At 34.0% G+C, this 144,065-nt stretch overlaps 11 protein-coding genes across 11 annotated transcripts; 4 read left to right on the top strand and 7 right to left on the bottom strand.

Moving 5' to 3' along the window:
• Positions 1-27,442: 27,442 nt before the first annotated feature.
• On the bottom strand, positions 27,443-28,486 carry LOC132295972 (probable pectinesterase/pectinesterase inhibitor 40). Its single transcript, XM_059794227.1, has 2 exons — positions 28,171-28,486; positions 27,443-27,861 (listed from the first exon to the last, which is right to left on the bottom strand). Exons 1-2 carry the CDS (start codon positions 28,484-28,486, stop codon positions 27,443-27,445), a joined length of 735 nt encoding a protein of 244 aa, XP_059650210.1.
• An 18,188-nt stretch (positions 28,487-46,674) lies between these two features.
• LOC132295971 (probable pectinesterase/pectinesterase inhibitor 40) lies at positions 46,675-47,716 on the bottom strand. The gene is made up of 2 exons (XM_059794226.1): positions 47,401-47,716; positions 46,675-47,093 (listed from the first exon to the last, which is right to left on the bottom strand). The coding sequence occupies exons 1-2, from the start codon at positions 47,714-47,716 to the stop codon at positions 46,675-46,677; spliced, it is 735 nt and encodes a 244-aa protein (XP_059650209.1).
• LOC132295970 (uncharacterized) lies at positions 47,715-53,122 on the top strand. The gene is made up of 2 exons (XM_059794225.1): positions 47,715-47,761; positions 52,657-53,122. Exons 1-2 carry the CDS (start codon positions 47,715-47,717, stop codon positions 53,120-53,122), a joined length of 513 nt encoding a protein of 170 aa, XP_059650208.1.
• A 6,684-nt stretch (positions 53,123-59,806) lies between these two features.
• LOC132295969 (probable pectinesterase/pectinesterase inhibitor 40) lies at positions 59,807-60,849 on the bottom strand. The gene is made up of 2 exons (XM_059794224.1): positions 60,534-60,849; positions 59,807-60,225 (listed from the first exon to the last, which is right to left on the bottom strand). Exons 1-2 carry the CDS (start codon positions 60,847-60,849, stop codon positions 59,807-59,809), a joined length of 735 nt encoding a protein of 244 aa, XP_059650207.1.
• A 12,025-nt stretch (positions 60,850-72,874) lies between these two features.
• On the bottom strand, positions 72,875-75,033 carry LOC132295968 (putative pectinesterase/pectinesterase inhibitor 38). The gene is made up of 3 exons (XM_059794222.1): positions 75,030-75,033; positions 73,638-73,877; positions 72,875-73,293 (listed from the first exon to the last, which is right to left on the bottom strand). Exons 1-3 carry the CDS (start codon positions 75,031-75,033, stop codon positions 72,875-72,877), a joined length of 663 nt encoding a protein of 220 aa, XP_059650205.1.
• Positions 75,034-75,073: 40 nt separating this feature from the next.
• On the top strand, positions 75,074-75,595 carry LOC132295967 (cell wall / vacuolar inhibitor of fructosidase 2-like). The gene has a single exon (XM_059794221.1). The coding sequence runs from the start codon at positions 75,074-75,076 to the stop codon at positions 75,593-75,595; it is 522 nt and encodes a 173-aa protein (XP_059650204.1).
• Positions 75,596-79,250: 3,655 nt separating this feature from the next.
• On the bottom strand, positions 79,251-92,902 carry LOC132295966 (probable pectinesterase/pectinesterase inhibitor 40). The gene is made up of 5 exons (XM_059794220.1): positions 92,783-92,902; positions 91,594-91,779; positions 88,778-88,817; positions 79,979-80,236; positions 79,251-79,669 (listed from the first exon to the last, which is right to left on the bottom strand). The coding sequence occupies exons 1-5, from the start codon at positions 92,900-92,902 to the stop codon at positions 79,251-79,253; spliced, it is 1,023 nt and encodes a 340-aa protein (XP_059650203.1).
• Positions 92,903-95,732: 2,830 nt separating this feature from the next.
• LOC132295964 (cell wall / vacuolar inhibitor of fructosidase 2-like) lies at positions 95,733-96,254 on the top strand. The gene has a single exon (XM_059794219.1). It carries the CDS (start codon positions 95,733-95,735, stop codon positions 96,252-96,254), a length of 522 nt encoding a protein of 173 aa, XP_059650202.1.
• Positions 96,255-99,905: 3,651 nt separating this feature from the next.
• LOC132295963 (probable pectinesterase/pectinesterase inhibitor 40) lies at positions 99,906-100,976 on the bottom strand. The gene is made up of 2 exons (XM_059794218.1): positions 100,661-100,976; positions 99,906-100,324 (listed from the first exon to the last, which is right to left on the bottom strand). Exons 1-2 carry the CDS (start codon positions 100,974-100,976, stop codon positions 99,906-99,908), a joined length of 735 nt encoding a protein of 244 aa, XP_059650201.1.
• Positions 100,977-125,969: 24,993 nt separating this feature from the next.
• LOC132295962 (secreted RxLR effector protein 161-like) lies at positions 125,970-126,467 on the bottom strand. The gene has a single exon (XM_059794217.1). The coding sequence runs from the start codon at positions 126,465-126,467 to the stop codon at positions 125,970-125,972; it is 498 nt and encodes a 165-aa protein (XP_059650200.1).
• A 13,311-nt stretch (positions 126,468-139,778) lies between these two features.
• LOC132295961 (probable pectinesterase/pectinesterase inhibitor 39) lies at positions 139,779-141,712 on the top strand. The gene is made up of 2 exons (XM_059794216.1): positions 139,779-139,821; positions 141,219-141,712. The coding sequence occupies exons 1-2, from the start codon at positions 139,779-139,781 to the stop codon at positions 141,710-141,712; spliced, it is 537 nt and encodes a 178-aa protein (XP_059650199.1).
• Positions 141,713-144,065: the final 2,353 nt, after the last annotated feature.

The raw sequence follows: 144,065 nt of genomic DNA, 5'->3' as shown, positions 1-144,065 counted from the left end.
AGAATTCAAAAGTTCATTTTCTCATTGGGCTACAGAGTTGCATCATCTAGGTCAACTTATCACAAAGTCGATTTTAATTGGCATAACAAATAATTACAAATCCAAGGCAATATGAGAACAGGACAATTGGAAGCAAATGTGCACTTAAAGGGCCAATCAAATCCTGACATAATAATAATAATAACAGCTGAAAGAATTTCTCAATTTTCTATAGCAATTGTGCGCGAGTTTCATCTCTAATAAAGAACTACTAACTGATAATGGAGGGAACGTCCCCATTATTTTCACAAGGAATAGTCAAAACATTTTTGAAATAAAATTCCCCAACCCAGAGGATTGGAATACAACTGCATTCAATACAAGTATTTGTCATTTGATAATTCAATATAAGAATTTGACAATTGATTTCTGTGACTAAATAAATAAAAACATTTTGAATTTTCATTGTCTTTAGGTTTCGACCCACTGCTCTCAGAATACAGATGACATTGATACAACATCTTTAAACACAATTCTACGTGCTGCATCTTTCATCAGTGTGATGAACATAAAAACTTTCAAAGCTTCCCCAAATCCAAAAAATATTAAACCTTTTTAATTACCCCCACATAGTTAGGATGAGGGACTACTTTTTGTATCATTCAACTATCTCCTTGTCAACAAAGGCTACATAACAGCATCAGTCCATCGCAAACTGTCTATTTTAAGAACCGATTCCTGGTATCCCCATTGACATCAAAGGTCATTATCTTTAATGAATCCAAGATGAATTAATAAGGCTGAGTATAAATGATTCTGCTCCATTGACAAATATAATCTACGTTGTACTGACAAGAGGATAGAATTTTTGTCATCTTTACCGGTAGGCCTGGATCAGTTGAATTTAGTAGAAACGTATCATCCAGAGAGAAATCTGATGCCGTTTATAGACATTTGCCGTGGAAGAGATCAAGAAAGGCATCTGCCGTATAGAGATGTATTGATGTCTTTCCTCTATAGATAAAATTTCAAGACTAAGCTCCTACTCTTGAGGTTTCACCAGTTTTTGAGGATCGTTGAGATATCATCATGGAAGATGTTATAAGAGTAGGAGCTTAGTCTTGAAATTTTATCTATATGAGGGACTACTTTTTGTATCATTCAACTATATCCTTATCATCCAACTATCTCCTTATCAACAAAGGCTACATAACAGCATCAGTCCATCACAAACTGTCTATTTTAAGAACCAATTCCTGGTACCCCCATTGACATCAAAGGTCATTATCTAAATGAATCCAAGATGAATTAATAAGGCTGAGTATAAATGATTCTGCTCCATTAATAAGGCTGAGTATTCACCATATTGTGTTCCTTTTTCTTTTGGATTAATGGACGAATTTGTAAATCTTCTGAGGAATTTGTGGATTTTGTAGATAGCTTGAGAGGATAATTGGCCCTCTTGGCCTTATCTATTCCTCCTTGGGAGTGCTCCCCTCTTGAGTCCCTTAATGAAACATTACTTCTTATATATGTGTGTGTGTGTGTGTATATATATATCACAAAACTAGTGCTATGACATCGTCCTTTGAAGAGTTTTATATACTAAGGTTTCCCAAGCACACACATACCGAAAAAATTAAAGAAAGAAAAAATTTATCTAATTTATGCTTAAAATGACATACATAATATGATTACAACTAGTTAGTGTGGTAATATCACGAAACTAGGTTGTGCAATCATCCCTTCAAAATTTCAGTCTTTTAATGATTTTCCAGTGACACGAGAGAAAAAATGTAATCCAAGTTAACCTCGAAATGACAATATAATATCGTGACTCCCTATTCAACCATGGATCCCCCTTGCAGTTAGTTTATCATATGGCCCTAGTGTACTAAATCATGGAGAACGTTAATATATATATATATATATATATATATATATATATATATATATATATATAAACTTTGATGAAACAGGATTGATGTAACTGATTCCATATAGTTGGGAAACTATTTCATTGAGTCGAGTCTATCAACTGGCAAAGTCACTTTTAGCTGACAATAACATGTGATGACTAATTCTAGCTATGTGAAAACACTAAATTAAAAGATGGGAGAAAATGAGAACATTCACAGCTACTAATTCTGATTGAATTACTATCACAATTTCGGAAGTACCTTAAAGCTTTAAAGACATGGAAACTAAAATTATTGTTTACACAAACAATTTTTTCATCAACGGAACTTAGTTGCCAAAAGATATCCAAAACTGGCACAAATACAAGTGAACAGCAAACAATGCACACAATAGTACCTAAGATGACCAGTAACCAAAACATAACCAAGAAAAAAAAAAAAAAAAAAAAAAAAAAAAAAAAAAACAGACCAGTAATCAAACAATTGAGGCAAAAAAAATTCATTGAACTATATGAATTCTTCACACTTGTAATGTTTGATAGTGTCTGCTGTACTATACTAAGGTAAGTTGTGAATGCATACATTTCTGCAAGCAGAAAGCTTTGTTGCTTTGTTCATAGCATTATGAGATCTCTTCCCAAACATAATTGAACTGAACAGATGTGGTTTCTTCCTAGGTGTTGGGGGCAAAACTGGGTGATCAAATGGACTAATATCAACAACTAGGAAGGTTGTATCATCCTTCAGGCCTCTTGACCTGAGAGCTTCCTAAACAGTCGAACAAACAAGAATTAAAAACTACAAAAGTCAGATCCTCAAGCTGGTTAAGAAGAGAGCTTGTTACTAGATTATGCAGTCAATGCAGCAGGTGTACTCGATCTCTTTCCTTCCATGGCACCATTCTTGAAAGAAAATTTTAATTTAAGGGTATTTTCATATTTAGCCGAAAGTTTTGAGGTACAAATTAAATATTATCCAGAATAGAAGGGTTTATAAGCAATCTGGGGACACTACGTCAGATCTATCCCTGGGATACCCAACACTTGCTCGTTATAAATTAGCTCTTACATTAAAAAATTAAAGTAAAATAAATGTTATATTTTCATAATTATCATTTTTTCAAAAATCTCCAACTGAGTAATGAGTATATTTAAACTTAAAAGAATAATTTAATAATTTTAAAACCTACACACTATTAATTGTATGTATGTGCCTGTAAACGTTTTAAAATTATTAAATTGTTCTTTTAGGTTTAAATATACTCATTACTCAGTTGCAAGATTTTTGTAGAAATGATAACTAAGAAAATATAACATTTATTTTACTTTAATTTTTTAAATGTAAGAACTAATTTATAACATTTCAAAAAGGAAAGACTAATCCGACAACTAATATGGAAAGGTAGGGCTATATTATTATTATAACATTATAATATGGTAGTCCACACCATATTTATTATAACTTTTTAAGAAAATATATAATTAGTATGGAAAGGTAGGGCTGTCCACACCATATCTTTTATTATTATAACTTTTTTAAAAAATATATAATAATATAAAAACGACAATTAATATGGAAAGGTAGGGCTATAAATACATGTATGATTGTCAAAATAGTACGTACTCATCTTCCCTTCTCGGTCTTGATTGAAAAGAAAATAAAGAAGAGAAGAAATGGCTAGTCATGAGAGTTGTATCTCTCTCCTGGTTTCTCTTTTTCTTTTCAGTCAATCATTCGTCTCAGCTGACGTGTCTCTAATAAGAGCCGTTTGCAAAACCACCGAAGAATCTGAAGTTTGTGTTTCAGTTTTATCATCAGACCCTCGAAGCATCACCGCCAGTAACAAAACCAGCCTAGCGAGGATTGCCATGCAAATCACAGCAGCAAAGTGCCATGACATTTCATTATACGCCAACCAACTGCTTCGTACCGCAACAGACCCTGGTTACAAGCAAGACCTGGAGGACTGTAGAGATAGTTATGACCATGTTGAGTTTGGCATAACCGATGAAGGTCTGTCAAATTTTGATCAAGGGAGATATGAAGACGCGGGGAGATACACTGAAGATGCTTCTATTGCTTCTGAAACCTGCGACGAACACGGCATAAAAGCCTTAAAGCAGATGAATACTCTCATTGGTGACTTCTCTATTGATGCAAGGACGATTGTAAAGAGCTTGTCCAAGTCATGATCATCAAATCGTATACTATTATTATTATGCCAAATTAATTAATAAACATGCTTTATTCACTTTATTGACAAAACTAATGTGTTTGCTTTTACTCCTAAAATTTTGTCAACAATATATTTTGAAGGAAAATGATATATAAAAAAAATGTTTTTGCTCGTCTATAGAATAGACTTGATGTGACAAAAACTCTCTCTATTAACGTAATTATAATTACTGTCCTTTCTACCCCTGCCTGCTGGGACACATTAATGGGGTTGCACTCTTGGATATTATATTTACTGGATTCTATCTAGGATAATATCATGTGAAACTTTCTAAGCTAACTAAGCCTGATTAATATCTAATGTTACAGTTATATCTAGTACCCTTTATGAAGTGTGTATTATCAACGACTTTAAATCCAAACGCATGGTCAAGGCACAATTTGCCACGAGTACCCTTTGGGATTTTTCTTGTTTTCTTCAACTAATTCATTTTTCATCTGAGGTTTTTCTTTCTTGTTATATTCTTTTTAACATTTTGGACAGATGGTTAACTAATAATTTAACTTGCTCCAACCTCTGGCCTTGGGATTCAGCTCTTCCAACTCAATATGAGTAAAATTGTCCAAAACTTTGAGATTTGCACAAGTCACACCTCTGGATTCCCTTCGACTAGTGAGCTCGAGATTTGTGTAATTCAATATTCAAATTCTTCTGTTCAACTTTATGAGAATTTTTTTGATTTTTGATTTTCTTGTTTTTTGAAAATTTCATCTACTGCAGGACTTGATGCAGTGTTGCATGCGATAGGTCTTGAGCAGTTATTTTTAAATGAAGGATAATTTATTTAGATTTTGTTCTTACTGATCGTTGGTACTTGTTTTTGGTTTTTAGCTCCCCTCAAGCGCATGAGCAGTTGGTGTTTTGATGAGAAACTTTTCTTACAGTCACTTAACAAGGTATTATGACCATGAATGGGTTGGTTGCTTTAAAGCGTATAAAACTATTACTTATGCATAGCCATGTTTATATGATTTCTTCACTCGATTAGGTTCATTATGCAGCATTAGCTATCTGGGAATGTACTGACTGGCATGGTTTGTTATTTCACTTGTAGGTTTTGGTTTCAGTCTCTGAAAGCAGTTCCATCATTCTTTACCTCGTTTCATACAAAATTTGCACAATGCTGTATTTAAAATCTCCATTAATTTAAGCCCATTAACATTCGGTTGGATAGAGAAAGAGAAGTCCACCAACATTCGGATGGATACAGCCTATTAGATACGAGGATAGAGCAAGGAATAGGAGAAATTTTGGACTTATTTTGTGATATTTGTTAAATTGGGCTTTTAAATTCTGTAAATTTTGATTGCACTGAAGAAGAAGATGTACCAACACTTTCTACAAAGAAAAAGAAGGTTCAGTATTCTAAAGACCACAAATCTCTAAACCCTAAACTGATCAAAAACCCAAATCACTAAACTAAAAACCACAAATCCCTAAATTAAAAATCAAATTCACAACAAAAAGCACCCAACCAACAAAATCCATAATCAAATCTACAACCAAACTCATCCAAAAAACAAAATCCATAAGCAAAAACTTGCTACAGAAAAATACAGATTTGTGTTTACCTGAACAGATGGAGCTTGAAAAAAATCTAAGCAAGAGTCTGGATGCAGAGGAGAGAAGAGCTGGAAAGTTTTGGTTTCAATTGGAATTGGAGTTTGGTTAATAACAATGGGCTGGTCTCATCGGATTTCAAGATTGATGTTTGAGCAGGCCTTTGAATTACTCTGTTGCTGAAGTTTTTCTCAGATATTTTCAATGCTGTGGATGTTTCTGGTTTGAGAGAGATTGTTGCAGAGATGCAAGCTTTAATGGACTTCAAGATCAAAAAATTTTAGAGCAGGATTTTTTAGTTCTGGTTTGTTTTGTTTTTGTTTCTTCTGGTTCACTCTAGTCTAGCTCGGGTTTCCTTTGCTGGTTTGAAAATGACATAGTCCATTACTTGCTTTGTACCGGAGGATGTCCTCCATGTTTGTAATTGTACTATTCTAATTTATATATAAAACAAAAATCCCATTCAGGAAAAAAAAGAAAAGAAATTCAGCAACAAGAAGAAGCTTATATTTGTGATGGAGGATGACGAATTGAAACAAAATTAAATCAACAAGGAACCAAATGTTCAGCACATGACATTAAGGGAATCAAGGCTTAAAATTATTCAAGAAATAGCAAAACAAATAACCTATTTCTCTAACTGAATCAAGCTAAGTGTCAATTGAGTGGGACCCATATCTAATTACAGTATACATTAAAGATTCTGCTTTAGAACGACGATAAGTGCACAGAGTGCATGTCGAAAATTCATTGTTCGCTATACCCCTTGATTCAACTGTAACAATAATGGGCAATCCTTCATTCTCTGGATTTCTCCCGTATATGTTGCAATTCTGGAACATGATGCCTGCGTCACCAAAGATGAAGTCTAGGGTTCCAAAGATGTTGCATTTGTAGAAAAATTTCCTGCCGGAAATCATAAACAAAGTGTCCTGGTATCCTTTGAAACTACACCTATAGAATGCATGATTTAAGCCTACACTTCTCACAGCAACTGCTTGTCCGGCATTGACTCCGGCGGAATTCACAAAGCTGATGTCTTTTGCAACAAAATGTTGTGCTTCTATATCTGCATGTACACATTAATAGACACACGTCTTGCTTCTATATCTGCATGTACACAATATACACACGTCATGAGGTGCTTCATAAGCCTTAGGTTTGGGGTTCGAGTCCCCGATAGTTCTTGGTGACTAGTCTCAGCTTGTTGAGGGTCCCTAAGGATTCGTGCATTTCCGGATACCAGAGTTACCCAAAAATAAAATACGAAAAAAAAAAAATAGTGTAGTATATGTTCTTATCAGTTTAATATCAGATTCGTGGATCAATGGCGCACGCATTTATAAAGGAAGAGAGATGGGATAGTGATCACATACTGACAGTGGCCGATTCGTCTGTCCCAGTACCAGTGGAAGTACTCTTTCTGAACTGTATTATGGTGTGGTCAATTCCATCTCCCAAGAACACGACACTGTTCTTATACATACCCATATCTACTGCTTCTTTGTAAATTCCCCGCTTGATGTGAATGATGTATGTGGCCGAAGCTGAATTAGGTATTGCAGAAACGGCTTTTGAGATGCTGCGATAGTCTCCACTCCCATCCTTTGACACCACATATATGGTTTTATACCCTGAAATGGAAATGGGAATGGCAAGAAACAAAATGAGACAAAGTAAACTACCGGCCATGTTGGTGGTGGAAAGCGGTGGCGACAGTGACGGAGGTGGTGGAAGGCAACAGCAGAGTTGGGAGTGATGGAAGGGAGCGATGGTAGAGAAGGTGGTGGAAGTGAAGTGATGGTTTACTGCTTTAAAACAAATAAGAAAAAAATTTCTGCTTTAAAATAACTATGTAATTTCCATATTACTACTCTGATTTTCTTCCTTATTTGTTTTCTCTTTCTTTTCTTTTTTTCGTTTTTTTTTCCTACCTCGAAACAAGGGTCCAGCTAACCCCAAAAATTAAATGTGGTACAAAGAGAGTATAATACTAAAGATGTTTAAAAGTTATAATGTTAAGGATGGAACACTTAATGTGTGGTACAAAGAGAGTTTAAAAGTAAATTAGCAGTAAAAATTATAACTAAATTAGCTGTAAATATTTGTTATTTCTTAATGAGATTAAGGTACCAAGTGTTACATCCTTATTAGTCCATCATTTTTGTTTGTATTTTCCAAATTAATATAATCAAAAAGTCAAAACAAAATAAATGTTATAGTTTTGTAATTAGTCTTAACTTTTCAAAAAGAATTAGCATCGTGAATGCAATTTAATATTCGTATTTTGAATTATTGTTTAAGTGACGTGGCTACGTCCTAATTAAAAGGACACATATGCATTGAAAAACGAAAAACAAAAATTGCAAAAACTCAAATACGGACCACAAAGTCTAGAGGCAGTTATTCATTTCATTTTGGGTAAATTTGTGGGTTTAATTCTAAAAATTTTGGATTTTTCTTTTCTTATTATTATTTTTTTTTCAGACCCACTGCGGCTCCTCTGTTTTGTCAGGGTACTTTGGTCTTTTCATTTTTTCAATCAAGTCTCTTGCTGGGTTGTCTTTAATTACACTAAATTCATAGGTTTTTTTTTTTTTTTTTTTTTTTTTTTTTTTTTTTTGTTTAGTTAAAGAAATTTGTTGCAAATAGTCAATAATTTAGAGTGTTTTTTTTGACACTTTACCCAAAATTGGGTAATGCACGGGTCACAGTTAAATAGTTTTGACTCATGTGGCCCACTATTTGCTAGTCATAGGATTGAGAATAGGGTGATACAGCTAGCAGAGTGAGCACAAACGAAGATAAAGAGTCAGGATGTAAAACCCTAAAATTTCGTACATTATTTTTTTTATTATTTAGTATTTTAACGTGATAGTTGAGATAATAGAGTTTTTTTTTTAAATTTAAAACTTTAAATAAGAGTCCTAGGTTATCTCGAATACAGTTATATTTATCCTTTATATTTTACATTGTATCAGTACGAGGATATTATTTTTCAAAAAAAAAAAGAAGAATGAAATTACCGAGAGAGAAAGAGAGGAAGCGGGTTACTGATTTTTCGTTGGCAATCTGCAGTAGCCGGAAAAAGAGACGGTGACCAAAGGATCTGCTAGAGAGAAAGGTTTAACGATATTTAACAGGCAAGTTAATCTTGCTTTATATACTTGTATATATACAAAACTCTGCCTAATTACGATTAATCAAGAATTAATATAACATGTTTTTATGAATTGGGGTATATCGATCTGATGTAAATTAGGCATAGAATGGCATGAAACTTTATCACATGTTCTAATAGCACTGAATATAAGTTTAAATGGAGGACATTTACTTGATGCGCATGTGTGTGTGTTTGTGTGTATAGATATTGAATAAATGTAATTCACATGTTTTTATACTTGCTATATGCATGGTAAGCTTGATTAATAGACTGATTTGATATTATATGTGTGTATATATATGGAAACTGATTTGGTGTTATTATATATCAATATACTTATACGAATTGTTTGATTTACGGAGAGTTAGAAATCAAAGTTCAGCGTGGAATATTTTAATAAGTGAAATAATTTATTGTTGTAAGTCTTGCATTCAATTTGATGTTTCAAACTTAAGCTTTATTGACTACATAAAGCTTAAAAGTAGACTTTGGGGTCAATAGAAGGTAGAACCGTTAGATATTGGTTGGAAAAGAAAAAAAACAGATAGAAAAACAAATGCATTATGGTGGTGAAGACCCACTTTGGGTTCTTCTCTACGAAGCACATTCTTGGCAATGGAAAGTGAGGGAGAGTGTGTTGCCGTGAGACATCGGTTTGATTATTGAAAGTTATCACTGGAATCTACTCGCCGAGCCTAGTTCGTTGGGGGCAATACCCGGGTTCAACCGAAATGAATAATATATTTAATTATTTTAAATTTTGAAAAACAAATATAGAAGAGTATTTTTTTTTAGTATTCAAAAAAAAAAAAAAAACTATTGAAATTCCAGAATATTAGTTTTAAGTATAATGGACTTAGTTTTGCTGAAATCCAGATTTTTAAATGACATTTTGGTAGTTTTACGAAATTAAAACCCGAAAAAGTATTATTTTCGGCACTAAGATGGAGAGTACGGAAATATTATTAAGACTTAGCTTCTGAAATTTTGTAGGGAGTCATATCTAATATTAGGCTATGTCCAGAATTTTGTACTCTCACTAGTTGGGTCTATAGGGTTCTGTTTTTAAATTAAAAGCGTGTTTCATATCTAATATTAGGCTATGTCCAGAATTTTGTACTCTCACTAGTTGGGTCTATAGGGTTCTGTTTTTAAATTAAAAGCGTGTTTGGGTGTATTACTTATTGATTTTAAATTATTAATTAATAATGTATTTCATAAATCACCATAAATAATAGTGATGAGTTTGGATTAGTCGGAGGGCAGTCAGGGACTGACTCTATGATGACTTTTGAGTATGGTCAGGGACCCACCTATTTGGGAGTGCACTACCCTTTTGTTATGGCCATGGGTCTAATGAGCCCTTATTGTGTGGACGTGATCAGGGATCATCTGGGGAGTAGACGTACAATCCAGCCACACGTGTGTTTTTGGTAGTCAGGGACTATACGATTCACACCATTTTATTGGACGGGAGCCCGGGGCTCATGTGAGATATGCCGATTTATAAAAAAATAAAAGATGGTTATTTATTAAGTTTATAACTAATTGGGTTATACATATTTGAATAATGAACTTATTTGAGTTGCTTATATATACAGGAATATAAGGTAAGGTTAATTTGCTGAACGATGATTATGTTTAGCATTTATTGCTGAGCTTGTGAGCTCACCCCATTATCACATTTCAGGTACACGTTGAGTAGGAACGTGATGGGATTACATGATGGGAACGGATTTTAGCTCGTTGCGCATTGATTTATTTTAGCTCGGTTTTTCCTTTATTCTGATTATTGTAATAAAGTTAATGTTTTATGAAACTTTATTGAGTTGATTCAGTGGTCATAGATGTTTTGTTTTACTAGAGGGAATTGCACCTCTATTTATGGATTTGTATAAAATTTGTCAGACTCTCATGTTTGTTAAGTTGAATGACGGGATTCATTGTAGTTCTATTATGGAGGATGTATGTTGAGAATTGATGGAAGTTATACCTTAGATTTTTTTTATGCAGGACAAGTAGTTCTTGTATTAAAATTTGGGGTGTGACAGTTTGGTATCAGAGCCTAGGTTAAGAATTACCTGGCTAAGGGAAGTGATAGTAAGAATAGAAGCATATACTTATACGAATTATTGCTCTCTTACCATGCTCCAGTTTAAGTATAAATTACTTGTGAGACTTATCATTGACATTCTTTACTGGAAATAGGATGTCAGGAGCTGGAAGAGGCAGAGGACGACCTGCTAGAGGTAGAGGTCAGGGAGGTGCTGGTCGTGGTGGTGTTGACCATGACAATGTTCAGTTGGAGGATGCACCTCATGTGCCAAATCCTATGATTGGATTTATCAGAGATATCCGCAAATTAGGGGCTGTTGAATTTACTAGAGCTACCGATCCACTTGATGCTGAGAAGTGGATTGAAGATATGGAAAAGTATTTTGAGATGATGGACTGCACTGAGGTGCAGAAAAGGAAGATTGGTGCATTTCTTTTATCTGGTGAGGCGCGCCAGTGGTGGCAGTCAGAGACCAGGATGGTTGTGGACATTACAAATATGACCTGGGATGATTTTAAAACTCGGTTCAATGACAAATACTTTCCACAATCAGTGAAGGAGAAGAAGGCAGCAGAGTTCACACAGCTGGAATAGAATAATGAGATGTCAGTTAGTGAGTACGAGAGGAAGTTTACAGAGCTATCCCGATTCGCTCCTCACATTGTTGCGAATGAGTTACACAAGGTTAGGAAGTTTGAGCGAGGATTGGTCTCTTATGTGAAGAAGTTTGTGGTGGGTCATCGTTTTGACACTTATGCTAGAGTGGTGGAATGTGCTATGGCAGTAGAGGAGAATAATAACATTGGCTTTCAGAAACAGAAGGAGCGTAGGGCAGAACAGAAAGGTAAGGGGGCTAGCAACACTCAACAGAATCAGAGTAGCTCTCAACAGAATCAGAGGGGTCAGCAGCAGCAGACTCAGAGAAACTGGCAGGGTCAGTCTTGGCAGAGAGGTAGACAAGATTGGCGAGCAGGGAAACGGCAGAGAGTTGGTGAAGGTGAGCAATCCACAGCTTTAGTACCAGCCACACCTCATGATGCACAGCCATATCAGTTCAGCGGGCATTGCTACAATTGTCGTGAGCAAGGACATTTGGCTCGTAATTGTCCCAAGCCTCACAAGAATAACCAGCAGAAAGGTCAGGCACCACAGCAACAATGAGGTGCAAGGGTTTATGCAGTTGTTCCAGATGGGAGACAGGATCGTGCACCACCAGCAGTGGAAGGTACACTTACTATTTATGGCAGTATAGCTAGAGTACTATTTGATTCAGGTTCTTCATTTTCTTTTATTGCACTATCATTTGTGAATACACTGGGATTAGAACCTGGACATATGAGTAATGCCTTATCTATTACAACTCCACTCGGGAGCGCGACGACACTTGATAGAATATGTCATGCTTGCCCTGTTACAATTGGGGAGTTGGAGTATCCTATTGATTTAATAGTATTACGTATGAGAGAATTTGATGCTATACTGGGTATGGATTGGTTGGCTAGATATCATGCTCAGTTGGACTGCCATGAGAGGATTATTGTATTCTCAGTTCCGGGACAGTTTCCTTCTCGATATAAGTGTGGGGAGTTTGAGGGCACCATGACTATGGGATTTCTGGCCCACATCGAGGTGGTTGAGCAATGCGTGACTATAGAGCAGTTACCTACAGTGTCAGAGTATGCAGATGTGTTTCAGGATATTCCGGGTTTGCCTCCTAGGAGGGCAGTGGATTTCTGCATCGACCTCACTCCTGGTATTTCACCTATCTCTAGGGCACCCTACAGAATAGCGCCAGTTGAATTGAGTGAGTTGAAGAAGCAGACTCAAGAGTTGCAAGATCAGGGGTTTATTCGACCTAGCACATCACCGTGGGGAGCACCTGTTCTTTTTGTCAAGAAGAAGGATGGGTCACTCCGCTTATGTGTTGACTACCGTGCGCTGAATAAGGTCACTATTAAGAACAAGTACCCATTGCCACGCATCGATGATTTGTTTGATCAACTCAGAGGGGCGCAGTTGTTCTCTAAGATTGACTTGAGGACTGGGTACCATCAGCTGAGGATTAGGGATGAGGATATTCCTAAGACTGCCTTTAGGACTCGTTATGGCCTCTATGAGTTTTTAGTCATGCCTTTTGGGCTGACTAACGCTCCGGCAGCTTTTATGGATTTGATGAACCGAGTGTTTCGACCTTACTTGGATCAGTTTGTTGTGGTATTTGTTGATGACATTCTGATATATTCCAAGACTAAGGAGGAACATGAGAGACACTTGAGCATTACACTTCAGACTTTGCGTGAGCATCAGCTCTATGCTAAGTTTGAGAAGTGTGACTTTTGGCAAGAGCAGATTCAGTTTTTGGGGCACGTGATCTCTAAGGATGGAGTTTCAGTAGATTCTGCCAAGGTGGAGGCTGTGATGAGTTGGAAACGGCCTACTACTGTCACTGAGATTCGTAGCTTCTTAGGACTGGCAGGATACTACAGGCGTTTCATTGAAGGTTTCTCCAAGATTGTTGCACCATTGACCCGTTTGACTCGGAAGGATGTGAAGTTTGTTTGGGATCACCGCTGTGAGCAGGCATTTGAGGAGTTGAAAATGAGATTGACTTCGACACCAGTTCTTACCATTCCTGTTAGTGGTGAGAGATTTGTGATTTACACAGATGCATCATATCAGGGTCTTGGCTGTGTTTTGATGCAAGATGACAAGGTAGTAGCGTATGCCTCTAGGCAGCTAAAGCCACATGAGCAGAATTACCCTACACATGATCTGGAATTGGCGGCAGTGGTTCTTGCATTGAAGGTGTGGAGGCATTACTTGTATGGCGAGGAATTTGAGTTATTCTCTGATCACAAGAGCCTCAAATACCTCTACACTCAGAAGGAGTTGAATATGAGGCAACGGAGGTGGATGGAGAAGATGAAGGATTTTGATATGACCCTTCAGTATCATCCTGGAAAGGCTAATGTGGTAACGGATGCCTTGAGTCGAAAACCGAGAGGATTAGTTGCCTTTATGATGATTCAGGAGTGGATGATGTTAGAGGCATTGGCAGAGTTTTCTATAATGCCGAGTTCTCAGAGTACATGGGCTTTTCTTTGTAGTTTGACTGTACAACCTACTTTGATCAGCCAGATCATTCATTCTCAGACTCAGGATGACATATTACAGACCAAAGCAATTGAGGCTGTTAATGATGAAGGTAATGTTGACTGGACGTATGGAGCTGATGGTGGTATGAGATTTCGAGGTAGGCTATGTGTTCCAGACTTAGCAGACCTCAAGAGAGAGATTTTAGAGGAGGCACATCACTCTAGGTACACAGTGCACCCAGGTGGCACTAAGATGTATCATGATCTTAAGAGGCAGTTCTGGTGGGAAGGCATGAAACGTGATGTGGCAGAGTTTGTATCTAGATGTCTCACTTGTCAGCGAGTGAAAGCTGAGCACCAGAGACCAGCAGGACTATTACAGCCTTTGCCTGTGCCTGAGTGGAAATGGGAGCATGTGACGATGGATTTTGTAGTGGGGTTATCGAGGTCGATACATAACCATGATACAGTATGGGTGATAGTGGTCCAATTGACTAAATCAGCTCATTTTCTACCCATTCGAGCTACTGATACTGTAAAGGAATTGTGTAAGATCTACATTAGAGACATAGTTAAGCTTCATGGAGTGCCGATGTCTATTGTCTCAGATCGTGATCCTCGTTTTTCATCTCGATTTTGGAGTAGTTTCCAAGCAACTTTTGGTACTCCTTTAAGTTTGAGTACTGCTTTTCATCCTCAGACCGATGGCCAGTCCGAGAGGGTCATTCAGGTGTTGGAGGATATGCTTCGTGCTTGTGTGCTAGATTTTCGGGGCAGTTGGGAGGATCACATTCCATTGGTTGAGTTCGCTTATAATAATAGCTATCAGGCTAGTATCGGCATGGCACCATATGAGGCACTTTATGGTACACCTTGTCGTTCACCTGTATGTTGGGCTGAGGTTGGTGATGGTAGTCTTTTGGGGCCAGAGTTGGTGCAAGAGACTACGGAGAAGGTTGCCATCATTCGAGATCGACTTCACACAGCTCAGAGTCGACAGAAGAATTATGCAGATCGAGGCCGTCATGCTTTGGAGTTTAGTGTGGGTGACTTGGTGTTCTTGAAAGTATCACCAATGAAGGGGGTTACGAGATTTGGCAAGAAGAAAGGGAAGTTAGCTCCTCGATTCATTGGACCTTTTGAGATCACAGAAAGGATTGGGGAGGTAGCTTATAGATTAGCTTTACCACCCAGACTATCTACTGTTCATGATGTTTTCCATGTCTCCATGTTGAGGAGGTGCTTGAGGGATGAAACTCAGGCCATTGACTGCACAGAGGTCCAGATTCGTCCTAATGCAACCTATGTTGAGATGCCTGTTCGCATTGTTGACAGTATAGTGAAACAGTTGAGGCGGGCAGAGATACCTTTGGTGAAGGTGCAGTGGAATCATCAGGACGAGAGAGAGGCTACTTGGGAGATAGAGTCAGAAATGAAGGAAAAGTACCCACAACTCTTCGAATAAGGTATGCAAATTTCGAGGACGAAATTTCTTTTTAGGTGGGTAGAATGTAAAACCCTAAAATTTCGTACATTATTTTTTATTATTATTTAGTATTTAGTATTTTAACGTGATAGTTGAGATAATAGAGATTTTTTTTTTAATTTAAAACTTTAAATAAGAGTCCTAGGTTATCTCGAATACAGTTATATTTATCCTTTATATTTTACATCGTATCAGTACGAGGATATTATTTTTCAAAAAAAAAAAAGAAGAAGAAATTACCGAGAGAAAGAGAGGAAGCGGGTTACTGATTTTTCGTTGGCAATCTGCAGTAGCCGGAAAAAGAGACGGTGACCAAAGGATCGGCTAGAGAGAAAGGTTTAACGATATTTAACAGGCAAGTTAATCTTGCTTTATATACTTGTATATATACGAAACTCTGCCTAATTACGATTAATCAAGAATTAATATAACATGTTTTTATGAATTGGGGTATATCGATTTGATGTAAATTAGGCATAGAATGGCATGAAACTTTATCACATGTTCTAATAGCACTGAATATAAGTTTAAATGGAGGACATTTACTTGATGCGCATGTGTGTGTGTTTGTGTGTATAGATATTGAATAAATGTAATTCACATGTTTTTATACTTGCTATATGCATGGTAAGCTTGATTAATAGACTGATTTGATATTATATGTGTGTATATATATGGAAACTGATTTGGTGTTATTATATATCAATATTCTTATACGAATTGTTTGATTTACGGAGAGTTAGAAATCAAAGTTCAGCGTGGAATATTTTAATAAGTGAAATAATTTATTGTTGTAAGTCTTGCATTCAATTTGATGTTTCAAACTTAAGCTTTATTGACTACAGAAAGCTTAAAAGTAGACTTTGGGGTCAATAGAAGGTAGAACCGTTAGATATTGGTTGGAAAAGAAAAAAACAGATAGAAAAGCAAATGCATTATGGTGGTGAAGACCCACTTTGGGTTCTTCTCTACGAAGCACATTCTTGGCAATGGAAAGTGAGGGAGAGTGTGTTGCCGTGAGACATCGGTTTGACTATTGAAAGTTATCACTGGAATCTACTCGCCGAGCCTAGTCCGTTGGGGGCAATACCCGGGTTCAACCGAAATGAATAATATATTTAATTATTTTAAATTTTGAAAAACAAATATAGAAGAGTATTTTTTTTTAGTATTCAAAAAAAAAAAAAAACTATTGAAATTCCAGAATATTAGTTTTAAGTATAATGGGCTTAGTTTTGCTGAAATCTAGATTTTTAAATGACATTTTGGTAGTTTTACGAAATTAAAACCCGAAAAAGTATTATTTTCAGCACTAAGATGGAGAGTACGGAAATATTATTAAGACTTAGCTTCTGAAATTTTGTAGGGAGTCATATCTAATATTAGGCTATGTCCAGAATTTTGTACTCTCACTAGTTGGGTCTATAGGGTTCTGTTTTTAAATTAAAAGCGTGTTTCATATCTAATATTAGGCTATGTCCAGAATTTTGTACTCTCACTAGTTGGGTCTATAGGGTTCTGTTTTTAAATTAAAAGCGTGTTTGGGTGTATTACTTATTGATTTTAAATTATTAATTAATAATGTATTTCATAAATCACCATAAATAATAATGATGAGTTTGGATTAGTCGGAGGGCAGTCAGGGACTGACTCTATGATGACTTTTGAGTATGGTCAGGGACCTACCTATTTGGGAGTGCACTACCCTTTTGTTATGGCCATGGGTCTAATGAGCCCTTATTGTGTGGACGTGATCGGGGATCATCTGGGGAGTAGACGTACAATCCAGCCACACGTGTGTTTTTGGTAGTCAGGGACTATACGATTCACACCATTTTATTGGACGGGAGCCCGGGGCTCATGTGAGATATGCCGATTTATAAAAAAATAAAAGATGGTTATTTATTAAGTTTATAACTAACTGGGTTATACACATTTGAATAATGAACTTATTTGAGTTGCTTATATATACAGGAATATAAGGTAAGGTTAATTTGCTGAACGATGATTGTGTTTAGCATTTATTGCTGAGCTTGTGAGCTCACCCCATTATCACATTTCAGGTACACGTTGAGTAGGAACGTGATGGGATTACATGATGGGAACGGATTTTAGCTCGTTGCGCATTGATTTATTTTAGCTCGGTTTTTCCTTTATTCTGATTATTGTAATAAAGTTAATGTTTTATGAAACTTTATTGAGTTGATTCAGTGGTCATAGATGTTTTGTTCTACTAGAGGGAATTGCACCTCTATTTATGGATTTGTATAAAATTTGTCAGACTCTCATGTTTGTTAAGTTGAATGACGGGATTCATTGTAGTTCTATTATGGAGGATGTATGTTGATAATTGATGGAAGTTATACCTTAGATTTTTTTTATGCAGGACAAGTAGTTCTTGTATTAAAATTTGGGGTGTGACACAGGACTTATAGCAGGGAAGAAGAAAGAATAGACTAACAACTTATTGGGTCGCACTAAACTGAAAGAGACTTTTAACCCCCCATATTTCACTCTAATATATGTTTCGCTACATGCCAAGCCACTGTGTAAATCTATATTTGGACATGGACCGCATGGTGTTCAATTTTTATGCAAACAAATTGATGTATGTCCATTATGTTTTGGAGGCCACCAATATAAACTTGAATTTTTTTTTTTTTTTCAATAAATAACTATGATGGTTGTTAATAAATTGAATTAATTTTATCGATACTTTTTAAGTTTGGTCAATTATCACATTAAAAAACTTTTTGAAAATTATTATCACTCACATTACAAATTTTTGGTGTATTTTTCACTCACATTCTAAAAATTAATTTTCAGTTGTGTAAAACCAATTTTTACTTGTAAAAAGACATTATTATCCCATTTAACTTTGGCTTGTCTTACTAAAAGGTTGTTTGATGTTTAAGAAGACATTTCTACATACCCCTCTCTTTCACCTTTTCCTACCGCCTCTGGTTTTACATCAAATAATGGACAAAATCAATTGACTAACAAAATGCATACCAAACATGTCGTAAGTAAGTATTTCCATAAACAAAGTGATTTGGGACTTGAGTGGGTATAACATTAATCCCACTCGAAAATTTTACAAGGATATACGGTTTTTTTTCTTCTGTAAAATTAAATGATTTATAGTATTATAGAAAATAACCCAATTTTAACACCTTTCCTTTAAAGTAAAAAAATTAGAATAATTGACTTTTTTTTTTTAAGAAACAAAATTATAAAAATTTAAGATATTGAGTTCTTTCTAAATTATAATATGAATTAATATTATTAAATCTCACAATTTTAAATAAGCCAAAGTCCCAAAAACAAAAAAAAAAAAAGGTCCCAAAAAAATCCTACTTTGTTGCATATACCAGGAACAGAATCAGAACTTTTCTGTGAGAGTGAGAGGGAGCAACCTTTAACGAAAAATGTTGAGGGGAATTTCAAAATTTTGTAAGTATATAATTTTAAAATGGATGCAAATTATATACTTTAACATTTTCTTTTTGTAATGTTTATATATTAGTAGGTTTATTAAAATTTGGAACAGAAGAGGATTCCCAAAAACTTGTGAAACCTACGTTGTTTGGCGTAGTCATAGAGGGACAAGTGGGGGCAACTGCCCTAACTTAACTTTTAATGTTTTTAAATTTTATATGGAAATATATATATTTTTTTTTCATATTTTATTCTTGATTCATTGAATGAGATTTTTTTTATGTATATTTAATTGAGTGAACTCAATTTTGAAACAGCATTGAATATTCTGAAAAAATCGTTAGAAATGTACTAAATAGAAATATAATGAATCAATATTATAATTTTTATATATATTGTTTTGATTCAAATTATATATATATAAATATATATATATATATATATATATATATATATATATATATATATATTATTGCCATTGAAGATTGCCCCATAGAAAGAAATTCTTCCTTGCCACGCCACTGGTACAGGCTTGTTGAAATGAGATGGGTTTATCGAAACCAGTTAGGTAGAACATTTACTCCATATCATCCTTGGAACACTGGTGAATCCAAACATACACATAAACAACGTATATACGTGGCTCAAGTAGAAAGAACACATGTAAAAGAATTCAGATTTAATGCGAAGTTATAAGCCGAATCTCCGGTATTAATTCTAAAACTCTTTCAATTACCAATAAACATGATTAATCAACTTATTAATTTAATCACATTTATTATTATTATTTTTTTTTCTTTCTAATTTAACCACCAAAGAGAGTATCATTCACAGTCACATAAGTGACACGGTTCCACCTTTAATTGGTTGAAAATTTAATTATAAAAGTTTTAATTAATTCTATTGTACTTATACATTTTATTTATGCTCATCGACAATGGTTTCTCACTGTTTTTCTCAATTTTCTTTTTCTCAATTCTTTACTTTTCTTTGTTCACACAAACACACATATATTTATATATAATACCTAACCATATAGTGAATAGATTAGAAAATTTTACATATTAACTAAAACTCAAATTTTATAATATTACTTTAATTAAAACTCAATCTCATAATAATATTTCAATTAAATTACATAAAACCCAATAAAAAAATGAACATATATATATACAAGACAATTGAACCCAAAAAAAAATTAGAGTAAAGAATGAAGTGTAGCTATATATATCCAGGAAAGAAAAAAATAATAATAATAAAGTTGAATATAGGTACAAAAGAAAGAAGGTTATTAGGTATACAAACGGTACCGATTGCTAAACCAAGTTCAACAAGAAGATGATGATAACATGGCAAAATGAAAGATCCTTAGATATTCAGTACGATCATATAATATAAATCCACCAAGAAAAAGCGTCATGTAGTATGATTACAATGCTTAATTATTTTACTTCGTATACAACAGAAAATAATACAACAATTATTAAAATACACTATACAAAAACATGACAAACCATGTCAGTCCTACTTAATTAATAAGTTAAAACTTGTGAACATCATATGCCTGTTCAATTTACTTGCTTTTCTAACAATTTAGGGAGGGAGAAAATAAGGATAAACAAACCAAATGCAAGCATCAGCAGCAGCAATCTTGAACTAAATATAGAAAGATAATACTGCAAACCCATCATTTTTCAATCAACATTTCTACTTACATATTCAAGCTGTTAGGAATCAAACTACCACAATCATATGTATCAGACAACATGTCCGTTCTTTGTCAGTCAGTCCAACAGCCGAGCATAAACCAGAATTAACAAAAACTTGCACCAATATCCAAAACACCTACAACTCTCAATATCCCTACTTCATTTCTTACACACACCTGAACAAGAACCACCGCAAACAAAACCAGCATGCTCACACTGCCAGAAAAAAATATAGTAATATTTACCATGTTACCAGATTATGCAGTCAATGCAGCGGGTGTATTCGATCTCTTTCCTTCCATAGCATCTTTCTTTTTTATGGCAGGTTGTGCACAGGAAGGGGCCTTCCCATGGATTTGATGCAGGTGAGAAAAAGGGCCCAGAGTTAACAGATAAACCATCACTTGGTGGTTGATCCATTTGGCAAACTGCGCATCTGAAAATCCCAGTGTTTGAGTTCAAAGGAATATCCTTACCCAGCCTGCAGTTTTACAAAGTATGAAGTGAAGCTTGGGGCAACAGCAAAAGAAAAGAGAGAGAGAGACAGAGAATTCAAAAGTTCATTTTCTCATTGGGCTACAGAGTTGCATCATCTAGGTCAACTTATCACAAAGTCGATTTTAATTGGCATAACAAATAATTACAAATCCAAGGCAATATGAGAACAGGACAATTGGAAGCAAATGTGCACTTAAAGGGCCAATCAAATCCTGACATAATAATAATAATAACAGCTGAAAGAATTTCTCAATTTTCTATAGCAATTGTGCGCGAGTTTCATCTCTAATAAAGAACTACTAACTGATAATGGAGGGAACGTCCCCATTATTTTCACAAGGAATAGTCAAAACATTTTTGAAATAAAATTCCCCAACCCAGAGGATTGGAATACAACTGCATTCAATACAAGTATTTGTCATTTGATAATTCAATATAAGAATTTGACAATTGATTTCTGTGACTAAATAAATAAAAACATTTTGAATTTTCATTGTCTTTAGGTTTCGACCCACTGCTCTCAGAATACAGATGACATTGATACAACATCTTCAAACACAATTCTACGTGCTGCATCTTTCATCAGTGTGATGAACATAAAAACTTTCAAAGCTTCCCCAAATCCAAAAAATATTAAACCTTTTTAATTACCCCCACATAGTTAGGATGAGGGACTACTTTTTGTATCATTCAACTATCTCCTTGTCAACAAAGGCTACATAACAGCATCAGTCCATCGCAAACTGTCTATTTTAAGAACCGATTCCTGGTATCCCCATTGACATCAAAGGTCATTATCTTTAATGAATCCAAGATGAATTAATAAGGCTGAGTATAAATGATTCTGCTCCATTGACAAATATAATCTACGTTGTACTGACAAGAGGATAGAATTTTTGTCATCTTTACCGGTAGGCCTGGATCAGTTGAATTTAGTAGAAACGTATCATCCAGAGAGAAATCTGATGCCGTTTATAGACATTTGCCGTGGAAGACTAAGCTCCTACTCTTGAGGTTTCACCAGTTTTTGAGGATCGTTGAGATATCATCATGGAAGATGTTATAAGAGTAGGAGCTTAGTCTTGAAATTTTATCTATATGAGGGACTACTTTTTATATCATTCAACTATATCCTTATCATCCAACTATCTCCTTATCAACAAAGGCTACATAACAGCATCAGTCCATCACAAACTGTCTATTTTAAGAACCAATTCCTGGTACCCCCATTGACATCAAAGGTCATTATCTAAATGAATCCAAGATGAATTAATAAGGCTGAGTATAAATGATTCTGCTCCATTAATAAGGCTGAGTATTCACCATATTGTGTTCCTTTTTCTTTTGGATTAATGGACGAATTTGTAAATCTTCTGAGGAATTTGTGGATTTTGTAGATAGCTTGAGAGGATAATTGGCCCTCTTGGCCTTATCTATTCCTCCTTGGGAGTGCTCCCCTCTTGAGTCCCTTAATGAAACATTACTTCTTATATATGTGTGTGTGTGTGTGTGTGTATATATATCACAAAACTAGTGCTATGACATCGTCCTTTGAAGAGTTTTATATACTAAGGTTTCCCAAGCACACACATACCGAAAAAATTAAAGAAAGAAAAAATTTATCTAATTTATGCTTAAAATGACATACATAATATGATTACAACTAGTTAGTGTGGTAATATCACGAAACTAGGTTGTGCAATCATCCCTTCAAAATTTCAGTCTTTTAATGATTTTCCAGTGACACGAGAGAAAAAATGTAATCCAAGTTAACCTCGAAATGACAATATAATATCGTGACTCCCTATTCAACCATGGATCCCCCTTGCAGTTAGTTTATCATATGGCCCTAGTGTACTAAATCATGGAGAACGTTAATATATATATATATATATATATATATATATATATATATATATAAACTTTGATGAAACAGGATTGATGTATCTGATTCCATATAGTTGGGAAACTATTTCATTGAGTCGAGTCTATCAACTGGCAAAGTCACTTTTAGCTGACAATAACATGTGATGACTAATTCTAGCTATGTGAAAACACTAAATTAAAAGATGGGAGAAAATGAGAACATTCACAGCTACTAATTCTGATTGAATTACTATCACAATTTCGGAAGTACCTTAAAGCTTTAAAGACATGGAAACTAAAATTATTGTTTACACAAACAATTTTTTCATCAACGGAACTTAGTTGCCAAAAGATATCCAAAACTGGCACAAATACAAGTGAACAACAAACAATGCACACAATAGTACCTAAGATGACCAGTAACCAAAACATAACCAAAAAAAAAAAAAAAAAAAGAGACCAGTAATCAAACAATTGAGGCAAAAAAAAATCATTGAACTATATGAATTCTTCACACTTGTAATGTTTGATAGTGTCTGCTGTACTATACTAAGGTAAGTTGTGAATGCATACATTTCTGCAAGCAGAAAGCTTTGTTGCTTTGTTCATAGCATTATGAGATCTCTTCCCAAACATAATTGAACTGAACAGATGTGGTTTCTTCCTAGGTGTTGGGGGCAAAACTGGGTGATCAAATGGACTAATATCAACAACTAGGAAGGTTGTATCATCCTTCAGGCCTCTTGACCTGAGAGCTTCCTAAACAGTCGAACAAACAAGAATTAAAAACTACAAAAGTCAGATCCTCAAGCTGGTTAAGAAGAGAGCTTGTTACTAGATTATGCAGTCAATGCAGCAGGTGTACTCGATCTCTTTCCTTCCATGGCACCATTCTTGAAAGAAAATTTTAATTTAAGGGTATTTTCATATTTAGCCGAAAGTTTTGAGGTACAAATTAAATATTATCCAGAATAGAAGGGTTTATAAGCAATCTGGGGACACTACGTCAGATCTATCCCTGGGATACCCAACACTTGCTCGTTATAAATTAGCTCTTACATTAAAAAATTAAAGTAAAATAAATGTTATATTTTCATAATTATCATTTTTTCAAAAATCTCCAACTGAGTAATGAGTATATTTAAACTTAAAAGAATAATTTAATAATTTTAAAACCTACACACTATTAATTGTATGTATGTGCCTGTAAACGTTTTAAAATTATTAAATTGTTCTTTTAGGTTTAAATATACTCATTACTCAGTTGCAAGATTTTTGTAGAAATGATAACTAAGAAAATATAACATTTATTTTACTTTAATTTTTTAAATGTAAGAACTAATTTATAACATTTCAAAAAGGAAAGACTAATCCGACAACTAATATGGAAAGGTAGGGCTATATTATTATTATAACATTATAATATGGTAGTCCACACCATATTTATTATAACTTTTTAAGAAAATATATAATTAGTATGGAAAGGTAGGGCTGTCCACACCATATCTTTTATTATTATAACTTTTTTAAAAAATATATAATAATATAAAAACGACAATTAATATGGAAAGGTAGGGCTATAAATACATGTATGATTGTCAAAATAGTACGTACTCATCTTCCCTTCTCGGTCTTGATTGAAAAGAAAATAAAGAAGAGAAGAAATGGCTAGTCATGAGAGTTGTATCTCTCTCCTGGTTTCTCTTTTTCTTTTCAGTCAATCATTCGTCTCAGCTGACGTGTCTCTAATAAGAGCCGTTTGCAAAACCACCGAAGAATCTGAAGTTTGTGTTTCAGTTTTATCATCAGACCCTCGAAGCATCACCGCCAGTAACAAAACCAGCCTAGCGAGGATTGCCATGCAAATCACAGCAGCAAAGTGCCATGACATTTCATTATACGCCAACCAACTGCTTCGTACCGCAACAGACCCTGGTTACAAGCAAGACCTGGAGGACTGTAGAGATAGTTATGACCATGTTGAGTTTGGCATAACCGATGAAGGTCTGTCAAATTTTGATCAAGGGAGATATGAAGACGCGGGGAGATACACTGAAGATGCTTCTATTGCTTCTGAAACCTGCGACGAACACGGCATAAAAGCCTTAAAGCAGATGAATACTCTCATTGGTGACTTCTCTATTGATGCAAGGACGATTGTAAAGAGCTTGTCCAAGTCATGATCATCAAATCGTATACTATTATTATTATGCCAAATTAATTAATAAACATGCTTTATTCACTTTATTGACAAAACTAATGTGTTTGCTTTTACTCCTAAAATTTTGTCAACAATATATTTTTAAGGAAAATGATATATAAAAAAAATGTTTTTGCTCGTCTATAGAATAGACTTGATGTGACAAAAACTCTCTCTATTAACGTAATTATAATTACTGTCCTTTCTACCCCTGCCTGCTGGGACACATTAATGGGGTTGCACTCTTGGATATTATATTTACTGGATTCTATCTAGGATAATATCATGTGAAACTTTCTAAGCTAACTAAGCCTGATTAATATCTAATGTTACAGTTATATCTAGTACCCTTTATGAAGTGTGTATTATCAACGACTTTAAATCCAAACGCATGGTCAAGGCACAATTTGCCACGAGTACCCTTTGGGATTTTTGTTGTTTTCTTCAACTAATTCATTTTTCATCTGAGGTTTTTCTTTCTTGTTATATTCTTTTTAACATTTTGGACAGATGGTTAACTAATAATTTAACTTGCTCCAACCTCTGGCCTTGGGATTCAGCTCTTCCAACTCAATATGAGTAAAATTGTCCAAAACTTTGAGATTTGCACAAGTCACACCTCTGGATTCCCTTCGACTAGTGAGCCCAAGATTTGTGTAATTCAATATTCAAATTCTTCTGTTCAACTTTATGAGAATTTATTTGATTTTTTATTTTCTTGTTTTTTGAAAATTTCATCTACTGCAAGACTTGATGCAGTGTTGCATGCGATAGGTCTTGAGCAGTTATTTTTAAATGAAGGATAATTTATTTAGATTTTGTTCTTACTGATCGTTGGTACTTGTTTTTGGTTTTTAGCTCCCCTCAAGCGCATGAGCAGTTGGTGTTTTGATGAGAAACTTTTCTTACAGTCACTTAACAAGGTATTATGACCATGAATGGGTTGGTTGCTTTAAAGCGTATAAAACTATTACTTATGCATAGCCATGTTTATATGATTTCTTCACTCGATTAGGTTCATTATGCAGCATTAGCTATCTGGGAATGTACTGACTGGCATGGTTTGTTATTTCACTTGCAGGTTTTGGTTTCAGTCTCTGAAAGCAGTTCCATCATTCTTTACCTCGTTTCATACAAAATTTGCACAATGCTGTATTTAAAATCTCCATTAATTTAAGCCCATTAACATTCGGTTGGATAGAGAAAGAGAAGTCCACCAACATTCGGATGGATACAGCCTATTAGATACGAGGATAGAGCAGGGAATAGGAGAAATTTTGGACTTATTTTGTGATATTTGTTAAATTGGGCTTTTAAATTCTGTAAATTTTGATTGCACTGAAGAAGAAGATGTACCAACACTTTCTACAAAGAAAAAGAAGGTTCAGTATTCTAAAGACCACAAATCTCTAAACCCTAAACTGATCAAAAACCCAAATCACTAAACTAAAAACCACAAATCCCTAAATTAAAAATCAAATTCACAACAAAAAGCACCCAACCAACAAAATCCATAATCAAATCTACAACCAAACTCATCCAAAAAACAAAATCCATAAGCAAAAACTTGCTACAGAAAAATACAGATTTGTGTTTACCTGAACAGATGGAGCTTGAAAAAAATCTAAGCAAGAGTCTGGATGCAGAGGATAGAAGAGCTGGAAAGTTCTGGTTTCAATTGGAATTGGAGTTTGGTTAATAACAATGGGCTGGTCTCATCGGATTTCAAGATTGATGTTTGAGCAGGCCTTTGAATTACTCTGTTGCTGAAGTTTTTCTCAGATATTTTCAATGCTGTGGATGTTTCTGGTTTGAGAGAGATTGTTGCAGAGATGCAAGCTTTAATGGACTTCAAGATCAAAAATTTTTAGAGCAGGATTTTTGAGTTCTGGTTTGTTTTGTTTTTGTTTCTTCTGGTTCACTCTAGTCTAGCTCGGGTTTCCTTTGCTGGTTTGAAAATGACATAGTCCATTACTTGCTTTGTACCGGAGGATGTCCTCCATGTTTGTAATTGTACTATTCTGATTTATATATAAAACAAAAATCCCATTCAGGAAAAAAAAGAAAAGAAATTCAGCAACAAGAAGAAGCTTATATTTGTGATGGAGGATGACGAATTGAAACAAAATTAAATCAACAAGGAACCAAATGTTCAGCACATGACATTAAGGGAATCAAGGCTTAAAATTATTCAAGAAATAGCAAAACAAATAACCTATTTCTCTAACTGAATCAAGCTAAGTGTCAATTGAGTGGGACCCATATCTAATTACAGTATACATTAAAGATTCTGCTTCAGAACGACGATAAGTGCACAGAGTGCATGTCGAAAATTCATTGTTCGCTATACCCCTTGATTCAACTGTAACAATAATGGGCAATCCTTCATTCTCTGGATTTCTCCCGTATATGTTGCAATTCTGGAACATGATGCCTGCGTCACCAAAGATGAAGTCTAGGGTTCCAAAGATGTTGCATTTGTAGAAAAATTTCCTGCCGGAAATCATAAACAAAGTGTCCTGGTATCCTTTGAAACTACACCTATAGAATGCATGATTTAAGCCTACACTTCTCACAGCAACTGCTTGTCCGGCATTGACTCCGGCGGAATTTACAAAGCTGATGTCTTTTGCAACAAAATGTTGTGCTTCTATATCTGCATGTACACATTAATAGACACACGTCTTGCTTCTATATCTGCATGTACACAATATACACACGTCATGAGGTGCTTCATAAGCCTTAGGTTTGGGGTTCGAGTCCCCGATAGTTCTTGGTGACTAGTCTCAGCTTGTTGAGGGTCCCTAAGGATTCGTGCATTTCCGGATACCAGAGTTACCCAAAAGTAAAATACGAAAAAAAAAAAAAATAGTGTAGTATATGTTCTTATCAGTTTAATATCAGATTCGTGGATCAATGGCGCACGCATTTATAAAGGAAGAGAGATGGGATAGTGATCACATACTGACAGTGGCCGATTCGTCTGTCCCAATACCAGTGGAAGTACTCTTACTGAACTGTATTATGGTGTGGTCAATTCCATCTCCCAAGAACACGACACTGTTCTTATACATACCCATATCTACTGCTTCGTTGTAAATTCCCCGCTTGATGTGAATGATGTATGTGGCCGAAGCTGAATTAGGTATTGCAGAAACGGCTTTTGAGATGCTGCGATAGTCTCCACTCCCATCCTTTGACACCACATATGTGGTTTTATACCCTGAAATGGAAATGGGAATGGCAAGAAACAAAATGAGACAAAGTAAACTACCGGCCATGTTGGTGGTGGAAAGCGGTGGCGACAGTGACGGAGGTGGTGGAAGGCAACAACAGAGTTGGGAGTGATGGAAGGGAGCGATGGTAGAGAAGGTGGTGGAAGTGAAGTGATGGTTTACTGCTTTAAAACAAATAAGAAAAAAATTTCTGCTTTAAAATAAATATGTAATTTCCATATTACTACTCTGATTTTCTTCCTTATTTGTTTTCTCTTTCTTTTCTTTTTTTTCGTTTTTTTTTCCTACCTCGAAACAAGGGTCCAGCTAACCCCAAAAATTAAATGTGGTACAAAGAGAGTATAATACTAAAGATGTTTAAAAGTTATAATGTTAACAATGGAACACTTAATGTGTGGTACAAAGAGAGTTTAAAAGTAAATTAGCAGTAAAAATTATAACTAAATTAGCTGTAAATATTTGTTATTTCTTAATGAGATTAAGGTACCAAGTGTTACATCCTTATTAGTCCATCATTTTTGTTTGTATTTTCCAAATTAATATAATTGAAAAGTCAAAACAAAATAAATGTTATAGTTTTGTAATTAGTCTTAACTTTTCAAAAAGAATTAGCATCGTGAATGCAATTTAATATTCGTATTTTGAATTATTGTTTAAGTGACGTGGCTACGTCCTAATTAAAAGGACACATATGCATTGAAAAACGAAAAACAAAAATTGCAAAAACTCAAATACGGACCACAAAGTCTAGAGGCAGTTATTCATTTCATTTTGGGTAAATTTGTGGGTTTAATTCTAAAAATTTTGGATTTTTCTTTTCTTATTATTTTTTTTTTTTCAGACCCACTGCGGCTCCTCTGTTTTGTCAGGGTACTTTTGTCTTTTCATTTTTTCGATCAAGTCTCTTACTGGGTTGTCTTTAATTACACTAAATTCATAGTTTTTTTTTTTTTTTTTTTTTTTTTTTTTTTTTTTTTTTGTTTAGTTAAAGAAATTTGTTGCAAATAGTCAATAATTTAGAGTGTTTTTTTTGACACTTTACCCAAAATTGGGTAATGCACGGGTCACAGTTAAATAGTTTTGACTCATGTGGCCCACTATTTGCTAGTCATAGGATTGAGAATAGGGTGATACAGCTAGCAGAGTGAGCACAAACGACGATAAAGAGTCAGGATGTAAAACCCTAAAATTTCGTACATTATTTTTTTTATTATTTAGTATTTTAACGTGATAGTTGAGATAATAGAGTTTTTTTTTTTAAATTTAAAACTTTAAATAAGAGTCCTAGGTTATCTCGAATACAGTTATATTTATCCTTTATATTTTACATTGTACCAGTACGAGGATATTATTTTTCAAAAAAAAAAAGAAGAAAGAAATTACCGAGAGAGAAAGAGAGGAAGCGGGTTACTGATTTTTCGTTGGCAATCTGCAGTAGCCGGAAAAAGAGACGGTGACCAAAGGATCGGCTAGAGAGAAAGGTTTAACGATATTTAACAGGCAAGTTAATCTTGCTTTATATACTTGTATATATACAAAACTCTGCCTAATTACGATTAATCAAGAATTAATATAACATGTTTTTATGAATTGGGTTATATCGATCTGATGTAAATTAGGCATAGAATGGCATGAAACTTTATCACATGTTCTAATAGCACTGAATATAAGTTTAAATGGAGGACATTTACTTGATGCGCATGTGTGTGTGTTTGTGTGTATAGATATTGAATAAATGTAATTCACATGTTTTTATACTTGCTATATGCATGGTAAGCTTGATTAATAGACTGATTTGATATTATATGTGTGTATATATATGGAAACTGATTTGGTGTTATTATATATCAATATACTTATACGAATTGTTTGATTTACGGAGAGTTAGAAATCAAAGTTCAGCGTGGAATATTTTAATAAGTGAAATAATTTATTGTTGTAAGTCTTGCATTCAATTTGATGTTTCAAACTTAAGCTTTATTGACTACAGAAAGCTTAAAAGTAGACTTTGGGGTCAATAGAAGGTAGAACCGTTAGATATTGGTTGGAAAAGAAAAAAAACAGATAGAAAAGCAAATGCATTATGGTGGTGAAGACCCACTTTGGGTTCTTCTCTACGAAGCACATTCTTGGCAATGGAAAGTGAGGGAGAGTGTGTTGCTGTGAGACATCGGTTTGACTATTGAAAGTTATCACTGGAATCTACTCGCCGAGCCTAGTTCGTTGGGGGCAATACCCGGGTTCAACCGAAACGAATAATATATTTAATTATTTTAAATTTTGAAAAACAAATATAGAAGAGTATTTTTTTTTAGTATTCAAAAAAAATATATATTATTGAAATTCCAGAATATTAGTTTTAAGTATAATGGACTTAGTTTTGCTGAAATCCAGATTTTTAAATGACATTTTGGTAGTTTTACGAAATTAAAACCCGAAAAAGTATTATTTTCAGCACTAAGATGGAGAGTACGGAAATATTATTAAGACTTAGCTTCTGAAATTTTGTAGGGAGTCATATCTAATATTAGGCTATGTCCAGAATTTTGTACTCTCACTAGTTGGGTCTATAGGGTTCTGTTTTTAAATTAAAAGCGTGTTTCATATCTAATATTAGGCTATGTCCAGAATTTTGTACTCTCACTAGTTGGGTCTATAGGGTTCTGTTTTTAAATTAAAAGCGTGTTTGGGTGTATTACTTATTGATTTTAAATTATTAATTAATAATGTATTTCATAAATCACCATAAATAATAATGATGAGTTTGGATTAGTCGGAGGGCAGTCAGGGACTGACTCTATGATGACTTTTGAGTATGGTCAGGGACCTACCTATTTGGGAGTGCACTACCCTTTTGTTATGGCCATGGGTCTAATGAGCCCTTATTGTGTGGACGTGATCAGGGATCATCTGGGGAGTAGACGTACAATCCAGCCACACGTGTGTTTTTGGTAGTCAGGGACTATACGATTCACACCATTTTATTGGACGGGAGCCCGGGGCTCATGTGAGATATGCCGATTTATAAAAAAATAAAAGATGGTTATTTATTAAGTTTATAACTAATTGGGTTATACATATTTGAATAATGAACTTATTTGAGTTGCTTATATATACAGGAATATAAGGTAAGGTTAATTTGCTGAACGATGATTATGTTTAGCATTTATTGCTGAGCTTGTGAGCTCACCCCATTATCACATTTCAGGTACACGTTGAGTAGGAACGTGATGGGATTACATGATGGGAACGGATTTTAGCTCGTTGCGCATTGATTTATTTTAGCTCGATTTTTCCTTTATTCTGATTATTGTAATAAAGTTAATGTTTCATGAAACTTTATTGAGTTGATTCAGTGGTCATAGATGTTTTGTTTTACTAGAGGGAATTACACCTCTATTTATGGATTTGTATAAAATTTGTCAGACTCTCATGTTTGTTAAGTTGAATGACGGGATTCATTGTAGTTCTATTATGGAGGATGTATGTTGAGAATTGATGGAAGTTATACCTTAGATTTTTTTTATGCAGGACAAGTAGTTCTTGTATTAAAATTTGGGGTGTGACAGTTTGGTATCAGAGCCTAGGTTAAGAATTACCTGGCTAAGAGAAGTGATAGTAAGAATAGAAGCATATACTTATACGAATTATTGCTCTCTTACCATGCTCCAGTTTAAGTATAAATTACTTGTGAGGATATTCCTAAGACTGCCTTTTGGACTCGTTATGGCCTCTATGAGTTTTTAGTCATGCCTTTTGGGCTGACTAACGCTCCGGCAGCTTTTATGGATTTGATGAACCGAGTGTTTCGACCTTACTTGGATCAGTTTGTTGTGGTATTTGTTGATGACATTCTGATATATTCCAAGACTAAGGAGGAACATGAGAGACACTTGAGCATTACACTTCAGACTTTGCGTGAGCATCAGCTCTATGCTAAGTTTGAGAAGTGTGACTTTTGGCAAGAGCAGATTCAGTTTTTGGGGCACGTAATCTCTAAGGATGGAGTTTCAGTAGATTCTGCCAAGGTGGAGGCTGTGATGAGTTGGAAACGGCCTACTACTGTCACTGAGATTCGTAGCTTCTTAGGACTGGCAGGATACTACAGGCGTTTCATTGAAGGTTTCTCCAAGATTGTTGCACCATTGACCCGTTTGACTCGGAAGGATGTGAAGTTTGTTTGGGATCACCGCTGTGAGCAGGCATTTGAGGAGTTGAAAATGAGATTGACTTCGGCACCAGTTCTTACCATTCCTGTTAGTGGTGAGAGATTTGTGATTTACACAGATGCATCACATCAGGGTCTTGGCTGTGTTTTGATGCAAGATGACAAGGTGGTAGCGTATGCCTCTAGGCAGCTTAAGCCACATGAGCAGAATTACCCTACACATGATCTGGAATTGGCAGCAGTGGTTCTTGCATTGAAGGTGTGGAGGCATTACTTGTATGGCGAGGAATTTGAGTTATTCTCTAATCACAAGAGCCTCAAATACCTCTACACTCAGAAGGAGTTGAATATGAGGCAACGGAGGTGGATGGAGAAGATGAAGGATTTTGATATGACCCTTCAGTATCATCCTGGAAAGGCTAATGTGGTAGCGGATGCCTTGAGTCGAAAACCGAGAGGATTAGTTGCCTTTATGATGATTCAGGAGTGGATGATGTTAGAGGCATTGGCAGAGTTTTCTATAATGCCGAGTTCTCAGAGTACAGGGGCTTTTCTTTGTAGTTTGACTGTACAACCTACTTTGATCAGCCGGATCATTCATTCTCAGACTCAGGATGACATGTTACAGACCAAAGCAGTTGAGGCTGTTAATGATGAAGGTAATGTTGACTGGACGTATGGAGCTGATGGTGGTATGAGATTTTGAGGTAGGCTATGTGTTCCAGACTTAGCAGACCTCAAGAGAGAGATTTTAGAGGAGGCACATCACTCTAGGTACACAGTGCACCCAGGTGGCACTAAGATGTATCATGATCTTAAGAGGCAGTTCTGGTGGGAAGGCATGAAACGTGATGTGGCAGAGTTTGTATCTAGATGTCTCACTTGTCAGCGAGTGAAAGCTGAGCACCAGAGACCAGCAGGACTATTACAGCCTTTGCCTGTGCCTGAGTGGAAATGGGAGCATGTGACGATGGATTTTGTAGTGGGGTTACCGAGGTCGATACATAACCATGATACAGTATGGGTGATAGTGGACCGATTGACTAAATCAGCTCATTTTCTACCCATTCGAGCTACTGATACTGTAAAGGAATTGTGTAAGATCTACATTAGAGACATAGTTAAGCTTCATGGAGTGCCGGTGTCTATTGTCTCAGATCGTGATCCTCGTTTTTCATCTCGATTTTGGAGTAGTTTCCAAGCAGCTTTTGGTACTCCTTTAAGTTTGAGTACTGCTTTTCATCCTCAGACCGATGGCCAGTCCGAGAGGGTCATTCAGGTGTTGGAGGATATGCTTCGTGCTTGTGTGCTAGATTTTCGGGGCAGTTGGGAGGATCACATTCCATTGGTTGAGTTCGCTTATAATAATAGCTATCAGGCTAGTATCGGCATGGCACCATATGAGGCACTTTATGGTACACCTTGTCGTTCACCTGTATGTTGGGCTGAGGTTGGTGATGGTAGTCTTTTGGGGCCAGAGTTGGTGCAAGAGACTACGGAGAAGGTTGCCATCATTCGAGATCGACTTCACACAGCTCAGAGTCGACAGAATAATTATGCAGATCGACGCCGTCATGCTTTGGAGTTTAGTGTGGGTGACTTGGTGTTCTTGAAAGTATCACCAATGAAGGGGGTTACGAGATTTGGCAAGAAGAAAGGGAAGTTAGCTCCTCGATTCATTGGACCTTTTGAGATCACAGAAAGGATTGGGGAGGTAGCTTATAGATTAGCTTTACCACCCAGACTATCTACTGTTCATGATGTTTTCCATGTCTCCATGTTGAGGAGGTGCTTGAGGGATGAAACTCAGGCCATTGACTGCACAGAGGTCCAGATTCGTCCTAATGCAACCTATGTTGAGATGCCTGTTCGCATTGTTGACAGTATAGTGAAACAGTTGAGGCGGGCAGAGATACCTTTGGTGAAGGTGCAGTGGAATCATCAGGACGAGAGAGAGGCTACTTGGGAGATAGAGTCAGAAATAAAGGAAAAGTACCCATAACTCTTCGAATAAGGTATGCAAATTTCGAGGACGAAATTTCTTTTTAGGTGGGTAGAATGTAAAACCCTAAAATTTCGTACATTATTTTTTTTATTATTTAGTATTTAGTATTTTAACGTGATAGTTGAGATAATAGAGTTTTTTTTTTTAAATTTAAAACTTTAAATAAGAGTCCTAGGTTATCTCGAATACAGTTATATTTATCCTTTATATTTTACATCGTATCAGTACGAGGATATTATTTTTCAAAAAAAAAAAAGAAGAAAGAAATTACCGAGAGAGAAAGAGAGGAAGCGGGTTACTGATTTTTCGTTGGCAATCTGCAGTAGCCGGAAAAAGAGACGGTGACCAAAGGATCGGCTAGAGAGAAAGGTTTAACGATATTTAACAGGCAAGTTAATCTTGCTTTATATACTTGTATATATACGAAACTCTGCCTAATTACGATTAATCAAGAATTAATATAACATGTTTTTATGAATTGGGGTATATCGATCTGATGTAAATTAGGCATAGAATGGCATGAAACTTTATCACATGTTCTAATAGCACTGAATATAAGTTTAAATGGAGGACATTTACTTGATGCGCATGTGTGTGTGTTTGTGTGTATAGATATTGAATAAATGTAATTCACATGTTTTTATACTTGCTATATGCATGGTAAGCTTGATTAATAGACTGATTTGATATTATATGTGTGTATATATATGGAAACTGATTTGGTGTTATTATATATCAATATACTTATACGAATTGTTTGATTTACGGAGAGTTAGAAATCAAAGTTCAGCGTGGAATATTTTAATAAGTGAAATAATTTATTGTTGTAAGTCTTGCATTCAATTTGATGTTTCAAACTTAAGCTTTATTGACTACAGAAAGCTTAAAAGTAGACTTTGGGGTCAATAGAAGGTAGAACCGTTAGATATTGGTTGGAAAAGAAAAAAACAGATAGAAAAGCAAATGCATTATGGTGGTGAAGACCCACTTTGGGTTCTTCTCTACGAAGCACATTCTTGGCAATGGAAAGTGAGGGAGAGTGTGTTGCCGTGAGACATCGGTTTGACTATTGAAAGTTATCACTGGAATCTACTCGCCGAGCCTAGTCCGTTGGGGGCAATACCCGGGTTCAACCGAAATGAATAATATATTTAATTATTTTAAATTTTGAAAAACAAATATAGAAGAGTATTTTTTTTTAGTATTCAAAAAAAATATATATTATTGAAATTCCAGAATATTAGTTTTAAGTATAATGGACTTAGTTTTGCTGAAATCCAGATTTTTAAATGACATTTTGGTAGTTTTACGAAATTAAAACCCGAAAAAGTATTATTTTCAGCACTAAGATGGAGAGTACGGAAATATTATTAAGACTTAGCTTCTGAAATTTTGTAGGGAGTCATATCTAATATTAGGCTATGTCCAGAATTTTGTACTCTCACTAGTTGGGTCTATAGGATTCTGTTTTTAAATTAAAAGCGTGTTTCATATCTAATATTAGGCTATGTCCAGAATTTTGTACTCTCACTAGTTGGGTCTATAGGGTTCTGTTTTTAAATTAAAAGCGTGTTTGGGTGTATTACTTATTGATTTTAAATTATTAATTAATAATGTATTTCATAAATCACCATAAATAATAATGATGAGTTTGGATTAGTCGGAGGGCAGTCAGGGACTGACTCTATGATGACTTTTGAGTATGGTCAGGGACTTACCTATTTGGGAGTGCACTACCCTTTTGTTATGGCCATGGGTCTAATGAGCCCTTATTGTGTGGACGTGATCAGGGATCATCTGGGGAGTAGACGTACAATCCAGCCACACGTGTGTTTTTGGTAGTCAGGGACTATACGATTCACACCATTTTATTGGACGGGAGCCCGGGGCTTATGTGAGATATGCCGATTTATAAAAAAATAAAAGATGGTTATTTATTAAGTTTATAACTAACTGGGTTATACACATTTGAATAATGAACTTATTTGAGTTGCTTATATATAGAGGAATATAAGGTAAGGTTAATTTGCTGAACGATGATTGTGTTTAGCATTTATTGCTGAGCTTGTGAGCTCACCCCATTATCACATTTCAGGTACACGTTGAGTAGGAACGTGATGGGATTACATGATGGGAACGGATTTTAGCTCGTTGCGCATTGATTTATTTTAGCTCGGTTTTTCCTTTATTTTGATTATTGTAATAAAGTTAATGTTTTATGAAACTTTATTGAGTTGATTCAGTGGTCATAGATGTTTTGTTCTACTAGAGGGAATTGCACCTCTATTTATGGATTTGTATAAAATTTGTCAGACTCTCATGTTTGTTAAGTTGAATGACGGGATTCATTGTAGTTCTATTATGGAGGATGTATGTTGATAATTGATGGAAGTTATACCTTAGATTTTTTTTATGCAGGACAAGTAGTTCTTGTATTAAAATTTGGGGTGTGACACAGGACTTATAGCAGGGAAGAAGAATGAATAGACTAACAACTTATTGGGTCGCACTAAACTGAAAGAGACTTTTAACCCCCCATATTTCACTCTAATATATGTTTCGCTACATGCCAAGCCACTGTGTAAATCTATATTTGGACATGGACCGCATGGTGTTCAATTTTTATGCAAACAAATTGATGTATGTCCATTATGTTTTGGAGGCCACCAATATAAACTTGATTTTTTTTTTTTTCAATAAATAACTATGATGGTTGTTAATAAATTGAATTAATTTTATCTATACTTTTTAAGTTTGGTCAATTATCACATTAAAAAACTTTTTGAAAATTATTATCACTCACATTACAAATTTTTGGTGTATTTTTCACTCACATTCTAAAAATTAATTTTCAGTTGTGTAAAACCAATTTTTACTTGTAAAAAGACATTATTATCCCATTTAACTTTGGTTTGTCTTACTAAAAGGTTGTTTGATGTTTAAGAAGACATTTCTACGTACCCCTCTCTTTCACCTTTTCCTACCGCCTCTGTTTTTACATCAAATAATGGACAAAATCAATTGACTAACAAAATGCATACCAAACATGTCGTAAGTAAGTATTTCCATAAACAAAGTGATTTGGGACTTGAGTGGGTATAACATTAATCCCACTCGAAAATTTTACACGGATATACGGTTTTTTTTCTTCTGTAAAATTAAATGATTTATAGTATTATAGAAAATAACCCAATTTTAACACGCTTCCTTTAAAGTAAAAAAATTAGAATAATTGACTTTTTTTTTTAAGAAACAAAATTATAAAAATTTAAGATATTGAGTTCTTTCTAAATTATAATATGAATTAATATTATTAAATCTCACAATTTTAAATAAGCCAAAGTCCCACAAAAAAAAAAAAAAAAAAAAAGGTCCCAAAAAAATCCTACTTTGTTGCATATACCAGGAACAGAATCAGAACTTTTCTGTGAGAGTGAGAGGGAGCAACCTTTAACGAAAAATGTTGAGGGGAATTTCAAAATTTTGTAAGTATATAATTTTAAAATGGATGCAAATTATATACTTTAACATTTTCTTTTTGTAATGTTTATATATTAGTAGGTTTATTAAAATTTGGAACAGAAGAGGATTCCCAAAAACTTGTGAAACCTACGTTGTTTGGCGTAGTCATAGAGGGACAAGTGGGGGCAACTGCCCCAACTTAACTTTTAATGTTTTTAAATTTTATATGGAAATATTTTTTTTTTTTTTTTCATATTTTATTCTTGATTCATTGAATGAGATTTTTTTTAAGTATATTTAATTGAGTGAACTCAATTTTGAAACAGCATTAAATATTCTGAAAAAATTGTTAGAAATGTACTAAATAGAAATATAATGAATCAATATTATAATTTTTATATATATTGTTTTGATTCAAATTATATATATATATATATATATATATATATATATATATATATATTATTGCCATTGAAGATTGCCCCATAGAAGGAAATTCTTCCTTGCTACGCCACTGGTACAGGCCTGTTGAAATGAGATGGGTTTATCGAAACCAGTTCGGTAGAACATTTACTCCATATCATCCTTGGAACACTGGTGAATCCAAACATACACATAAACAACTTATACACGTGGCCCTAGTAGAAAGAACACATGTAAAAGAATTCAGATTTAATGCGAAGTTATAAGCCGAATCTCCGGTATTAATTCTAAAACTCTTTCAATTACCAATAAACATGATTAATCAACTTATTAATTTAATCACATTTATTATTATTATTTTTTTTTCTTTCTAATTTAACCACCAAAGAGAGTATCATTCACAGTCACATAAGTGACACGGTTCCACCTTTAATTGGTTGAAAATTTAATTATAAAAGTTGTAATTAATTCTATTGTACTTATACATTTTATTTATGCTCATCGACAATGGTTTCTCACTGTTTTTCTCAATTTTCTTTTTCTCAATTCTTTACTTTTCTTTGTTCACACAAACACACATATATTTATATATAATACCTAACCATATAGTGAATAGATTAGAAAATTTTACATATTAACTAAAACTCAAATTTTATAATATTACTTTAATTAAAACTCAATCTCATAATAATATTTCAATTAAATTACATAAAACCCAATAAAAAAATGAACATATATATATACAAGACAATTGAACCCAAAAAAAAATTAGAGTAAAGAATGAAGTGTAGCTATATATATCCAGGAAAGAAAAAAATAATAATAATAAAGTTGAATATAGGTACAAAGGAAAGAAGGTTATTAGGTATACAAACGGTACCGATTGCTAAACCAAGTTCAACAAGAAGATGATGATAACATGGCAAAATGAAAGATCCTTAGATATTCAGTACGATCATATAATATAAATCCACCAAGAAAAAGCGTCATGTAGTATGATTACAATGCTTAATTATTTTACTTCGTATACAACAGAAAATAATACAACAATTATTAAAATACACTATACAAAAACATGACAAACCATGTCAGTCCTACTTAATTAATAAGTTAAAACTTGTGAACATCATATGCCTGTTCAATTTACTTGCTTTTCTAACAATTTAGGGAGGGAGAAAATAAGGATAAACAAACCAAATGCAAGCATCAGCAGCAGCAATCTTGAACTAAATATAGAAAGATAATACTGCAAACCCATCATTTTTCAATCAACATTTCTACTTACATATTCAAGCTGTTAGGAATTAAACTACCACAATCATATGTATCAGACAACATGTCCGTTCTTTGTCAGTCAGTCCAACAGCCGAGCATAAACCAGAATTAACAAAAACTTGCACCAATATCCAAAACACCTACAACTCTCCATATCCCTACTTCATTTCTTACACACACCTGAACAAGAACCACCGCAAACAAAACCAGCATGCTCACACTGCCAGAAAAAAATATAGTAATATTTACCATGTTACCAGATTATGCAGTCAATGCAGCTGGTGTATTCGATCTCTTTCCTTCCATAGCATCTTTCTTTTTACGGCAGGTTGTGCACAGGAAGGGGCCTTCCCATGGATTTGATGCAGGTGAGAAAAAGGGCCCAGAGTTAACAGATAAACCATCACTTGGTGGTTGATCCACTTGGCAAACTGCGCATCTGAAAATCCCAGTGTTTGAGTTCAAAGGAATATCCTTACCCAGCCTGCAGTTTTACAAAGTATGAAGTGAAGCTTGGGGCAACAGCAAAAGAAAAGAGAGAGAGAGACAGAGAATTCAAAAGTTCATTTTCTCAATTGGCTACAGAGTTGCATCATCTAGGTCAACTTATCACAAAGTCGATTTTAATTGGCATAACAAATAATTACAAATCCAAGGCAATATGAGAACAGGACAATTGGAAGCAAATGTGCACTTAAAGGGCCAATCAAATCCTGACATAATAATAATAATAACAGCTGAAAGAATTTCTCAATTTTCTATAGCAATTGTGCGCGAGTTTCATCTCTAATAAAGAACTACTAACTGATAATGGAGGGAACGTCCCCATTATTTTCACAAGGAATAGTCAAAACATTTTTGAAATAAAATTCCCCAACCCAGAGGATTGGAATACAACTGCATTCAATACAAGTATTTGTCATTTGATAATTCAATATAAGAATTTGACAATTGATTTCTGTGGCTAAATAAATAAAAACATTTTGAATTTTCATTGTCTTTAGGTTTCGACCCACTGCTCTCAGAATACAGATGACATTGATACAACATCTTCAAACACAATTCTACGTGCTGCATCTTTCATCAGTGTGATGAACATAAAAACTTTCAAAGCTTCCCCAAATCCAAAAAATATTAAACCTTTTTAATTACCCCCACATAGTTAAGATGAGGGACTACTTTTTGTATCATTCAACTATCTCCTTGTCAACAAAGGCTACATAACAGCATCAGTCCATCGCAAACTGTCTATTTTAAGAACCGATTCCTGGTATCCCCATTGACATCAAAGGTCATTATCTTTAATGAATCCAAGATGAATTAATAAGGCTGAGTATAAATGATTCTGCTCCATTGACAAATATAATCTACGTTGTACTGACAAGAGGATAGAATTTTTGTCATCTTTACCGGTAGGCCTGGATCAGTTGAATTTAGTAGAAACGTGTCATCCAGAGAGAAATCTGATGCCGTTTATAGACATTTGCCGTGGAAGAGATCAAGAAAGGCATCTGCCGTATAGAGATGTATTGATGTCTTTCCTCTATAGATAAAATTTCAAGACTAAGCTCCTACTCTTGAGGTTTCACCAGTTTTTGAGGATCGTTGAGATATCATCATGGAAGATGTTATAAGAGTAGGAGCTTAGTCTTGAAATTTTATCTATATGAGGGACTACTTTTTGTATCATTCAACTATATCCTTATCATCCAACTATCTCCTTATCAACAAAGGCTACATAACAGCATCAGTCCATCACAAACTGTCTATTTTAAGAACCAATTCCTGGTACCCCCATTGACATCAAAGGTCATTATCTAAATGAATCCAAAATGAATTAATAAGGCTGAGTATAAATGATTCTGCTCCATTAATAAGGCTGAGTATTCACCATATTGTGTTCCTTTTTCTTTTGGATTAATGGACGAATTTGTAAATCTTCTGAGGAATTTGTGGATTTTGTAGATAGCTTGAGAGGATAATTGGCCCTCTTGGCCTTATTTATTCCTCCTTGGGAATGCTCCCCTCTTGAGTCCCTTAATGAAACATTACTTCTTATATATGTGTGTGTGTGTGTGTGTGTATATATATCACAAAACTAGTGCTATGACATCGTCCATTGAAGAGTTTTATATACTAAGGTTTCCCAAGCACACACATACCGAAAAAATTAAAGAAAGAAAAAATTTATCTAATTTATGCTTAAAATGACATACATAATATGATTACAACTAGTTAGTGTGGTAATCTCACGAAACTAGGTTGTGCAATCATCCCTTCAAAATTTCAGTCTTTTAATGATTTTCTAGTGACACGAGAGAAAAAATGTAATCCAAGTTAACCTCGAAATGACAATATAATATCGTGACTCCCTATTCAACCATGGATCCCCCTTGCAGTTAGTTTATCATATGGCCCTAGTGTACTAAATCATGGAGAACGTTAATATATATATATATATATATATATATATATATATATATATATATATATATATATAAACTTTGATGAAACAGGATTGATGTAACTGATTCCATATAGTTGGGAAACTATTTCATTGAGTCGAGTCTATCAACTGGCAAAGTCACTTTTAGCTGACAATAACATGTGATGACTAATTCTAGCTATGTGAAAACACTAAATTAAAAGATGGGAGAAAATGAGAACATTCACAGCTACTAATTCTGATTGAATTACTATCACAATTTCGGAAGTACCTTAAAGCTTTAAAGACATGGAAACTAAAATTATTGTTTACACAAACAATTTTTTCATCAACGGAACTTAGTTGCCAAAAGATATCCAAAACTGGCACAAATACAAGTGAACAGCAAACAATGCACACAATAGTACCTAAGATGACCAGTAACCAAAACATAACCAAAAAAAAAAAAAAAAAAAAAAAAAAAAAAAAAAAGAGACCAGTAATCAAACAATTGAGGCAAAAAAAATTCATTGAACTATATGAATTCTTCACACTTGTAATGTTTGATAGTGTCTGCTGTACTATACTAAGGTAAGTTGTGAATGCATACATTTCTGCAAGCAGAAAGCTTTGTTGCTTTGTTCATAGCATTATGAGATCTCTTCCCAAACATAATTGAACTGAACAGATGTGGTTTCTTCCTAGGTGTTGGGGGCAAAACTGGGTGATCAAATGGACTAATATCAACAACTAGGAAGGTTGTATCATCCTTCAGGCCTCTTGACCTGAGAGCTTCCTAAACAGTCGAACAAACAAGAATTAAAAACTACAAAAGTCAGATCCTCAAGCTGGTTAAGAAGAGAGCTTGTTACTAGATTATGCAGTCAATGCAGCAGGTGTACTCGATCTCTTTCCTTCCATGGCACCATTCTTGAAAGAAAATTTTAATTTAAGGGTATTTTCATATTTAGCCGAAAGTTTTGAGGTACAAATTAAATATTATCCAGAATAGAAGGGTTTATAAGCAATCTGGGGACACTACGTCAGATCTATCCCTGGGATACCCAACACTTGCTCGTTATAAATTAGCTCTTACATTAAAAAATTAAAGTAAAATAAATGTTATATTTTCATAATTATCATTTTTTCAAAAATCTCCAACTGAGTAATGAGTATATTTAAACTTAAAAGAATAATTTAATAATTTTAAAACCTACACACTATTAATTGTATGTATGTGCCTGTAAACGTTTTAAAATTATTAAATTGTTCTTTTAGGTTTAAATATACTCATTACTCAGTTGCAAGATTTTTGTAGAAATGATAACTAAGAAAATATAACATTTATTTTACTTTAATTTTTTAAATGTAAGAACTAATTTATAACATTTCAAAAAGGAAAGACTAATCCGACAACTAATATGGAAAGGTAGGGCTATATTATTATTATAACATTATAATATGGTAGTCCACACCATATTTATTATAACTTTTTAAGAAAATATATAATTAGTATGGAAAGGTAGGGCTGTCCACACCATATCTTTTATTATTATAACTTTTTTAAAAAATATATAATAATATAAAAACGACAATTAATATGGAAAGGTAGGGCTATAAATACATGTATGATTGTCAAAATAGTACGTACTCATCTTCCCTTCTCGGTCTTGATTGAAAAGAAAATAAAGAAGAGAAGAAATGGCTAGTCATGAGAGTTGTATCTCTCTCCTGGTTTCTCTTTTTCTTTTCAGTCAATCATTCGTCTCAGCTGACGTGTCTCTAATAAGAGCCGTTTGCAAAACCACCGAAGAATCTGAAGTTTGTGTTTCAGTTTTATCATCAGACCCTCGAAGCATCACCGCCAGTAACAAAACCAGCCTAGCGAGGATTGCCATGCAAATCACAGCAGCAAAGTGCCATGACATTTCATTATACGCCAACCAACTGCTTCGTACCGCAACAGACCCTGGTTACAAGCAAGACCTGGAGGATTGTAGAGATAGTTATGACCATGTTGAGTTTGGCATAACCGATGAAGGTTTGTCAAATTTTGATCAAGGGAGATATGAAGACGCGGGGAGATACACTGAAGATGCTTCTATTGCTTCTGAAACCTGCGACGAACACGGCATAAAAGCCTTAAAGCAGATGAATACTCTCATTGGTGACTTCTCTATTGATGCAAGGACGATTGTAAAGAGCTTGTCCAAGTCATGATCATCAAATCGTATACTATTATTATTATGCCAAATTAATTAATAAACATGCTTTATTCACTTTATTGACAAAACTAATGTGTTTGCTTTTACTCCTAAAATTTTGTCAACAATATATTTTGAAGGAAAATGATATATAAAAAAAATGTTTTTGCTCGTCTATAGAATAGACTTGATGTGACAAAAACTCTCTCTATTAACGTAATTATAATTACTATCCTTTCTACCCCTGCCTGCTGGGACACATTAATGGGGTTGCACTCTTGGATATTATATTTACTGGATTCTATCTAGGATAATATCATGTGAAACTTTCTAAGCTAACTAAGCCTGATTAATATCTAATGTTACAGTTATATCTAGTACCCTTTATGAAGTGTGTATTATCAACTACTTTAAATCCAAACGCATGGTCAAGGCACAATTTGCCACGAGTACCCTTTGGGATTTTTGTTGTTTTCTTCAACTAATTCATTTTTCATCTGAGGTTTTTCTTTCTTGTTATATTCTTTTTAACATTTTGGACAGATGGTTAACTAATAATTTAACTTGCTCCAACCTCTGGCCTTGGGATTCAGCTCTTCCAACTCAATATGAGTAAAATTGTCCAAAACTTTGAGATTTGCACAAGTCACACCTCTGGATTCCCTTCGACTAGTGAGCCCGAGATTTGTGTAATTCAATATTCAAATTCTTCTGTTCAACTTTATGAGAATTTTTTTGATTTTTTATTTTCTTGTTTTTTGAAAATTTCATCTACTACAAGACTTGATGCAGTGTTGCATGCGGATAGGTCTTGAGCAGTTATTTTTAAATGGAGGATAATTTATTTAGATTTTGTTCTTACTGATCGTTGGTACTTGTTTTTGGTTTTTAGCTCCCCTCAAGCGCATGAGCAGTTGGTGTTTTGATGAGAAACTTTTCTTACAGTCACTTAACAAGGTATTATGACCATGAATGGGTTGGTTGCTTTAAAGCGTATAAAACTATTACTTATGCATAGCCATGTTTATATGATTTCTTCACTCGATTAGGTTCATTATGCAGCATTAGCTATCTGGGAATGTACTGACTGGCATGGTTTGTTATTTCACTTGCAGGTTTTGGTTTCAGTCTCTGAAAGCAGTTCCATCATTCTTTACCTCGTTTCATACAAAATTTGCACAATGCTGTATTTAAAATCTCCATTAATTTAAGCCCATTAACATTCGGTTGGATAGAGAAAGAGAAGTCCACCAACATTCGGATGGATACAGCCTATTAGATACGAGGATAGAGCAGGGAATAGGAGAAATTTTGGACTTATTTTGTGATATTTGTTAAATTGGGCTTTTAAATTCTGTAAATTTTGATTGCACTGAAGAAGAAGATGTACCAACACTTTCTACAAAGAAAAAGAAGGTTCAGTATTCTAAAGACCACAAATCTCTAAACCCTAAACTGATCAAAAACCCAAATCAGTAAACTAAAAACCACAAATCCCTAAATTAAAAATCAAATTCACAACAAAAAGCACCCAACCAACAAAATCCATAATCAAATCTACAACCAAACTAATCCAAAAAACAAAATCCATAAGCAAAAACTTGCTACAGAAAAATACAGATTTGTGTTTACCTGAACAGATGGAGCTTGAAAAAAATCTAAGCAAGAGTCTGGATGCAGAGGAGAGAAGAGCTGGAAAGTTCTGGTTTCAATTGGAATTGGAGTTTGGTTAATAACAATGGGCTGGTCTCATCGGATTTCAAGATTGATGTTTGAGCAGGCCTTTGAATTACTCTGTTGCTGAAGTTTTTCTCAGATATTTTCAATGCTGTGGATGTTTCTGGTTTGAGAGAGATTGTTGCAGAGATGCAAGCTTTAATGGACTTCAAGATCAAAAATTTTTAGAGCAGGATTTTTTAGTTCTGGTTTGTTTTGTTTTTGTTTCTTCTGGTTCACTCTAGTCTAGCTCGGGTTTCCTTTGCTGGTTTGAAAATGACATAGTCCATTACTTGCTTTGTACCGGAGGATGTCCTCCATGTTTGTAATTGTACTATTCTGATTTATATATAAAACAAAAATCCCATTCAGGAAAAAAAAGAAAAGAAATTCAGCAACAAGAAGAAGCTTATATTTGTGATGGAGGATGACGAATTGAAACAAAATTAAATCAACAAGGAACCAAATGTTCAGCACATGACATTAAGGGAATCAAGGCTTAAAATTATTCAAGAAATAGCAAAACAAATAACCTATTTCTCTAACTGAATCAAGCTAAGTGTCAATTGAGTGGGACCCATATCTAATTACAGTATACATTAAAGATTCTGCTTCAGAACGACGATAAGTGCACAGAGTGCATGTCGAAAATTCATTGTTCGCTATACCCCTTGATTCAACTGTAACAATAATGGGCAATCCTTCATTCTCTGGATTTCTCCCGTATATGTTGCAATTCTGGAACATGATGCCTGCGTCACCAAAGATGAAGTCTAGGGTTCCAAAGATGTTGCATTTGTAGAAAACTTTCCTGCCGAAAATCATAAACAAAGTGTCCTGGTATCCTTTGAAACTACACCTATAGAATGCATGATTTAAGCCTACACTTCTCACAGCAACTGCCTGTCCGGCATTGACTCCGGCAGAATTCACAAAGCTGATGTCTTTTGCAACAAAATGTTGTGCTTCTATATCTGCATGTACACATTAATAGACACACGTCTTGCTTCTATATCTGCATGTACACAATATACACACGTCATGAGGTGCTTCATAAGCCTTAGGTTTGGGGTTCGAGTCCCCGATAGTTCTTGGTGACTAGTCTCAGCTTGTTGAGGGTCCCTAAGGATTCGTGCATTTCCGGATACCAGAGTTACCCAAAAATAAAATACGAAAAAAAAAAAATAGTGTAGTATATGTTCTTATCAGTTTAATATCAGATTCGTGGATCAATGGCGCACGCATTTATAAAGGAAGAGAGATGGGATAGTGATCACATACTGACAGTGGCCGATTCGTCTGTCCCAATACCAGTGGAAGTACTCTTACTGAACTGTATTATGGTGTGGTCAATTCCATCTCCCAAGAACACGACACTGTTCTTATACATACCCACATCTACTGCTTCGTTGTAAATTCCCCGCTTGATGTGAATGATGTATGTGGCCGAAGCTGAATTAGGTATTGCAGAAACGGCTTTTGAGATGCTGCGATAGTCTCCACTCCCATCCTTTGACACCACATATGTGGTTTTATACCCTGAAATGGAAATGGGAATGGCAAGAAACAAAATGAGACAAAGTAAACTACCGGCCATGTTGGTGGTGGAAAGCGGTGGCGACAGTGACGGAGGTGGTGGAAGGCAACAGCAGAGTTGGGAGTGATGGAAGGGAGCGATGGTAGAGAAGGTGGTGGAAGTGAAGTGATGGTTTACTGCTTTAAAACAAATAAGAAAAAAATTTCTGCTTTAAAACAAATATGTAATTTCCATATTACTACTCTGATTTTCTTCCTTATTTGTTTTCTCTTTCTTTCCTTTTTTTCGTTTTTTTTTCCTACCTCGAAACAAGGGTCCAGCTAACCCCAAAAATTAAATGTGGTACAAAGAGAGTATAATACTAAAGATGTTTAAAAGTTATAATGTTAAGGATGGAACACTTAATGTGTGGTACAAAGAGAGTTTAAAAGTAAATTAGCAGTAAAAATTATAACTAAATTAGCTGTAAATATTTGTTATTTCTTAATGAGATTAAGGTACCAAGTGTTACATCCTTATTAGTCCATCATTTTTGTTTGTATTTTCCAAATTAATATAATTGAAAAGTCAAAACAAAATAAATGTTATAGTTTTGTAATTAGTTTTAACTTTTCAAAAAGAATTAGCATCGTGAATGCAATTTAATATTCGTATTTTGAATTATTGTTTAAGTGACGTGGCTACGTCCCAATTAAAAGGACACATATGCATTGAAAAATGAAAAACAAAAATTGCAAAAACTCAAATACGGACCACAAAGTCTAGAGGCAGTTATTCATTTCATTTTGGGTAAATTTGTGGGTTTAATTCTAAAAATTTTGGATTTTTCTTTTCTTATTATTATTTTTTTTTTCAGACCCACTGCGGCTCCTCTGTTTTGTCAGGGTACTTTTGTCTTTTCATTTTTTCGATCAAGTCTCTTGCTGGGTTGTCTTTAATTACACCAAATTCATAGTTTTTTTTTTTTTTTTTTTTTTTTTTAGTTAAAGAAATTTGTTGCAAATAGTCAATAATTTAGAGGGTTTTTTTTGACACTTTACCCAAAATTGGGTAATGCTTAAATAGTTTTGACTCATGTGGCCCACTATTTGCTAGTCATAGGATTGAGAATAGGGTGATACAGCTAGCAGAGTGAGCACAAACGAAGATAAAGAGTCAGGAATTATAGCAGGGAAGAAGAATGAATAGACTAACAACTTATTGGGTCGCACTAAACTGAAAGAGACTTTTAACCCCCCATATTTCTAAACTTGACTTCTTCTTTTTTTTTTTTCAATAAATAACTATGATGGTTGTTAATAAATTGAATTAATTTTATCGATACTTTTTAAGTTTGGTCAATTATCACATTAAAAAACTTTTTGAAAATTATTATCACTCACATTACAAATTTTTGGTGTATTTTTCACTAACATTCTAAAAATTAATTTTCAGTTGTGTAAAACCACTTTTTACTTGTAAAAAGACATTATTATCCCATTTAACTTTGGCTTGTCTTACTAAAAGGTTGTTTGATGTTTAAGAAGATATTTCTACGTACCCCTCTCTTTCACCTTTTCCTATTGCCTCTGTTTTTACAACAAATAATGGACAAAATCAATTGTAAATTTGGAGATACAAGTTAAAATTAGAGAATTAAGAGTCATTTCCGTCCAACAATACCTCAAATGTAAAATTTTCTCATTGGGCTACAGAATTCAAAACTTATCACAAAGTTGATTTTAATTGGCATAACAAATAATTACAAATCCAAGGCAATATGAGAACAGGACAATTGGAAGCAAATGTGTACTTAAAGGGCCAATCAAATCTTGACATAATAATAATAATAACAGCTGAAAGAATTTCTCAATTTTCTATAGCAATTGTGCGCGAGTTTCATCTCTAATAAAGAACTACTAACTGATAATGGAGGGAACGTCCCCATTATTTTCACAAGGAATAGTCAAAACATTTTTGAAATAAAATTCCCCAACCCAGAGGATTGGAATACAACTGCATTCAATACAAGTATTTGTCATTTGATAAAAATGTATTCAATATAAGAATTTGACAATTGATTTCTGTGACTAAATAAATAAAAACATTTTGAATTTTCATTGTCTTTAGGTTTCGAGCCACTGCTCTCAGAATACAGATGACATTGATACAATATCTTCAAACACATAATCTTTAATGAATCCAAGATGAATTAATAAGGCTGAGTATAAATGATTCTGCTCCATTGACAAATATAATCTTCGTTGTACTGACAAGAGGATAGAATTTTTGTCATCTTTACCGGTAGGCCTGGATCAGTTGAATTTAGTAGAAACGTATCATCCAGAGAGAAATCTGATGCCGTTTATAGACATTTGCCGTGGAAGAGATCAAGAAAGGCATCTGCCGTATAGAGATGTATTGATGTCTTTCCTCTATAGATAAAATTTCAAGACTAAGCTCCTACTCTTGAGGTTTCACCAGTTTTTGAGGATCGTTGAGATATCATCATGGAAGATGTTATAAGAGTAGGAGCTTAGTCTTGAAATTTTATCTATATGAGGGACTACTTTATGTATCATTCAACTATATCCTTATCATCCAACTATCTCCTTATCAACAAAGGCTACATAACAGCATCAGTCCATCACAAACTGTCTATTTTAAGAACCAATTCCTGGTACCCCCATTGACATCAAAGGTCATTATCTAAATGAATCCAAGATGAATTAAAAAGGCAGAGTATAAATGATTCTGCTCCATTAATAAGGCTGAGTATACACCATATTGTGTTCCTTTTTCTTTTGGATTAATGGACGAATTTGTAAATCTTTTGAGGAATTTGTTGATTTTGTAGATAGCTTGAGAGGATAATTGGCCCTCTTGGCCTTATCTATTCCTCCTTGGGAGCGCTCCCCTCTTGAGTCCCTTAATGAAACATTACTTCTTATATATGTGTGTGTGTGTGTGTGTATATATATATCACAAAACTAGTGCTATGACATCGTCCTTTGAAGAGTTTTATATACTAAGGTTTCCCAAGCACACACATACCGAAAAAATTAAAGAAAGAAAAAATTTATCTAATTTACGCTTAAAATGACATACATAATATGATTACAACTAGTTAGTGTGGTAATATCACGAAACTAGGTTGTGCAATCATCCCTTCAAAATTTCAGTCTTTTAATGATTTTCCAGTGACACGAGAGAAAAAATGTAATCCAAGTTAACCTAGAAATGACAATATAATATCGTGACTCCCTATTCAACCATGGATCCCCCTTGCAGTTAGTTTATCATATGGAGAACGTTAATATATATATATATATATATATATATATATATATATATATATAAACTTTGACGAAACAGGATTGATGTAACTGATTCCATATAGTTGGGAAACTATTTCATTGAGTCGAGTCTATCAACTGGCAAAGTCACTTTTAGCTGACAATAACATGTGATGACTAGTTCTAGCTATGTGAAAACACTAAATTAAAAGATGGGAGAAAATGAGAACATTCACAGCTACTAATTCTGATTGAATTACTATCACAATTTCGGAAGTACCTTAAAGGTTTAAAGACATGGAAACTAAAATTATTGTTTACACAAACAATTTTTTCATCAACGGAACTTAGTTGCCAAAAGATATCCAAAACTGGCACAAATACAAGTGAACAGCAAACAATGCACACAATAGTACCTAAGATGACCAGTAACCAAAACCTAACCAAAAAAAAAAAAAAAAAAACAGACCAGTAATCAAACAATTGAGGCAAAAAAATTTCATTGAACTATATGAATTCTTCACACTTGTAATGTTTGATAGTGTCTGCTGCACTATACTAAGGTAAGTTGTGAATGCATACATTTCTGCAAGCAGAAAGCTTTGTTGCTTTGTTCATAGCATTATGAGATCTCTTCCCAAACATAATTGAACTGAACAGAGGTGGTTTCTTCCTAGGTGTTGGGGGCAAAACTGGGTGATCAAATGGACTAATATCAACAACTAGGCAGGTTGTATAATCCTTCAGGCCTCTTGACCTGAGAGCTTCCTAAACAGTCGAACAAACAAGAATTAAAAACTACAAAAGGAAGATCCTCAGGCTAGTTAAGAAGAGAGCTTGTTACTAGATTATGCAGTCAATGCAGCAGGTGTACTCGATCTCTTTCCTTCCATGGCACCATTCTTGAAAGAAAATTATAATTTAAGGGTATTTTCATATTTAGCCGAAAGTTTTGAGGTACAAATTAAATATTATCCAGAATAGAAGGGTTTATAAGCAATCTGGGGACACTACGTCAGATCTATCCCTGGGATACCCAACACTTGCTCGTTATAAATTAGCTCTTACATTAAAAAATTAAAGTAAAATAAATGTTATATTTTCATAATTATCATTTTTTCAAAAATCTCCAACTGAGTAATGAGTATATTTAAACTTAAAAGAATAATTTAATAATTTTAAAACGTACACACTATTAATTGTATGTATGTGCCTGTAAACGTTTTAAAATTATTAAATTGTTCTTTTAGGTTTAAATATACTGATTACTCAGTTGCAAGATTTTTGTAGAAATGATAACTAAGAAAATATAACATTTATTTTACTTTAATTTTTTAAATGTAAGAACTAATTTATAACATTTCAAAAAGGAAAGACTAATCCGACAACTAATATGGAAAGGTAGGGCTATATTATTATTATAACATTATAATATGGTAGTCCACACCATATTTATTATAACTTTTTAAGAAAATATATAATTAGTATGGAAAGGTAGGGCTGTCCACACCATATCTTTTATTATTATAACTTTTTTAAAAAATATATAATAATATAAAAACGACAATTAATATGGAAAGGTAGGGCTATAAATACATGTATGATTGTCAAAATAGTACGTACTCATCTTCCCTTCTCGGTCTTGATTGAAAAGAAAATAAAGAAGAGAAGAAATGGCTAGTCATGAGAGTTGTATCTCTCTCCTGGTTTCTCTTTTTTTTTCAGTCAATCATTCGTCTCAGCTGACGTGTCTCTAATAAGAGCCATTTGCAAAACCACCGAAGAATCTGAAGTTTGTGTTTCAGTTTTATCATCAGACCCTCAAAGCATCACCGCCAGTAACAAAACCAGCCTAGCGAGGATTGCCATGCAAATCACAGCAGCAAAGTGCCATGACATTTCATTATACGCCAACCAACTGCTTCGTACCGCAACAGACCCTGGTTACAAGCAAGACCTGGAGGACTGTAGAGATAGTTATGACCAAGTTGAGTTTGGCATAACCGATAAAGGTCTGTCAAATTTTGATCAAGGGAGATATGAAGACGCGGGGAGATACACTGAAGATGCTTCTATTGCTTCTGAAACCTGCGACGAACACGGCATAAAAGCCTTAAAGCAGATGAATACTCTCATTGGTGACTTCTCTATTGATGCAAGGACGATTGTAAAGAGCTTGTCCAAGTCATGATCATCAAATCGTATACTATTATTATTATGCCAAATTAATTAATAAACATGCTTTATTCACTTTATTGACAAAACTAATGCATAAAATTTTGTCAACAATATATTTTGAAGGAAAATGATATATAAAAAAAATGTTTTTGCTCGTCTATAGAATAGACTTGATGTGACAACAACTCTCTCTATTAAGGTAATCATAATAACTGCCATACTCATTTTCGAATCACTTATTCACACCTTCATTATTCATATTTGCTAGTCATGTGTATGGTGTATGTGGTTCCATTGGATCATTGGCAAGTCAAACTTTAAAACATGTTAGAAAAAGCATGGAAATTCCGAGAAGAAAGACTTTATATTATTGACTAAAAATTCTTGTTATTTATTGAAATCGCTCCAAAAAAATATATTAAAAAATAAAAAAAGAAAAGAAAAATCAACGTAGCATTACTCAAATTGTTTTAATTCGCTCACTTTCATATTCAAGCCAAAATAATAATTAACCGAATCCTTTCTCTTGCTCTCTTGCATGCTTCAGTTTGGACTTTGAAGTTATCCCTAAATTGTTTGTTAACGGTTCTGTCTGTTTTCTTGCCTATGGGTTGCACGGCCTCTTTTTCATTTTTATTTTTTATTTTTTATTTTTTTTATCCCTATTTGCTTCTTGTATAGTTTGTACAATCTCTTTTTTTAGTTATTTTTAGGGAAGCCACTCCCTTCTTTTTTCCTATTGCATTATCCCTTTTTACATAGGACAATATTTGCCTACTCACCGGTGAGTAGGGAGTTTCTACTTACTCAGTAGGTGGCATAATAAAATTATGATAAGTGTTTCAAATTTTATAAAATATAAAATATAACAAAAATACAACCAGAACGTATTTAATTCATTTTAATTGGGCTTAACCGCATCTTTCTCTCCATATATATATCTATACACACTTGTACATACAAAGGTACAAAATTAGCTTTTAAAGTAGAGAAAAATTAGGATTCAAGCTTCCTAAAACAATACTTTCCAAAAACAAGATCTTCCTAAAACAATATATTGTTTTTGTTCTTTGGAATCGAAAGATCAAAATAATATAAATACATATACATAAACCATGTTATTAAAATACCCATTCACCTCCACTTCCAAAGCAATCCCCGTTCCCACTGCAACAATCCTAAGTTGGACTAAAGAAGGGCAAGAACTTTTTTTTTTTAAAAACACAAACCAGAAGCATTTTATGATTCTAAGAATGGTTCTTCGTATCAATCACATATTTTCCACTTTGAGAAGGTAGAGAGCAAAACTAACCCCTCAAAACACTATTGCTATATCTCAATTCAATTATTTTTTTTATAACTCCCATACACATATTCTGATATTTATAGGGATAGTGGTTAAGGATGTATACAGTGTACTAGGGGAAAATTGTAAAAGATACAGTGAATCCAATTAAAAATGGGTCAAACCAGTTCTAATTTTATTTTTGTTATATTTATATTTTATAAATTTTAGGACACTTGTTATAATTTTATTAAGCCACATACATAGTCAATAGAAATTGCCTACTCACTGATGAGTAGGCAAGTATTGTCCTTTTACATAATACCATAACTAATGAAATTTTTTACCTTTTTTTTGTATTTTTTTTACGACAAATAAAATAATTTATTCAACAGAAAAACAACTATCGGAAATAAAATGAAGTGTTAATTTCGGTAACACCCCTTTAGGTTTGGTCAAATATCACATTAAAACAATTTTTGAAAATAACTATTACTCACACCCCAAATTATTTTTCCGTCTCTAACATCTTTAAAAAGATGTGAATATTTATACCCTCATTTCCTTATTATATATCTTAATCCTAATATATTAGAAACTTGAAAGGTCTAAATTGACCTTCTCACTCCCTCACACACACTGAACTTTACCCATGAAAAACAAGTGATAACTAATTTGCAGTATCTACCCCTGCCTTGGCTCCAACAAGTGTAATATATATAGCATTTTTTTTAAAGTAATTTTACATATATATGTGAGAAAATCTATATAATATCCCTCTAAAATTTTTATTTCCAAAATTTTTCTTTTGATTTTTTTTTTCCTTCCCTAAATTTTTCTTTTGATTTAATAAAATAATTAAAATCTCAAAAAGGGTGGACCCATTAAATGTCTCTTGAAATTCATTCAATTTTGGACTTATTCAAAATAAAACTTTTAAAAGGAAAGGGCAAATTGGGACATGTATCTTTTGCCTGTCTAATAAAGTAGTATAATAAATTTTGTTATCTTAAAAAGTGTGAAGTGTAGAATTGGACCATTATGACGGGGCACAGATGATAACATAATAATATGGTAGTCCACACCATATCTTATATTATTATAACTTTTTAAGAAAATATATAACTAATATAAAAATGACAATTAATATGGAAAAGTAGGGCTATAAATGCATGTATGATTGTCAAAATATTATGTACTCATCTTCCCTCGACCCAGGTAGAAAAGAAGAGAAGTCGAAATGGCGAGTCATGAGAGCTGTATCTCTCTCCTGATGGTTTCTCTTTTTCTTTTCAGTCAATCCTTCGTCTCAGCTGACATGTCCTTAATAAGAGCCGTTTGCAAAACCACCCTGTATTCCAATGTTTGCTTTTTAGTTTTATCATCAGACCCTCGGAGCATCACCACTAGTAACAAAACCAGCCTAGCGAGGATTGCCATGCAAATCACAGCAGCAAAGTGCCATGACATTTCTTTATACGCCAGCCAACTGCTTCGTAACGCAACTGACCTTGGTTACAAGCAAGGCCTGGAGGACTGTAGAGATAGTTATGACCAAGTTGAGTTTGGCATAACCTAGGACGGTCTACCAAAATTTGATCAGGGGAGATATGGAGACGCGGGGAGAGACACTCAAGATGCTGCTATTGCGTCTGAAACCTGCGACGAACACGGCATAAAAGCCTTGGAGCAGATGAATACTCTCATCAGTGACTTCTCTATTGATGCAAAGACGATTGTAAATAGCTTGTCCAAGTCATGATCATCAAATCATATAATATTATTATTATTATGCCGAATAAATTAATAAACATGCTTTATTGACAAAACTACTGTGTTTGCTTTTACTCCTAAAATTTTGTCAACAATATATTTTCAAGGAAAATGATATAAAAATATGTTTTAGCTAGTCTATACAGTAGACTTGATGTGACAAAAACTCTATCTATTAAGGTAATTATAAAAACTGCCGTACTCATTTTCGAATCACACCTTCATTATTCATATTTGCTAGTTATGTGTATGGTGTATGTGCAGCATGTGGTTCAATCATTGGCAAGTCAAACTTTAAAACTTGTTTGAAAAAACATGGAAATTCCGAGAAGAAAGACTTTATTATTGACTAAAAATTCTTATTATTTACTGAAATCGCACCAAAAAAATATGTAAAAATAAAAAATAAAAATAAAAGAAAAATCAACTATTTGTCGTAGCATTACTCAACTTGCCCTCTTGCATGCTTCAGTTTGGACTTTGAAGTTATCCCTAAATTGTTTGTTAACGGTTCTGTCTGTTTTCTAGCCTATGGGTTGCACGGTCTCTTTTTCATTTTCATTTTTATTTTTATTTTTTTCAATTTTTTCAGATTTGAAACCTACTTGGTTAAGAGAATTTACAAAACAGTTTTCGGAAAACAAAAACTCATAAAACTACTTGGTTGTATGAATTTTTGAAAATAGTTTTGTAATATTTGTTATATTAATCCAGTTAACATGACGCATAAAAATGATTTGAATTCTGCCTTAGGTAAAAACACAGCAGAAACTAGGTGTTATCCCAAATTTTATTCAATCCAAGATTTTGAGTAACAATTTAATTGACAGGTAGTGATTATTTCTATTTGAATCTATGTATGGAATTTGTAGTACTCTCTCAATATGAAACATCTCATTCATAGCATCCAAGGATGAAGCATGATCATGGAGACAAGATTGGACACGATAAGCTACAAATAAAGTGAGATAATTTTTATTTTTCATTTTTGAAAAATAGGATACACATACAGTTTACAACAAGGAACATGGAAATATATGTGTATAATTGTGTGTGTGTTGGATTAATACAGATATGTACACTACAAAATATATATCTATATAGGTATAAATTAAAAAGAAAAATACTTTGTATGATATACATATTACTACCATTTTCTTTTTAGAATAAATTACAAAGAAAAACACTAGTTTTGCAAAGAAGATTAAGCCTTTACATAGTTAAGTCATTGACAAGTGATCACAATAAAAGCAACACCCTAGGTTGTAATTTAGAATTTTTGTTTCGATATACTTTATGAAAAACATGAAGAAACACTTGGCTGTGCATTTTAGAATTTTTTAAACATTGATAACTTTCAATATGTTTGCAATTTATTTATTTATTCTCAAATCACATCCTTGAAGCACTACCTCAGCATTCAATTAGTTATGATTAGATAAAAATAATCTGCTAATATACGAAAGTTTTTCTTCTGTAGATAATTGTTTATCTTCAAGCAACTTTTCAGTGAAAAAATGTTCAAGTATGTTTGAGACCTGCCAAAATTTTGTTTCTTCTAGAGAATGCCAGGTCGGAGGAGTAGAAAAGCCATTACTGTCCTTTCTACCCCTGCCTGCTGAGACACATTAATGGGGTTGCACTCTTGGATATTATATTTACTGGATTCTATCTAGGATAATATCATGTGAAACTTTCTAAGCTAACTAAGCCTGATTAATATCTAATATACAGTTATATCTAGTACCCTTTATGAAGTGTGTATTATCAACGACTTTAAATCCAAACGCATGGTCAAGGCACAATTTGCCACGAGTACCCTTTTGGGATTTTTGTTGTTTTCTTCCACTAATTCATTTTTCTTCTGAAGTTTTTCTTTCTTGTCATATTCTTTTTAACATTTTGGACAGATGGTTAACTAATAATTTAACTTCCTCCAACCTCTGGCCTTGGGATTGAGCTCTTCCAACTCAATATGAGTAAAATTGTCCATAACTTTGAGATTTGCACAAGTCACACCTCTGGATTCCCTTCGACTAGTGAGCCCGAGATTTGTGTAATTCAATATTCAAATTCTTCTGTTCAACTTTATGAGAATTTATTTGATTTTTTATTTTCTTGTTTTTTGAAAATTTCATCTACTGCAAGACTTGATGCAGTGTTGCATGCGGATAGGTCTTGAGCAGTTATTTTTAAATGGAGGATAATTTATTTAGATTTTGTTCTTACTGATCGTTGGTACTTGTTTTTGGTTTTTAGCTCCCCTCAAGCGCATGAGCAGTTGGTGTTTTGATGAGAAACTTTTCTTAGAGTCACTTTACAAGGTATTATGACCATGAATGGGTTGGTTGCTTCAAAACGTATAAAACTATTACTTATGCATAGCCATGTTTATATGATTTCTTCACTCGATTAGGTTCATTATGCAGCATTAGCTATCTGGGAATGTACTGACTGGCATGGTTTGTTATTTCACTTGCAGGTTTTGGTTTCAGTCTCTGAAAGCAGTTCCATCATTCTTTACCTCGTTTCATACAAAATTTGCACAATGCTGTATTTAAAATCTCCATTAATTTAAGCCCATTAACATTCGGTTGGATAGAGAAAGAGAAGTCCACCAACATTCGGATGGATACAGCCTATTAAATACAAGGATAGAGCAGGGAATAGGAGAAATTTTGGACTTATTTTGTGATATTTGTTAAATTGGGCTTTTAAATTCTGTAAATTTTGATTGCGCTGAAGAAGAAGATGTACCAACACTTTCTACAAAGAAAAAGAAGGTTCAGTATTCTAAAGACCACAAATCTCTAAACCCTAAACTGATCAAAAACCCAAATCACTAAACTAAAAACCACAAATCCCTAAATTAAAAATCAAATTCACAACAAAAAGCACCCAACCAACAAAATCCATAATCAAATCTACAACCAAACTCATCCAAAAAAACAAAATCCATAAGCAAAAACTTGCTACAGAAAAATACAGATTTGTGTTTACCTGAACAGATGGAGCTTGAAAAAAATCTAAACAAGAGTCTGGATGCAGAGGAGAGAAGAGCTGGAAAGTTCTGGTTTCAATTGGAATTGGAGTTTGGTTAATAACAATGGACTACTCTCATCGGATTTCAAGATTGATGTTTGAGCAGGCCTTTGAATTACTCTGTTGCTGAAGTTTTTCTCAGATATTTTCAATGCTGTGGATGTTTCTGGTTTGAGAGAGATTGTTGCAGAGATGCAAGCTTTAATGGACTTCAAGATCAAAAATTTTTAGAGCAGTATTTTTTAGTTCTGGTTTGTTTTGTTTTTGTTTCTTCTGGTTCACTCTAGTCTAGCTCGGGTTTCCTTTGCTGGTTTGAAAATGACATAGTCCATTACTTGCTTTGTACCGGAGGATGTCCTCCATGTTTGTAATTGTACTATTCTGATTTATATATAAAACAAAAATCCCATTCAGGAAAAAAAAGAAAAGAAATTCAGCAACAAGAAGAAGCTTATATTTGTGATGGAGGATGACGAATTGAAACAAAATTAAATCAACAAGGAACCAAATGTTCAGCACATGACATTAAGGGAATCAAGGCTTAAAATTATTCAAGAAATAGCAAAACAAATAACCTATTTCTCTAACTGAATCAAGCTAAGTGTCAATTGAGTGGGACCCATATCTAATTATAGTATACATTAAAGATTCTGCTTCAGAACGACGATAAGTGCACAGAGTGCATGTCGAAAATTCACTGTTCGCTATACCCCTTGATTCAGCTATAACAATAATGGGCAATCCTTCATTCTCTGGATTTCTCCCGTATATGTTGCAATTCTGGAACATGATGCCTGCGTCACCAAAGATGAAGTCTAGGGTTCCAAAGATGTTGCATTTGTAGAAAAATTTCCTGCCGGAAATCATAAACAAAGTGTCCTGGTATCCTTTGAAACTACACCTATAGAATGCATGATTTAAGCCTACACTTCTCACAGCAACTGCCTGTCCGGCATTGACTACGGCGGAATTCACAAAGCTGATGTCTTTTGCAACAAAATGTTGTGCTTCTATATCTGCATGTACACATTAATAGTCACACGTCTTGCTTCTATATCTGCATGTACACAATATACACACGTCATGAGGTGCTTCATAAGCCTTAGTTTTGGGGTTCGAGTCCCGATAGGTGTTCTTGGTGACTAGTCTCCGCTTGTTGAGGGTCCCTAAGGATTCGTGCATTCTCGAATACCCGAGTTACCCAAAAATAAAATACTAAAAAAAAAAATAGTGTAGTATATGTTCTTATCAGTTTAATATCTGATTCGTGGATCAATGGCGCACGCATTTATAAAGAAAGAGAGATGGGATAGTGATCACATACTGACAGTGGCCGATTCGTCTGTCCCAATACCAGTGGAAGTACTCTTATTGAACTGTATTATGGTGTGGTCAATTCCATCTCCCAAGAACACGACACTGTTCTTATACATACCCACATCTACTGCTTCGTTGTAAATTCCTCGCTTGATGTGAATGATGTATGTGGCCGAAGCTGAATTAGGTATTGCAGAAACGGCTTTTGAGATGCTGCGATAGTCTCCACTCCCATCCTTTGACACCACATATGTGGTTTTATACCCTGAAATGGAAATGGGAATGGCAAGAAACAAAATGAGACAAAGTAAACTACCGGCCATGTTGGTGGTGGAAAGCGGTGGCGACAGTGACGGAGGTGGTGGAAGGCAACAGTAGAGTTGGGAGTGATGGAAGGGAGCGATGGTAGAGAAGGTGGTGGAAGTGAAGTGATGGTTTACTGCTTTAAAACAAATAAGAAAAAAAATTCTGCTTTAAAATAAATATGTAATTTCCATATTACTACTCTGATTTTCTTCCTTATTTGTTTTCTCTTTCTTTTCTTTTTTTCGTTTTTTTTTCCTACCTCGAAACAAGGGTCCAGCTAACCCCAAAAATTAAATGTGGTACAAAGAGAGTATAATACTAAAGATGTTAAAAAGTTATAATGTTAAGGATGGAACACTTAATGTGTGGTACAAAGAGAGTTTAAAAGTAAATTAGCAGTAAAAATTATAACTAAATTAGCTGTAAATATTTGTTATTTCTTAATGAGATTAAGGTACCAAGTGTTACATCCTTATTAGTCCATCATTTTTGTTTGTATTTTCCAAATTAATATAATTGAAAAGTCAAAACAAAATAAATGTTATAGTTTTGTAATTAGTCTTAACTTTTCAAAAAGAATTAGCATCGTGAATGCAATTTAATATTCGTATTTTGAATTATTGTTTAAGTGACGTGGCTACGTCCTAATTAAAAGGACACATATGCATTGAAAAACGAAAAACAAAAATTGCAAAAACTCAAATACGGACCACAAAGTCTAGAGGCAGTTATTCATTTCATTTTGGGTAAATTTGTGGGCTTAATTCTAAAAATTTTGGATTTTTCTTTTCTTATTTTTTTTTTTTTCAGACCCACTGCGGCTCCTCTGTTTTGTCAGGGTACTTTTGTCTTTTCATTTTTTCGATCAAGTCTCTTGCTGGGTTGTCTTTAATTACACCAAATTCATAGTTTTTTTTTTTTTTTTTAGTTAAAGAAATTTGTTGCAAATAGTCAATAATTTAGAGGGTTTTTTTTGACACTTTACCCAAAAGTGGGTAATGCACGGGTCACAGTTAAATAGTTTTGACTCATGTGGCCCACTATTTGCTAGTCATAGGATTGAGAATAGGGTGATACAGCTTGCAGAGTGAGCACAAACGAAGATAAAGAGTCAGGAATTATAGCAGGGAAGAAGAATGAATAGACTAACAACTTATTGGGTCGCACTAAACTGAAAGAGACTTTTAACCCCCCATATTTCACTCTAATATATGTTTCGCTACATGCCAAGCCACTGTGTAAATCTATATTTGGACATGGACCGCATGGTGTTCAATTTTTATGCAAACAAATTGATGTATGTCCATTATGTTTTGGAGGCCACCAATATAAACAAATTGATGTATGTCCATTATTTTTCACTCACATTCTAAAAATTAATTTTCAGTTGTGTAAAACCACTTTTTACTTGTAAAAAGACATTATTATCCCATTTAACTTTGGCTTGTCTTACTAAAAGGTTGTTTGATGTTTAAGAAGACATATCTACGTACCCCTCTCTTTCACCTTTTCCTATTGCCTCTGTTTTTACATCAAATAATGGACAAAATCAATTGTAAATTTGGAGATACAAGTTAAAATTAGAGAATTAAGAGTCATTTCCGTCCAACAATACCTCAAAAGTAAAATTTTCTCCTTGGGCTAGAATTCAAAACTTATCACAAAGTTGATTTTAATTGGCATAACAAATAATTACAAATCCAAGGCAATATGAGAACAGGACAATTGGAAGCAAATGTGTACTTAAAGGGCCAATCAAATCTTGACATAATAATAATAATAACAGCTGAAAGAATTTCTCAATTTTCTATAGCAATTATGCGCGAGTTTCATCTCTAATAAAGAACTACTAACTAATAATGGAGGGAACGTCCCCATTATTTTCATAAGGAATAGTCAAAACATTTTTGAAATAAAATTCCCCAACCTAGAGGATTGGAATACAACTGCATTCAATACAAGTATTTGTCATTTGATAAAAATGTATTCAATATAAGAATTTGACAATTGATTTCTGTGACTAAATAAATAAAAACATTTTGAATTTTCATTGTCTTTAGGTTTCGAGCCACTGCTCTCAGAATACAGATGACATTGATACAACATCTTCAAACACATAATCTTTAATGAATCCAAGATGAATTAATAAGGCCGAGTATAAATGATTCTGCTCCATTGACAAATATAATCTACGTTGTACTGACAAGAGGATAGAATTTTTGTCATCTTTACCGGTAGGCCTGGATCAGTTGAATTTAGTAGAAACGTATCATCCAGAGAGAAATCTGATGCCGTTTATAGACATTTGCCGTGGAAGAGATCAAGAAAGGCATCTGCCGTATAGAGGTGTATTGATGTTTCCTCTATAGATAAAATTTCTAGACTAAGCTCCTACTCTTGAGGTTTCACCAGTTTTTGAGGATCGTTGAGATATCATCATGGAAGATGTTATAAGAGTAGGAGCTTAGTCTTGAAATTTTATCTATATGAGGGACTACTTTTTGAATCATTCAACTATATCCTTATCATCCAACTATCTCCTTATCAACAAAGGCTACATAACAGCATCAGTCCATCACAAACTGTCTATTTTAAGAACCAATTCCTGGTACCCCCATTGACATCAAAGGTCATTATCGATCTAAATGAATCCAAGATGAATTAATAAGGCTGAGTATAAATGATTCTGCTCCATTAATAAGGCTGAGTATACACCATATTGTGTTCCTTTTTCTTTTGGATTAATGGATGAATTTGTAAATCTTCTGAGGAATTTGTTGATTTTGTAGATAGCTTGAGAGGATAATTGGCCCTCTTGGCCTTATCTATTCCTCCTTGGGAGCGCTCCCCTCTTGAGTCCCTTAATGAAACATTACTTCTTATATATGTGTGTGTGTGTGTGTATATATATATCACAAAACTAGTGCTATGACATTGTCCTTTGAAGAGTTTTATATACTAAGGTTTCCCAAGCACGCACATACCGAAAAAATTAAAGAAAGAAAAAATTTATCTAATTTACGCTTAAAATGACATACATAATATGATTACAACTAGTTAGTGTGGTAATATCACGAAACTAGGTTGTGCAATCATCCCTTCAAAATTTCAGTCTTTTAATGAACTGACACTAGAGAAAAAATGTAATCCTAAGTTAACCTCGAAATGACAATATAATATCGTGACTCCCTATTCAACCATGGATCCCCCTTGCAGTTAGTTTATCATATGGCCCTAGTGTACTAAATCATGGAGAACCTTAATATATATATATATATATATATATATTAACTTTGACGAAACAGGATTGTTGTAACTGATTCCATATAGTTGGGAAAATATTTCATTGAGTCGAGTCTATCAACCGGCAAGGTCACTTTTAGCTGACAATAACATGTGATGACTAATTCTAGCTATGTGAAAACACTAAATTAAAAGATGGGAGAAAATGAGAACATTCACAGTGTAATGACCCACTCCACCACATGGTATGATATTGTCCGCTTTGAGCCTGAGCCCGCACGGTTTTGCTCTTGGGCTTCACCCCAAAAGGGCTCATACCAATTGAAGATGACACACTTACATATAAGCACTTCACCTTTCCTCTACCCAGGCGATGTGGGACTGTACACCAGTAGCTCACCATTGTGGTAGCCTGACAGTGTCTCTCGCACCCGCCCACGGCACACCCGCCCACAGGGTCATCACAATCCACTCACCTTGGAGGCCCGACGTCCTCGTCGGCACATTTCCGGCTGGGTCAGGCTCTAATACCATTTGTAACGACCTGCTCCACCACATGGTATGATATTGTCCGCTTTGGACCTGAGCCCGCACGGTTTTTGCTCTTGGGCTTCACCCCAAAAGGCCTCATACTAATTGGAGGTGATGCACTTACATATAAGTACTTCACATTTCCTATACCCAGGCGATGTGGGACTTGTGCACCTGTAACTCGCCAGTGTGGTAGCCTGATAGTGTCTCTCGCACCCGCCCACGACACACCCGCCCACAAGGTCATCACACACAACTACTAATTCTGATTGAATTACTATCACAATTTCGGAAGTACCTTAAAGCTTTAAAGACATGGAAACTAAAATTATCGTTTACAAAAAATTTTTTCATCAACGGAACTTAGTTGCCAAAAGATATCCAAAACTGGCACAAATACAAGTGAACAGCAAACAATGCACACAATGGTACCTAAGATGACCAGTAACCAAAACTTAACCAAGAAAAAAAAAAAAAAAAAAAAAAAAAAAAAAAAAAAAAAAAAAACAGACCAGTAATCAAACATTTGAGGCAAAAAAAATTCATTGAACTATATGAATTCTTCACACTTGTAATGTTTGATAGTGTCTGCTGTACTATACTAAGGTAAGTTGTGAATGCATACATTTCTGCAAGCAGAAAGCTTTGTTGCTTTGTTCATAGCATTATGAGATCTCTTCCCAAACATAATTGAACTGAACAGAGGTGGTTTCTTCCTAGGTGTTGGGGGCAAAACTGGGTGATCAAATGGACTAATATCAACAACTAGGCAGGTTGTATCATCCTTCAGGTCTCTTCACCTGAGAGCTTCCTAAACAGTCGAACAAACAAGAATTAAAAACTACAAAAGGCAGATCCTCAGGCTAGTTAAGAAGAGAGCTTGTTACTAGATTATGCAGTCAATGCAGCAGGTGTACTCGATCTCTTTCCTTCCATGGCACCATTCTTGAAAGAAAATTTTAATTTAAGGGTATTTTCATATTTAGCCAAAAGTTTTGAGGTACAAATTAAATATTATCCAGAATAGAAGGGTTTATAAGCAATCTGGGGATACTACATCAGATCTATCCCTGGGATACCCAACACTAGCTCGTTATAAATTAGCTCTTACATTAAAAAATTAAAGTAAAATAAATGTTATATTTTCATAATTATCATTTTTTCAAAAATCTCCAATTGAGTAATGAGTATATTTAAACTTAAAAGAATAATTTAATAATTTTAAAACCTACACACTATTAATTGTATGTATGTGCCTGTAAACGTTTTAAAATTATTAAATTGTTCTTTTAGGTTTAAATATACTCATTACTCAGTTGCAAGAATTTTGTAGAAATGATAATTAAGAAAATATAACATTTATTTTACTTTAATTTTTTAAATGTAAGAACTAATTTATAACATTTCAAAAAGGAAAGACTAATCCGACAACTAATATGGAAAGGTAGGGCTATATTATTATTATAACATTATAATACGGTAGTCCACACCATATTTATTATAACTTTTTAAGAAAATATATAATTAATATGGAAAGGTAGGGCTGTCCACACATATCTTTTATTATTATAACTTTTTTAAAAAATATATAATAATATAAAAACGACAATTAATATGGAAAGGTAGGGCTATAAATACATGTATGATTGTCAAAATAGTACGTACTCATCTTCCCTTCTCGGCCTTGATTGAAAAGAAAATAAAGAAGAGAAGAAATGGCTAGTCATGAGAGTTGTATCTCTCTCCTGGTTTCTCTTTTCTTTTCAGTCAATCATTCGTCTCAGCTGACATGTCTCTAATAAGAGCCGTTTGCAAAACCACCGAGGAATCTGAAGTTTGTGTTTCAGTTTTATCATCAGACCCTCGAAGCATCACCGCCAGTAACAAAACCAGCCTAGCGAGGATTGCCATGCAAATCACAGCAGCAAAGTGCCATGACATTTCATTATACGCCAACCAACTGCTTCGTACCGCAACAGACCCTGGTTACAAGCAAGACCTGGAGGACTGTAGAGATAGTTATGACCAAGTTGAGTTTGGCATAACCGATGAAGGTCTGTAAAATTTTGATCAGGGGAGATATGGAGACGCGGGGAGATACACTGAAGATGCTTCTATTGCTTCTGAAACCTGCGACGAACACGGCATAAAAGCCTTGAAGCAGATGAATACTCTCATTGGTGACTTCTCTATTGATGCAAGGACGATTGTAAAGAGCTTGTCCAAGTCATCATCATCAAATCGTATATAATTATTATTATGCCAAATTAATAAATAAACATGCTTTATTCACTTTATTGACAAAACTAATGCGTAAAATTTTGTCAACAATATATTTTGCAGGAAAATGATATATATAAAAAATGTTTTTGCTCGTCTATAGAATAGACTTAATGTGACAAAAACTCTCTCTATTAAGGTAATTAAAATAACTGCCATACTCATTTTCGAATCACTTATTCACACCTTCATTATTCATATTTGCTAGTCATGTGTATGGTGCATGTGGTTCCATTGGATCATTGGCAAGTCAAACTTTAAAACATGTTAGAAAAAGCATGGAAATTCCGAGAAGAAAGACTTTATATTATTGACTAAAAATTCTTGTTATTTATTGAAATCGCTCCAAAAAAATATATTAAAAAATAACAAAAGAAAAGAAAAATCAACGTAGCATTACTCAAATTGTTTTAATTTGCTCACTTTCATATTCAAGCCAAAATAATAATTAACCGAATCCTTTCTATTGCTCTCTTGCATGCTTCAGTTTGGACTTTGAAGTTATCCCTAAATTGTTTGTTAACGGTTCTGTCTGTTTTCTAGCCTATGGGTTGCACGGCCTCTTTTTCATTTTTATTTTTAATTTTTTTTTTATCCCTATTTGCTTCTTGTATAGTTTGTACAATCTCTTTTTTTAGTTATTTTTAGGGAAGCCACTCCCTTCTTTTTTCCTATTGCATTATCCCTTTTTACATAGGACAATATTTGCCTACTCACCGGTGAGTAGGGAGTTTCTACTTACTCAGTAGGTGGCATAATAAAATTATGACAAGTGTTTCAAATTTTATAAAATATAAAATATAACAAAAATACAACCAGAACGTATTTAATTCATTTTAATTGGGCTTAACCGCATCTTTCTCTCCATATATATATCTATACACACTTGTACATACATAGGTACAAAATTAGCTTTTAAAGTAGAGAAAAATTAGGATTCAAGCTTCCTAAAACAATACTTTCCAAAAACAAGATCTTCCTAAAACAATATATTGTTTTTGTTCTTTGGAATCGAAAGATCAAAATAATATAAATACATATACATAAACCATGTTATTAAAATACCCATTCACCTCCACTTCCAAAGCAATCCCCGTTCCCACAGCAACAATCCTAAGTTGGACTAAAGAAGGGCAAGAACTTTTTTTTTAAAAAAAACACAAACCGGAAGCATTTTATGATTCTAAGAATGGTTCTTCATATCAATCACATATTTTCCACTTTGAGAAGGTAGAGAGCAAAACTAACCCCTCAAAACACTATTGTTATATCTCAATTCAATTATTTTTTTTATAACTCCCATACACATATTCTGATATTTATAGGGATAGTGGTTAAGGATGTATACAGTGTACTAGAGGAAAATTGTAAAAGATACAGTGAATCCAATTAAAAATGGGTCAAACCAGTTCTAATTTTATTTTTGTTATATTTATATTTTATAAATTTTAGGACACTTGTTATAATTTTATTATGCCACATACATAGTCAATAGAAATTGCCTACTCACTGATGAGTAGGCAAGTATTGTCCTTTTACATAATACCATAACTAATGAAATTTTTTACCTTTTTTTTGTATTTTTTTTACGACAAATAAAATAATTTATTCAACAGAAAAACAACTATCTGAAATAAAATGAAGTGTTAATTTCGGTAACACCCCTTTGGGTTTGGTCAAATATCACATTAAAATAATTTTTGAAAATAACTATTACTCACATCCCAAATTATTTTTCCGTCTCTAACATCTTTAAAAAGATGTGAATATTTATACCCTCATTTCTTTATTATATATCTTAATCCTAATATATTAGAAACTTGAAAGGTCTAAATTGACCTTCTCACTCCCTCACACACACTGAACTTTACCCATGAAAAACAAGTGATAACTAATTTGCAGTATCTACCCCTGCCTTGGCTCCAACAAGTGTAATATATATAGCATTTTTTTTATTGTAATTTTACATATATATGTGAGAAAATCTATATAATATCCCTCTAAAATTTTTATTTCCAAAATTTTTCTTTTCATTTTTTTTTTCCTTCCCTAAATTTTTCTTTTGATTTAATAAAATAATTAAAACCTCAAAATGGGTGGACCCATTAAATGTCTCTTGAAATTCATTCAATTTTGGACTTATTCAAAACAAAACTTTTAAAAGGAAAGGGCAAATTGGGACATGTATCTTTTGCCTGTCTAATAAAGTAGTATAATAAATTTTGTTGACTTAAAAAGTGTGAAGTGTAGAATTGGACCATTATGACGGGGCACAGATGATAACATAATAATATGGTAGTCCACACCATATCTTATATTGTTATAACTTTTTAAGAAAATATATAACTAATATAAAAATGACAATTAATATGGAAAAGTAGGGCTATAAATGCATGTATGATTGTCAAAATATTACGTACTCATCTTCCCTCGACCCAGGTAGAAAAGAAGAGAAGTCGAAATGGCGAGTCATGAGAGCTGTATCTCTCTCCTGATGGTTTCTCTTTTTCTTTTCAGTCAATCCTTCGTCTCAGCTGATATGTCCTTAATAAGAGCCGTTTGCAAAACCACCCCGTATTCCAATGTTTGCTTTTTAGTTTTATCATCAGACCCTCGAAGCATCACCACTAGTAACAAAACCAGCCTAGCGAGGATTGCCATGCAAAACACAGCAGCAAAGTGCCATGACATTTCTTTATACGCCAGCCAACTGCTTCGTAATGTAACTGACCTTGGTTACAAGCAAGGCCTGGAGGACTGTTGAGATAGTTATGACCAAGTTGAGTTTGGCATAACCTAGGACGGTCTGCCAAAATTTGATCAGGGGAGATATGGAGACGCGGGGAGAGATACTCAAGATGCTGCTATTGCGTCTGAAACCTGCGACGAACACGGCATAAAAGCCTTGGAGCAGATCAATACTCTCATCAGTGACTTCTCTATTGATGCAAAGACGATTGTAAATAGCTTGTCCAAGTCATGATCATCAAATCAGATACTATTATTATTATTATGCCGAATAAATTAATAAACATGCTTTATTGACAAAATTATTGTGTTTGCTTTTACTCCTAAAATTTTGTCAACAATATATTTTCAAGGAAAATGATATAAAAATATGTTTTTGCTAGTCTATACAGTAGACTTGATGTGACAAAAACTCTATCTATTAAGGTAATTATAAAAACTGCCGTACTCATTTTCGAATCACACCTTCATTATTCATATTTGCTAGTTATGTGTATGGTGTATGTGCAGCATGTGGTTCAATCATTGGCAAGTCAAACTTTAAAACTTATTTGAAAAAACATGGAAATTCCGAGAAGAAAGACTTTATTATTGACTAAAAATTCTTGTTATTTACTGAAATCGCACCAAAAAAATATATAAAAATAAAAAATAAAAAAAAAAAAGAAAAATCAACTATTTGTCGTAGCATTACTCAACTTGCCCTCTTGCATGCTTCAGTTTGGACTTTGAAGTTATCCCTAAATTGTTTGTTAACGGTTCTGTCTATTTTCTAACCTATGGGTTGCACGGTCTCTTTTTCATTTTCATTTTTATTTTTATTTTTTTCAATTTTTTCAGATTTCAAACCTACTTGATTAAGAGAATTTACAAAACAGTTTTCGGAAAACAAAAACTCATAAAACTACTTGGTTGTATGAATTTTTGAAAATAGTTTTGTAATATTTGTTATATTAATCCAGTTAACATGACGCATAAAAATTATTTGAATTCTGCCTTAGGTAAAAACACAATAAAAACTAGGTGTTATCCCAAATTTTATTAAATCCATGATTTTCAGTAACAATTTAATTGATAGTTAGTGATTATTTCTATTTGAATCTATGTATGGAATTTGTAGTACTCTCTCAATATGAAACATCTCATTCATAGCATCCAAGGATGAAGCATGATCATGGAGACAAGATTGGACACGATAAGCTACAAATAAAGTGAGATAATTTTTATTTTTCATTTTTGAAAAATAGGATACACATACAGTTTACAGTTAATATCTAGGATAATATCATGTGAAACTTTCTGAGCTAACTAAGCCAGATTAATATCTAATGTTACAGTTATATCCAGTACCCTTTATGAAGTGTGTATTATCAATGACTTTAAATCCAAACGCATGGTCGAGGCACAATTTGCCACAAGTACCCTTTGGGATTTTTGTTGTTTTCTTCCACTAATTCATTTTTCTTCTGAAGTTTTTCGTTCTTGTCATATTCTTTTTAACATTTTGGACAGATGGTTAACTAATAATTTAACTTCCTCCAACCTTTGGCCTTGGGATTGAGCTCTTCCAACTCAATATGAGTAAAATTTTCCATAACTTTGAGATTTGCACAAGTCACACCTCTGGATTCCCTTCGACTAGTGAGCCCGAGATTTGTGTAATTCAATATTCAAATTCTTCTGTTCAACTTTATGAGAATTTATTTGATTTTTTATTTTCTTGTTTTTTGAAAATTTCATCTACTGCAAGACTTGATGCAGTGTTGCATGCGGATAGGTCTTGAGCAGTTATTTTTAAATGGAGGATAATTTATTTAGATTTTGTTCTTACTGATCGTTGGTACTTGTTTTTGGTTTTTAGCTCCCCTCAAGCGCATGAGCAGTTGGTGTTTTGATGAGAAACTTTTCTTACAGTCACTTTACAAGGTATTATGACCATGAATGGGTTGGTTGCTTTAAAACGTATAAAACTATTACTTATGCATAGCCATGTTTATATGATTTCTTCACTCGATTAGGTTCATTATGCAGCATTAGCTATCTGGGAATGTACTGACTGGCATGGTTTGTTATTTCACTTGCAGGTTTTGGTTTCAGTCTCTGAAAGCAGTTCCATCATTCTTTACCTCGTTTCATACAAAATTTGCACAATGCTGTATTTAAAATCTCCATTAATTTAAGCCCATTAACATTCGGTTGGATAGAGAAAGAGAAGTCCACCAACATTCGGATGGATACAGCCTATTAAATACAAGGATAGAGCAGGGAATAGGAGAAATTTTGGACTTATTTTGTGATATTTGTTAAATTGGGCTTTTTAATTCTGTAAATTTGATTGCACTAAAGAAGAAGATGTACCAACACTTTCTACAAAGAAAAAGAAGGTTCAGTATTCTAAAGATCACAAATCTCTAAACCCTAAACTGATCGAAAACCCAAATCACTAAACTAAAAACCACAAATCCCTAAATTAAAAATCAAATTCATAACAAAAATCACCCAACCAACAAAATCCATAATCAAATCTACAACCAAACTCATCCAAAAAACAAAATCCATAAGCAAAAACTTGCTACAGAAAAATACAGATTTGTGTTTACCTGAACAGATGGAGCTTGAAAAAAATCTAAACAAGAGTCTGGATGCAGAGGAGAGAACAGCTGGAAAGTTGTGGTTTCAATTGGAATTGGAGTTTGGTTAATAACAATGGGCTGGTCTCATCGGATTTCAAGATTGATGTTTGAGCAGGCCTTTGAATTACTCTGTCGCTGAAGTTTTTCTCAGATATTTTCAATGCTGTGGATGTTTCTGGTTTGAGAGAGATTGTTGCAGAGATGCAAGCTTTAATGGACTTCAAGATCAAAAAATTTTAGAGCACGGTTTTTTAGTTCTGGTTTATTTTGTTTTTGTTTCTTCTGGTTCACTCTAGTCTAGCTTGGATTTCCTTTGCTGGTTTGAAAATGACATAGTCCATTACTTGCTTTGTACCGGAGGATGTCCTCCATGTTTTGTAATTGTACTATTCTGATTTATATATAAAACAAAAATCCCATTCAGGAAAAAAAAGAAAAGAAATTCAGCAACAAGAAGAAGCTTATATTTGTGATGGAGGATGACGAATTGAAACAAAATTAAATCAACAAGGAACCAAATGTTCAGCACATGATATTAAGGGAATCAAGGCTTAAAATTATTCAAGAAATAGCAAAACAAATAACCTATTTCTCTAACTGAATCAAGCTAAGTGTCAATTGAGTGGGACCCATATCTAATTACAGTATACATTAAAGATTCTGCTTCAGAACGACGATAAGTGCACATAGTGCTTGTCGAAAATTCACTGTTCGCTATACCCCTTGATTCAGCTATAACAATAATGGGCAATCCTTCATTCTCTGGATTTCTCCCGTATATGTTGCAATTCTGGAACATGATGCCTGCGTCACCAAAGATGAAGTCTAGGGTTCCAAAGATGTTGCATTTGTAGAAAAATTTCCTGCCGGAAATCATAAACAAAGTGTCCTGGTATCCTTTGAAACTACACCTATAGAATGCATGATTTAAGCCTACACTTCCCACAGCAACTGCTTGTCCGGCATTGACTCCGGCAGAATTCACAAAGCTGATGTCTTTTGCAACAAAATGTTGTGCTTCTATATCTGCATGTACACATTAATAGACACACGTCTTGCTTCTATATCTGCATGCACAATATACACACGTCATGAGGTGCTTCATAAGCCTTAGGTTTGGGGTTCGAGTCCCCGATAGTTCTTGGTGACTAGTCTCAGCTTGTTGAGGGTCCCTAAGGATTCGTGCATTCCCGGATACCCGAGTTACCCAAAAATAAAATACGAAAAAAAAAAAAAAAAATAGTGTAGTATATGTTCTTATCAGTTTAATATCTGATTCGTGGATCAATGGCGCACACATTTATAAAGAAAGAGAGATGGGATAGTGATCACATACTGACAGTGGCCGATTCGTCTGTCCCAATACATACCCCAAGAACACGACACTGTTCTTATACCAGTGGAAGTACTCTTATTGAACTGTATTATGGTGTGGTCAATTCCATCTCCCAAGAACACGACACTGTTCTTATACATACCCACATCTACTGCTTCGTTGTAAATTCCCCGCTTGTTGTGAATGATGTATGTGGCCGAAGCTGAATTAGGTATTGCAAAAACGGCTTTTGAGATGCTGCGATAGTCTCCACTCCCATCCTTTGACACTATTGCTATATCTCAATTCAATTATTTTTTTATAACTCCCATACACATATTCTGATATTTATAGGGATAGTGGTTGAGGATGTATACAGTGTACTAGAGGAAAATTGTAAAAGATACTGTGAATCCAATTAAAAATGGGTCAAACCAGTTCTAATTTTATTTTTGTTATATTTATATTTTATAAATTTTAGGACACTTGTTATAATTTTATTATGCCACATACCTAGTCAGTAGAAATTGCTTACTCACTGGTGAGTGGGCAAGTATTGTCCTTTTACATAATATCATAACTAATGAAATTTTTTACCCTTTTTTTGTATTTTTTTATGACAAATAAAATAATTTATTCAACAGAAAAACAACTATCAGAAATAAAATGAAGTGTTAATTTCAGTAACACCCTTTTAGGTTTGGTCAAATATCAAATTAAAACAATTTTTGAAAATAACTATTACTCACACCCCAAATTATTTTTCCGTCTCTAACATCCTTAAAAAGATGTGAATATTTATACCCTCATTTCTTTATTATATATCTTAATCCTAATATATTAGAAACTTGAAAGGTCTAAATTGACCTTCTCACTCCCTCACACACACTGAACTTTACCCATGAAAAACAAGTGACAACTAATTTGCAGTATCTACCCCTGCCTTGGCTCCACCAAGTGTAATATATATAGCATTTTTTTATAGTAATTTTACATATATATGTGAGAAAATCTATATAATATCCCTCTAAAATTTTTATTTCCAAAATTTTTCTTTTGTTTTTTTTTTTCCTTCCCTAAATTTTTCTTTTGATTTAATAAAATAATTAAAATCTCAAAATGGGTGGACCCATTAAATGTCTCTTGAAAGTCATTCAATTTTGGACTTAGTCAAAACAAAACTTTTAAAAGGAAAGGGCAAATTGGGACATGTATCTTTTGCCTGTCTAATAAAGTAGTATAATAAATTTTGTTGTCTTAAAAAGTGTGAAGTGTAGAATTGGACCATTATGACGGGGCACAGATGATAACATAATAATATGGTAGTCCACACCATATCTTTTATTATTATAACTTTTTAAGAAAATATATAACTAATATAAAAATGACAATTAATATGGAAAAGTAGGGCTATAAATACATGTATGATTGTCAAAATATTACGTACTCATCTTCCCTTCTCGACCCAGGTAGAAAAGAAGAGAAGTCAAAATGGCGAGTCATGAGAGCTGTATCCCTCTCCTGATGGTTTCTCTTTTTCTTTTCAGTCAATACTTCGTCTCAGCTGACATGTCCTTAATAAGAGCCATTTGCAAAACCACCCCGTATTCCAATGTTTGCTTTTCAGTTTTAGCATCAGACCCTCGAAGCATCACCGCTAGTGACAAAACCAGCCTAGCGAGGATTGCCATGCAAATCACAGCAGCAAAGTGCCATGACATTTCTTTATACGCTAGCCAACTGCTTCGTAACGCAACTGACCCTGGTTACAAGCAAGACCTGGAGGACTGTAGAGATAGTTATGACCAAGTTGAGTTTGGCATAACCCAAGACGGTCTGCCAAAATTTGATCAGGGGAGATATGGAGACGCGGGGAGAGACACTCAAGATGCTGCTATTGCGTCTGAAACCTGCGACGAACACGGCATAAAAGCCTTGGAGCGGATGAATACTCTCATCAGTGACTTCTCTATTGATGCAAAGACGATTGTAAATAGCTTGTCCAAGTCATGATCATCAAATCATATACTATTATTATTATTATGCCGAATAAATTAATAAACATGATTTATTGACAAAACTACTGTGTTTGCTTTTACTCCTAAAATTTTGTCAACAATATATTTTCAAGGAAAATGATATAAAAATATGTTTTTGCTAGTCTATACAGTAGACTTGATGTGACAAAAACTCTATCTATTAAGGTAATTATAAAAACTGCCGTACTCATTTTCGAATCACACCTTCATTATTCATATTTGCTAGTTTTGTGTATGGTGTATGTGCAGCATGTGGTTCAATCATTGGCAAGTCAAACTTTAAAACTTGTTTGAAAAAACATGGAAATTCCGAGAAGAAAGACTTTATTCTTGACTAAAAATTCTTGTTATTTACTGAAATTGCACCAAAAAAATATATAAAAATAAAAAATAAAATAAAATAAAAAAGAAAAATCAACTATTTGTTGTAGCATTACTTAACTTGCCCTCTTGCATGCTTCAGTTTGGACTTTGAAGTTATCCCTAAATTGTTTGTTAACGGGTCTGTCTGTTTTCTAGCCTATGGGTTGCACGGTCTCTTTTTCATTTTCATTTTTATTTTTATTTTTTTCAATTTTTTCAGATTTCAAACCTACTTGGTTAAGAGAATTTACAAAACAGTTTTCGGAAAACAAAAACTCATAAAACTACTTGGTTATATGAATTTTTGAAAATAGGTTTGTAATATTTGTTATATTAATCCAGTTAACATGACGCATAAAAATGAATTGAATTCTGCCTTAGGTAAAAACACAGCAGAAACTAGGTGTTATCCCAAATTTTATTCAATCCAAGATTTTGAGTAACAATTTAATTGACAGGTAGTGATTATTTCTATTTGAATCTATGTATGGAATTTGTAGTTCTCTGTCAATATGAAACATCTCATTCATAGCATCCAAGGATGAAGCATGATCATGGAGACAAGATTGGACACGATAAGCTACAAATAAAGTGAGATAATTTTTATTTTTCATTTTTGAAAAATAGGATACACATACAGTTTACAACAAGGAACATGGAAATATATGTGTATAATTGTGTGTGTGTTGAATTAACTCAGATATGTACACTACAAAATATATATATATATAGGTATAAATTAAAAAGAAAAATACTTTGTATGATATGCATATTACTACCATTTTCTTGTTAGAATAAATTAAAAAGAAAAACACTAGTTTTGCAAAGAAGATTAAGCCTTTACATAGTTAAGTCATTGACAAGTGATCACAATAAAAGCAACACCCTAGGTTGTAATTTAGAATTTTTGTTTTGATATACTTTATGAAAAACATGAAGAAACACTTGGCTGTGCATTTTATAATTTTTTAAACATTGATAACTTTCAATATGTTTGCAATTCATTTATTTATTTTCAAATCACATCCTTGAAGCACTACCTCAGCATTCAATTGGTTATGATTAGATAAAAATAATCTGCTAATATACGAAAGTTTTTCTGCTGTGCATAATTGTTTATCTTCAAGCAACTTTTCAGTGAAAAAATGTTCGAGTATGTTTGAGACCTGCCTAAATTTTGTTTCTTCTAGAGAATGCCAGGTCGGAGGAGTAGAAAAGCCATTACTGTCCTTTCTACCCCTGCCTGCTAGGACACATTTATGGGGTTGGACTCTTGGATATTATATTTACTGGATTCTATCAAGGATAATATCATGTGAAACTTTCTAAGCTAACTAAGCCTGATTAATATCTAATGTTACAGTTATATCTAGTACCCTTTATGAAGTGTGTATTGTCAATGACTTTAAATCCAAACGCATGGTCAAGGCACAATTTGCCATGAGTACCCTTTGGGATTTTTGTTGTTTTCTTCAACTAATTCATTTTTCATCTGAAGTTTTTCTTTCTTGTTATATTCTTTTTAACATTTTGTACAGATGGTTAACTAATAACTTAACTTGCTCCAACCTCTGGCCTTGGGATTCAGCTCTTCCAACTCAATATGAGTAAAATTGTCCATAACTTTGAGATTTGCACAAGTCACACCTCTGGATTCCCTTTGACTAGTGAGCCCGAGATTTGTGTAATTCAATATTCAAATTCTTCTGTTCAATTTTATGAGAATTTATATGATTTTTTATTTTCTTGTTTTTTGAAAATTTCATCTACTGCAAGACTTGATGCCGTGTTGCATGCGGATAGGTCTTGAGCAGTTATTTTTAAATGGAGGATAATTTATTTAGATTTTGTTCTTACTGATCGTTGGTACTTGTTTTTGGTTTTTAGCTCCCCTCAAGCGCATGAGCAGTTGGTGTTTTGATGAGAAACTTTTCTTACAGTCACTTTACAAGGTATTATGACCATGAATGGGTTGGTTGCTTTAAAACGTATAAAACTATTACTTATGCATAGCCATGTTTATATGATTTCTTCACTCGATTTGGTTCATTATGCAGCATTAGCTATCTGGGAATGTACTGACTGGCATGGTTTGTTATTTCACTTGCAGGTTTTGGTTTCAGTCTCTGAAAGCAGTTCCATCATTCTTTACCTCGTTTCATACAAAATTTGCACAATGCTGTATTTAAAATCTCCATTAATTTAAGCCCATTAACATTCGGTTGGATAGAGAAAGAGAAGTCCACCAACATTCGGATGGATACAGCCTATTAAATACAAGGATAGAGCAGGGAATAGGAGAAATTTTGGACTTATTTTGTGATATTTGTTAAATTGGGCTTTTAAATTCTGTAAATTTTGATTGCACTGAAGAAGAAGATGTACCAACACTTTCTACAAAGAAAAAGAAGGTTCAGTATTCTAAAGACCACAAATCTCTAAACCCTAAACAGATCAAAAACCCAAATCACTAAACTAAAAACCACAAATCCCTAAATTAAAAATCAAATTCACAACAAAAAGCACCCAACCAACAAAATCCATAATCAAATCTACAACCAAACTCATCCAAAAAACAAAATCCATAAGCAAAAACTTGCTACAGAAAAATACAGATTTGTGTTTACCTGAAAAGATGGAGCTTGAAAAAAATCTAAGCAAGAGTCTGGATGCAGAGGAGAGAAGAGCTGGAAAGTTCTGGTTTCAATTGGAATTGGAGTTTGGTTAATAACAATGGGCTGGTCTCATCGGATTTCAAGATTGATGTTTAAGCAGGCCTTTGAATTACTCTGTTGCTGAAGTTTTTCTCAGATATTTTCAATGCTGTGGATGTTTCTGGTTTGAGAGAGATTGTTGCAGAGATGCAAGCTTTAATGGACTTCAAGATCAAAAATTTTTAGAGCAGGATTTTTTAGTTCTGGTTTGTTTTGTTTTTGTTTCTTCTGGTTCACTCTAGTCTAGCTCGGGTTTCCTTTGCTGGTTTGAAAATGACATAGTCCATTACTTGCTTTGTACCGGAGGATGTCCTCCATGTTTGTAATTGTACTATTCTGATTTATATATAAAACAAAAATCCCATTCAGGAAAGAAAAGAAAAGAAATTCAGCAACAAGAAGAAGCTTATATTTGTGATGGAGGATGACGAATTGAAACAAAATTAAATCAACAAGGAACCAAATGTTCAGCACATGACATTAAGGGAATCAAGGCTTAAAATTATTCAAGAAATAGCAAAACAAATAACCTATTTCTCTAACTGAATCAAGCTAAGTGTCAGTTGAGTGGGACCCATATCTAATTACAGTATACATTAAAGATTCTGCTTCAGAACGACGATAAGTGCACAGAGTGCATGTCGAAAATTCACTGTTCGCTATACCCCTTGATTCAGCTGTAACAATAATGGGCAATCCTTCATTCTCTGGATTTCTCCCGTATATGTTGCAATTCTGGAACATGATGCCTGCGTCACCAAAGATGAAGTCTAGGGTTCCAAAGATGTTGCATTTGTAGAAAAATTTCCTGCCGGAAATCATAAACAAAGTGTCCTGGTATCCTTTGAAACTACACCTATAGAATGCATGATTTAAGCCTACACTTCTCACAGCAACTGCCTGTCCGGCATTGACTCCGGCGGAATTCACAAAGCTGATGTCTTTTGCAACAAAATGTTGTGCTTCTATATCTGCATGTACACATTAATAGACACACGTCTTGCTTCTATATCTGCATGTACACAATATACACACGTCATGAGGTGCTTCATAAGCCTTAGTTTTGGGGTTCGAGTCCCGATAGGTGTTCTTGGTGACTAGTCTCCGCTTGCTGAGGGTCCCTAAGGATTCGTGCATTCTCGAATACCCGAGTTACCCAAAAATAAAATACTAAAAAAAAAAAATAGTGTAGTATATGTTCTTATCAGTTTAATATCTGATTCGTGGATCAATGGCGCACGCATTTATAAAGAAAGAGAGATGGGATAGTGATCACATACTGACAGTGGCCGATTCGTCTGTCCCAATACCAGTGGAAGTACTCTTATTGAACTGTATTATGGTGTGGTCAATTCCATCTCCCAAGAACACGACACTGTTCTTATGCATACCCACATCTACTGCTTCGTTGTAAATTCCCCGCTTGATGTGAATGATGTATGTGGCCGAAGCTGAATTAGGTATTGCAGAAACGGCTTTTGAGATGCTGCGATAGTCTCCACTCCCATCCTTTGACACCACAGATGTGGTTTTATACCCTGAAATGGAAATGGGAATGGCAAGAAACAAAATGAGACAAAGTAAACTACCGGCCATGTTGGTGGTGGAAAGCGGTGGCGACAGTGACGGAGGTGGTGGAAGGCAACAGCAGAGTTGGGAGTGATGGAAGGGAGTGATGGTAGAGAAGGTGGTGGAAGTGAAGTGATGGTTTACTGCTTTAAAACAAATAAGAAAAAAATTTCTGCTTTAAAATAAATATGTAATTTCCATATTACTACTCTGATTTTCTTCCTTATTTGTTTTCTCTTTCTTTTCTTTTTTTCGTTTTTTTTTTCTACCTCGAAACAAGGGTCCAGCTAACCCCAAAAATTAAATGTGGTACAAAGAGAGTATAATACTAAAGATGTTAAAAAGTTATAATGTTAAGGATGGAACACTTAATGTGTGGTACAAAGAGAGTTTAAAAGTAAATTAGCAGTAAAAATAATAACTAAATTAGCTGTAAATATTTGTTATTTCTTAATGAGATTAAGGTACCAAGTGTTACATCCTTATTAGTCCATCATTTTTGTTTGTATTTTCCAAATTAATATAATTGAAAAGTCAAAACAAAATAAATGTTATAGTTTTGTAATTAGTCTTAACTTTTCAAAAAGAATTAGCATCATGAATGCAATTTAATATTCGTATTTTGAATTATTGTTTAAGTGACGTGGCTACGTCCTAATTAAAAGGACACATATGCATTGAAAAACCAAAAACAAAAATTGTAAAAACTCAAATACGGACCACAAAGTCTAGAGGCAGTTATTCATTTCATTTTGGGTAAATTTGTGTATTTAATTCTAAAAATTTTGGATTTTTCTTTTCTTATTATTATTTTTTTTTCAGACCCACTGCGGCTCCTCTGTTTTGTCAGGGTACTTTTGTCTTTTCATTTTTTCGAACAAGTCTCTTGCTGGGTTGTCTTTAATTACACTAAATTTATAGTTTTTTTTTTTTTTTTTTTTTTTTTAGTTAAAGAAATTTGTTGCAAATAGTCAATAATTTAGAGGGTTTTTTTTGACACTTTACCCAAAAGTGGGTATTGCACGGGTCACAGTTAAATAGTTTTGACTCATGTGGCCCACTATTTTCTAGTCATAGGATTGAGAATAGGGTGATACAGCTAGCAGAGTGAGCACAAACGAAGATAAAGAGTCAGGACTTATAGCAGGGAAGAAGAATGAATAGGTGAACAACTTATTGGGTCGCACTAAACTGAAAGAGACTTTTAACCCCCCATATTTCACTCTAATATATGTTTCGCTACATGCCAAGTGTAACGGGTGGGCGCTTGCCCATTTACCCAAAAGCTCGAACTGTTAGGTAAGGCTGCATACCCACCCATTTATACCCAATCTCTTTTCCATCCAATTCCGATGTGGGACAAAATGACCCTTGTTACATTCTCCCCCACCCAAACTCGCAACGCCCTCGTTGCGGTTGGGCCACCCTGCCTACCCGGGATGACTCACCCGGATGCCTTCCGGGCCGGGCGCTTGGCGTGGCACCGGATCAAGGACTGGGTCTGGCTCTGACACCAACTGTAACGGGTGGGCGCTTGCCCATTTACCCAAAAGCTCGAACTGTTAGGTAAGGCTGCATACCCACCCATTTATACCCAATCTCTTTCCCATCCGATTCCGATGTGGGACAAAATGACCCTTGTTACACCAAGCCACTTTGTAAATCTATATTTGGACATGGACCGCATGGTGTTCAATTTTTATGCAAACAAATTGATGTATGTCCATTATGTTTTGGAGGCCACCAATATAAACTTGACTTCTTTTTTTTTTTTTTTGTCAATAAATAACTATGATGATTGTTAATAAATTGAATTAATTTTATCGATGCTTTTTAAGTTTGGTCAATTATCACATTAAAAAACTTTTTTAAAATTATTATCACTCACATTATAAATTTTTGGTGTATTTTTCACTCACATTCTAAAAATTAATTTTCAGTTGTGTAAAACCAATTTTTACTTGTAAAAAGATATTATTATCCCATTTAACTTTGGCTTGTCTTACTAAAAGGTTGTTTGATGTTTAAGAAGACATTTCTACGTACCCCTCTCTTTCACCTTTTCCTATTGCCTCTGTTTTTACATAAAATAATGGACAAAATCAATTGACTAACAAAATGCATACCAAACATGTCGTAAGTAAGTATTTCCATAAACAAAGTGATTTGGGACTTGAGTGGGTATAACATTAGTCCCACTCGAAAATTTTACACGGATATACGGTTTTTTTCTGTAAAATTAAATGATTTATAGTATTATAGAAAATAACCCAATTTTAACACGCTTCCTTTAAAGTAAAAAATTAGAATAATTGACTTTTTTTTTTTAAGAAACAAAATAATAAAAATTTAAGATATTTAGTTCTTTCTAAATTATAATATGAATTAATATTATTAAATCTCACAATTTTAAATAAGCCAAAGTCCCAAAAAAAAAAAAAAAAATAGGTCCCAAAAAAATCCTACTTTGTGGCATATACCAGGAATAGAACCAGAACTTTTTTGTGAGATGGAGAGGGAGCAACCTTTAACGAAAAATGTTGAGGGGAAATTCAAAATTTTGTAAGTATATAATTTTAAAATGGATGCAAATTATATACTTTAACATTTTCTTTTTGTAATGTTTATATATTAGTAGGTTTATTAAAATTTGGAACAGAAGAGGATTCCCAAAAACTTGTGAAACCTACGTTATTTGGCGTAGTCATAGAGGGACAAGTGGAGGCAACTGCCCCAACTTAACTTTTAATGTTTTTAAATTTTATATGGAAATATTTTTATATTTGTATAATTGCTCCCTCTAAAATTTGATATATATATATATATATATATATATATATATATATATATATATATATATATATATATAATTTGATTATTATTTGATATTATAATTTTAATTAAAAAAATTATTAATTATTACTATCAAAATTATTTTAGGGGTTGTTATTCTTTCAAAATTTAGTTTGTGTAATTGTGTTACTAATTATTATTCTTTAAATATGACTTTGAATTTGTTTTTATTTGCAACCCAAATGAATGAAATAACATATTCACTCCTATTATGAATTTTTATTTTTATTTTTTTTACATGTGTGATATATTAAAAATCTTAAGTAACTGTGTTATTTTTTTTTTCATATTTTATTCTTGATTCATTGAATAAGATTTTTTTTAAGTATATTTAAATGAATGAACTCAATTTTGAAACAGCGTTGAATATTCTGAAAAAATCGTTAGAAATGTACTAAATAGAAATATAATGAATCAATATTATAATTTTTATATATATTGTTTTGATTCAAATTATATATTTATATATATATATATAGATATATATATATATATATATATATATTATTGCCATTGAAGATTGCCCCATAGAAGGAAATTCTTCCTTGCTACGCCACTGGTACAGGCTTGTTGAAATGAGATGGGTTTATCGAAACCAGTTTGGTAGAACATTTACTTCATATCATCCTTGGAACACTGGTGAATCCAAACATACACATAAACAACGTATACATGGGCTCAAATCCCCTGCTGTGAGTTACCCTGCAGTCCCCTGCTGTGAGTTGATGAAAGGCCTTAGTTTGGCCACGTGTGCTTCAGTTTGTAATATGTCTGTGGGCTCCACTAAAATGGTGCAAAACGCATTATTCCGTTAAATCTGCCTTCCGTTAAACATCCATCTCTCGGCATCTCTGAAAAAGCCCAAAAGAGCCGTCTCTACAAATTAATTGAGCCGTCTCCAAAAAAATTGGGTTGAGCCGTCTCCACATTTCTTTTTGAGCCGGCTGTCCATTAATTTTTTTTTCTTTTATTTTTATTTTTTTTTGCTTGGCAAGGAGCCGACTCTAAAAATTCTGAGAGCTGGCTCCATATTTATTATGAGCCGGCTCAACAACTTAGAGCCGGCTCCATTGAACTTCAAGAGCCGGCTCCATTAAATCCCAATTGCTGTTAAATTTAGGTGTGAAATTAGTTTGGCAAAGGTGTGAAATTAGTTTGTTAGAACTGTGTGAATAGTTTATTTTGATGGTGAAGGTGATCAGTGTCCCTACTTATTAAACTTCACAATGTATTTTTTCTCATAAATATGACATAATAACATGTGAAATGTGTAATTGCCGCATATAAGAGAAAACAAAATATTTGGATAACACATTGGTATCTAATGAAGCCAACTCAGTTAAAAAAAAAAAAACAAATATGGAAGATTTTACATTCATTAGAATGGTTATTGAAGATTATAGAAGAAAATCCTACAATTAACCAAGATTTCAAATACGCTAGAATGCTTAACTAATGTCAATTTCAAGTAAAAAAAATCATAATTTACACTAACGGATGACAAATGATCGAAAGAATTAAAAAATGTTAAATTTAGGTGTGAAATTAGTTTTGCAGAGGTGTGAAATTAGTTTTACAGAACTGTGTAAATAACTTATTTTGATGGTGAAGGTGATCAGTGTCCCTACTTATTAAACTTCACAATGTATTTTTTCTCATAAATGTGACATAATAACCTGTGAAATGTGTAATTGCCGCATACATAAGAAGACAAAATATTTGGATAACACATTGGTATCTAATGAAGCCAACTCAGTTAAAAAAAAAAACAATTATGGAAGATTTTACATTCACTAGAATGGTTATTGAAGATTATAGAAGAAAATCCTATAATTATTCAAGATTTCAAATACGCTAGAATGCTTAACCAATGCCAATTTCAAGTAAAAAGAATCATAATTTACACTAACGGATGACAAATGAAAGAATTAAAAAATGTTAAATTTAGGTGTGAAATTAGTTTTGCAGAGGTGTGAAATTAGTTTTATAGAACTGTGTGAATATCTTATTTTGATGGTGAAGGTGATCAGTGTCCCTACTTATTAAACTTCACAATGTATTTTTTCTCATAAATGTGACATAATAACCTGTGAAATGTGTAATTGCCGCATACATGAGAAGACAAAATATTTGGATAACACATTGGTATCTAATGAAGCCAACTCAGTTAAAAAAAAAACAATTATGGAAGATTTTACATTCACTACAATGGTTATTGAAGATTATAGAAGAAAATCCTACAAATAACCAAGATTTCAAATACGCTGGAATGCTTAACTAATGTCAATTTCAAGAAAAAAAAATTCATAATTTACACTAACGGATGACAAATGAAAGAATTAAAAAATATTAAATTTAGGTGTGAAATTAGTTTTGCAAAGCTGTGTAAATAGTTTATTTTGATGGTGAAGGTGATCAGTGTCCCTACTTGTTAAACTTCACAATGTATTTTTTCTCAGAAATGTGACATAATAACCTGTGAAATGTGTAATTGCCGCATACATGAGAAGACAAAATATTTGGATAACACATTGGTACCTAATGAAGCCAACTCAATTAAAAAAAAAACAATTATGCAAGATTTTACATTCACTAGAATGGTTATTGAAGATTATAGAAGAAAATCCTACAATTATCGAAGATTTTAAATACGCTAGAATGCTTAACCAATGTCAATTTCAAGTAAAAAAAAATCATAATTTACACTAACAGATGACAAATGAAAGAATTAAAAAATGTTAAATTTAGGTGTGAAATTAGTTTCGCAGAGGTGTGAAATTAGTTTTACAGAACTGTGTGAATAGCTTATTTTGATGGTGAAGGTGATCAGTGTCCTTACTTATTAAACTTCACAATATTTTTTTCCTCATAAATATCACATAATAACCTGTGAAATGCGTAATTGCCGCATACATGAGAAGACAAAATATTTGGATAACACATTGGTACCTAATGAAGCCAACTCAGTTAAAAAAAATAATTATGGAAGATTTTACATTCACTAGAATGGTTATTGAAGATTATAGAAGAAAATCTTACAATTATCCAATATTTCAAATACACTATAATGCTTAACCAATGTCAATTTCAAGTAAATAAATATTATAATTTACACTAACGGAGGACAAATGAAAGAATTAAAAATTGTTAAATTTAGGTGTGAAATTAGTTTTGCAGAGGTGTGAAATTAGTTTTGTAGAACTGTGTGAATAGCTTATTTTTATGGTGAATGTGATCAGTGTCCTTACTTATTAAACTTCACAATGTATTTTTTTCTCAGAAATGTGACATAATAACCTGTGAAATGTGTAATTGCCGCATACATGAGAAGACAAAATATTTGGATAACACATTGGTACGTAATGAAGCCAACTCAGTTAAAAAAAAAAAAAAAAAAAAACAATTACGGAAGATTTTACATTCACTAGAATGGTTATTGAAGATTATTGAAGAAAATCTTACAATTACGCTAGATTTCAAATACGCTAGAATACTTAACCAATGTCAATTTCAAGTAAAAAAAAAAATCATAATTTACACTAACGGATGACAAATGAAAGAATTAAAAAATGTTAAATTTAGGTGTGATATTAGTTTTGCAGAGGTGTGAAATTGGTTTAGTAGAACTGTGTAGATAGCTTATTTTGATGGTGAAGGTAATCAATGTCCCTACTTATTAAACTTCACAATGTATTTTTTCTCATAAATGTCATATAATAACCTGTGAAATATGTAATTGCCGCATACATGAGAAGAAAAAATATTTGGATAACAAATTGGTACCTAATGAAGCCAACTCAGTTAAAAAAAACAATTATATAAGATTTTACATTAACTAGAATGGTTATTGAAGATTATAAAAAAAAATCCTACAATTATCCAACATTTCAAATATGCTAGAATGCTTAACCAATGTCAATTTCAAGTAGAAAAATATCATAATTTACACTAACAGATGACAAATAAAAGAATTAAAAAATGTTAAATTTAGGTGTCAAATTAGTTTTACAGAGGTGTGAAATTAGTTTTACAGAACTGTGTCAATAGCTTATTTTGATGGTGAAGGTGATCAGAGTTCCTGTGATCAGAATTTTTAGAGCTGGCTCCTTGCCAAGCCAAAAAAAATAAAAATAAAAGAAAAAAAAAATAATGGACAGCCGGCTCAAGAAGAAATGTGGAGACGGCTCAATCCAATTTTTTGGAGACGGCTCAATTAATTTGTAGAGCCGGCTCTTTTGGGCTTTTTCAGAGATGCCGAGAGATGGATGTTTAACGGAAGGCAGATTTAACGGAATAATGCGTTTTGCACCATTTTAGTGGAGCCCACAGACATATTACAAACTGAAGCGCACGTGGCCAAACTAAGGCCTTTCATCAGCTCACAGCAGGGGACTGCAGGGTAACTCACAGCAGAGGATTTGAGCCCCACATGTAAAAGAATTCAGATTTAATGCGAAGTTATAAGCCGAATCTCCGGTATTAATTCTAAAACTCTTTCAATTACCAATAAACATGATTAATCAACTTATTAATTTAATCACATTTATTATTATTATTATTATTTTTTCTTTCTAATTTAACCACCAAAGAGAGTATCATTCACAGTCACATAAGTGACACGGTTCCAACTTTAATTGGTTGAAAATTTAATTACAAAAGTTGTAATTAATTCTATTGTACTTATACATTTTATTTATGCTCATCGACAATGGTTTCTCACTGTTTTTCTCAATTTTCTTTTTCTCAATTCTTTACTTTTCTTTGTTCACACAAACACACATATATTTATATATAATACCTAACCATATAATGAATAGATTAGAAAATTTTACATATTAACTAAAACTCAAATTTTATAATATTACTTTAATTAAAACTCAATCTCATAATAATATTTCAATTAAATTACATAAAACCCAATAAAAAAATGAACATATATATATACAAGACAATTGAACCCAAAAAAAAAATTAGAGTAAAGAATGAAGTGTAGCTATATATATCCAGGAAAGAAAAAAATAATAATAATAAAGTTGAATATAGATACAAAAGAAAGAAGGTTATTAGGTATACAAACGGTACCGATTGCTAAACCAAGTTCAACAAGAAGATGATGATAACATGGCAAAATGAAAGATCCTTAGATATTCAGTACGATCATATAATATAAATCCACCAAGAAAAAGCGTCATGTAGTATGATTACAATGCTTAATTATTTTACTTCGTATACAACAGAAAATAATACAACAATTATTAAAATACAATATACAAAAACATGACAAACCATGTCAGTCCTACTTAATTAATAAGTTAAAACTTGTGAACATCATATGCCTGTTCAATTTACTTGCTTTTCTAACAATTTAGGGAGGGAGAAAATAAGGATAAACAAACCAAATGCAAGCATCAGCAGCAGCAATCTTGAACTAAATATAGAAAGATAATACTGCAAACCCATCATTTTTCAATCAACATTTCTACTTACATATTCAAGCTGTTAGGAATCAAACTACCACAATCATATGTATCAGACAACATGTCCGTTCTTTGTCAGTCAGTCCAACAGCCGAGCATAAACCAGAATTAACAAAAACTTGCACCAATATCCAAAACACCTACAACTCTCCATATCCCTACTTCATTTCTTACACACACCTGAACAATAACCACCGCAAACAAAACCAGCATGCTCACACTGCCAGAAAAAAATATAGTAATATTTACCATGTTACCAGATTATGCAGTCAATGCAGCAGGTGTATTCGATCTCTTTCCTTCCATAGCATCTTTCTTTTTACGACAGGTTGTGCACAGGAAGGGGCCTTCCCATGGATTTGATGCAGGTGAGAAAAAGGGCCCAGAGTTAACAGATAAACCATCACTTGGTGGTTGATCCACTTGGCAAACTGCGCATCTGAAAATCCCAGTGTTTGAGTTCAAAGGAATATCCTTACCCAGCCTGCAGTTTTACAAAGTATGAAGTGAAGCTTGGGGCAACAGCAAAAGAAGAGAGAGAGACAGAGAATTCAAAAGTTCATTTTCTCATTGGGCTACAGAGTTGCATCATCTAGGTCAACTTATCACAAAGTCGATTTTAATTGGCATAACAAATAATTACAAATCCAAGGCAATATGAGAACAGGACAATTGGAAGCAAATGTGTACTTAAAGGGCCAATCAAATCCTGACATAATAATAATAATAACAGCTGAAAGAATTTCTCAATTTTCTATAGCAATTGTGCGCGAGTTTCATCTCTAATAAAGAACTACTAACTGATAATGGAGGGAACGTCCCCATTATTTTCACAAGGAATAGTCAAAACATTTTTGAAATAAAATTCCCCAACCCAGAGGATTGGAATACAACTGCATTCAATACAAGTATTTGTCATTTGATAAAAATGTATTCAATATAAGAATTTGACATTTGATTTCTGTGACTAAATAAATAAAAACATTTTAAATTTTCATTGTCTTTAGGTTTCGAGCCACTGCTCTCAGAATACAGATGACATTGATACAACATCTTCAAACACAATTCTACGTGCTGCATCTTTCATCAGTGTGATGAACATAAAAACTTTCAAAGCTTCCCCAAATCCAAAAAATATTAAACCTTGTTAATTACCCCCACATAGTTAGGATGAGGGACTACTTTTTGTGTCATTCAACTATCTCCTTGTCAACAAAGGCTACATAACAGCATCAGTCCATCGCAAACTGTCTATTTTAAGAACCGATTCCTGGTATCCCCATTGACATCAAAGGTCATTATCTTTAATGAATCCAAGATGAATTAATAAGGCTGAGTATAAATGATTCTGCTCCATTGACAAATATAATCTACGTTGTACTGACAAGAGGATAGAATTTTTGTCATCTTTACCGGTAGGCCTGGATCAGTTGAATTTAGTAGAAACGTATCATCCAGAGAGAAATCTGATGCCGTTTATAGACATTTGCCGTGGAAGAGATCAAGAAAGGCATCTGCCGTATGGAGATGTATTGATGTCTTTCCTCTATAGATAAAATTTCAAGACTAAGCTCCTACTCTTGAGGTTTCACCAGTTTTTGAGAATCGTTGAGATATCATGATGGAAGATGTTATAAGAGTAGGAGCTTAGTCTTGAAATTTTATCTATATGAGGGACTACTTTTTGTATCATTCAACTATATCCTTATCATCCAACTATCTCCTTATCAACAAAGGCTACATAACAGCATCAGTCCATCACAAACTGTCTATTTTAAGAACCAATTCCTGGTACCCCCATTGACATCAAAGGTCATTATCTAAATGAATCCAAGATGAATTAATAAGGCTGAGTATAAATGATTCTGCTCCATTAATAAGGCTGAGTATACACCATATTGTGTTCCTTTTTCTTTTGGATTAATGGACGAATTTGTAAATCTTCTGAGGAATTTGTTGATTTTGTAGATAGCTTGAGAGGATAATTGGCCCTCTTGGCCTTATCTATTCCTCCTTGTGAGTGCTCCCCTCTTGAGTCCCTTAATGAAACATTACTTCTTATTTATGCGTGTGTGTGTGTGTGTGTATATATATCACAAAACTAGTGCTATGACATCGTCCTTTGAAGAGTTTTATATACTAAGGTTTCCCAAGCAAACACATACCGAAAAAATTAAAGAAAGAAAAAATTTATCTAATTTACGCTTAAAATGACATACATAATATGATTACAACTAGTTAGTGTGGTAATATCACGAAACTAGGTTGTGCAATCATCCCTTCAAAATTTCAGTCTTTTAATGATTTTCCAGTGACACGAGAGAAAAAATGTAATCCAAGTTAACCTCGAAATGACAATATAATATCGTGACTCCCTATTCAACCATGGATCCCCCTTGCAGTTAGTTTATCATATGGCCCTAGTGTACTAAATCATGGAGAATGTTAATATATATATATAAAAACTTTGACGAAACAGGATTGATGTAACTGATTCCATATAGTTGGGAAACTATTTCATTAAGTCGAGTCTATCAACTGACAAAGTCACTTTTAGTTGACAATAACATGTGATGACTAATTCTAGCTATGTGAAAACACTAAATTAAAAGATGGGAGAAAATGAGAACATTCACAGCTACTAATTCTGATTGAATTACTATCACAATTTCGGAAGTACCTTAAAGCTTTAAAGACATGGAAACTAAAATTATTGTTTACACAAACAATTTTTTCATCAACGGAACTTAGTTGCCAAAAGATATCCAAAACTGGCACAAATACAAGTGAACAGCAAACAATGCACACAATAGTACCTAAGATGACCAGTAACCAAAACTTAACCAAGAAAAAAAAAAAAAAAAAAAAAAAAAAAAAACAGACCAATAATCAAACAATTAAGCCAAAAAAAAATCATTGAACTATATGAATTCTTCACACTTGTAATGTTTGATAGTGTCTGCTGTACTATACTAAGGTAAGTTGTGAATGCATACATTTCTGCAAGCAGAAAGCTTTGTTGCTTTGTTCACAGCATTACGAGATCTCTTCCCAAACATAATTGAACTGAACAGAGGTGGTTTCTTCCTAGGTGTTGGGGGCAAAGCTGGGTGATCAAATGGACTAATATCAACAACTAGGCAGGTTGTATCATCCTTCAGGCCTCTTGACCTGAGAGCTTCCTAAACAGTCGAACAAACAGGAATTAAAAACTACAAAAGTCAGATCCTCAAGCTGGTTAAGAAGAGAGCTTGTTACTAGATTATGCAGTCAATGCAGCAGGTATCTCTTTCCTTCCATGGCACCATTCTTGAAAGAAAATTTTAATTTATGGGTATTTTCATATTTAGCCGAAAGTTTTGAGGTACAAATTAAATATTATCCAGAATAGAAGGGTTTATAAGCAATTTGGGGATACTACGTCAGATCTATCCGTGGGATACCCAACACTTGCTCGTTATAAATTAGCTCTTACATTAAAAAATTAAAGTAAAATAAATGTTATATTTTCATAATTATCATTTTTTCAAAAATCTCCAACTGAGTAATGAGTATATTTAAACTTAAAAGAATAATTTAATAATTTTAAAACCTACACACTATTAATTGTATGCATGTGCCTGTAAACGTTTTAAAATTATTAAATTGTTCTTTTAGGATTAAATATACTCATTACTCAGTTGCAAGATTTTTGTAGAAATGATAATTAAGAAAATATAACATTTATTTTACTTTAATTTTTTAAATGTAAGAACTAATTTATAACATTTCAAAAAGGAAAGACTAATCCGACAACTAATATGGAAAGGTAGGGCTATATTATTATTATAACATTATAATATGGTAGTCCATGCCATATTTATTATAACTTTTTAAGAAAATGTATAATTAATATGGAAAGGTAGGGCTGTCCACACCATATCTTTTTATTAAAACTTTTTAAAAAAATATATAATAATATAAAAACGACAATTAATATGGAAAGGTAGGGCTATAAATACATGTATGATTGTCAAAATAGTACGTACTCATCTTCCCTTCTCGGCCTTGATAGAAAAGAATATAAAGAAGAGAAGAAATGGCTAGTCATGAGAGTTGTATCTCTCTCCTGGTTTCTCTTTTTCTTTTCAGTCAATCATTCGTCTCAGCTGACGTGTCTCTAATAAGAGCCGTTTGCAAAACCACCGAGGAATCTAAAGTTTGTGTTTCAGTTTTATCATCAGACCCTCGAAGCATCACCGCCAGTAACAAAACTAGCCTAGCGAGGATTGCCATGCAAATCACAGCAGCAAAGTGCCATGACATTTCATTATACGCCAACCAACTACTTCGTACCGCAACGGACCCTGGTTACAAGCAAGACCTGGAGGACTGTAGAGATAGTTATGACCAAGTTGAGTTTGGCATAACCGATGAAGGTCTGTCAAATTTTGATTAGGGGAGATATGGAGACGCGAGGAGATACACTGAAGATGCTTCTATTGCTTCTGAAACCTATGACGAACACGGCATAAAAGCCTTGAAGCAGATGAATACTCTCATTGGTGACTTCTCTATTGATGCAAGGACGATTGTAAAGAGCTTGTCCAAGTCATGATCATCAAATCGTATACTATTATTATTATGCCAAATTAATTAATAAACATGCTTTATTCACTTTATTGACAAAACTAATGTGTTTGCTTTTACTCCTAAAATTTTGTCAACAATATATTTTGAAGGAAAATGATATATAAAAAAATGTTTTTGCTCGTCTATAGAATAGACTTGATGTGACAAAAACTCTCTCTATTAAGGTAATTATAATAACTGCCGTACTCATTTTCGAATCACTTATTCACACCTTCATTATTCATATTTGCTAGTCATGTGTATGGTGCATGTGGTTCCATTCGATCATTGGCAAGTCAATCTTTAAAACATGTTAGAAAAAGCATGGAAATTCTGAGAAGAAAGACTTTTTATTATTGACTAAAAATTCTTGTTATTTATTGAAATCGCTCCAAAAAAATATATTAAAAAATAAAAAAACAAAAGAAAAATCAACGTAGCATTACTCAACTTGTTTTAATTTGCTCACTTTCATATTCAAGCCAAAATAATAATTAACCGAATCCTTTCTCTTGCTCTCTTGCTCTCTTGCTCTCTTGCATGCTTCAGTTTGGACTTTGAAGTTATCCCAAAATTGTTTGTTAACGGTTCTGTCTATTTTCTAGGCTATGGGTTGCACGGCCTCTTTTTCATTTTTATTTTTTATTTTTTATTTTTTATTTTTATTTTTTTTATCCCTATTTGCTTCTTGTATAGTTTGTACAATCTCTTTTTTTAGTTATTTTTAGGGAAGCCACTCCCTTCTTTTTTCCTATTGCATTATCTCTTTTTACATAGGACAATATTTGTCTACTCACCGGTGAGTAGGGAGTTTCTACTTACTCAATAGGTGGCATAATAAAATTATGATAAGTGTTTCAAATTTTATAAAATATAAAATATAACAAAAACAGAACCAGAACGTATTTAATTCATTTTAATTGGACTTAACCGCATCTTTCTCTCCATATATATATCTATACACACTTGTACATACATAGGTACAAAATTAGCTTTTAAAGTAGAGAAAAATTAGGATTCAAGCTTCCTAAAACAATACTTTCCAAAAACAAGATCTTTCTAAAACAATATATTGTTTTTGTTCATTGGAATCGAAAGTTCAAAATAATATAAATACATATACATAAACCGTGTTATTAAAATACCCATTCACCTCCACTTCCAAAGTAATCCCCGTTCTCACTGCAACAATCCTAAGTTGGACTAAAGAAGGGCAAGAACTTTTTTTAAAAAAACACAAACCGGAAGCATTTTATGATTCTAAGAATGGTGTTTCATATCAATCACATATTTTCCACTTTGAGAAGGTAGAGAGCAAAACTAACCCCTCAAAACACTATTGCTATATCTCAATTCAATTATTTTTTTATAACTCCCATACACGTATTCTGATATTTATAGGGATAGTGATTAAGGATGTATACAGTGTACTAGAGGAAAATTGTAAAAGATACTGTGAATCCAATTAAAAATGGGTCAAACCAGTTCTAATTTTATTTTTGTTATATTTATATTTTATAAATTTTAGGACACTTGTCATAATTTTATTATACCACATATCTAGTTAGTAAAAATTGCCTACTCACTGGTGAGTAGGCAAGTATTGTCCTTTTACATAATACCATAACTAATGAAATTTTTTACTCTCTTTTTGTATTTTTTTACGACAAATAAAATAATTTATTCAACAGAAAAACAACTATCGGAAATAAAATGAAGTGTTAATTTCAGTAACACCCCTTTAAGTTTGGTCAAATATCACATTAAAACAATTTTTGAAAATAACTATTACTCACACCCCAAATTATTTTTCCGTCTCTAACATCCTTAAAAAGATGTGAATATTTATACCCTCATTTCTTTATTATATATCTTAATCCTAATATATTAGAAACTTGAAAGGTCTAGATTGACCTTCTCACTCCCTCACACACACTGAACTTTACCCATGAAAAACAAGTGATAACTAATTTGCAGTATCTACCCCTGCCTTGGCTCCACCAAGTGTAATATATATAGCATTTTTTTTTATAGTAATTTTACATATATATGTGAGAAAATCTATATAATATCCCTCTAAAATTTTTATTTTGATTTTTTTTTCCTTCCCTAAATTTTTCTTTTGATTTAAGAAAATAATTAAAATCTCAAAATGGGTGGACCCATTAAATGTCTCTTGAAAGTCATTCAATTTTGGACTTATTCAAAACAAAACTTTTAAAAGGAAAGAGCAAATTGGGACATGTATCTTTTGCCTGTCTAATAAAGTAGTATAATAAATTTTGTTGTCTTAAAAAGTGTGAAGTGTAGAATTGGACCATTATGACGGGGCACAGATGATAACATAATAATATGGTAGTCCACACCATATCTTTTATTATTATAACTTTTTAAGAAAATATATAACTAATATAAAAATGACAATTAATATGGAAAAGTAGGGCTATAAATACATGTATGATTGTCAAAATATTACGTACTCATCTTCCCTTCTCGACCCAGGTAGAAAAGAAGAGAAGTCGAAATGGCGAGTCATGAGAGCTGTATCTATCTCCTGATGGTTTCTCTTTTTCTTTTCAGTCAATCCTTCGTCTCAGCTGACATGTCCTTAATAAGAGCCATTTGCAAAACCACCCCGTATTCCAATGTTTGCTTTTTAGTTTTATCATCAGACCCTCGAAGCATCACCGCTAGTAACAAAACCAGCCTAGCGAGGATTGCCATGCAAATCACAGCAGCAAAGTGCCATGACATTTCTTTATACGCCAGCCAACTGCTTCGTAACGCAACTGACCCTGGTTACAAGCAAGACTTGGAGGACTGTAGAGATAGTTATGACCAAGTTGAGTTTGGAATAACCCAAGACGGTCTGCCAAAATTTGATCAGGGGAGATATGGAGACGCGGGTAGAGACACTCAAGATGCTGCTATTGCGTCTGAAACCTGCGACGAACACGGCATAAAAGCCTTGGAGCAGATGAATACTCTCATCAGTGACTTCTCTATTGATGCAAAGACGATTGTAAATAGCTTGTCCAAGTCATGATCATCAAATCATATACTATTATTATTATTATACCGAATAAATTAATAAACATGCTTTATTGACAAAACTACTGTGTTTGCTTTTACTCCTAAAATTTTGTCAACAATATATTTTCAAGGAAAATGATATAAAAATATGTTTTTGCTAGTCTATACAGTAGACTTGATGTGACAAAAACTCTATCTATTAAGGTAATTATAAAAACTGCCGTACTCATTTTCGAATCACACCTTCATTATTCATATTTGCTAGTTATGTGTATGGTGTATGTGCAGCATGTGGTTCAATTATTGGCAAGTCAAACTTTAAAACTTGTTTGAAAAAACATGAAAATTCCGAGAAGAAAGACTTTATTATTGACTAAAAATTCTTGTTATTTACTGAAATCGCACCAAAAAAATATATAAAAATAAAAAATAAAAATAAAAGAAAAATCAACTATTTGTTGTAGCATTACTCAACTTGCCCTCTTGCATGCTTCAGTTTGGACTTTGAAGTTATCCCTAAATTGTTTGTTAACGGTTCTGCCTGTTTTCTAGCCTATGGGTTGCACGGTCTCTTTTTCATTTTCATTTTTATTTTTATTTTTTTCAATTTTTTTCAGATTTCAAACCTACTTGGTTAAGAGAATTTACAAAACAGTTTTCGGAAAACAAAAACTCATAAAACTACTTGGTTGTATGAATTTTTGAAAATAGTTTTGTAATATTTGTTATATTAATCCAGTTAACATGACACATAAAAATGATTTGAATTCTGCCTTAGGTAAAAACACAGCAGAAACTAGGTGTTATCCCAAATTTTATTCAATCCAAGATTTTGAGTAACAATTTAATTGATAGCTAGTGATTATTTCTATTTGAATCTATGTATGGAATTTGTAGTACTCTCTCAATATGAAACATCTCATTCATAGCATCCAAGGATGAAGCATGATCATGGAGACAAGATTGGACACGATAAGCTACAAATAAAGTGAGATAATTTTTATTTTTCATTTTTGAAAAATAGGATACACATACAGTTTACAACAAGGAACATGGAAATATATGTGTATAATTGTGTGTGTGTTGGATTAATACAGATATGTACACTACAAAATATATATCTATATAGGTATAAATTAAAAAGAAAAATACTTTGTATGATATACATATTACTACCATTTTCTTTTTAGAATAAATTACAAAGAAAAACACTAGTTTTGCAAAGAAGATTAAGCCTTTACATAGTTAAGTCATTGACAAGTGATCACAATAAAAGCAACACCCTAGGTTGTAATTTAGAATTTTTGTTTTGATATACTTTATGAAAAACATGAAGAAACACTTGGCTGTGCATTTTATAATTTTTTAAACTTTGATAACTTTCAATATGTTTGCAATTTATTTATTTATTTTCAAATCACATCCTTGAAGCACTACCTCAGCATTCAATTGGTTATGATTAGATAAAAATAATCTGCTAATATACGAAAGTTTTTCTTCTGTACATAATTGTTTATCTTCAAGCAACTTTTCAGTGAAAAAATGTTCGAGTATGTTTGAGACCTGCCTAAATTTTGTTTCTTCTAGAGAATGCCAGGTCGGAGGAGTAGAAAAGCCATTACTGTCCTTTCTACCCCTGCCTGTTGGGACACATTAATGGGGTTGCACTCTTGGATATTATATTTACTGGATTCTATCTTGGATAATATCATGTGAAACTTTCTAAGCTAACTAAGCCTGATTAATATCTAATGTTACAGTTATATCTAGTACCCTTTATGAAGTGTGTATTATCAATGACTTTAAATCCAAACGCATGGTCAAGGCACAATTTGCCACGAGTACCCTTTGGGATTTTTGTTGTTTTCTTCAACTAATTCATTTTTCATCTGAGGTTTTTCTTTCTTGTTATATTCTTTTTAACATTTTGGACAGATGGTTAACTAATAATTTAACTTGCTCCAACCTCTGGCCTTGGGATTCAGCTCTTCCAACTCAATATGAGTAAAATTGTCCATAACTTTGAGATTTGCACAAGTCACACCTCTGGATTCCCTTCGACTAGTGAGCCCGAGATTTGTGTAATTCAATATTCAAATTCTTCTGTTCAATTTTATGATAATTTATTTGATTTTTTATTTTCTTGTTTTTTGAAAATTTCATCTACTGCAAGACTTGATGCAGTGTTGCATGCGGATAGGTCTTGAGCAGTTATTTTTAAATGGAGGATAATTTATTTAGATTTTGTTCTTACTGATCGTTGGTACTTGTTTTTGGTTTTTAGCTCCCCTCAAGCGCATGAGCAGTTGGTGTTTTGATGAGAAACTTTTCTTACCGTCACTTTACAAGGTATTATGACCATGAATGGGTTGGTTGCTTCAAAACGTATAAAACTATTACTTATGCATAGCCATGTTTATATGATTTCTTCACTCGATTAGGTTCATTATGCAGCATTAGCTATCTGGGAATGTACTGACTGGCATGGTTTGTTATTTCACTTGCAGGTTTTGGTTTCAGTCTCTGAAAGCAGTTCCATCATTCTTTACCTCGTTTCATACAAAATTTGCACAATGCTGTATTTAAAATCTCCATTAATTTAAGCCCATTAACATTCGGTTGGATAGAGAAAGAGAAGTCCACCAACATTCGGATGGATACAGCCTATTAAATACAAGGATAGAGCAGGGAATAGGAGAAATTTTAGACTTATTTTGTGATATTTGTTAAATTGGGCTTTTAAATTCTGTAAATTTTGATTGCACTGAAGAAGAAGATGTACCAACACTTTCTACAAAGAAAAAGAAGGTTCAGTATTCTAAAGACCACAAATCTCTAAACCCTAAACTGATCAAAAACCCAAATCACTAAACTAAAAACCACAAATCCCTAAATTAAAAATCAAATTCACAACAAAATTCACCCAACCAACAAAATCCATAGTCAAATCTACAACCAAACTCATCCAAAAAACAAAATCCATAAGCAAAAACTTGCTACAGAAAAATACAGATTTGTGTTTACCTGAACAGATGGAGCTTTAAAAAAATCTAAGCAAGAGTCTGGATGCAGGGGAGAGAAGAGCTGGAAAGTTCTGGTTTCAATTGGAATTGGAGTTTGGTTAATAACAATGGGCTGGTCTCATCGGATTTCAAGATTGATGTTTGAGCAGGCCTTTGAATTACTCTGTTGCTGAAGTTTTTCTCAGATATTTTCAATGCTGTGGATGTTTCTGGTTTGAGAGAGATTGTTGCAGAGATGCAAGCTTTAATGGACTTCAAGATCAAAAAATTTTAGAGCAGGATTTTTTAGTTCTGGTTTATTTTGTTTTTGTTTCTTCTGGTTCACTCTAGTCTAGCTTGGATTTCCTTTGCTGGTTTGAAAATGACATAGTCCATTACTTGCTTTGTACCGGAGGATGTCCTCCATGTTTTGTAATTGTACTATTCTGATTTATATATAAAACAAAAATCCCATTCAGGAAAAAAAAGAAAAGAAATTCAGCAACAAGAAGAAGCTTATATTTGTGATGGAGGATGACGAATTGAAACAAAATTGAATCAACAAGGAACCAAATGTTCAGCACATGACATTAAGGGAATCAAGGCTTAAAATTATTCAAGAAATAGCAAAACAAATAACCTATTTCTCTAACTGAATCAAGCTAAGTATCAATTGAGTGGGACCCATATCTAATTACAGTATACATTAAAGATTCTGCTTCAGAACGACGATAAGTGCACAGAGTGCATGTCGAAAATTCACTGTTCGATATACCCCTTGATTCAGCTGTAACAATAATGGGCAATCCTTCATTCTCTGGATTTCTCCCGTATATGTTGCAATTCTGGAACATGATGCCTGCGTCACCAAAGATGAAGTCTAGGGTTCCAAAGATGTTGCATTTGTAGAAAAATTTCCTGCCGGAAATCATAAACAAAGTGTCCTGGTATCCTTTGAAACTACACCTATAGAATGCATGATTTAAGCCTACACTTCTCACAGCAACTGCCTGTCCGGCATTGACTCCGGCGGAATTCACAAAGCTGATGTCTTTTGCAACAAAATGTTGTGCTTCTATATCTGCATGTACACATTAATAGACACACGTCTTGCTTCTGTATCTGCATGTACACAATATACACATGTCATGAGGTGCTTCATAAGCCTTAGGTTTGGAGTTCGAGTCCCCGATAGGTGTTCTTGGTGACTAGTCTCAGCTTGTTGAGGGTCCTAAGGATTCGTGCATTCCCGGATACCCGAGTTACCCAAAAATAAAATACAAAAAAAAAAAAAAAAAAAAAAAAAAAAAAAAAAAAAAAATAGTGTAGTATAAGTTCTTATCAATTTAATATCTGATTCGTGGATCAATGGCGCACACATTTATAAAGAAAGAGAGATGGGATAGTGATCAAATACTGACAGTGGCCAATTCGTCTGTCCCAATACCAGTGGAAGTACTCTTATTGAACTGTATCATGGTGTGGTCAATTCCATCTCCCAAGAACACGACACTATTCTTATACATTCCCACATCTACTGCTTCGTTGTAAATTCCCCGCTTGATGTGAATGATGTATGTGGCCGAAGCTGAATTAGGTATTGCAGAAACGGCTTTTGAGATGCTGCGATAGTCTCCACTCCCATCCTTTGACACCACAGATGTGGTTTTATACCCTGAAATGGAAATGGGAATTGCAAGAAACAAAATGAAACAAAGTAAACTACCGGCCATGTTGGTGGTGGAAAGCGGTGGCGACAGTGACGGAGGTGGTGGAAGGCAACAGCAGAGTTGGGAGTGATGGAAGGGAGCGATGGTATAGAAGGTGGTGGAAGTGAAGTGATGGTTTACTGCTTTAAAACAAATAAGAAAAAAATTTCTGCTTTAAAATATATATGTAATTTCCATATTACTACTCTGATTTTCTTCCTTATTTGTTTTCTCTTTCTTTTTCTTTTTTTCCTTTTTTTTTTTTCTACCTCGAAACAAGGGTCCAGCTAACCCCAAAAATTAAATGTGGTACAAAGAGAGTATAATACTAAAGATGTTAAAAAGTTATAATGTCTAGGATGGAACACTTAATGTGTGGTTCAAAGAGAGTTTAAAAGTAAATTAGCAGTAAAAATTATAACTAAATTAGCTGTAAATATTTGTTATTTCTTAATGAGATTAAGGTACCAAGTGTTACATCCTTATTAGTCCATCATTTTTGTTTGTATTTTTCAAATTAATATAATTGAAAAGTCAAAACAAAATAAATGTTATAGTTTTGTAATTAGTCTTAACTTTTCAAAAAGAATTAGCATAATGAATGCAATTTAATATTCGTATTTTGAATTATTGTTTAAGTGACGTGACTACGTCCTAATTAAAAGGACACATATGCATTGAAAAACGAAAAACAAAAATTCCAAAAACTCAAATACGGACCACAAAGTCTAGAAGCAGTTATTCATTCCATTTTGGGTAAATTTGTGGGTTTAATTCTAAAAATTTTGGATTTTTCTTTTCTTAATTTTTTTTTTTTCAGACCCACTGCGGCTCCTCTGTTTTGTCAGGGTACTTTTGTCTTTTCATTTTTTCGATCAAGTCTCTTGCTGGGTTGTCTTTAATTACACTAAATTCATAGTCAATAATTTAGAGGTTTTTTTTTGGCACTTTACCCAAAAGTGGGCAACGCACGGGTCACAGTTAAATAGTTTTGACTCATGTGGCCCACTATTTGCTAGTCATAGGATTGAGAATAGGGTGATACAGCTAGCAGAGTGAGCACAAACAAAGATAAAGAGTCAGGACTTACAGCAGGGAAGAAGAATGAATAGACTAACAACTTATTGGTCTTACTAAACTGAAAGAGACTTTTAACCCCCCATATTTCACTCTAGTATATGTTTCGCTACATGCCAAGCCACTTTGTAAATCTATATTTGGACATGGACCACATGGTGTTCAATTTTTATGCAAACAAATTGATGTATGTCCATTATGTTTTGGAGGCCACCAATATAAACTTGAATTTTTTTTTTTTTTTTTTTTCGATAAATAACTATGATGGTTGTTAATAAATTGAATTAATTTTATCGATACTTTTTAACTTTGGTCAATTATCACATTAAAAAACTTTTTAAAAATTATTATCACTCACATTACAAATTTTTGGTGTATTTTTCACTCACATTCTAAAAATTAATTTTCAGTTGTGTAGAACCACTTTTTACTTGTAAAAAAACATTATTATCCCATTTAACTTTGGCTTGTCTTACTAAAAGATTGTTTGATGTTTAAGAAGACACATTTCTACATACCCCTCTCTTTCACCTTTTCCTACTGCCTCTGTCTTTCCATCAAATAATGGGCAAAATTAATTGACTAACAAAATGCAAACCAAACATGTCATAAGTAAGTATTTCCATAAACAAAGTGACTTGGGACTTGAGTGGGTATAACATTAGTCCCACTCGAAAATTTTACACTGGTTTTTTTTTTTTTGTAAAATTAAATTAAAATTAAATGATTTATAGTATTATAGAAAACAACCCAATTTTAAAACGTTTCCTTTAAAGTAAAAAATTAGAATAATTGACTTTTTTTTTTTAAGAAACAAAATAATAAATAATTTAAGATATTGAGTTCTTTCTAAATTATAATATGAATTAATATTATTAAATCTCACAATTTTAAATAAGCCAAAGTCCCAAAAAAAAAAAAAAAAAAAAAAAAAAAAAAAAAAAAGGTCCCAAAAAATTCCTACTTTGTTGCATATACCAGGAACAGAACCAGAACTTTTATGTGAGAGGGAGAGGGAGCAACCTTTAACGAAAAATGTTGAGGGGAAATTCAAAATTTTGTAAGTATATAATTTAAAAATGGATGCAAATTATATACTTTAACATTTTCTTTTTGTAATGTTTATATATTAGTAGGTTTATTAAAATTTGGAACAAAAGAGGATTCCCAAAAATGTGAAACCTATGTTGTTTGGCGTTAACTTTTAATTTTTTTAAACTTTATATAGAAATATTTTTATATTTATATAATTCCCTCTAAAATTTGATATGTACTATATATATATATATATAATTTGATTATTATTTGATATTATAATTTTAATTAAAAAAATTATTAATTATTACTATCAAAATTATTTTAGGGGTTGTTATTATTTCAAAATTTAGTTTGCGTAATTGTGTTACTAATTATTATTCTTTAAATATGACTTATAATTTGTTTTTATTTGTAACCCAAATCAATGAAATCACATATTCACTCCTATTATGGATTTTTATTTTTATTTTTTTTACATGTGTGATATATTAAAAACCTTAAGTAACTGTGTTATTTATTTATTTATTTTTTATTCTTGATTCATTGAATAAGATTTTTTTTAAGTGTATTTAATTAAATGAACTCAATTTTGAAATAGCATTCAAAATTCTGAAAAATTCGTTAGAAATGTACTAAATAGAAATATAATGAATCAATATTATAATTTTTATATATATTGTTTTGATTCAAATTATATATATATATTATTGCCATTGAAGATTGCCCCATGGAAGGAAATTCTTCCTTGCTACGCCACTGGTACAGGCTTGTTGAAATGAGATGGGTTTATCGAGACTTGAGTTAGGTGGAACATTTACTCCATATCATCCTTGGAACACTGGTGAATCCAAACATACACATAAACAACGTATACACGTGGCTCTAGGAGAAAGAACACATGTAAAAGAATTCAGATTTAATGCGAAGTTATAAGCCGAATCTCCGGTATTAATTCTAAAACTCTTTCAATTACCAATAAACATGATTAATCAACTTATTAATTTAATCACATTCATTAATTGTCTTTTTTTTTTTTTTTTTTTGCTAATTTAACCACCAAAGAGAGTATTATTCACAGTCACATAAGTGACACGGTTCCACCTTTAATTGGTTGAAAATTTAATTATAAAAGTTGTAATTAATTCTATTGTACTTATACATTTTATTTATGCTCATCACAATGGTTTCTCACTGTTTTTCTCAAAAAAAAAATTTCTCAATTCTTTACTTTTCTTTGTTCACACACACACACACACATATATATAATACTTAACCATATTGTGAATAGATTAGAAAATTTTACATATTAACTAAAACTCAAATTTTATAATATTATTCTAATTAAAACTCAATCATAATATTATTTCAATTAAATTACATAAAACCCAATTAAAAAATGAACATATATATATATACAAGACAATTGAACCCAAAAAAAAAATTAGAGTAAAGAATGAAGTGTAGCTATATATATCCAGGAAAGAAAAAAATAATAATAATAAAGTTGAATATAGGTACAAAAGAAAGAAGGTTATTAGGTATACTCATTATAGAAAAGAAACGAAATAATTTAGAAGGGTAATTTGGTTCTAAAAGTTAAAATTTTATAGTTCCAAAAATATATAAACGTGTATAACTGATTTTTCAAAATTACAAAATCAACCAATGTGAGTCGCACAGTGAATAACACTCTTCCACCAAAATATTAGAAATGTATAGCTTTACAAAAATTTAAGGTTTGCGAATCAAAATTTGATAATACATATACATAATTTGCAATTTCAAATAAAATTTAATGTATATTTAATAAAAAAAAAATATTATACATTTGACATAAATTAAATATAAAGGTTACTCCAGCAATACATGTAGTTTACATTTCGCAAATATACAAATTGATTTGTGAATTTTCAAATTTTATTAATTTGTAAATTTGGAGAGAGATACAAGTTTAAATAAGAGAATTAGAGTCATTTCCGTCTAACAATACCTCAAAAGTAAAAATTTAGATACAAATTATCAATGCAAAAAAATTATTTTATATTTTTCACAAGCAATGATCAATGCAAATCAAACGGTACCGATTGCTAAACCAAGTTCAACAAGAAGATGAGATAACATGGCAAAATGAAATATCCTTAGATATTCAGTACGATCATATAATATAAATCTACCAAGAAAAAGCGTCATGTAGTATGATTACAATGCTTAATTATTTTGCTTCGTATATGAAGATGCAATAAATTTTCTCTCTCTAAATAGACAGAGTTTTATTACACTTCAAAAATTTTCCATCCTTTTTTCCTTCATTTTTCACCTATTTATAGATTGTTTACAATATTCTAGAAGATTCCTCACTAACTTTATCCATTAGGCCCATCATCGAGGCTTTTGTACCCATTGATCCATTTGTCATTCAGGCCCTCATCTTCACTCTTCGGCATTGGGCTTGTCTTATGACAACTTGATTTGGGCCCATGTCATTTGCTTGGCCTATTCTTCATCATGTGGGTTAGATCCGGCTCACATCGTCTTTGGGATCCTCATCTGCCCCCATAATCACTCCCTTATTAATTAGGGTGCGATTATTAATAGATCTAATGATGACTTTGACGGCTAATGATGATTCGACGGCTCGAGACGATCACGTGGGGCATTGAGCTGTCGGCCTCGGAATTAATGTCTTTGAAATTTAAATCTTCTTAACTCCCTGACGTCTCGGTTAATGGGATCACTTCCTCTTTATAAACCACTCTTCATATCCACATCTTCTCTTGTTTTACCCCCCACAAATCATTGTCAATCGATTTCAGTTTGTCCTCTTAAGGCAACTCGGATTTTTCTAGTCAATCCAAATATTCTCCGGCGAATCCAGTGAGAGGCTCTTCTCTCTCAATTCTTTTACAACATCCCTCGCTGATCTTCATCTTTTCAAGGTTAGTTCTATTTATTCCTCTTAAAGTTTTTGCACATTTTCCCAAAAATTATAACGGTCAGCATCATGCCTATAGATTCGGATATTCTGCGTATGAAGCTCCATCTCCTTTCCAACATTCACCTTAGAGAATGTCCCAAAGACGTTAATGTCAGAACCGGTCCTGGTCTTCTTCCCGGTGAAGTCTTGTTTTCCTTTCATCACCTCAATATTATTAGATTCCCTCTCCACCCTTTCTTTTGCTACGTGTTCAATAGGTTGAAACTTTTTCCTCTTCAAGTCAACCCCAATTTTCTTAGGGTTCTGTCCGTTCTGTTACTTCTGAATCGTGACAGAGGCCTAGATCTTGACTTGATTAATCTTCTCCTTTGCTACAAGGTCAGCAAAATCAGGCTGGAGGATGCATATTACCATCTTTACCCCTTTGAAAAGAAATCCATCAATACAAACAAGCTTAATTCTGAAAAGGGGTGGAAAAAGGGTATTGTTGGCGTTCAGGGTGGTTGGTTTGCTCCGGTTGCCAAGGACTATCCTATCCTTACAGCCTTCGGCGAATGCTCTGTGTCTTCGTATAAAAAATTCAAAGCCCATAAGGCAGAATGCCCTTTTGAAATTTGCATCCCTCGATTCTGTTCGTTTCTTTGCAATTCTTTGGGTATCCCACGTGATAATGAACTTATTTATAACATTTGCAGGGATAGGACTAATTATCTGAAGGAGTACGTTTTGAACGACATCCCTTCCTGTTCAGAACTCCTCATATTTGAGAACTTAAGTGACATATCTCTCCTCTGCACCATAATGAGCCAGCTTCGGATTCCATCATTCAGTAGGAGGAAGGATCCTCCCAAGGTCAATACTGCTCCTGCAGCTTCTTCTTTTCCAGCTTTGGCATCTTCATCTGCCACCACATCCAGTACTACCCCGAACGTGGTGACTGTTCGCCCGGTCGTCACCATTCTACCTATTATCCAGAACTCCGTCCCTCAAGCTCAGAGTACCACTGCCCCCATTGCATCCGTCCAAGATAAAGAACGGGGAAAAAGACCTTAGCCTGAAAGCGAAGGTAGCCCTGATGACGCTCCTCTGACAAGGAGGATTCGTACCTCCAGGCCAGGTTTGTCTATCTCTCCTCAGGTTAGGCCAACTGCTCCCTCCGGGTCCGGCACTGCAGCTGGCTCCTCTTTTGGTGAGGCTCCGTGGACCCCAAAATTGGTCCGAGCTGACGGTTCGGTTGTGAAGCCGAGCGAAACCATGTTCAAGGAAGGTTAGACAGCCATGGCCTATTACAAGAACATGTGGTCTCCTAAGGACATTGAAGTCGCCAAATCTCTGTCTCAGAAGGAGGTCTTCAGCTGTTTTCCCCTTGCAGCCATAGAGGTAATTTCTCTCCCTTCTCTTTGTTGCATTTGAAATGTCTTTTCATTGTAATTCATCCAGACATGCATTCGGCTTAATTAGTACTCATGTATTGTTTTACAGACTCTCTTTGGCACGATGGCCATGCAAAAGCATGTTGAGGCTGCCAATTCTAAGGTACGAAAGTTTGCCAAAGACGTTGAAGTAGGTCACAAAGAGAATAAGATCATTAGCACCAAAAATGCTGAACTCATGGTGCAGCTGGAAAAGGCTGAGAAGGAAAGGGATAGTCTAAAGAAAGAAACAGACTCCCTTCAGGATGAAAAAAATGCCCTTCTGATCAAGAAGAGTGTCTGGCAGACTGAGCGTGAAGCACTAGAAGCTGAAAGAGACAATCTTCAGCGCCTGCTTCATGATGAACAAGCAGAGCATATAGCATTTGAAAAGAGGGCTCTGGATGAGCGTAATGCCTTACTTGGTGTCATCGGCAGAGTCCAGGGAGGGATGATGGCTCTGCATAGCTGTTTCTCCCGCGCTGGGGCCCTCAGATATGCCGAAGGATACCGGGAAAGTTTAAACGATCGCCTTCCAGCTGAGGGTCAGACAGTTTCAGGCACAGGCCCGGATGATGTTGACAAGGAGCTGGAAATTGATCCTCCAGGAGTCTATGCTGATCCAGACCCCACTCCTGCCGAACACATTTTTGAAGAATGTGATGGGATTGCCTCATCTGGAGTTATTCCTATTCCTCCTCCCATTCAGCCTTTAGACATACCTCCTCTCTCTACTGTGGCTCCACTTGTGACTACTACTGAAGGTGGAACTCAGCAAACTGAAGTGGTGATTCAACTTGACTCCCCCCCTCACAGGGATGCCATTACCAATGATGGGGAGGGGAATACTAACCATTCTGAGGAGGCTGTCGAGGGCAAGTAGGTGAATGAGGAGACCGATAGAACTTGATTATACCCATCTTATATATATCTTTGTAATCTCCCAGCTTATAATGAATGAAAGGATACTTTTTGACTACATCTAATCTGAATCTCTGCATCTCTTGGTAGTACTTAATAATAATTTTTGTTTAACACAAGTGTGTGGCCTTCAGCTCATAACACTAACCACTTGTCTTTTTCATTAAGTGCTTGGCGCTCGGCAAGTTCTTTTATTATTATTATTTTTTAGCAAGTGTTTGACATTCGGCTCGTGGTGCCAGTTGCCACTTACTATGCTTAAGTGCCTGGCGCTCGGTTAGAATGCCATTTGCCACTTGACCTTTTTTATTATTTTTTAAGCAAGTGTTTGGTGTTCGGCTCATGGTGCCAGTTGTCACTTACTATGCTTAAGTGCTTGGCGCTCGGCTAGAATGCCACTTGCCACTTGTCCTTTTTCATTATTTTTTAAGCAAGTGTTTGACGTTCGGTTCGGGGTGCCAGTTGCCACTTACTATGCTTAAGTGCCTAGCGCTCGGCTAGAATGCCACCTGCCACTTGGCTTTTTTTAAAAAAATTATTTTTTAAGTAAGTGTTTGGCATTCGGCTCGTGGTGCCAGTTGCCACTTACTATGCTTAAGTGCCTGGCGCTCGGCCAGAATGCCACTTGCCACTTGGCTTTTATTTATTTATTTATTTATTATTATTATTATTTTTTAAGCAAGTGTTTGGCGTTCGGCTCGTGGTGCCAGTTGCCACTCATTATGCTTAAGTGTCTGGCACTCGGCTAGAATGCCATTTGCCACTTGGCCATTTTCATTATTTTTTAAGCAAGTGTTTGGCATTCGGCTCGTGGTGCTAGTGCCACTTACTATGCTTAAGTGCCTGGCGCTTGGCTAAAATGCCACTTGCCACTTGGCTTTTTTTAAATTATTTTTTAAGTAAGTGTTTGACGTTCGGCTCATAGTACAAGTTGCCACTTACTGTGCTTAAGTGTCTGGCGCTCGGCTAAAATGCCACTTGCCACTTGGCTTTTTTTTTTATTATTATTATTTTTTAAACAAGTGTTTGGCGTTTGGCTCGTGGTACCAGTTGCCACTTACTATGCTTAAGTGCCTGGAGCTCGGCTAGATGCCACTTGCCACTCGGCAAAAATTTTTCAAAATTTTTGCTCTCTTGCAAGTATACAACTGAAGGTAGACATTAGTTAAACTGAAACTCAAGTTTTATTGATAATACCTTTTTAAAGAAGTGGCATTCAAGGCTTGTTTACCAGCCTTCCAGCCATGGTTTCTAAGATATATGCCCCATTTCCAATAACCTCTGCAACTCTATACGGACCTTCCTATGGTGACACCATTTTTTTAATAATACCGACTTTTTTTTTCAGAACCAAATCACCAGGTGCAAAACCCCTATGCCTCACATTTCTGTTGTGACTGTTCATGAGCGTTTGTTGATATGATGCGAGCCTTATTGCTGCAACATTCCTCTTCTCTTTAAGCAAGTTGAGATTGAATTTCAGCATATGATCATTCTGCTCCTGATTCCACGCTAAACTCCGAATGGTAGGAACTTGGTGTTTTACCGGTATTACTGCCTCAGTACCATATGCCATGGCGAATGGGCTTTCCCCGGTCGGTCGTCTTAGAGTCATTGTATACGCCCACAGGACGTTCGGGAGTTCATCCAACCACTTCCATTTCTCTTCTTCAAGCTTCTTCTTTATACAAGCAAAGATCGTTCTGTTTGTGATTTCAGCCTGACTATTCGCCTGTGGGTGGCTGACCACTGCTAACTTTTTATTAATTCCATATTCGTTTAGCAACTCCCTCACCTGCTTGCTATCAAGGTTAGTTCCATTATCCATGACGATCGCCCATGGCACACCAAATCGACAAATGATATTATTCCAAATGAAGCGTCTCACATGAGTCTGAGTCACACTGGGGTACGGTTCTGCCTCCACCTATTTGGTAAAGTAGTCTATTTCAAGCAGAACGTACTTGTTTTATGATCTGGCAGTCGGTAATGGGCCAACCACATCCATCCCCTATTGTGCGAAAGGCCATGGTTCGGCCATTACGTTCAAATCTTCTGGTGGTTGGTGGATTAGTGGTCCGAACCTTTGACACTTATTGCTCCTTCGCGAAAATTCTTCTACGTTTCGTGCCATGTTTGGCCAAAAGTAACCCTGTGTCATCGCCTTGTGTGCTAGAGACCTTCCCCCTGAATAATTGCCACAAACCCCTTCATGGATAGTCCGCAGTATCTGCTGAGTTTCGGCAAGGGTTACACATTTTAAGTATGGTCCTAAATAAGACCTCTTGTAAAGTTGGTTGTGCATTATAGCATACTTTGCGGTATTTGATTTGATCCTTCTCACTTCATCCCTCTGTTCGGGCAAAACACCATCCCGTATATACGTAATAACTGGATCTATCCAGCTCGGTTTATATGGTATAATGTTCACCTGCCAGGGATCCGAACTGGATGATTCCTCAAGGATAGATGGCTGGCGTAGTACCCCAATTGGAATTACCTTTGCTAGTGTTTCACCTGAACTTGACGCACTGCAAGCCAACCGATCTGCATCTTCATTATGCTCCCTCGGCAACTGAATAAACCTGATCTGATCGAAGCTTCTAATTTCTTTCATAATGGCAGAACGGTATGCCTCCATTGTCCCATCCTTTATGCCATACTCTCCAGTCACATGCCAAATTATTAACTGCGAATCACTGAAGGCAACTAAACTTTTGACCCTTCGCTCCTTGGCCAACCTTAAGCCAGCCAGCAGCACTTCATACTCTGCTTCATTGTTGGTTGCTTTGAACTCAAGCTTGATCGCTTGGCTCAGCGTAGTGCCTTCTGGTATTTGTAACTTGATTCCGATTCCTGCCCCCATCTAATTTGAAGAGCTATCAATGAAGAGCTTCCATGAAGATTCTTCAAAGCATTCATCCGGCTCATCTACATCATATTCCAGTAAGAAATCAGCCACAGCTTGCCCTTTAATAGCCGTTCGGGGTTCATAAGCTATATCGAAAGAACTAAGCTCTATTGCCTACTTCGTCATTCGTCCGGATAGATCGGGCTTATGCAAGATCACCCTTATAGGAAATGTGGTTAGGACGACTATAGGATGAGATTCAAAGTAATGCTCGAGCTTCCTTTTTGCGTTTACCAAAGATAGGATTACTCGTTCGGCCTTCGAATATCTTCTCTCTGGCTCGGTCAACGTTTTGCTTACATAGAAAACTGGGAATTGCTTACCCTCAGCACATCGTATCGGCACACTACTGGTTGTAATGTTAGAAACTCCGAGGTACAGGAAAAGCTTTTCGCCTGGCATTGGGGCGTTCAGGACTGGTAGGTTCTGCATATATTCTTTCAGCTTGATCAGCGCTTGCCTTTGCTCATCCCCCCAGGACTGTTTTCCATGACCCCTGATTGTATCGAAGAATGGCTTGCATCAGTCGGATAATTTAGAAATAAAATGACTCAGTGCCGCTATGCGTCCGGTGAGAGCTTGGATCTCTTTGATAGTTCTTGGTTCAGCATTTTTCAGCAACACTTCCGCTTGGGCTGGACTAACCTCAATTCCTCTCTTGTTGACCACGTGGCCAAGAAATTGCTCGGATCCCATGCCGAACGAGTATTTAGTTGGATTCAGCCTCATTCCATACTTTCTCAGCACGTCGAACACCTCCTGTAAATGTTTTAAGTGATGATCCTTCTGTTTGCTTTTGACCACCATCTCGTCAATGTAAGCTTCTACTGTCCTGCCCATTTGATCCTTAAAAATCTTGCTAACTAACCTCTGGTATGTGGCTCCAGCATTCTTCAGTTCGAACGGCATAACCTTGTAACAATAGATCCCTCGTTCGGTGACAAAAGATGTTTTTTCCTTATCGTTTGGGCCATTGGGATTTGATTGTAGCCTGAATAGGCATTCAGAAAGGTCAGTCGCTCATACCCGGTTGTTACATCCACCATTTGATCAATCTTTGGAAGTGGAAAACTATCATTCGGGCAGGCTTTGTTCAGATTAGTGAAATCAATGCAAACTCTCCATTTTCCATTTTTCTTTTGCACTACAACCACATTCGACAACCAGTCCGGGTACTGTACTTCTCTAATGAACCCAGCCTCCAGCAATTGATTAACTTCATCTGCAATGATCTGGTTGCGCTCCGGGGTGAACCTTCTCTGCTTCTGCCTCACTGGCTTGACGTTCGGATCTACATTAAGAGTATGGCAAGAGATTGATAGGTCGATCCCTGGCATGTCGAGATGGCTCCAAGGGAATACATCGGTGTTTTGGGAGAGGAAATCAACCAACTGACATTTTTCTTCCTCGGAAAGCCCGAAACCTACCTTCGTGGTCCGATCTGGGCTTAAATGACCAATTTGAACTTCAACCAGTGGTTCCTCAGTCAGCACCGGAAGATCCTCCTCTCCGTTCATGCTGAGGGGAGGCTTCTGTAATTGCTATTGCTCATCAGCAGATCGGGCATGAGCTTTTCCCTTCCTTACAGCTTTCAGAGTCACCAAGTAACACTCTTTTACTGCGACCTGATCTCCATGGATATCTATCACCTTGCTCTCGTCTGGACCTATGCATCTCATCACCTGATGTAGGGTCGATAGGACTCCTTATACCCTGTGGATCTATCCCCTCCCTATCAGCAGATTGTAGGAGGGATGGATCTCCACCACTACGAAACTTTCGACAAGGTTTCTTTCAGCTGCGCGTACCATCAACTCCATTATGCTAATTGGTTCTACCCGTTTGCCATCAAACCCCAACAGTGGGTTTTCAGTAGACTTTAACTCCTTTGGATCGATTTCTAGGTGATCAAAGGTGACCCTTGGCATGATATTTGCACTACTCCTCGGATCAATTAGCACTCTTCATACTAAACACTCAGCCACTGTCAAACTGACAACCAAAAGGTCCTCATGAGGAATCTGAACTCGCATCAGGTCTGTCTTATCAAACCTTATCGACGTGGTTGAGCTTTGTTGGTGCAGAGTGTTGACACTGCCTATTCGTCTCTTCATTTGTGTTTGTCGAAGACACGTTCGGGTCAACTCTTCGGGCTCTTCGGCTTGTTCAGGTCGACCATGAATGGCATTTATAATCTGAACGGGTTGAGTGTTATGGTGATTCAGCTTTTGATTTCTTTTTACTTGCTCAATTGGTCGATTCTGCTCTTGGGTTGGTCCTTGAATGTACCCTGCAAACTCTCCCCTAGCGATTAACATCTCCACTTGTCTCCTTAAGTTCTTGCATTCATTAGTTTGATGACCAAAATTACTATGAAAAGCATAATGTTTGGATTGATCCCACTGCTCAAGAGGTTGTCTAATTGGCAAAAGAGGGCGAAACTTATCTTTGTTCTCTTAATATAGCCTTGCCAGTGTAACTTTAAGTGGAGTAATCAGGTCATCTTCTCTAGGCCTCTTCTCTGTCTTCCAGGAGGTCTGACGTTGCGTAGGAACTTGCTTCTGCCGTATTTTGGCTTTGGATTTCTCTTCCATGGAGATGATAGATGTCTTCCTAGCATTAGCTGCTTCTTCCTTTTCCAGGCGTACGAAACCATCAGCTTTCTCATTCAGCTCGTCCATTGTCTTCAGCGTGTTTACCACCAGACTGGTATGGAACGGTGTCCCTCAGGTCATAGCTAACTTGAATGCCTGAACTGCTGTTGAAGGATGGCACTCTATCACCATGCTCTTGGTCAGGTTAAACTTGGTAAGAAAAGCTTGGAAACGCTCATCGTCATTCTATTTCATAGTGAACAAGTTGGAGATATCTTTTGCCAGGCGCTTATTCCAATAGTATTGGCCTTCTAAACCGATCACACAAGCTACGGAAGCTGTCCACTGAGCCTCTCGGTAGGTTCTTAAACCAGTTGAGTGCCGATCCAGCTAAGCTTGTGGGAAAACATTTGCACATCAAAGGATCATTCTCTGTGTTTAGTGCCATTTTCAACTGAATGTGATAGACATGATTAATCGGATCGGTCGTTTCGTCGAACAGAATGAAAACAGGCATGGAAAACTTCCTCGGGCTCGGAGCATTCAGGATTTCGTTAGTGAATGGTGAATCAACCGTCCTTGCTGCAGAACGGAGGGCCTCATTCTCTCTTTTAAACCTTGTGATAACTCTTTGATCTGTAGATCTTCTTTCCGGACTCCTATAATCATATGTGGCCATTGAAGGCCGATAAGGTAGATCGAACGACCTTTCCTCAGTAAACCACGGTGAGTTAATCTTGTGACAATCAAACTCCATATCCTGTTCGCGATTGTGCCTTTCCTGATGCGGATTGAGAACTATATTTTCATCCCGCCTTATATGCTCACGATGAGGATCGAGATGTACAGATCCTTCTCGATCCTCAGCTCCACGAGTGTTTAGCAGTAAATTCTCCATCCTAACCTCTTCGCGATGGAGATTGAAGTGGTTATCTCCTTCTTGCTCACCTTGATGTGCGTCATCAGGTCGTACGCCTCTTTTATCTACCGGAGGCGGTCGTAGCGCAACCGGAACCTCTCGACGTTCTAGTCCAGCTCTCAACTCTGCATTTTCTTTTCTCAGTGAGTTGATCAGGTTCATCAGTTCATCAAGCTTCATCTGCTAGTTATTCTCCACTGGATTCGAACTCTCTTCTCCGATCATCATTCCGGATCGTAGCAAAGTCATCAACCACAAATTTCTGATCAGATCTGAGTTTTGCCAATGCTAACGCTCTAGATCTGGATTCTAGTGCAGCTGAATTCCGTTCAGGATTAACCAGATCTGAAATACTCCGGCGACGAACTTGCCAAATTCAGCAATTTCAGCGACTCTAGACCGCGCAACTCTCCAAAACAAGCACAAATCAGAACTGCGTAGAGCGAACGCCAACTTCTCCAATCACAATTTCACCGATCTTAATTCTGCCTTCAATGATCAGGCTTCATCTTCAAGTGCTATACCACTAGATCAAATCAATCTGAGTGAATCATCAATGAATTCTCCTCGATTCCCATGGACGGCGCCATTGAAGATGCACGAAATTTTCTCTCTCTAAATGGACAGAGTTTCATTACACTTCAAAATTTTTCCATCCTTTTTTCCTTCATTTTTCACCTATTTATAGATTGTTTACAATGTTCTAGAAGATCCCTCACTAACTTTATCCATTAGGCCCATCATCAAGGCTTTTGTACCCATTGATCCATTTGTCATTCAGGTCCTCATCTTTACTCTTCGACATTGGGCTTGCCTTATGACAACTTGATTTGGGCCCATGTCATTTGCCTGGCCCATTCTTCATCACATTGGTCAGATCCGGCCCACGCCGCCTTTGGGATCCTCAGTATACAACAGAAAATAATACAATAATTACTAAAATACACCATAAAAAACCATAACAAACCATGTCAGTCCTACTTAATTAACAAGTGAAAACTTGTGACAATCTTATGCCTGTTCAATGTACTTGCCTTTTTAACAATTTAGGGTGGGAGAAAATAAGGATAAACAAACCAAATGCAAGCAGCAGCAGCAATCTTGAACTAAATATAGAAAGATAATACTGCAAACCCATCATTTTTCAATCAACATTTCTACTTACATATTCAAGCTGTTAGGAATCAAACTACCACAATCATATGTATCAGACAACATGTCCGTTCTTTGTCAGTCAGTCCAACAGCCAAGCATAAACCAGAATTAACAAAAACTTACACCAATATCCAAAACACCTATAACTCTCCATATCCCTACTTCATTTCTTACACACACCTTAACAATAACCACCACAAACAAAACCAGCATGCTCACACTGCCATAAAAAAATAAAAAAGGATTTTTATATATAAATGGGCTTAGTGGCCCATATTTACATATCCATTGAGTCAAAATACCATAGTTTCAAAAAAATATGTTTGACTAAATTGCTGAGGTGGCACATAAATTTATCATCTCTCATATGTATGGAAAATATAGAGTAAGTAACTAATTATAGGGTGAAGAATTTAAAGATACTCTTAAAAGTAGTGATTTCGGATTACAAAAATATTGTTAGCAGTTCTTAATTATTCTCAATTTTATGGTTTATTAATTATTCCAATTTCTTATACTCTTAGGTGCATGAATTGTTATCCTTTTTTTAGTTCATAAAAGTCCAATATTATAATTAAAAGGGCAATATGATGAATTGAGGATTAGTAATTTAGTAGTAAGAAGAAAGTGAATATATTTGATACTAAATACAATATTATTTTCACCACTTACCAACAAAGAGATGAAAGAAGAAAAGGAGATGACACAATAACAGCCTAAAAAAGAGTCAGCAATAACAAAAAATTCATAGTTAAGGTGAGTGTTTCTTCTATATTTCTAACGCACATATATATATATATATATATATATATATATATATATATATATATATATTGATGTTCTGGAAATCAATTTCTTATATACCTTTATTTCAATTCTATTATTGAATTTTCTATGTTTGACATCCCTCCCAATTGAAGTAATATATTACTGATGCCAAAAATTTATGTACTTAACTAGGAACACTTGTTACACTTTTGCACCCAATTGAAGGATTAAAATGGCATCAACCAACATAACAGAAAGGTAGATCAAGGAGAATGATGAAAACAAAACTTTGAAACACTGTATAGGGTTAGTTCCAAAGTTTTCTGCAACTAATTAATATAAGTGAAAAGAATTCAATAAAATAACTAAACACCATATAGGGCGAAATTCAACTCCACTTAATTATTATATGAATTGACATTACAAATCGAATTTAATTCCATGTTACTTTTTGTGCCAATGACCTAACATTAGACTAAATAAAGTAACATTTGATCTTTTGAGGATAATAAAAAGCATTCACTAATTTGCTCTATTGATAATGAAAATTGATACTATGTTAGTTTTTTTTCAAATAGTAAAGCAAATGTATATATGTGTAAGATAATTACAGGGCTAACTCAATGCATGAGGCTTTTGCCACGGCCAGTTCTGGAAAGTGTTAGATATATACATAATTTTACCTCCGCATGTTGTACGATATTATGCATGCAGTGCATTATTGTTTCACAAGAGAGAAAGGGAAAAAATAAGGAAAATACCTATTATTCTTTTTCAACTACAAATATATATATATATATATATTTTTTTTCCTTTTTTTGGTATTTAAATTGACATTAACTACATTTTTACCAAATGAGATTTATCTAAGGGATTTTTACATAAAAATGGGCTTAGTGGCCCATATTTACACATCCATTGAGTCAAAGTTATATAGTTTCAAAAAAATGTGTTTGACCCAAAAGCTGAGTTGACACATGAAGATTCACTGTTTCATATTTGTGTTGCCTAAAAGACCCAAGCATGCTATATATGATATTTTTGGTTAAGCATGTTGATTTCAAGTAAGCTTCCATCAGCTTACTTGTGGTTAATAAATTCTTTTTTAATTTTGATGATTCTAACATCACCTTCATTAGCCAACAAGCTACCATTCACCTCAAGGAACCTCACTATCTCTATCTTAATCCATCAAGGCTTATAAGATGTAATTTCCTTGACTTCTGATATAATTTTTGCAGTAGAACAATTTCTTAGTATAACTTAGTTATTAGTACTATAGCTCAATGTTCATTTGCACTTTTCCATGTTATATATTCGGCACGGTCAGTGAAAATTTTCCAAAGCCATTTGTTAGTAGGAATCAGTGATTTTTATTATTATTATTTTTTGAAGTTGTCTTTTGTCTCTTAATATCAAATATATATATCTGGTACAAAATCTGTGAATTCTTTCATAGTTGTATTAATATCTCAATGTTAATTGGGCAAATTTTTTTTTTTCGGGTTACATAATAGTGCTATCTTTTTGTATCTGATGTAATAATAGATTGTATTTTTCAAGAGCTCCAATGGAAACATTCAACCTCTTAAGTAAACTCAAAAAATAGATTGTATTTTTCAAGAGCTCCAATGGAAACATTCAACCTCTTAAGTAAACTCAAAATTCTTATGTAATTGTTCAGAATATTTTAAACAGCAGTACTGCTACGTTGGATAATGAGGTCACCTACAAGGTGTTGGGCAAATTATAAATTCTTTTTTTAATTTTGATGATTTTTTTTAAAATTATTATTATTCAAAGTTTCCAATTGTCTGTTTTTATATTGCTTTTGTTCCTTATTATTATTATACAATGCCTTAATACCTTAATTTTTATTGCATGTGACAGTCACAGAGACAAAGTGGTTCTTTTGTTCCAACTACACATAGAGACAGAGAGAATGCATGGCCATTAAATACACAAACAAGAGGACTCTTACTAGGACCACACAAAGGAAAAAGGCCACAAATTGGCTTACCACAGACAAGGAAATACATACCTGTATTTGCCCAATTGAGAGCTAGAGGAAGTGGGATAGGTGGATCTCAGAATCCAAAAAGTACTTGAAATGATATGGGATATGGGACATTTGTAATGTTGAACAGTGTCATTTTTTTCTGGTATTTTGCAATCTGTTGGTGTTAGCTATTTTTGAACTTTTAAAGAAGAATAACTTTGTAAGTTTTGATTGTGGATTAAGTTGGTATGTTTTTGCAACCATTGTATGGCTTATTATACTAGTATCTACCTTAGATGGAATGAAATGAAATTGCTCTTTTGCATTGGGTTTTCATGAATTAGTATTGTATGGAATTTTCTTCAACTATTACATGAATGTGCTATAAAAAAAATTTCATTCCAAAATTGAAGCTGTTAAATGAATGGAAAATTGGCATGTTGATTCCTTGGTTCCATGGTGTCGAATAGAAGGATAATTTAATCTCAATAGTTGTCAAAGAGATACCACACTCTTTCAATAAATACTTCATAAGGATAGTTTTGTAACTCTGCAATGGTCAAGAAAGTTAAAAATGTCATTTCAGCCATTGTAAAGGGCAAAATTGACCTTCTACCCATTTATCCATCATGACATCAGCACTAAACATCTGTTACTTAACGGCAGGCGGTAAGTTTATACGTATGGTCAAAGGTTATAGGGTGTGCGTGGGATATTGAAACCTAGAGGGGGTGTAAATGCGATATGGTCAAAGGTTAGGGGGTGTAGGTGGAATTAACCCAATTATATATATGTGTAATGTGATTAAGTTGCACATTACATCCATAAACAGCTCTATTAGCACCATAAATAACACAAAATATTCTCCAAACTAGCTAAACGAGTGTTTAGAAAACATGGTACCTGAAGGCCAAAAAGTGGTACCTTCAGTTCAAAAACGTGGTACCTTTGGAAAAAAAATGGTGCCTTAGCAAAAGGGACTTATTTTTACAATTGAAAATGGTATTAAACCCCACATCGCTAATTAAGTTGCACAGTACATCCATAAACAGCTCCATTAGCGCTATGAATAACACAAAATATTCTCCAAGTTAGAAAACATGGTACTTGGAGGCCAAAAAGTGGTACCTCCAGTTCAAAAACGTGGTACCTATGGAAAAAAAGTGGTACCTTAGCAAAACGACTTATTTTTGCAATTGAAAATGGTATTAAACCCCACACCGTTAATTAAGTTGCACATTACATCCATAAACAGCTCCATTAGCGCCATGAATAACACAAAATATTCTCCAAACTAGTTAAGCGAGTGTTTAGAAAACATGGTACCTGGAGGTCAAAAAGTGGTAACTTTGGAAAAAAAAGTGGTACCTTGGCAAAAGGGACTTATTTTTGCAATTGAAAATAGTATTAAACCCCACACCGCTAATTAAGTTACACATTAAATCCATAAACAGCTCCGTTAGCGCCATAAATAACACAAAATATTCTCCAAGCTAGCTAAGCGAATGTTTAGAAAACATAGTACCTGGAGGCCAAAAAGTGGTACCTTCAGTTCAAAAACGTGGTATCTTTGGAAAAAAAAGTGGTACTTTCGCAAAAGGGATTTATTTTTGCTATTGAAAATGGTATTAAACCCCACACCGCTAATTAAGTTGCACATTACATCCATAAACAGTTCCATTAGCACTATAAATAACACAATATTCTCTAAGCTAGCTAAGCGAGTGTTTACAAAACATGGTACCTGGAGGCCAAAAAGTGGTACCTTTAGTTCAAAAATGTGGTACCTTAGGAAAAAAAAGTGGTACCTTTGTAAAATGGACTTATTTTTGCAATTGAATATTGTATTAAACCCCACACTGCTAATTAAGTTGCACATTAGATCCATAAACAGCTCCATCAGCGCCATAAATAACACAATATTCTCCAAGCGAGTGTTTACGAAACCTGGTACCTGGAGGCCAAAAGGTGGTACCTTCAGTTCAAAAACGTGGTACCTATGGAAAAAAAATGGTACTTTCGCAAAAGGGACTTATTTTTGCAATTGAAAATGGTATTAAACCCCACACCACTAATTAGGTTGCACATTACATCCACAAATAAATAAATCCATGTCTACAAAATACTTTAAGTCACCACGAATGTCAAAAGAGTTATCTCCATCCAATCTAATAAAGTCAACAAGAAATAAAAAAACTAAATCACTAAATTTAAAGGAAGCAATCATCTTTTGCAAAATAAGAGCACAATTATTAAGTTTGAACATATATTAGCCCCCACTCGTCCATACAAAGTTTTGATTGCAATATTAGCCCCCACTCGTCCTTACAAAGTTTTGATGGCAAGAATCGATCCTCCAATCACACTGAAAAAAAAAAAAAAAAAAAAAAAAAAAAAAAAAAAAAAAAGCCTACTACATTTAATTGTATCACATTAACAAAAAAATAACCAACCTTAAAGAAATAGGCGAAACAGAAAAGGTGAAGGAGAGGAACTGAAAACGTGGATAAATTTTCAAACGTTTAAACAAAATGAAAAAATATAATTAAATGCATAAAATGAGGCATTCTAGAATTTCTAGACTGGGGCATTCCAAAATTTCAATAACACATCAGTATAATTATAATTGTATGTAAAGAAAAATATAATTCTAGACTGGGGCATTCCAGAATCTCAATAACACATTAATCTCTTTAAGTTATAATGTATAAGATGTATGTTTAAACTCATGATAATCATTCTATTCTCATCATACAATTAATATATATATATATATATATATATATATATATATATATATATATATATATAAAAGTAACATCCTACAATTAATTAGGACCCAGATTTACATCAAAATTCTAAATGGTCTTCAGGTATAAGAGGTCTAGAGACCAAATTGTCTCCCTATTATCATTGAAAAATTCTAAAGATTTAATTATGACCCAGATCCATATCAAACATGATCTTTGGATACCATAATTTTTTTAACAATTGCATTATTGAAAAAGTTATTCAAAAGTCCCAAACAGCCTTGCTGATTAAAATGGTGCGAAAAAAAAAAAAAATTTACCATACCAACTATTTAGATGTTGTATATAATAATTAAGAAATATTTGTAAGCCTACAATAATAGCAAAATATAGAATGACATTTTTTACAAAGCAAATAATAAACTTGTTTATAGTTTCACCATAGCTGAAATGAGGTTTGTAAGAAACATTAAGGGTAAGACTAGGAATATAGCTTAAGTATGAATGAGACCATATTATCCATGGATGGTAAAGAATGTTAAAAATACCTGAGTCTAGGGTTAAAACATTATACACATATTAGTTTAGAAAACAAATGCTAGCAACAAAAATTGTTCATTTAATTTTCAGGAATTTTCAACATTAAAAGGCTAATCCAATCTATTCTTTTAAAATTTTAATGCCACCAAATCTCTTGCACTCATTAAGCTATCAAGCTTGTCCACTACAAAAAAAATATTCTTACTAAGCTTGCCCTACAACAATGAGTGATACAAAATCATCCATTTAAATGATCCAGTAGGATATACTACGCCATTTAAAAGAGTCAATGGGACCAATAATTTACTGATTTAGGATCACAATAAATAGATGACATTGAAAATATGATACCAAATAACCATAATGGTGCTAGAATGTAAAATGGGACAACAGCCCCCTGTTCGAAGAAAATCTGGGTTAATATTTTTTAGAATATTCATTTGACATCCGAATTGAGAAAACTTGAAATTATAAATCAAGAATTTTTTGAAATTTTTGGAGGTCAACAAGTCGGTCAAGTAAACTGTTCAAAAATCAAGTTACAACTAGTGGAAAATTTTGGACAGCAGCTAATACCGGATTTTTATAAATATAACAATTTGGCCAAAAATCACAAATTTAATTTTGGAAGTACTAGACATACAGAGGAACCTGGGGTAAAATTTTCGTACCAATTGGAGCACTACGGCTCTTCATAAAATTTATGTTCCAAACAAAGACTTTGGAGAATTTAACAAGAAAGCTGGAAATGCACCGTACCACTCCAATTTCTGCCCACAATAGAATACATTTAAGGTCACCCAATTCTTTACAGAAAATAACTTCATTCCATATATTAAACAATATGTCCTCAGATACAACTTGATTCTTTAAAAAACTTTTATACAAATATTTAATCAAACACTAAATATGTAACATGAGATATTATATAGTTAAGTACATAAATTTTTGGCATCAGTAATATTTTACTTCAATTGGGAGGGATGTCAAACGTAGAAAATTCAAGAGTAGAAATTGAAATAAAGGTATATAAGAAATTGATTTCCAGAACATCAATATATATATATATATATATATATATATATATATATATAGATATACACACACACACACACACACGTTAGAAATATAGAACAAACACTCACCTTAACTTTGAATTTTTTGTTATTGCTGACTCTTTTTTAGGCTATTATTGTGTCATCTCCATTTCTTCTTTCATCTCTTTGCTGGTAAGTGGTGAAAATAATATTGTATTTGTGAAACAAGAGTTATGCGGGGTGCGAAAACAGTTGATTTTAATTGTGATTAACTCCTTTAATGACATAGATCTGATTATTAGGTCAACTTGCTCAATTTATGATTAATTAAATTATATGATCAATTTAAACATCCACAATCATAAATATAAATACTGAAAAGTAAAGCAAGTAAAGATAAGAGAGATTGCACCAGGATTTTAGTAAGGAAACCCCAGTTGATAAAATACGTCAACTGTTATGGGAAAAACCTCGTGGACTATTCAGTTCAAAGTAAACCAATCCATTATGCTTGAAACAAAGTATACCGAACTTTGACTCTGGCTCACACCCTATCGTTCTACACCACACCAACCACTGACAATCCTCTGGCTTTGCGACTCCTCATCCAACAGCAACTTGATCTCAGACTGACACTTGATATTTATAGAAGACTAGCAGGTAAATCAGACAACACTCCACGAATGTTCTAACCCTTTCAAAGAGTGATTGCGTTTACTTCTATTTTTCAAGATCTGAACTCGATTATAGAAGAATTAAATCCTACTTCTCATCTGGAATATCTGAATCTTCAGTATAGCTCCAATTCCGATGAGATAGAGAACAACACCACTAAATCACTCATGAATATATGTGTATGCTCTCATAAATAAATTCAGAATAATCAGATTTGATTTTCTGAATTTTCTCTCTCTAGAAGGCTTTCTCAAAATATAGAATTGATTTTCCCTAAAGTCATTCATAAACCTAGAAGTCTAACAAGGTTTATATAGAGTTAAGAATTTTCTAGTCCTTCATAAAATATGAAAAATTTGCACTTGGAAAGAAGTTGGGATCAAAAAGGAAACAATCAGAACATGAAACTGAAAGTTGGAATGCTGTCAGGACTCTTGCTACCGGTTCCCAATTTGGCTACCGGTTCAAGCCTACTGGTTCCCAAATTGGCTACCGGTTCAAGAAGGTCAGAAGCCTTTCCGACGTATTTGGTTACTGGTTCCCATTTCTCCTACCAGTTCAAGATTGGTAGTGACCAAACCTTGTGTTAACTAATATTTCCTACCGGTTCAAAGATATTCCTACCGGTTCCCAAAAGGCAGAATTAAATATTTCGATTTTCTTTAGCTTTCTAAACTCCCTAAGTATTCTCACTCACTCACATACCTTCCTAAAATATTGTTCTCATCATCTCGGAGTGTAGCAACCCATGAACACTTGAACTTCTTCAAATCCGCATCCGATCTTCAATCTTTGAAATTTAGAACTGAAAAATTACAACTCGATCAGACTTGTTTTGACAACGAAATTAGTCAATTATAAAATATATCTCACAATCTCCCCCTTTGGCAATTTCGTGACAAAACCCTAAAAACAATTCAGCAATCTACCCAAGCAGGAAAATAAATTACAACGATTGTTAAAGGAAATAAAATGCGGACATTTTCTTGAAACTCATGAAGCTTCAACACATGTAGCAACCTGTAATCTGCACATTAGCTCAAACACAATTACCCGTGAAGCTTAATCAAGAAAATAAATACAAGTATAAAATAGCAAAGCTAATAATGCCTGAATGTCAATGCACTGTACAATAGTTCTCCCCCTCAATGCAAAAATTTCTCTCCCCCTCAATGATAAGTATCACAACTCTCTCCCCCTTGTTGTCACAAATTGACAAGGGTCAGAAGGAAGAAAAATCCTAGAAGTAGGAAGCAACCAACCATATAAATCTTGTAAATTAAGACCAATGAGAATGTAGACTCTACAAGATTATATGTATCAACAGAAATAACCAAGATCAATTCTTTAAGTTCCACAAACTTAGTAAGTGTAGTAACACTACCAAGTTCAAAAAACAATGATCTGTTAATTGTTCAGATTTCAAATAATATAAATCAATGATATCACATATCCTTAGAAATTAAACAATCAATATGTGCAAAAGACATTTTTTTTTTTCTTCTCTCTTTGTGCTCATTTTTTCTTTTTGCACATTGGCGGCTTTCACGCTTATGGGCAGCCAGCTCTTTCCCTTATTCCCATTTGTTTTGAGTCAAGGTAGCTTTCGGACAAATCCCAAAGGTAGCCTTTCTATCTCACCTTTTTTTTTAAAACAACAAATATTTTTTTTCAAAAACTTTTTCATTCCAAGCTGTTTTTCAATTTTCTTTGTTTTCACTTTTTTTGTCTAAAACACATAAATCAAGTTTAAATTCCAAGATAATGGTCAATCATATCAACATTATCTTTAACCAAAACAATAAAATCTCAAGTAAATGTACTATCAATGATTCATTTACTATACGAAATAAGTAAGCAAAACCAATTTCATCAATTCAAAGCCATTGTATGCTTTCCACAGCTAATCCATGTGTCATTTAACTCCTTGTGTTCAACGAACTCAATTAATATGGTTTACTTAACTTCCAAAAACATAATCTAGACTCTCAAGATATACATGAAAATCCTTTCTAGACTATGTCTTTACAATGCAACTAATCAAGACAACATACACCAATAGATTTCCTAAAATGAGAAAACTTAGGAGCATCTAATGGTTTAGTGAGAATATCAGCCAAATTCTGATTAGTATGCACTTTTTCCAAAGACACGACATTTTGTTCAACAAGTTCCATAAGAAAGTGATATCGAATGTCAATATGTTTAGTCCTAGAATGCAAAACTAGATTCTTTGAAATATTAATTGTACTAGTATTATCACAAAAGATAGAAATAGTACCTTGATCAACTCCATAATCCAAAAGCATCTGTTTCATCCAAAGTAATTGTATGCAACAATCCAGTAGCAATGTATTCAGCTTCACAAGATGATAAAGATATGTAATTTTGTTTCTTACTGTACCATGAAATAAGATTAGTACCAACATAGAAATAACCACCTGAAGTACTCTTTCTATCATCCTTGTTTCCTGCCCAATCAGCATCAGTATAGCCTGCGATCTCAAAGTTAGACTCAGAAGAATAACATAATCCATAATTCAATGTACTATTGACATAACGAATAATGCGCTTGACTGCAAGGATGTGTTGTTCTGTAGGATCAGCTTGATACCTAGCACAAACACCTACAGTAAATGAAATATCTGTCCTAGTTGCTGCTAAATACAACAAGCTACCAATCATACTCCTATACAAGAAATGATCAACCTTGTTAGGATCAGAGTCTCTATCCAATTTGGATGAAGTACTTATAGGAGTTTGAATATGCTTTGAATCTTTCATACCAAACTTCTTAACTAACTCCTTTACATATTTTGATTGGGATATGAAAATCCCATCATCAAGTTATTTCACTTGGAGACCTGGAAAGAAAGTTAGTTCACTAACCATGCTCATTTCAAAAGTATTACTCATATCTTTAGAAAAATTATGAACAAGGTTATCACAAGTAGCACCAAAAATAATATCATCCACATATATTTGAGTAACAAGAAAATCTTTTCCTTTCCTGAAAATAAACAACGTTTTATCCGCTCCTCCTCTTCTGAAGCCGTTGTGCAATAAATAAGAAATCAACTTCTCATATCATGCTCTGGGAGCTTGCTTTAAACTATAAAAAGCCTTTTTAAGATGAAAAACAAAATCAGGATTATGTGGATTAGTAAAACCTTTTGGTTGTGCTACATAAACTTCTTCCTGCAAAATACCATTAAGAAAAGCACTTTTAACATCCATTTGAAATAATTTGAATTTAAAGTGGCATGCAAGAGCAAAAAGAAGTCGAATAGACTCAAGTCTAGCAACAAGTGCGAAAGTCTCATCAAAATCAATTCCTTCAACTTGAGTGTATCCTTGTGCAACTAACCTAGCTTTATTCCTCATCACAAGACCATGTTTATCAAGTTTATTTTTAAAGATCCATTTGGTCCCTATGATATTAACATCGCTAGGTTGAGGCACTAATTCCCAAACATAATTCTTCACAAATTGAAGCAATTCTTCTTGCATAACCATAAGCCAATTAGAATTTTGAAGAGCTTCATCAACATTCTTAGGTTCAAACTGAGCCATGTGACATGAGTGAACTATATCATCTACAATGCATGAGTGTCCTACATCATCACGGACTGTACTCCTAGTACCATGCTTATCCCATGGACCTATCACATTGTCAATTAGATGACTCAATCCAACTCTAGAACTGCTAGATGTGGGAATATCTAAAGATGGTGCAGGAATTCCTATAGGTTCATCAGTGGTGTCCTCAAATTCCTCATTCTCATTTTCTTCAACCTCTTCACCTTCTCCACCTAAATCCTCAACTCTTTCTTCCTCATGAATTGTAGGTCATTTCCTTTCACCTGCAATTTCAAAATTAGTTTCTTCTTTATCAAGTTGAGAAGAGGTTATCTTAGATTTTGTATCATCAAAAACCACATTTATAGACTCTATGACTACTTTGGTTCTAAGATTAAAACCCTATAAGCCCGACTTGTTTGTGAATATCCCAAAAATACACCTTCATCACTTCTAGAGTCAAATTTACCCAAGTGTTCCCTATCTCTAAGGATATAACATTTACTTCCAAAGACTCTAAAGTATTTAATAGTGGGCTTTCTATCATACCACAATTCATATGAAGTCTTATTAGTTCCAGGCCTAAGATAAACTCTATTTAGGATGTGACCAGCAGTACGTACCGATTCAGCCCAAAAGTGACTAGCAATTTTATTCTCATGAAGCATAGTACGAGTCATACCTGCGATTGTCCTATTCTTCCTTTCCACTACACCATTTTGTTATGGTGTTTTAGGTGCCAAAAATTCATACTTAATGCCATTCTTAACACAATATTCAATAAACTCCTTAGGTTCGAATTCACCTCCATTATCATTCCTAATCTGATTAATTCGATATCCCTTCTCATTTTGAATATGTTGGCAAATAGACCAGAAATTCACAAAAGTATCAGATTTTTCTCTCAAATATGCAACAATAGTAAATCTAGAAAAATCATCAACCATAACAAGTATATATCTTTTTCCTCTAATGCTATCAGGTGTTATGTGACCCATCAAATCCATATGAATCAATTCTAAAGGTCGAGAAGTGACTGTATGAATAAGTCTCTTATGTGACACTCTAGTTTGTTTTCCTAGTTGACATGGACCACAAATTTCATTCTTAGGCATCTTCAATTTAGGCAAACCTTGAACAAGATCATTGTTAGACAAATTCACTAAATCATTATAATTCACATGTCCAAGTCTTTTATGTCATAAAACAGCCTCATCAGTAACTGCAGAAAAACACATTAGTGAAGAATCTGAAAACACAACATAGCAATTATCAGAAGTTCTAGTTCCTTTAAAATACATTCACCTTTTTCATTAGTTACAAAACACCCTTGTTGAGTAAAATTGACTTGAAACTCTTCATCACAAATTTGACTAATACTCAACAGATTAGCAGCTAAACCTTTAACATATAGAACATTCTTTAACTCCCCAATTCCTGAAAATTTAATCTTACCTTTACCACTTACAGTAGAAGCTTTACCATCACCAAAAGTAACAGTACCAACTGAACACTCCTTAAAAGTGGCAAACAATGTTCTATCCCCTGTCATATACTTAGAGCAACCACTATCAAAATAACAACCACATGGACCAAGTGCTCTAAGTGCTGTGTGCATAACAAGGCATTTAAAATTCTCTTTCTTTACCCAAACAATTTTAGATTCATTATGCAATGATTTCCCTATTGTTCTAGGCAAAATGTCACAAGGCTCAACAGTCCTAATCCTCTTCTTTCTCAAATTTGAACTCTCAAAACTTTTCAATTTCTTTCCTAGTTCAATTTTTCTTTTCTGGCACTTATACTTGATATGTCTTTTTTCACCACAAAAATGACATGTTGAAATAAGTTTAGAAATAACACAAGGTTTGGTTTCAACTTCCACAAAAACATCTTTCGATTTTTGAAAATACAAATCCTTTGAAGTTGAAGCAAATTTTTTGTTATGACTAATATTCTCAACAATTCCTTTCAATTTATCAATTTTGCAAGTGTCAATATCAACTTTCTGAACAAACTATTTTGATTTAACAAATGCACTACTCAAATTATCAATTTTAAGTTCCAGTGATTTATTAAACAAATTTACCTTCTTAAGCTCCTTTTCTAGAAAATCAATTTTATGAAGAAGATTCAAATTCTTATGACCAATTTCTTCCAAATTCTTATTAGAGACAGAAACTTCTAACTTATAAATATCTCTATCAAGTTCTCCAAGTTCTAATTTCTCTAACAATTTTTCAAAATCCTTTTTAAACTTTGACCACTCAATTTTTATGCTTGTGACAGAAAAAAAAAAAAAAAAAAAAAAAAAAAAAAAAAAAAGGAGATAAAGGTAACACATCAACAGATAAATTTTCAGACATGATGTAAAAATCAACAATTAATCAACAAATATGATCTACTCTGTATATCGAGTAACCCGCTCTGATACCAAATTATGAAACAAGAGTCATGCGGGGTGCGGAAACAGTTGATTCTAATTGTGATTAACTCCTTTAATGACCTAGATCTGATTATTAGGTCAACTTGCTCAATTTATGATTAATTAAATTATATGATCAATTTAAACATCCACAATTATAAATAAAAATACTAAAAAGTAAAGCAAGTAAAGATAAGAGAGATTGCACCAGGATTTTAGTGAGGAAACCACAGTTGATAAAATACGTCAACTGTTATAGGAAAAACCTCGTGGACTATTCAGTCCAAAGTAAACCAATCCACTATGCTTGAAACAAAGTATACCGAACTTTGACTCTGGCTCATACCCTATCGTTATACACCACACCAACCTCTGACGATCCTCTGGCTTTGCGACTCCTCGTCCAACAGCAACTTGATCTCAGACTGACACTTGATATTTGTAGAAGAGTAGCAGGTAGATTAGACAACACTCCACGAATGCTCCAACCCTTTCAAAGAGTGATTGCGTTTACTTCTCTTCTTCAAGATCTGAACTCGATTATAGAAGAATTAAATCCTACTTCTCATCTGGAATATCTGAATCTTCAGTATAGCTCCAATTTCGATGAGATAGAGAACAACACCACTAAATCACTCAGGAATATATGTGTCTGCTCTCATAAATAAATTCAGAATAATCATATTTGATTTTCTGAATTTTTTCTCTTTAAAAGGCTTTCTCAAAATATAGAATTGATTTTTCCTAAAGCCATTCATAAACCTAGAAGTCTAACAAGGTTTATATAGAGTTTAGAATGTTCTAGTCCTTCATAAAATATGAAAAATTTGCACTTGGAAAGAAGTTGGGATAAAAAAGGAAACAATCAGAACATGAAACTGAAAGTTGGAATGCTGTTAGGACTCTTGTTACCGGTTCCCAATTTGGCTACCGGTTCAAGCCTACTAGTTCCCAAATTGGCTACCGGTTCAAGAAGGTCAGAAGCCTTTCCGACGTATTTGGCTATTGGTTCCCATTTCTCCTACCGGTTTAAGATTGGCAGTGACCAAACCTTGTGTTAACTAATGTTTCCTACCGGTTCAAAGAAATTCCTACCGGTTCCCAAAAGGCAGGATTAAATATTTCGATTTTCTTCAACCTTCTAAACTCCCTAAGTATTCTCACTCACTCACATACCTTCCTAAAGCATTGTTCTCATCATCTCGGAGTGTAGCAACCTATGAACACTTGAACTTCTTCAAATCCGCATCCGATCTTCAGTCTTTGAAATTTAGAACTGAAAAATTACAACTCGATCAGACTTGTTTTGACAACGAAATTAGCCAATTATAATATATATCTCACAGTATTTAGTATCAGATATATTCACTTTCTTCTTACTACTAAATTACTAATCATCAATTCATCATATTGCTCTTTTAATTATAATATTGGACAACAATTCATGCACCTTAGAGTATAAGAAACTGGAATAATTAAAAACCATCAAATTGAGAATAATTAAGAACTACTAACAATATATATTTTTGTAATCGGAAATCACTACTTTTAAGAGTATCTTTAAATTCTTCACCCGATAATTAGTTGCTTACTCTATATTTTCCACACATAAGAGAGATGATAAATGTTTCATTAGAGGAAAAGGGGACAATTAAATATAAGAAACTGCACTAATCAAGCATGAAACTAAACTAAGAATTAATTCTAGTTTGGTTCATGTAATGAAGTGTGTGTAAAATTAAATGAGGTTCTACTTTCATCACTAAGCTCAAGAATCTGTGTAAAATTAAATGGGGTTCTAGTTTCATCACTAAGCTCAATAATCTGTAGTTCCTTTTGTTCTTTTTGTCTAGTTTTTCCTTAATTTTGTTATTGTCTGAATTAATACCACAAAATTAACAAGTAGCAAACAATTTCCATTATCAGTCAACATCAACACTTACAGGGGATTGTCCTTTTAGTCCTAACAGCGACACTCGATTCCTTAATACCTCCACCTTGTGAAATTGGATCGATCTGGTGCAGAACCCCTAATCATATGCTAGCCCTGAAAACCCTAATCTTTCTTACCACCAACCCTCCAATTTTCAGCATGAAAACCCATATCTTGTCAATAGAAAAAATACATACATGTGTAAAAATATACATCTACATATATATATATATATATATATATATATATATATATATAACCAAATTCGCACCATCAAATTATATTCTCATAACCAATCTAACTCACAACATCAAAACTAAAATAAAGTAGACACTCAGATAAAAGTCACAATTAGGGTTGAAATCGAAGAAATCGTTGAACCATTGGAAAAGAATACAAGATTCAAGTAGAAATAGAAGCCGTAACCAAGATTATTCTTACAAATTAATGGAAGCCACAACCAAGCTTACTCCTACTTGTTTCTAGATCAACCACCTGCAGAGCCCTTGGAGCGGAGAAGGATTCTTGAGGCATAGGCAGAAATAGATGAAATCTTGGATTGAATGTTCAAAATAGATGGAAAACCAAAAGAAAAAAAAATTAAAAATCCATACCAAATAATAGATTATAGACAGAAAAATACATGAAAAATTACCTCAAACCTTAGATTCGTCCTTGAATTAAATTGTGAAGGAGAGAGAGATGCAACCTAGGTCTGCCTTAATTTCACACTAATAGAATCGGTCATCAGAGAGAAACAAAATGGAGAAGACCTCCATGTTCGTTGATGTTGTGTGCCGAGATGTGTGGCCTGTTCTTAATTCACTTGTTAGACAAAGAGGGGGAGAGAGAGGGCGCACGAATGATGGTGAAATGGCTGTTACAGAGAGAGGGAGAGAGAAAGAGGGCTCTTGAGCTTCATGAATAAGATTTCAGTGAGGGTTGGGGCAGAGAAGAGGGCTCTTGCACAAATGAGAGAATTCAGTGAGGTTAGGGCTCCAAAAGTAAAATGAATTGCAACATGGACAAAGGCATTTTAGGCAACACAAAAATAGGGAGAAGGGTATTTTAGGTAATATAAATTTTAAACAGTAAAAATTCATGTGCCACCTCAGCAATTTAGTTAAACACATTTTTTTGAAGCTATGGTACTTTGACTCAATGGATATGTAAATATGGGCCACTAAGCCCGTTTATATGTAAAAATCTTAAAAAAATATAGTAATATTTACCATGTTACCAGATTATGCAGTCAATGCAGCAGGTGTACTCGATCTCTTTCCTTCCATAGCATCTTTCTTTTTACGGCAGGTTGTGCACAGGAAGGGGCCTTTCCATGGATTTGATGCAAGTGAGAAAAAGGGCCCAGAGTTGACAAATAAACCATCACTTGGTGGTTGATCCACTTGGCAAACTGTGCATCTGAAAATCCCAGTGTTTGAGTTCAAAGGAATATCCTTACCCAGCCTGCAATTTTACAAAGTATGAAGTGAAGCTTAAAGCAATAGCAAAAGAAGAGAGAGAGAGAGAGAGAGAAAGAATTCAAAAGTTTATTTTCTCATTGGGCTACAGAGTTGCATCATCTAGGTCAACTTATCACAAAGTCGATTTTAATTGGCATTACAAATAATTACAAATCCAAGGCAATATGAGAACAGGACAATTGGAAGCAAATGTGTACTTAAAAGCCAATCAAAGCCTGACATAATAATAATAATAACAACTGAAAGAACTACTAACTGATAACGAAGGGAACGTCCCCATTATTTTCATAAGGAATAGTCAAAACATTTTTAAAATAAAATTCCCTAACCTAGAGGATTGGAATACAACTGCATTCAATACTAGTATTTGTCATTTGATAAAAGTGTATTCAATATAAGAATTTGACATTTGATTTCTGTATCAAATAAATAAAGGGTTAATTACAATGACACCCCCTGAGGTTTGATATATTGTTAGCTATATACAAGTTGGAGCTTTTTTTAACAATGACACCCCCTTATCAAAAATTACATCCAAATAACCCCTAAAAGGTTATGAAAAGTCGAAATTGTCCTTTAATATTTTATTACTATTAATGAGAAAATATCAAAACTCTTTAAAGACCAAATTGCCCTTTGTGTGAGATCAATACCAGCCACCCATTTTTTCTTTCCTCATCATCTTCTGTCTACCTAAGCCCACCGGATCACTCACCATCACAGCCACCACCCGACCACCACCTCTTCACCCACAACCTTTGGATTCAAAATTTTGATGGAAATATTCATAGTTCATGAGATCGCTCGAGATGAGAGAAGATTAGATCGTTTGGAACTTCTGCAAGTCTTTATCTTGGGCTCCGGTGATGGTGATGACCACGACGATGAGATTGGGTTCCGATGATGGTGACTAGCTAGCGGCGGGATGACATGGTGATGATGCATTTGAGACATCGATGGCATCTAGGGTTATATATATATATATAAAGAGAAGTGGTGGATGTAGCTGTGGGTAGCCGTGGTATGGTAGGTGCTTTTGGGAGGATGGAGAGAACAGAAAGAACAGAGAAAACTTGGGAAGAAAGGGAAAAAATTATTTGGTCACTTGATACACCTGTAGTATGGGCGAGGGTGGCACCGCCGAGGCCGATGCACTCGAGGCGGCCGCCGGTGTTGCAGGATAAGCGGCCGCCGATGTTATTACAGCCAGTGCTAGGTCAGCGTCAGGAAGGATCTCGTTCTTCAACTCACCGGATCTCTTAACGATGACTTTCATCTCCGTGTCGACCTTGTGATCTGCCATGGGCAACCACGCCTCAATTTGGGGGTTCACCGCCGCCGCCAACAACTCGACCTTCGCCTACACAGACATGAGCGAAGCAACAACTGCCGTTGAAGATGATTCGCGAGACGCTGATGGCACCAACGATGTAGGGGAACCACCGAACCTACGGTGAAATGTGTCGGTGAAGAGGCAGTAGGGGCGTCGACTAAGGAGGAGCTGCTTAAGGGGTTCTTAGAGGATGGAGATGATGGAAGGCTGATGCCGTCGACGATGGGGATGTGAACTGAGAGTCTGATGGAGAATCCATGATCGCAGAGCTGATTGAATCAAAGTCTTGAACCCAATGAGAGTGTACAGAGGAAGTTGGGAGGAGAGAGAAGATAGATGGTGAAGATGTGTAATGCTGAAGACATATTTTCTTAGATGTGTGGCTAGGATTGTCTGGGACCGTAGATTGGTTTAAGGGTTAAATTGGTGAATTGAAATGATTAGAAAGGTTAAAAAGGTAATTTTATAATTCAAATGGGTTAATTCACAAGTGAAAGGGCATTAAGGTCATTTTAGCTTGTCTGGGGTGTCTTTGTTAACTTTATTAAACTTGAGGGGGTCTTATTGTTCAAAAAGAGGTTAACTTATATATGGCTGTCATTATGACAAATCTCAGGGGGTGTCATTGTAATTAACCCATAAATAAAAACATTTTGAATTTTCACTGTCGTTAGGTTTCAAGCCACTGCTCTCATAATACAAATGACATTGATATAACATCTTCAAACACATAATTCTCTGTGCTGCATCTTTCATCAGTGTGATGAACATAAAAACTTGCAAAGCTTCCCCTAATCCAAAACAATATTAAACCTTGTTAATTACCCCCAGATAGTTAGGATGAGGGACTACTTTTTGTATCATTCAACTATCTCCTTATCAACAAAGGCTACATAACAGCATCAGTCCATCACAAACTGTCTATTTTAAGAACCGATTCCTGGTATCCCCACTGACATCAAAGGTCATTATCTTAATGAATCCAAGATGAATTAATAAGGCTGAGTATAAATGATTCTGCTCTGTTGACAAATATAATCTACGTTGTACTGACAAGAGGATAGAATTTTTGTCATCTTTACCGGTAGGCCTGGATCAGTTGAATTTAGTAGAAACATATCATCCAGAGAAATTTGATGCCGTTTAGAGACATTTGCCATGGAAGAGATCAAGAAATGCATCTGCCGTATAGAGGTGTATTGCCGAAGAAGAGATTAAGAAAGACATCTACTCTATAGATAAAATTTCAAGACTAAGCTCATACTCTTGAATTTTCACCAGTTTTTGAGGATCGTTGAGATATCATCATGGAAGATGTTATAAGAGTTTCGTGCCAGTTAAGTAATCAAGATAAAGTTACTACAATCACTTTGATCTTGTAGAAAAGTTTACATAAAAAGAATTTACACCTACTAATTTGTTTTAGAAGGCTCTATAAAAGCATAGTTAAGGTTTTCTCAGAATAAATGAAAAGTTTTCTAGGTAAATAAGGAATAAAAGAACTGGCATACATTATTTCATTGGTTTTTCACACATCTTGGATGCAATACTAAAAGTTGAGAGAAAGCCTAAAACTTTGGTGAATTAAAATTTTGAAATCATTTGACAATTGATAATCTGAGAAGCAGGCAGATCATTGTAAACTGCTGTTGTGTGTGCAAGAAGGATGAGGAGTCGGTGAACCACCTCCTTTTGCACTATCCAGTGGCCAAGGATGTCTGGAATGTGTTATTGGCGATTTTGGGAGTTCATTGGGTGCTTTCGGGTGGATATGAACAAAGCTTGGAGAGGTTGTATGGTGGGGAGCCGAGTTCGAGATGCTTGAAGGGCCACACCCCTTTGTTTATGGTGAGGTTTGTGGCATGAAAGAAATACAAGATCTTTTGATGTGGAGGAAACTCCTACTTTGTCTCTCAAATACACCATATTGTGTTCTTTTTTCTTTTGGATTAATCGACGAATTTGTAAATCTTCGGAGGAATTTGTTGATTTTGTAGATAGCTTGAGAGGATAATTGGCCCTCTTGACCTTATCTATTCCTCCTTGGGAGCGCTCCCCTCTTGAGTCCTTTAATGAAACATTTCTTTGCTTTGTGGGCTGTGAGGTCAGCTCGGATGGTAACAACAGCATCCCCGAGCGTCTACAGATGTACTCCAAAGCCGGGGGTCATATCTAGAGTCTCAGGCATAGATGAATCAGAAGAAAGCTCCTGAGTCTGCTCTTGCTCATGAATGGGCGACTTGGCTGGAGAGTCCTGCTCTGCATCATTTGTAGGGTGCTCTAAGTTGATGTCTAAATGCTCAGTAGCTGGATCGACTGGTGCGTCGTCCGCTGCGGGATGTGTTGTTGTTGCCTTTGTCGGTGCCTCTGCGTGTACCTGTGCCTCCTCCAGCTCCAACTCTGCGGGAAAGCTTATTAGCCGTTTTCATTTCTATGGATATACATGTGTGTATACTGTATGCTATATATATATATTATACAATGGTGGAGCCAAAAAATAAATTCAGGGGCACAATGTAAAAAAAAAAAAAAAAAAATCAATGAAAGATTATAAATAAGAAAATAAATTAATGTAAAATAATATTCAAATAAAATGAAAGAAATTTGAAAGGAAAATGAGAAAACTTTTTTTTTTTTTTTATTGGAAATTTCAAAGCGAAAATGAGAAAACTTTGAAAGGAAAGAATTATAATTTGATTTTAAAATGAAAATTCTAACTTTTTCCTTAAGGAAATTAAATGACTTTAAAGAGCAAAAGAGGGGGAAAAAAAAAAAAAAGTAAAAAATAATCAAGAGAAAAATTTAGAAAATAAAAATTTTAGGGGGGCATTATATAGATTTTCTCACATATATATGTAATATTACAAAAATAAATACTATATATATTATACTTGGTGGAACCAAGGCAGGGGTAGATACTGCAAATTAGTTATCATTTGTTTTTCATGGGTAAAGTTCAGTGTGTGTGAGGGAGTGAGAAGGTCAATTTAGACCTTTCAAGTTTTTAATATATGAGGATTAATATATAATAAAGAAATGAGGGTATAAATATTCAAATCTTTTTAAGGATGTTAGAGACGGAAAAATAATTTGGGGTGTGAGTGATAGTTGTTTTCGAAAAGTGTTTTAATGTGATATTTGGCCAAATTTGAAGTGGTGTATAAATTATTTTATTTGTCATAAAAAAAATACAAAAAAAGGTAAAAAATTTCATTAGTTATGGTATTATATAAAAAGGGATAATGCAATAGGAAAAACAAGGGAGTGGCTTCCCTAAAAATAACTATAAAAAAAAAAAAAAAAAAGAGATTATACAACTATACAAGCAAATACGGATAAAAAAAAAATAAAAAAAAAATGAAAAAAAGACCGTTCAACCCATAGGCTAGAAAACAGACAAAACCGTTAACAAACAATTTATGGATAACTTCAAAGTCCAAACTTGAAGCATGCAAGAGAGCAAGAGAAAGGATTGGGTTAATTATTATTTTGGCTTGAATATGAAATTGAGTAATGCTACAACAAATGGTTGATTTTTCTTTTTTCTTTTATTTTATTTTTATTTATTTTTTTTTGGTGTGATTTCAATAAATAACAAGAATTTTTAGTCAATAATAAAGTCTTTCTTCTCGGAATTTCCATGCTTTTCAAACAATTTTTAAAGTTTGACTTGCCAATGGATGGAACCACATGCACCATACACATAACTAGCAAATATGAATAATGAAGGTGTGATTCGAAAATGAGTAAGACAGTTTTTATAATTACCTTAATAGATAGAATTTTTGGCACATCAAGTCTATTGTGCAGACTAGCAGAAACATTTTTTTATATCATTTTCTTTGAAAATATATTGTTGACAAAATTTTAGGAGTAAAAGCAAACACAGTATTTTGTCAATAAAGCATGTTTATTAATAAATTCGGCATAACAATAATAATAGTATATGATTTGATGATCATGACTTGGACAAGCTCTTTGCAATCATCATTGCATCAATAGCGAAGTTACCGATGAGAGTATTCATCTGGTTCAAGGCTTTTATGCTATTTTCGTCACAGGTTTCAGAAGCAATAGAAGCATCTTCAGTGTCTTTCCCCGCATCGCCATATCTCCAGTGATCAAATTTTGGCAGACCGTCATGGGTTATGCCAAACTCAACTTGGTTATAACTATCTCTACAGTACTCAAGGTCTTGCTTGTAACCAGGGTCAGTTGTGGTACAAAGCAATTAATTGGCTGGCGTATAATGAAATGTCATGGCACTTTGCTGCTGTGATTTGCATGGCAATCCTCGCTAGGCTGGTTTTGTTACTGGCAGAGATGCTTCGAGGGTCTGATGATAAAAATGAAACGCAAACATCGAAATACGGGGTGGTTTTGCAAACGGCTCTTATTAGAGACATGTCAGCTGAGACAAAGGACTGACTAAAAAAAAAAAAAAAAAGAAGCCATCAGGAAAGATACAGCTCTCATGACTCGCCATTTCGACTTCTCTTCTTTTCTACCAAGGTCGAGAAGGGAAGATGAGTACGTAATATTTTGATAATCATACATGTATTTATAGCCCCGCCTTTCCATATTAATTGTCATTTTTATATTAATTATATATTTTCTTAAAAAGTTATAATAATAAAAGATATGGTCCAATTCTACACTTCACACTTTTTAAGAAAACAAATTTTATTATTCTTTATTAGATTTACAAAAGATACATATCCCAATTTACCCTTTCCTTTTAAAAGTTTTGTTTTGAATCGGTTCAAAATTGAATGACTTTCAAGAGACATTTAGGGCCTGTTTACTAACAGAAATGATTCCTGATTTCTGCTGTCAATTCCTAAAATTGAGAATCAAAAGTAAAAATTGTGTTTAATAAAATACTTTCACTTTTTTGTTTTAAGAAAGTAATTCCTGATTTTGTGAAGAGAGGAGAAAGTGAGAATTCCTCACTTTCTATATTTTCGACACTGTTTGTAGAAATCACTTCCTCTACTGTAGCATCGATATAATATATATATATATATATATATATATATATATATATATATATATATATATATATATCCTAACTAATCATCTGTATCACCTCCTCTCCACCATGGTCATTGCCACTGCCACCTCCTTGCCGTCGACGAACACCGTCACCACCGCCATTGCCGACAACCACCACCATCATTGATTCTCTCTCCTCTCTCTCTCTCTTTCTACAAACACTACCAAACACTGTCGAAAACTAAAACCCTTGATCGTTTTGAAAGAGCAAGGTCAATATGAAATTCCTCCTTAAAGAAGTAAAAATCAACGGAATTCTCTACATCGGAGACCCTGGTGGTCTCAAATGCTGCCGCCACCAATGGAGTTCAAGTCGCATCCGATGAGAGGTGAGAGAAGACATAAACGGCGGTGACCATCTTCTACTCTGCTTTCAAAAGTCAAAAATCATTGAAAAAGAAAAGATATGAAAAGTCAGCTTTTGATTTTGATCCCTAAAGATTAAACCTTCCAGGTCCAAAAATACCAGAAATAGAAAGATTCAAATGGAAATTCATTCTCGAAAGGCACAATCTGATTCCACTCCCTTTCTTCCCAAGAATAGAGATCGTGAAAGCGAGTTCTCACCTGCCCTCATCAGGTTCAAAAATGGAAATTCATTAGGCACAATCTGATTCCACTCCCTTTCTGTAATGGAAATACGCTAAGGAAGCGAACAACTCTACAAGACATTCATTCAACTTCAACATCACTCCGCCTGTCAAAAAAGGAAGTTGACCCCCATACCTGCAGCTCGTGTGATTCACTCTATTGGTCTGCTTTACGGTGCGTGCTATGCAAGGGGTATAGCTCTAGGAACGGGCTTAGACGATGGATTGACTAATGGCTCGCCGGATATGACCACGTTCATCCGACATTGAGAGACCCAGTTAGAGAAAGAAAAAATATATATATAGAGAAAGAAAGATAAAAGAAGCAAAATTAAAATTACTAAACTTCCTTTTTGATTTTTACTTTCAAAATATTAAAAATAAAATTTTCTTATTAAACACGATTTTACTTTCTATTTCATCTCTAAAAAGTAAAAGTATGATTTTACTTTTGAAGAAAGTAAAAGTAAGAAAGTAAAAGTGTTAGTAAACAGGCCTTTAATGAGTCCACTTATTTTGAGATTTTAATTATTTTAATCTTTTAGGGTAAAATTAGGGATGTAATAAAACAAGTAGTGTATTGATTTTTGAAATGTGACAACTATTATGGGACTACAAAAAAATAAGATAATAAATTATTAATATGGAATGAAGGGAGTATAATAATAATATAGCCTTACCTTCTATATTAATTATCGGATTAGTTTTTCCTTTTTGAAATGTAATAAATTAGCTCTTACATTAAAAAAATTAAAGTAAAACCAATAGGCCTGTGGCCTAGCGGTACATGACTCATACTTTCCAAAGGGAGGTCATGGGTTCGAACATCAGTGCAGGCAGTGTGTGTGAGTACTAACTAGAAAAAAAGTAAAAATAAAATAAATGTTATATTTTCATAATTATTATTTTTACAAAAATCTCTCAACTGAGTAATTAGTATATTTAAACCAAAAAGAACAATTTAATAATTTTAAAACGAAACACACTATTAATTGTATGTATGTGCCTTTAAAATATATATCATGGAGTGTTATGTTTAAAGGACGAGTGTATATTGTGTACCAAGGTTGATATTTTTTCTTTTCCTAGTTTCAGCTCATCTGACACAATGACTTGTGTATATTGTGTACATGCAGATATAGACATCAGCTTTGTGAATTCCGCTGGAGTCAATGCCGGACAGGCAGTTGCTGTGAGAAGTGGAGGCTTAAATCATGCATTCTATAGGTGTAGTCTCAAAGGATATCAGGACACTTTGTTTATGATTTTCGGCAGCAAATTTTTCTACAAATGCAACATCTTTGGAACCATAGACTTGATCTTTGGTGACGCAGCCATCATGTTCCAGAATTGTAACATATATGGGAGAAATCTAGAGAATGAAGGAATGCCCATTATTGTTACAGCTGTGTCAAGGGGTATAGCAAATAGTGACACCGGAAAAGTGTTTCAGCATTGCACCATTACGAAGGCCACGGATTTTGGACGGTTGAATTCTTCTTTCAGAGCATTTCTTGGACGGCCATGGCGAGAGTATTCTAGGGTGGTAGTGATGGAGTCTTTCTTAGGAGATATAGTAAATCGAGCTGGTTGGTTACCGTGGAATACCAGATTGGATCATTTGAGCTAAGTTAAATATCACAACAGGGTCCCGGAGCTAAAACTAGTGGCCGGGTAAAATGGCTAGGTTTTCATATTGTGACCAACCCTAGGCAAATGCTCCATTTTACTGCTAAAAACTTCATCGATGCAAATGACTAGTTATGTTCGACTCATGTACCATTCATTCTTGGACTCATTGGATGTAATTGGATTAGATGTTGTTTTATCACCTAACAGGGGAAGGACAGGTGAGGGGATGTAATTCATTCTCGGACTCATTTTGTCACATAAATAAAAGTGTGTTTTATTTTAATAAGTCATCACTACGTGTCCATATCTAATCAGTTAGTAATATCATGTCACTAATACAACCGGCACAATTAAATTCTTCTCCATACCCCCACCACTCAAATTTTGTCAAACCTTTGTATGTATTTATGATTGTTAATAGTAATTTTGCATTGAGAAATTACATTTGGACTCCCAATTTTTTTAAAAAAATCTTATTTATGGTACATTCTTATGGTTAATATTAGTTATTAACGGTGGTTTGAAAGAGATATTACTATTGTAACCATTGCGAAAATTTATTAGTACTCAATTTATATTAATTTCTAAACGTGCTCTTAATTTTTAATTTTATATTACTAATTTGACCCTTCCAAATTTTTAGTTTTGGCTTTGCCCTTGGATGCTTGGTGTTGTGACTTCTTGACACTATGTGCACTTATGGCCCTCTGGAGCAGAACCATTTAACGGGCAAAATAAAAGTTAATGTGTACTGTAATTAAATATGGGTCCTACTCAATTAACACTTGGTTAGAGAAATAGGTTACGGAGTATTTGTTTTACTATTTCTTTAATACTTTTAAGCTTTGTAGCAATTTATTTTATTTTTTATACTAGTTTTTCTGTTTTATCATAGCTTTCCAAGAATTTCATAAATTATTTTATTTGTCATAAAAAAAATACAAAAAACAAATATAGAATTTCATTAATTATGGTATTATGTAATAACTGCAATAGGAAAAAGAAGGGATTGTGAATTAGGGGTGCACACGGTCCAGTTTGGATCAGATTAAGAGTTTTTTTCGGATTAAACCATTTATAACGGTTCCACTGTTTTTGAAACCAGACCAAACCATAATGACCATGGAACCAAACCAAACCAAATCGCGAAAAACCAGTTTTGGTTTGGTTCGGTTCGCTTTTTCATTTCAGTTGATTTTTTTTCTATTTTATTTTTTAAAAACAAAATTACTTATTTTTCCTGTATATAGAGACCGATAGTATTGCTTAACTTGTAAAATAACAAATAGATTCAATAAATTCACTAGATTAAGTTAACCAATAGTAAAAAATTATAACATGTCAACAACAATCCAGACATAATTCAGTAAACTATTCAAGAGAAGGGTTTGTGGTATGTGAGGCGTGAAAACTTTACTTGATTTAGGTTTAGGGTATGATATAGTGATATACATACATACATACATACATACATATATATATATATATATATATATAAAAAAAATATAAGTTATATAATATATTTTATAGCACATAATACAGTCAGGGTCAGGCCGGTCTCGGACCCTAAACCAAGTCCGAACTGAAAAATTACGGTTTCATAATTTTGGGCCCAGGACAGGACCAAACTTCTATACAACTAGCTCAAACCGCCCAGTTCAGTTCGGTCCGGTCTAATTTTTTGATTTACTGGATTTTCTGAGTCCTACAAAAAGAAGAAGAAAAAAAAAAATGTCCTGACAATATGTAATGGTGGACGCTTGTCCATTTACCCAAAAACTCAAGCTATTAAGTAGTGCTATATATCTATCCATTTATACCCAATCACTTTTCCATCCGGATCCGATATGAAATAAATGACCCTTATTACACTATACAAAAAACATATACAATAAATAATAAAAAATGAACAAGACGCCATGCAAAACCTATAGGCTAAAAAATAGACAGATTCGTTAACAAACAATTTAGGGATAACTCCAAAGTCGAAACTGAATCATGCAAAAGAGCAAGAGAAAGGATTCGGCTAATTATTATTTTGGTTTGAATATGAAATTAAGTAAATTATCATAATATCAATAATTTAGTGATATCGGACCCCGACCTCTCACAGAGAACTTAGGAATTACAGCCTCCACTAGTGAAAGCAATGAATGGTTGATTTTTCTTTTTCCTTTCATTTTATTTTATTTTTCTTTCGGATTCAATAAATAACAAGAATTTTTAGCAATAAAAAGTCTTTCTTGGAATTTTCATAGTTTTTCAAACAAGTTTTAAAGGTTTACTTGCCAACGGATGCAACCACATACACCAGAATGAACATACACATAACATGAAGGTGTTATTAAAAA

Source organism: Cornus florida, unplaced genomic scaffold (assembly GCF_030987335.1).
Source record: "Cornus florida cultivar Cherokee Brave unplaced genomic scaffold, ASM3098733v1 CherokeeBrave_3.0.0_Hap2_Chr02, whole genome shotgun sequence".
Classification (NCBI taxonomy): Eukaryota; Viridiplantae; Streptophyta; class Magnoliopsida; order Cornales; family Cornaceae; genus Cornus; species Cornus florida.
This window is presented reverse-complemented; position numbering and strand designations above follow the sequence as displayed.

What these genes read in the sequence shown, in the direction of transcription:
- LOC132295972 (XM_059794227.1), bottom strand. Translation starts at nt 28,486, where the DNA reads ATGGCCGGTAGTTTACTTTGTCTCATTTTGTTTCTTGCCATTCCCATT. An exon ending in AGACGAATCGGCCACTGTCA is followed by an intron (nt 27,862 to 28,170) that starts GTATGTGATCAC and finishes GTGTACATGCAG; the next exon opens with ATATAGAAGCACAACATTTT.
- LOC132295970 (XM_059794225.1), top strand. Translation starts at nt 47,715, where the DNA reads ATGTTGGTGGTGGAAAGCGGTGGCGACAGTGACGGAGGTGGTGGAAG. An exon ending in AGTGACGGAGGTGGTGGAAG is followed by an intron (nt 47,762 to 52,656) that starts GCAACAGCAGAG and finishes TTTTTTTTTCAG; the next exon opens with TCAATCATTCGTCTCAGCTG.
- LOC132295971 (XM_059794226.1), bottom strand. Translation starts at nt 47,716, where the DNA reads ATGGCCGGTAGTTTACTTTGTCTCATTTTGTTTCTTGCCATTCCCATT. An exon ending in AGACGAATCGGCCACTGTCA is followed by an intron (nt 47,094 to 47,400) that starts GTATGTGATCAC and finishes GTGTACATGCAG; the next exon opens with ATATAGAAGCACAACATTTT.
- LOC132295969 (XM_059794224.1), bottom strand. Translation starts at nt 60,849, where the DNA reads ATGGCCGGTAGTTTACTTTGTCTCATTTTGTTTCTTGCCATTCCCATT. An exon ending in AGACGAATCGGCCACTGTCA is followed by an intron (nt 60,226 to 60,533) that starts GTATGTGATCAC and finishes GTGTACATGCAG; the next exon opens with ATATAGAAGCACAACATTTT.
- LOC132295968 (XM_059794222.1), bottom strand. An exon ending in AACAGTGTCGTGTTCTTGGG is followed by an intron (nt 73,294 to 73,637) that starts GTATGTATTGGG and finishes GTGTACATGCAG; the next exon opens with ATATAGAAGCACAACATTTT.
- LOC132295967 (XM_059794221.1), top strand. Translation starts at nt 75,074, where the DNA reads ATGGCGAGTCATGAGAGCTGTATCCCTCTCCTGATGGTTTCTCTTTTT.
- LOC132295966 (XM_059794220.1), bottom strand. Translation starts at nt 92,902, where the DNA reads ATGTCATGGCACTTTGCTGCTGTGATTTGCATGGCAATCCTCGCTAGG. An exon ending in CACAAACTTTAGATTCCTCG is followed by an intron (nt 91,780 to 92,782) that starts GTGGTTTTGCAA and finishes TCGACTGTTTAG; the next exon opens with GAAGCTCTCAGGTCAAGAGG. An exon ending in AGCTTTCTGCTTGCAGAAAT is followed by an intron (nt 88,818 to 91,593) that starts GTATGCATTCAC and finishes TTTTTCTGGCAG; the next exon opens with TGTGAGCATGCTGGTTTTGT.
- LOC132295964 (XM_059794219.1), top strand. Translation starts at nt 95,733, where the DNA reads ATGGCGAGTCATGAGAGCTGTATCTATCTCCTGATGGTTTCTCTTTTT.
- LOC132295963 (XM_059794218.1), bottom strand. Translation starts at nt 100,976, where the DNA reads ATGGCCGGTAGTTTACTTTGTTTCATTTTGTTTCTTGCAATTCCCATT. An exon ending in AGACGAATTGGCCACTGTCA is followed by an intron (nt 100,325 to 100,660) that starts GTATTTGATCAC and finishes GTGTACATGCAG; the next exon opens with ATATAGAAGCACAACATTTT.
- LOC132295962 (XM_059794217.1), bottom strand. Translation starts at nt 126,467, where the DNA reads ATGAAAGATTCAAAGCATATTCAAACTCCTATAAGTACTTCATCCAAA.
- LOC132295961 (XM_059794216.1), top strand. Translation starts at nt 139,779, where the DNA reads ATGCTGCCGCCACCAATGGAGTTCAAGTCGCATCCGATGAGAG. An exon ending in CAAGTCGCATCCGATGAGAG is followed by an intron (nt 139,822 to 141,218) that starts GTGAGAGAAGAC and finishes GTGTACATGCAG; the next exon opens with ATATAGACATCAGCTTTGTG.